Source organism: Mytilus californianus, unplaced genomic scaffold, assembly GCF_021869535.1.
Source record: "Mytilus californianus isolate M0D057914Y unplaced genomic scaffold, xbMytCali1.0.p SCAF_2, whole genome shotgun sequence".
NCBI lineage: Eukaryota > Metazoa > Mollusca > Bivalvia > Mytilida > Mytilidae > Mytilus > Mytilus californianus.
This window is the reverse complement of record NW_026262668.1, coordinates 9,017,549-9,148,525: the sequence shown is the minus strand read 5'-3', so window position 1 is coordinate 9,148,525 and position 130,977 is coordinate 9,017,549. Positions and strand designations below refer to the sequence as shown.

The following is a 130,977-nucleotide window of genomic DNA, read 5'->3' as shown; positions in this document are numbered from 1 at the left end:
GAGATCTTACAACTTTTGTTTTTGGGTTGAATTATTTTCTTCTATTGTCTTACAAATTTGGAGAGGTGGTTAAAATGCTATATATATATATTTAGACAACTATTATGACAGTGTCCAAACAACGAGTCTTCAAGATGTCATTTTTTTCTTAGTTAAGAACTCCTTTTTTCATTCATAAATTACTTTATACTTGGAAATAATTTTGCTTGGAGTTACATATAGTTTATAGAAAAAGTATTGTCATCGAAAGAGTTGACATGTTGCAATGTACATTTAACATAATGTTACTTGATGTTCTTGCAATACACACAATACAGTGACTAAGCAAGCATTATGAACTACTTTTCATAGTATGGAAGCTAAGTCATTGAATATTCTTATATAATCAATAATAAAGAATAGTCCTATTTCTCGTATCAAACATAAACTAAAAGAACTAGCCAAGGAATTTGTTTTTGTCCCGGCCGATAAAGCTGCTAATAATATTATTATTGTTTGACGTAAATTTTACATTGAGGTTCTGAAAAAAGAAATCACCAATTCACCAACATTCCAACTGACTCCATTTTCAGAAAACGACATCTGTAACAAACATAAACTTTTAGCTACCGCTTTACATGCAGAACCAAATACAATGAAAGTCCCAACTATGTATTGGCTTCCGAAGCTACACAAAACACCTTACAAATATAGATTCATTTCGTCTTCAAGCCGTTGTTCCACTACTAAATTGTCTATTCTTCTTACCAGTACACTTGGTACAATCAAAAACCTGATAATAAATTGTTCAAATAAGGCCTTCGAAAATAGTGGAATTAATTACTTTTGGAGTGTCAAGAACTCGTTGGAAGTACTTGATAAATTACATGCATATATTTGTGATTTTGAATCTGTTCAAAGTTTTGATTTTTCTACCCTATATACCACATTGCCTCACATTCTCATTAAGAAAAAATTCACACACCTAATTAAATGGGCATTTAAAAAGTCAGAATGTGAATATATATGTTCAAACTCTTTTAGGTCATTTTTTAGTAGCAATAAACAAAAAAACTATGTCAATTGGACATGCTTTGATACTATATATGCCCTTGAATTTTTACTAGATAACATTTTTGTTCGCTTTGGAGATTCCGTATATCGTCAGGTTATCGGAATTCCAATGGGAACTAACTGTGCACCACTTATTGCGGACCTTTTTTTGTATTGCTATGAGTTACAATTTATGACAAAAATCAGCAAAGACCCATCGAAACAACATCTGATACACAAATTTAATAATACTTTTAGATATTTGGATGATATTTTGGCTCTCAATAATGACGACTTCAGTATGTATACTAAAGAAATTTATCCTGTTGAACTTACTTTAAATAAAGCTAATACTAACAATGACCACTGCCCTTTCCTCGATCTTGATATCTATATCATTAACGGAAAGCTTAATACTAAAATATATGATAAAAGAGATGATTTTTCATTTCCTATCGTTAATTATCCATTTTTAGATGGTGAGGTTCCCTTGTCACCATCTTACGGTGTTTATATATCTAAACTTGTACGATTCGCTCGTGTATGTAACAATGTTTTAGATTTTAACGAGAGAAATTTATGTATTACTGAAAAATTATTACACCAGGGTTTTCGATATCACAAACTAGTCAAAACATTTACTACATTTTATCATCGGTATAAGGACATCATTCGTAAATATAGCTCAACATGCAGACTTCTTATACGTTTAGGTATTTCACATCCAATTTTTTATGGAAATATTCTTTATAAAGCACAAAATTGTCAGTATTCACCTCTGAAGCTAACAAAACCTTTAAATAGACTTATTAAGAAGGGATATAGTTACAATACTGTTGTCAGGTCATTAAAGATTGCATATTTTGGCGTTAATATTGATTCACTTATAGGGTCTTTGCATCGGCACTAAACACTTTTATTTAAAAACCAGTTGTTGGCATGACACGGGTTATGTTCTTCTCATATATGTTATGATGGTATGACACTAAACCCCTAACGGGAAGGATTGTGCCTGATATTCATATGATGAAGACATAATCTTTCAATCAGTTTAATTGAAGTCTGGAGCTGGCATGTCAGTTAACTGCTAGTAGTCTGTTGTTATTTATGTATTATTGTCATTTTGTTTATTTTCTTTGGTTACATCTTCTGACATCAGACTCGGACTTCTCTTGAACTGAATTTTAATGTGCGTATTGTTGTGCGTTTACTTTTCTACATTGGCTAGAGGTATAGGGGGAGGGTTGAGATCTCATAAACATGTTTAACCCCGCCGCATTTTTGAGCCTGTCCCAAGTCAGGAGCCTCTAGCCTTTGTTAGTCTTGTATCATTTTTAATTTTAGTTTCTTGTGTATAATTTGGAATAAAGTATGGCGTCCATTATCACTGAACTAGTATACATATTTGTTTAGGGGCCAGCTGAAGGACGCCTCCGGGTGCAGGAGTTTCTCGCTGCATTGAAGACCCATTGGTGACCTTCGGCTGTTGTCTGCTCTTTGGTCGGGTTGTTGTCTCTTTGACACATTCCCCATTTCCATTCTCAATTTTATTTTAAGTGTTCACCTGACCATATTCTTAAAGCTGTTGAATCGAAGGATAGCAGGTTAATACCATCATACATATATAAAATGATAGACAACATCGTCTATGCACAAGTTCAACAGGAGTCTTCTACATAGTTCTATGCTACCAAATCCAAAGTTTATATAAAAGAAAGAAGTCAAAGGTTTCCCATCATAGTTTAGTTACATAAATGTTTTTGGTACCTGCGGTCGTTGAATATAGATCATAATACAAATAAGGAGATGTGGTATGATTGCCAATTAAACAACTATCATCCATGCTTACTAGTAACAAACCACATTTGCAAAGTTGAATAAAATACAGTTGATAACTGGTATTTATTCCTAAAAAGAAAATGTCCAACTATTTTAAACAGTATTTGACTATAAACATAGATAAAGAAGGTACACACTGGACATAATGCACTAGTTCATAAACAAGTTGGAACAATCACCTTCATATAATGCTCCAAATATGCATATGACATTCATGAAACTTGTTCAATATCATTAGAGAACTCTAAATCTTAAATACTGGAAGCCACCTCTGATAAGTACACTGTTCTATGCAAGATAATGATATAACTGGACTAAAAATACACACAACCTGTAATTAACTGCCTTTACAGCGCTTTCGCGCTTTGATTTTTAAAGGATTGATAGAGTAATCTCTAAATTTTACTTGTAGCAAGAAAACAAGGTCGGTGACACCATTTTTTCTTTTTATTTTCTTAAAGCATATTTTAAAACCTATCTTCTCATTTTATTTCAAAATTCTATCTCATAGTTTCTTTTTATTCACAAAAAAAGTGTTTTTCATGAACAATCTATGTAAATTTGGGCTATTCTGCACTACTTTTAGCTTTAAAAATAGCACGATGACCATACTTTTTATTATATTTTTGAAAAAAGCATGGAAAAATCTACATTCTGACAAAATATCAGAAAAATCTATCTAAGGAAATATATACCATTTATGATCCACCTTAAATGCAAAGTTCAGCATAAATACGCCTTAGAACGTTATTATTGTACGACACTGCAATACAATACTAAATAAATAAATTTGGTGTATTTACTGTCTTCTGATTGGTTAAAAGTATTACCTTTATTTTCAATGTTGTCAATTTTTATGGCGACACGCCCACTCTGACGATGTGTATTCATACGCCAACATGTGTGTACGTTGTTATTGTAAATATAAATAAAATAAAAAGCTCTTTGAGCCTTATTTTTGATAGAAATTTATTTATAATGAATGGTTATTATTTATTTTGAATTTATTGAACGCGGATTATGTTAAATGTGAAGAGTCAAAAATTAATTTTATGGTTCAATAAATTCAAAATAAATAATAGCCATTCATTAAATACAAATTTGTGTAGGAATTTTTTATTCAAAAGACCAAAATTATTTACTTCTCAAAATTAGTTCACAAACAATTATTTATCTAAAATATCAAACTTGGTACAAATATCATACTTGGTACAAATATCATACTTGGTACAAATATCATACTTGGTACATTTATTATTGGTAATAATACAAAGCACAATAAAGTTCATAACTTGCCGGTGAATTGATAACAAATAATTAGAATAATGATTTATGTACTGTAACAGTTATAAAATTCAGCTTATTAAATATGTAGGACTCTAAAGTGCGATGGTACTCTAAAGTGCGATGGTCACGCTAAAGTGCGATGGTATACGCTAAAGTGCAATGGTGTCAAACTCTAAAGTGCGATGGTATTACGCGCTAAGGTGCGATAGTATAACACGCTAAATTGCGATTGTATAGCACGCTAAAGTGCGATGATGTAACGGGAATGGGGTTTAGGCAATGGTTTCGTTTGTTGCTGTGTTCCTATTAGTGAAGTTTTTCGTTTATTATTATGTTTATAAATCAAGCCGTTGTCTTTCTCTTTTGATTTGTTTTACACTGGTTATTGTTTGGCCCTATATAGCTTGCTATGCGGCGTGGACCAAGGCTCCACGTAATGGCTGTACACTTATTAGATGCATATATCAATGACAATTGTTCTTGGGTGGACATTTGTCTTATTTTTTTATTTAAAGTACGATAGTTGTCTAAAAAGTTTAATGATTACCTTGCAGTAGCTAATATATACTTTATGAACCTGTCTCAAGCCAGGAATCTGTAATTCAGTGGAAGTCGTTTGTTGCTGTATTTCATATTTGTTTTCCGTTTATTGTTTTGTATATAAATCAGGTTTTACACTGGTCGTTTGTGGCCCTTTGGTCTTTATAGAATACTATGCGCTGTAAGCCAATGCTCCGCGTTAAAGGCATGCGGTAACCTATAGTTGCTTACAATAATGACATTTGGTCTAGGATGGAGAGTTGTCTCATTACCTCTGGTCGTTAGGTTACTGTCTAGTTGACGTATATCCATATCTTTAACAGGAATGACGAACCATATTGTAAAAAAAATGTTTTATAGTCTAAGAATGATTTCATTAGAAAGTACAAAAGTAGACTTTATTTCACGCAAGTTCATAATATGGAATTACAAACATTGAAAGAGCTGCTAAATTAGATTTGGACGAATTAAATTCCTCAACGTCCAAGTGAGCCATCTCCAGAATCTCTTTTTCCTCTTTAGTTAAAATACAATTTGCAAACTTAACATAAATAGTAGAAATACTAAAATTATTTCAGTATGAATGACCAAATGGTCATGCGTATGATTGTCCTGTATATGCATGTTATATTTGCCACTGTACGTTCAACAAGCAAAAAAGTTTACATTACTTTAATTTATTAATTTATTTTACCGAACTACTGGAAAATATGATTTTCAAAGTGTTTCATACACAGCGTCACTTTTACCTTAGTCCGCTTTATCGTTTTTGTTGATTTCCACTGTTATCGGGAAAACGCACTTTAGCGTATTGAAGCATCGGACTTAAGTGTGTTCCATAAAATAGCACAGACCATCGCACTTTAGCGTATCAAACCATCGCACTTTAGCGTAGACCATGGCACTTTAGCGTGACCATCGCGTTTTAGCGTCCCCATCGCACTTTATAGTCCTACAAATATGTATGTATATATATATATGTGTGTATGTGAATAATATTTGTCATCCAATGTTTACATGTACAATTGAGTGTTTCTAACCTCCAGAATAACGTGAAATCAAATTTTAAATTTAATGTATACAGGTTTAACTCCACCTATCTAAATTGTTTACAGATGTCAGTCTTAATTACAATGCTTCATCAAACGTTTTTATAAACAAAGCACGGGGTATAAGACGGACGACATTTTGATTCAGGCGTTGGATTTGGCAGAAGAGACTGAAGAAAACGCAATACTTATAACCCTAAGAACTTGCATGTATCAGTTTAATGAAGGTAATAATAAATGTATTTTACATGCTACAGTTTTATCAAAAAAAGCCCCTCTTCCTTCTGAACATTAAACAAACATTCACATTCGAACATACTGAGGGATAGGTGTTTCTGATTAGAAAGTTTTTTTTTTGCATGTATGTTCTTTAAGACATTGCCATATGGGATCAAAATTTTAGCTTCAAGCAAAGGAGTAATTAAATGAATTTTTTTGTAATGCAAAATAGATGCTTAATATTTTTTTCGCTATTGGAATTTCCTGAAATATGTTTTTTTTTAATATGTCTTGAAACAACTTGAAGTGAACACTATTAGTAATCTCTTCTGTTCATGCTATTAAAACAATTTCTATTGTTATGAATAACAATGGAATGTGTTTTCGGGATGTAGAAGCAGGGGTTTCCAGAAATCCCGCTCGTCACATCCTGTGGACAAAATCCATTGTTATTCGTAACAATAGATCTATTCAATTTACACTTGTTTCAGAAATAGAAACTTTGAAGTATAACAATAGAGCTAGGGTGTAATCTTAAAAACACCAAGTTAGTAAGTTTAGAATCTGTCTATTTCTAGTTCTATCTTTAGAATCTTTCTAGTTCTAGTTCTATATTTAGCTTCCATCACGTATTCATTGATTTTTTGAGGTGTCAGTACTGAATTAAATAAGCATATACTATCCTCATATTTATATTTCCCTAATTCAGACAGTTTCCACATTAAATAGAACAGCAAAAAATGTGTTCACATGCAGTTTTAGGGAAGTATTTATTTAAACTTGTTTCTATCACGACATATCTATATCATATCCTACAATGGTATTCGAATTACAAGAATATCCTTGACTATTATTAATTGTCATACAACATAAGCATAAAATATCGACAATATCTCTACACAGTTAATGTGGTGTGCAATAAATTAAAGCACAGTAATTGCTGAATGAGCAGGATGTACTAATAACTGACGTAAGCATTAACTAATCATGTAATCCAAACATGTTTCACTACAATTAGTTCTTTGATAATTACATGTAGTACTAAAAGTATTTCATCTGATCGCGTCTTCTTTTTTTATATTAATAACGGATGTTGTTAGTGGAATGATAATGGATGTTTTAAAATCTCCATTGCGTATTTGTTATTCCTTATGTTTTGTCAGATTAGCTCTGTGTTGGATAAAATTGATCTCTGTATAGAAGCCGTAATCTCTCTATTTTTGAAAAGTATATGTCAACCTTTTACATCTAGTATCTATTACCTCAATCTTAAATGTGATGTAGGATTATAACAGGAAAACTCTTGGAGAAAAAATCTCGTAGGAAGATACAAAACTACTAATATGATATGGGAGAAAGAGACAATATTTGTTTTTTGATGGCAGTCATTGTTTAGTGTTTAACACATGTTCAACAAATTGTATGATTTAGGTATTTTTATTTTTGAAAGAAAAATGTTTCATGAAACGATCATAAAAACACCAAATTCAAATTGGGTACATACTACTTAGATTTGTGTATGCAATTATACTAAAATATTGATCAAGGATAGTATTCTCTTGACGGAGTGCTAGATTTTTCACTCAAACCAGCAATTACGATCGCTTATTATGGAAGAAACCTTTATTTTGCATCTTAACCTATGACAACCTAGATCTTGTGACAGGGAGCTTCGTACAAGATATGAATGTGATTTTTTTTCGAATCCCGGGTAGAAAATTTCAGTTTGAGATTTGAATACAGTGTATAGTTAAATGGGAATAAAAGGATAGTTTAAAATATTAAAGATAAACCGGAACATGTGTTAAAGCACACAGAGGAGAAGATCGGAAAAGACAGGAAGGTACATAAAAGGTGGATAAAACCAATACTCGAAGAAAGACAGATGAACTATCGCCAAAGGACACTACATAGAAAATGAAAAATTGAGCAACATTAGACATTAGACATTATTTTATTTACCAATCATGGGCCCTTGTCAGGCAAGATACAAAAACATCATAATACAATAGTTATTATAAAACATGCAAGTTTTAACAAGAAGCCCACAAAAAAGAGGAAATAAACTAAGTTGCTCCAGAAGGGTCAGAAATCCCTACCTTACTGGTGACTGTGACCCTTGATATTACGCGACATGTATGTACACAGTCCCTATGATATCAAATAACTTAAATATTTCCAGCAAACAAATAGTGGAACTGATCTAAAAGCAAACAGAGCAACACACTTCAAAGTTTCATTCTTTAAAGATATAGCAATTATCATAGTCATTTATATATCGTTGTTTTTACCTTGTAAACATCGTAAGAATGCTGATCCAGTTCCATCATCATCCTCGGCTGCTTCGGCGCTATTCCACAACAACCTCCAGAGGTGCGCCGGCTCAGGTGATCAGTCTGAACCTGAAACTTGATGGCTTACATTGCTCCCGATATGTCAGCTGATGTAAATAAAGGCAACAATAGTATACCGGTGTTCAAAAGTCATAAGTCGATTGAGAGAAAACAAATCCGGGTTACAAACTAAAACCGATGGAAACACATCAACTATAAGAGGAAAACTGAAGTGCAACAAAAACAAACGTCAACATACATAGAAACAAACTATTTGATAACAACTGCCATATTCCAGACTTGGTACAGGACATTTTAAGAAAAAAATAGTGGGTCGAACCTGGTTTTATGGCTAGCCAAACCCCGCGCTTTTATGGTAATGGTAAAAAAAATCGCTAAAATGACTACACTACGTGACAGAAATACAGCACAAACACACGCAAGAACACTCATCACAGAGAAACGCACAAACAAATGATATAATAGTCGACACAACATGCAAACCGCAGAACAACAACGAACATCCTCAATCAACGACAGACGCCACACGACATCACAAACAGTGACGCACTATGTAACGAATATGTAATCTTGAACTTCACACAATTATTTTCACATCACTAGTCCAAACAATTTTCACGACAATGATGGTATTGAAAGGCTATTTTATAATTATTTGGACTACAAACGATAAGACATAACCCATTATCCAACCGAAACCATAACAGAAACTTCAAAATTAAATACATGAATGTTGGATGCATAAAATACCGAGACACGTCGTATAGCAATGCAAATTCACACTCGGTATAACAGTCATATTCGGGAATAGGTCACGTTCAGTACTTAGCAGACAGACGACATAGATGTTAAACCACAATCTAAGACGTAAAAATGTCATTAGCTAGTTTAGACAAAGACACACCGTATAGATTAACCAATTCGTGATGTAACTGCTGCACTGTCACTGATTGATGTTTTCATCAGAGCTGTTATAAAGTCTTTTCTCTCATCTTAAGTCCTTTATTTACACTAAATGTCTTAAAATCACATATCTCTTAATTACCCCTTTTCCAAATCTCATCTCTCTTCCTCCATATCCACTGTGATGACACTTCTACTTGTCTACACACTTCTGAAATAAGCTTCTTGCTCTCTGCTCCTACCACTCCTCAGGTCCTGAGAGCTTGCCATACTGTCTGTCTCGCAAAGCCCCTGCACCCTACTTCAATCGCAAAGCACCACCTCCTCAATCCCCGCTGTTGGCAATCTTCTACAAGCTGTTGGTATTTTGCCATCTTCCTTTCGTGCGCATCATCCATCCTTTCTTCCCAAGGGACTGTCAGTTCCAGCAAAGCTGTCTCCTTGATCCCTGTGACCATAGTACCATATCTGGTCTTAGCGATGTTGCTGCTATTTCTGCCGGGAGTCTCATACGTTGTTGAATATCTGCAGTAAACTGCCAGTCTCTGTTGCTGTTGCAAGCTAAGGATCCCAAGGCATTCAGGTGTTTTGTCTTTGCTCTCTCCAGCCTTCACAAAGTTTACGAAAGTGATTTTCTTCTTGACCTTTCTCTTCTTCCTCCTGATGATGTCCAACCTTGCTGTTATTTTTATCAGTACACTATCATGTCTCCATGTGTACCTACCATCTTACAGTGCCACTTGACATGATGACAACACATGTTGTAGAGATGCTGTTTTGTCTTTGCATAAGGTGCACATTGGATCTTCTATCAATCACCATGTATAGAGATTTGATGGACTTGGTAGTACATCATACACTGATCTCAGTATGAAGCTCAAACGGTATCCCTCCATACTCCAAATCTCACTCCAGGACAAGGCCCTGCTTCTAGTTCCTTGCCAATTTAACCAGCTACCTTGCTGCTTCATGCCTACCGCCTTGATATTCCTGCTCTCTTCTTTTATCTGTCGTACTTCCTGCTGTACCAAATCTCTCTTGCCCTTTTCATCTGCTGTATCCCATCTTGGTTTTGTTGTCATACCAAATCCTTGTTTCCCTACTGCTGTGACACCGACAATGACACTATGTCGAAGTCTTGTCTCTGCTTCTTTCACTGCTTCCTCTGCTTTCCACTTTCTTCCTGTCCGAGTCTTTACTTTGGCTCCAGTAACTTTGACATCTTTGCTGTCCCTCAACATCATGACCTGTCGTGTTTTTGTGACCATAAACTCTTCTGTTAACGCCTTGAGTGGTAATTGCAATTTTGTCCCTGTACTATACAAGCCAACACTGCTGAAATTTCTTGGTACTTCAAGCCAACGTCTGAGGCACGCACTGATCTTTCTTTCTAAAACCTCAACTTTGGACATGGGAAACTCATATACCAATAATGGCCATAGTATCCTTGACAAGACACCATGTTGATACATCCAAGTTTTGTATCTTCCTGGCATGCCACTTTTGTCTGTCTTCGACAGCCAATCTACCAACTGCGTTTGTATTTCTTCGGTGTATCCAGTGTCTGCTAGTGTAGCGTCAAAATGTTTTCCCAAGCATTTCACTGGTTTATCTCCAACCGTTCATATCTTTTCCCCTGCTAATTCGAAAGTATCATCTCTCATTTTGCCTTTTCTCACAACCAAACGTCTTGATTTACTGGGTTTGAATTTCATTCTGGCCCAACTTATCATTCCTTCCAACTCCTCTCAGGTCCATCTTCCCTCTATAACCGTCTTTGCTGTAACAGTCATGTCATCCATAAATGCTCTTATTGGTGGTTGTTTTATACCTGCTGACATTAATGGTCCTCTACTGTGTTTTTCCACTGACTTCACAATGAGGTTCATAGCTGCTGCAAACAATGCTACTGACACTGTACATCCCGTTAATATTCCTACTTCTAGTTTCTGCCACGCTGTGGTGAAATCTCCTACTGTAAATCTCATCTCAATGTGATCAAAGTATTCTTGCAGCATTGTCCTGATGGTGCTTGGAACATGGTACCTCTGCAATGTCAAATCAACCAGTTTGCTAAGTCGCTTTTCTTCTCCTTTGCTTCTATTGTGTCAAAACACTAGTATGTTTAATACATCCGGATACTTCTGGCATGCCTCCTTTCTGAACCGATAAGTCTATTTTTTCGTTGCTTAGCAGGAACCTTGTTGTCCTCTTTGCTAAAACTGCTAGGAAGATCTTACCCTCGATGTTCAATAGGGAGATGGTTCTTAACTGCTCAAGTTTCCTGGACTTCTCCTCCATCGGAAGAAAACATCCTTCTGCATTATACTATGTTTTTTTCATCTTTCTTCTTCTCCAAACTACTCTCAAAAGCTTCCACAATCGTCTGGCCAGCTTGGGACCATTCCTGTATGCCCGATACTGAATACCGTTTGGCCCTGGTGCTGATGCTGCTCTTGCTTTCTTCAGAACATCCTGCACTTCTTTGAACTTCAGTTCTGACTCGTTAAATTGTTCTTTCGGTTCCTCTGGAGTTGCCAGTTTCTCACATTCTTCCAGATCTTCCTCTCGCCTTCCACCACTATGGGTCTTTCTGAGATGTTTTTCTACTTCTTCCTTTGAGTTTTCCAATATACCAGATCCTCTTGCTCCAAATAATTTTTTCATATACTGAAAAGGGTGTGCTGTGAATTGCGCTCTTTCCTTTGTCCTTTTCTTCTGTCTCTTCTATGTGTTTCTGCTCATGTTAGTGTTTTCAATTTTCCCCTGGTTTCTTTCCTTAACAGTTGTAGAGGTAACCTTTCCTCCTCTATATCATCTATATACCTCTTCTTTAACCTTCTGAGGCCCCCTCTCAGTTCCTTGATCTTCCTCTGTCTACGATTACTCTGACCTTGTGATATCTCTCTTTTCCCAGATGTAATCAACCCAAATCTGTCCTTTCCTACGCTGTAAATAATGGAGGTCATTGCTCTCATCTTTCTATCTACATTTCCTGCTAATGTTGCTTCTAAGATATTTTCGAGATCTTCATCACAAGCTTTCCAAATTGCTTTGTCTGCACTTGATGGCCACTTAATCTTTTCCTTTCTTGGCTCTTACTTTTCTCTTCTGACTGTTGGTTATATCAGATTTATCTCTTCTCCTTCTGTAAGTTGTTCTATCTCTGTAAGCTGAGCTGTGTGTTAATCCTCACCCTGGTTCACATGAAGGTTATCATCACTGTGGTTTGCTTCCTGGATGGTCTCCTCCTCCGTCTGACCAGATCTCTCTGTGCGTTAATTGCCAGAATGGGGTGGCACACATTTCATTCAAGTTTGATAGATCTTCAAACCACTGGCATTCTTGCAGACTTTCCCACAAAAACATGTACATCCGTTGTCCGTGCTCGTTGTCCTTTTCGGTTCTTTAGTCGTATCCTGAGTCTGTCTTATAGGCTGTTTATCCTCCCTCGCTCTCACACAGCCTCGAGGGTGTCTTAATATATATCGGTCCATAGCGTGTAATGCGGGTTCCCCTTCATAGGGGATGCACTTTGGCCTGCCAAGACTAATGTCCCAAGTACCAGTCTCTCCTGGTTGATTGCTTTCTCTCCAGGTCGCCATTTATATATGATTGAATCTTCTTTTAGAGTAATTGTAATTCACTTGGTAAATCATTGGATCGCAGTGTACAAAAAATACATATAAAACTATGTTTCACAACTCATATCTGGTTTTGACTTGTATAGTTGTTTTTTATGTCTTTTTTACCAATATCAAAGAAATAGTTGCTCTTTATGAACTGATACTTTAATTTATGTTTTTCTGTTACTATCACGGATGGAAGAGGATGAGCATTATCAAACTAATTAAAAAACATTTTTATCTGCCCCTGTCATGGCGGCACCCACGAAATTTATTAGCTAAAGAAAAAAAGTAGTATGTCCACTAGGAAAAAGTAATTTGTCGGGAAAAAACAATGTAAACAGTAAACAACTTAAAAATTACTTCTACTTTAATTCAGAATGTTGTGTAAATAACAATAATTATGTGATTACATAATCAAGGTGAGTTGTGAGAATAGTGATTGTTTACATCGGAACTTGTCAGGTATATACTCGATAATATGGCGACTTTAGAAGCTATTGCCGATCTTAAGTCTGCTGTCATGGGTATTGATTCAAAGGTAACACTCTTTACATCAAGGCTAGACTCTGTTGAACAAAACTTAACGCATTACTGAGGTCAGGTCAGAAGTTGTGCAAGTAAAGTCAGATCTTAGTACTACACAAACTGAGGTGGGAAAGCTTAGACTAGATCACAACGAGCTACAGAGAGGTATAGGGTACATAGAGTCACAACTCAATACTCTAGAAATGGAAAAAATGGAATGTCTGAAAAAAAAACATTGACGACAAACTTTTCGCATTGAAAGAAAATCAATTTTTTCTAGAGAAACATGAGCGTAAATACAATATTCTTATTTACGGTATAAAACAAATACAAGATGAGAACATATGGGAAGTAGTAGACAATTTCTTTGTGAAGGAGCTGGGGATAGAAATGTTTAAAGCACAAAGTTTCCCCCTTGCAAATGCCCACAGGATCCCATCAAGAGCCCCAGTTGTTGGCCAAAAAAGACCAGATGCTATAATTGTGAGGTGTAGGCACTACTCAGACAAACAATTAATAATGGAAAATGCATACAAAGTTGCAAATAAAAAAATCAGAGTAGTAGACGATTTACCCGTTATAATGAAAGAGGCACGAAATGATCTGGCAAAAGTTGCATATAAAATAAGAAATGACGAGAAATTACAAACCAGAATAAAAGTAAGAGGCATAATCCTGGTCCTAGAAACACGACTTAACTCAAAGGATGCGTGGAATACGCGCAAAACAATTAATTGTGTCAGATGATACAAGTACATGTATGACTGTGACTACAGAAATTGTAAATACAGGCTGATGCGATGTTGTGCTTTTCTTTGTTGTTTCTATGACTGAAAAACTTATCATGCAACTTTAACATATTAAAATGTTCAATCTTTTGTAGGACTTGCTTGTCAGTAAGTATATTACTGTGTTAAATTTGTTTTTACTTGTGTGTTTTTTCCATTATGCTTTTGTTGAAGTCGCAATCATATAGTATATACATCGGCTGCATGTTAGTTCATAGTCTTGTTATTTAAGCTTTACTTTTTTCTTTAGTTTTGGCCCAAAAAATATGTGTATTTTTTATCATCATTCTTTGGTACATACAGGAAGAACCTAATATTATAAAAAGAAAATGTTTTATTTAAGGAGTCGTTTATAAAAACAGATTTTTTAATCTGTAAATGAAAAAGGAAAAATTAAAAAATGATGTAAAAATTATCTACCAGTAAACAAATAAACTCCATTCTTAATATTTTAACATTCTAATAAAGTGCTTTCATATGATCAATCCTGTGAGATTTGTATTAATGGGACAACAACCCAACAACACCCCATACATGTAAGTCAAAGGAACATATAGTGTTAAACATGTTGTGTTGGGCTCTCAAAAGTTTATATTCTTTGTACTAAATTGTTGATATTTCAAACTTTAAATCACAAACTATTATGAATACCTTTCTTTACCTAGTATGTTTTACATCAGCATCTGCATCTTTTTATCAAAATGAAGATTACATAGTACTTGAAACCCTGTATGTACCAACCATGTTTCTCCATCTAAATACTAAAATATACTGTTAGAATTATAAGTTTTAACAGGATTTTTGAAACGCTATTCATTGCTCTAACATAATTTAATGCTTCTTTCTGCTGTTTGTTTAGCTTTCACTCCAATTGTTAGTGCTTTTTTTCTATACTCATGTTTAACATGTGCATTACAAAAGACCTTACTTTGCAAGTTTGTTAACCTACATATATACTATTTATAATCAGGTCAAGATCAAATTATATACTGTTTTGTGGAGAAATATTTTCCTGTGACATGAATGCTCAATCTTAAATTGCAAAATAGCATAAATGCTTACATGAAGATTTGTAGTATTAAGTAGAAGAACTATAAGCTAAGAAATAACTCAACAAACTATGAAACCCGAATGCATAAAATACCATACGTGTACTTTTTTTCTGTCTTTCTAAAAACATACAGCTGGGCAAAAGAGTGAAATCTGTGTACACACATATCATGCATATACAACTAACTTTGATATAAAAAAAAATAAAAATAGTTTTTTCATTATCTCTACCTTTTTGAATAAACCTAACTATTTGTGTATATTTGGATGAGTAATTATAAGATAACTTAAAAAAAAAAATATATATATAAATAACTTTAATGAAATTAATGACTAAGCTAACTATCATCTCAATCATTGACTCTCAAGAATCATTCTATTGATTGATGATGTAAGGGAGATAATCGTCTTTAGTTTTTATGATAAAGATATCACCCATAGAGCACATCATTTCTGTACTTGAAAAAAAATAGAACAGCAGTTGATATATTACTTTTTGAACAACATAATTTGTTTTTAATTATTTGATTTTCTTGCTTTGTCTTTTTTTTTTTGAATATTTATGATCTCATTATTTTCTTCTTTCTATTTTTACATTTTACAAATTGTATGTCTTTTTCTCTATTTCATGTTATTGGCACAGTACTTAATATTATATTATACAGCATCGTTGGTGTATTCTGGTTACAATTAGAATTCCACACAGACATGGCAGGTGAGATCAGACATCTGAAGGATATTTTGACATTCACACACTTAAAAGTACACAGTTGTATGGGTCATTAATTTTTTTATGCATTCTTCAAAATTACATATTATTGTTTTGTTATAAAATAGAAATATCACTTGAAAATGAGTAATAATAATATAAAAATTTTCTCATACAACTGTCAAGGTCTTAATTCAAAAGAGAAGCGAAGAGATGTTTTTGATTATCTTAAATCAAAAAAATGTAATATATATTGCTTACAAGATACACATTTTTCAGAAAATGATGAAATATCAATAAAAAATCTATGGGGAGGAGAGTGCATTTTTAATTCATTTGCAACAAATCAAAGAGGGGTAGCAATTTTATTGACAACAAATTTTGAGTATAAGATACATAAAGTAAAAAAAGACGATCAAGGAAATTTTTTATGAATTGATATGGAAATAGAAGGAAAAAGAATGACCCTAATAATCTTATATGGTCCAAACAAAGATACACCAGAATTTTATGTAAAACTAAGTGAAATGATAGAAACTTTAAACAATCAGTCAGTTGTTATAACTGGAGACTATAATTTAGTACAAAACCAAAGTCTTGATACATATAATTATCAAAATATTAATAACCCAAAAGCTAAGGAGAAAGTTCTAGACTTAATAGAATTTTATAATTTAACAGACCCATTTAGGGAAATTAATCCAGACTTAAAAAAATTCACATGGAGAAAATCTAATCCCATAAAACAAGCAAGATTAGATTTCTTTTTAATAACCCAAGACCTTAATCAAAATGTTTATGATGTACAAATTCACAACAGCTAAAGATCAGATCACTCTCCAATAATATTAAATCTGAAGATGAATGATTTCATAATTGGAAGAGGATTATGGAAATTTAACAACTCACTTTTACATGATATTGAATATTCCAAAACTATAAAAGACACTATACTTAAAGTAAAAGACCAATATGCATCACTAGTATATGATAGAGATACTTTAGAACAAATAAATGATTTAGATATCCACTTTACAATAAATGACCAACTCTTTTTAGAAATATTACTTACTGAAATCAGAGGGAAAACTATTTCCTATGCATCTTATAAAAAGAAGGAAAGAGATAAACAGGAAAAAATGTTATCAGAAAAAATTCAGAAATTAGAGGAAAGCATCTTAACAGAGGAAATATTAACAGAAATTGAACACCATAAATCTGATCTTAGAATAATAAGGAAAGAAAAAATGAGGGGGTACTATATCAGATCAAAAATGTAATGGATTGAAGAAGGGGAAAAACCATCTAGTTCCTTTTTGAATATGGAAACTAAACATTTTATAAATAAAACCATCCCCAAACTAGTTAACTAAAAAGGGGACACAATTTGTAAACAAGATAAAATATTAGAAGAGGCCAAAAATTACTATAAATAACTTTATACTAAAACAGAGAGCTTGAGTAGTGTAAATCTTAATAACGAAATTCCTGATTCTGATATTGAAAAATTAACTAATTCTTTAAAAGAATCCTTAGAGGGGGGATAACTTATAATGAATTGACAACAGCTTTGCGTAGAATGAAAAATGAGAAAAGTCCGGGGTCAGATGGCTTTACAAATGAATTTTTTAAATTCTTTTGGACAAATGTAGGAAAATTTGTTTTCAGATCTATAATTTGTGGTTAAAAAAGGGGGGAATTGTCAAGAACTCAAAAGCAGGGTATTATTACTTGTTTACCAAAAGGTGATAAACCTAGACAGTTCATGAAAAATTGGCGACCAATAAGTCTTTTGAATACAACATAAAAACTAGCATCAAGCTGTATAGCAGAGCGTATAAAATCTGTCCTACCCATTATTATTAACAATGATCAGACAGGTTTCATTCCTGGAAGATATATTGGAGAAAACACTCGTCTCATATATGATATTTTATTCTATACAGAAGTAAATGATTTACCAGGTCTTCTCCTTCTTATAGATTTTGAAAAAGCTTTTGATTCCGTATCATGGAAATTCATAAATGAAGTATTAGACTTTTTCAACTTTGGACCCTCTATAAAACATTGGATAAGGACCTTTTACACAAATATAAGCTCATCAGTATCCCAAAACTGTTTTCTGTCAGATTTCTTTGAGATCCAAAGAGGCTGTAGACAAGGGGATCCTTTATCACCTTACATTTTTCTTTTATGTGCGGAAATTCTAGGAATTTTAATCAGAAAGAACAAAGAAATTAAAGGAATTAGAATTGATGACACAGAATATCTTATCTCCCAATACGCAGATGACACATCAATAATACTTGATGGTACTCCCAAATCTCTAGATGCATCTCTTCGCTTACTACAAAAATATGCTGACATGTCTGGTCTCCATATGAACTTGGACAAAACAAAGGTAGTGTGGATAGGCAAAACAAAAATATAGTAAAGACACCATGTGTGTAAAATGGGGATTGGAATGGGGTTCCAGTAGGTTTACACTACTAGGAATAACCTTTCTGTCAATTTGCATGAAATTTAATTGTTAAACTATGGTCCAAGAATTAAGGAAATTGAGAATATAATAAAAATTTGGTCTAAACAAACATTAACACCGGTTGGAAAAATAACAATCATCAAGACACTAATTATCTCAAAATTGAACCATCTGTTTTTAACATTACAAGCACCATCAAAATTTATTCATTTATTTGGGAAAACAAACCTGACAAGATAAAAAGAGAAATATTATGTTCTGAACACAAATTAGGAGGGCTGAAAATGATAGATATTGACAAATATATAAAAGGATTGAAACTAACATGGATTAGACGGTTGTTGAAAAACAACCCAAAACTAAATAAGGTACTAGAAAGTACTGAAAAAATCAGTATTGAAAACCTAGTTTATTTAGGCCCAACAAAAAGATGTAAAAACCCTTTTTGGGAAGAGGTCTTTAAAGCTTAGACAGATTTACAAAATAAATTTATACCAAAAAATGAAGACGAGTTTGTATCAGATTCGCTCTGGAATAATGAAAATATTAAAATAGGAACAACATCTATTTTCTATAAAGACTGGACAGATAAAGGGATCTTTTTGATAAATGATCTATTAAAATGAGGGAAAACTAATGACTTTTCAACAATTCCAAGACATTTATAAAATTAAGTCAAACTTTCTTACTTATAATGGGGTAATTTCATCAATAAAATCATATAAAAAAAGCTCTCAAGAAAGATATATCCATAAACAATCTTAATAAAACACAAGGACCAATTATTCCAAAAAATATAAGAATATTTTTTTATCAAAAAAGGCTCGAAAGATATGTATAATGTTCTATTAGAAAAAAAAAAAAACAGTACTAAACTTAACTGTGAAGACAAATGGTCCTTAACACCGAACAAAAATTTTGATTGGAAAACCGTGCATAATATGTCTTTTTACTCCACAAAAAGCTCAAAACTTCAATGGTTCCAGTATAGAATAATACACAGAATCTTGAGCACAAATAAATGTTTATTTAAAATAAAAATAAAACAAAACGATAAATGTACTTTCTGCAATGAATTTACCGAAGATATTGAACACATATTTTGGCCATGCCATAAAATAGCAGATCTGTGGATAAGACTCGGTGACTGGATTTATAACCAAACACAAATAATTATTCCGTTTAACATGGATATAATTTTATTCGGAAATTTAGGAAAAACAGAAAATAATAAAATAAAAAATTTAATAATACTATTATCAAAATTCTTTATTTATAGAACAAAACTGTGTGAAAATCAAGTCAGTTTTGCAGGGTTGAAAAATTATCTAAAAGAAAATCTAATTCTAGAAAAGAATATATTTTTTAAAACAAAGCCTCTTCACATTGCCAACCTCTACTGGGACCCCTGGCTTCCATTACTAGAATAATTTACACTTTACAAATTAGCATTACCCTATGTAATGTTACTGTGTATATTGTTTTAGCCTTCTCCACACCACCATATATGTTTTATTTAATATATTGTTATATGTTTGTTTATTGTTTTTTGTTCTTGTTTTGTGCCTAAAACCACATGTACGTTTTTTTATATCTATTTTGTTGTGTTTGTATGATTTTTTTACAATGGAAAACCAACTTTGCCAAATTTATTTAATGTTATATCTTAAGACACATGCTAGTTTTGACCAAAATACTGCTGCCAAAAATCCAAATTTCAGTGATTTTTTTTTGTTTTTTTTGTGTTTTTTTTTTTTATTTATCTATTATTTTCTCTTCTCTCTTTTCATTCTTTATGAAATAAAAATCTCTCTTAATTGAACAATATGGAAATAATGGTTACATAATAATATAGTGTATATATTTTATAATTTAGAATACTAACAATTACTAACTATTTTCTATCTAAATATACAATCTAATGTTTAACGAGGCCGGGATAAGGTACCGGTACTTTCTGTATCCAACTAAAAAATGTGAAAGTTTTTCAATAAAGTATGTAAAACTTAAACAAAAAAAAAACAAAAAATCTGTATGTTTATGTCTATCCCATATCATAAAAATCTTAAATTCCGTATAACTTTCGTTCGTAATTTTAATACAACTTCAAATTCATGAAATGTTATTCGAGTAAAATCGTTTCTGTCATTATTTTCAAATATAAATTGAAGTGAAATGTATACTTATACTGGTTAAGTACGTTTAAATTACATGACACGAAAAGCAGCAATATCCGAGACTTTTTAACAATACGATTTTGATTTTTTTGTCATACTAGTACATCAATACAATCTCCTACCTCCTTTGTGATTCATCGTCGTCAAATAAATAAATAAATAATAGCCCTTCATATACGGAACGAAAAAGATACGCATAAATTGTATTCTATTTATTTCATTTGAAAATAAACTATTGTTTGGCTAAATTATTTTGCAAGTCTTTGAAAACTGGTATACAATTTGCATCTGCACACGTTTATCAAACCAATTCGACAAAATTTGTCGAACGCGACAAAACTTTGTGGCAAACAGTTACAAGGGGAGATCAATCAAGAATTTCCAAATCCTACACGACGTTTCACCCAAGAAGATAATGCTAGAGCATCTAATCATTATGATGCTAAGGGCCCGTATACATAAAGCTACTTAAGTTAAGATTTGTTCCGAAGGGACGGATTTTACTTCATTTCCTACGATGAATTAGTACTACGATTGGATAGCTTAACTTAAGTGGTTTTATGCATATCAGCCCTGACTTCTATGTGGGAATCTCTTTAAGAGTCACCCGTATATATGCTATCAAAGCGATTGAAATCATTACCTCCTTTCAAGTTTGGCATCAGAAATGAACAAACGCCACATGTGGAGCATGATATGCTTACCCTTCCGGAGCACCCGATATCACCTGATATCACCTCCGGTTTTTTGGTGGCCTTCGTGTTGCTTAGTCTTTGAAACTAGTTTGCTATGTTGTGTTTTGTATACGGTTTGTCTTTAGATCGTTTCATTTTTAGCCATGGCGTTGTCAGTTTGTTTTCGAATTATGAGTTTGAATGTTCCTTTGGTATCTTTCGCCTCTCTTCTATGTTTTAGATTTAACCTTTTCGTAAAGTATTATGATAGAAATATCGCTATATGTTGAACATTATTTATATTCCTGCCCAAAACATTAACTGCACTTTGAAATATATCAGTTTCCTTTCTTGTTGTTCAGTATAGACAAACAATTTATACTTGTCTCGATATATTTGATCTTATACACCTCATTACACTATTCTATTTGACGCATAAAAATCCTTTTTAATATATAAATTGTGTGTTTTAGGTGTTCTGAGTAAAGAATGATGCGATGAACAACGGACTATCATGGATCTGGTGTTTGAAGGCAATTTTTATAACGATTCTCATGGCCATACCACTGGTCATTTATATAGTTAATTCAAAAACGTCTAGTAGTCATTATCAGGTTTATGGATCTACACATGCTCAGTGCTTCGGTAGCAATGACGGAATAACATCAGAAGTAGTAAAGAGGAGAAACGAAATATCTAGACAATTAAATGATATGAGCAAAAAACTAGGACAAATAGAATGTGATGTAAGTAAACTAGTTGTTAATTTCTATGTTGAACCATCAGCAGTTAAAACATTTTTTTTTAATGTTCCACACTAGTTCAAAAGGATAGTAAATGCCATACTAACTAGTTCTAATTAATTCGAACTATGTGCTTATTATATTGAGTTGATGACCCAGAATATCTTTAAAAAATCACTGAATTTAAGAAAGATAAAAGATTATTTAATTTTAGTTGGTCACTTTCTCTTTCGATTTCCTTTAAAATTTATTTATATCAACAATTATAACATGACCTGAATGGAAATGTATTTGCCTGGTGAACAAATTGGTAGTATTACTGGTAAATAGTCACATCGGATTTTTTTTCTCGTTTTGTTCAAGTTATAGAAAAGGTATTACTCTGGCAAGACTTCCGTTTAAACTCCTTCATGTATGTCTGACTCAATGTTTATTCCGTCGACAGAGGGGTGTTTACAGGATAGTCTTTATAGTATAATATACTGCTTTGTAACAGACCTAAACACAAAGTATGATTTTTACTTACCATCTCACAAAGCAGGAAAACATATCACTCTTTCAGTACACTTCATTTCTGAATCTTGGCCTACAAGGCTTGACTCCTCTCTCCTTAATGATTCCTGCTTTTAGGAGAAGTAGCAAGTATATGGCCAACGATCAATCTTCTGAACTCAGAAGTATAGCCGGCACGATTGCAGGGGTTTCCATTCGGAATCATAATTGTGTATTTTTTCGGTATAACAGACCAGCTTTACCCTTAATTTGCGATGATGTATTTTTAATCTGCATACGTATATTTCTCTTCAGATTTAAAGCAATTTTACACCGGGTCATAAATATAAAATACTCTTTGTTTGATTATCTGCAAATACTCTGCAGTTATTTAATAATTAAATCTGATATGATTTATCATGTTCCATGTTTTTGTCACTTTGAAACTCGCTCAACCACAAGCACTATCTTTGGTCATATTTCAAGTGTTAACATTGTATAATTCTTGATTTCTTTTTTAAGAGACAACAAGTTAACAGAAAGGGTGGATGGTGCAAGCATTTAAGTTTGGAAACAACTGGAGAACATAAAACCGATTTTAAACTTGTAAAGGCTTTATCACGATTCCTTGAAGGGAAAAATGTAGGGAGCTTTGGTGATGGACCCGGTGTTTACAAGCGTGAAATCCTCTAATTAGGACAGGTTAGATATTACGACGCATATGACGGAGCGCCATTTTGTGAGGAAACAAGTGAAGGGAGAGTTCAATTTATGGATTTAACCATTGCACAATACGGAATACCTCTTTATGACTGGATCGTATCTCTAGAAGTTGCCGAACATATACCGCAACAATATTAGAGTGTTTATTTAGAAAACATATTTAGACATGCTCGGGAGGGTATAATTTTGAGTTGGGCTGTGCCAGGACAGGGGGGAATGAGTCATATTAATAATAAACCCTCTAGTTATGTGATTAATTTGATGAAGAATAATGGGTTTGTCAGAGACGAGGAGCTATCAAAACTGTTGAGAAAGTCTACATCGCTATGGTGGTTACAGCAAAATACAAATGTTTATAAACGAGTAGATTTTCTGAAGTTTAGAAATGAGTCTTATTTGAGTCAGTACTATACGTAGAAATAATTCTGCAATTATAGTTTAGAAAAACTGTTTCTTAGGCATTTTTAACGAGCATTTGCTGTTTTAAATTATTTAAACGACAAGGAATGCTAGAAATGGTCCAAATATATTATTATATGCTGTTGCTCAGAGGCATTCGTTGTCTATGCAAATGTCGATATAGTGTCATATATACTTTAAGGTAATACTTAAAATATACTAGAACACACCCGCGACATCGCGTGTCCGTGACTGAATCAACATAATTACGCCTTATTATTAGCCTGGATTTTAAGTATTCGTAATGTCATCTGATTATAAGGTGCACAGTTTTCTCTGTTTTCGACATCTTTCTATTTGAAGCTATCGACCCAGAACTTGTTTATTATCAGTAATATCAATTATGTGGAAAACAAAAGGTTCTTGAATAGTGTAATTTTTAATCAACACAATTGTCCTATATAAGTTATAACACATTGGAAAGTACCTTCTCTGGATTTTTAGTATTCGTATTGTCATCTGATTAAGTCATGCTGATTATAAGGTGCACAGTTTTCTCTGCTTTCAAAAAAATCTTTCTTTTCGAACCAGTCCTGGTTTTTGTAGGAAACTACAAATGACAACAATTGAATTTAGTAATATCAATCCCTGTATACGAAGTTCGAGTGTGATTATGACCCGTGTATATATAGCAAATCTCAAACACGCAGCTTAATGGTGTGCCTGTCAGAGGCGGAATGTACAAATTATGTAACAGGTACCGGTGACATATTGGTATCGATATCGGATTCGACCTGTAACTTGTTAACAATTGGTAAAATCAATTATGTGGAAAACAAAAGGACCTGAAATGGAGAAATTTTTAATCAGCAGCATTGTCCAATATTAGTTATACATAAAGTTAAATTCTTTGATTCGTCGTTTTTACGTCATGTCGGCTAACAAATTGGACCTCGTTATTTCAGTATTATAGATGTTTAATGACGGTAGATCTTGGAGCGATAAACGGGACAATATCATAAGCCGAAATTGCCTGTGATAAACGATGATATAAAGCAGTTTTACCCCAATATTTCGTTGGAGTTTACTACAATGAATGTCAAACACGTGTGGGAATTTTTTTATTACATTACTTAGTAATAGATTTTAATAGGACCTTTACGTGAAAGACGGCCCTGTCGTACTTGGTGCTTTTTGTCTGTATTCGTTATGGTACATTGTATTTATTTTAATTAGTATTCTTGTTTAAATGGGTTTTTGCTAGGTTGAGAGAGATAACCATTGTTACACTTCGTGTAATGAAAGAACTTTACGTTTTATCCTTTTTTTCATAATTCGAAGTCATTAACAACATTAAACATAATGTCGTAAAATAAATGTTAGCAAATGAACTTCTACATGTATGTGTGTGTTCATTTGTGTGTACATTTTGTACATGTATTTGTGCGAGTGAGTGGGGTGATAGTTTCGCTTTTTTTTCAAATGGCTTGCAATGAAAATAAAGTCACGTCAATGTTTAAGTCAATAAGGGAACAACCATTTAACTTGGGTATGTTTTTTTTTCCTTTCGTACAACACAAGCATCAAATCACTTATAGTCTAGTCAATCTGTTCTAAATAAGGGTGAACCTCAAACTAATTGCAACAAATGATTTCAATGGTAAAAACTAAAGTCTATGTACATATACATCATATAGTAAATATATACAAAAATATATTTTGCGGAAAAGGGTCATTTTGGGGTAAAAATGAGATTTTGAAAGTAAAACTGGGAAAAACTGGGAAAACTCTAAAATTCAGTTATTTTTTTTACTAATGCTGATTATTTTTTCTCTAGAATGCAGAACCTTAATGAATGAATTATTAAAAGATAGTAAGACATTTATATGCAATCATTTTGTTTATATATTATCATTATTATTGAGAAAAACATCATAAAAACCAGCTAAAATCGGGAAAAATTCAAATTTTTAAATGTTAATGTTTTTTTTTTCGTTTGAAAGCTGAATCTTAATGTTTGTCATATTTAAACATGATTAAACTTCTAAAACTGTATTTTAAGCACATTATGTCTCTTTATCTACTATCAAAATCTGTTTGTTGTGTATTACAATATAATGTTTTGATGAATTAGGTAATCGAAAAATGAATCTTGAAAAATTTATATTTTAGTTTAGTGATTGCCTTATTATTAGTCAATTAATGATCAAATTTTAGCAACACATAATCACTCAGACAATTATATGGTCATGTGTCCTCATTTTCTTCGATATCAAGTTCGTCTAGTTCGAGTTTTGAGTTTGAACAGTTTATTCCTCTGCACTCTCCATAACCACTGGAACAAGAAATGTCATTCTTGCGACAGCTACACCTACGGTTGTCACAATCAGTCTTGCAATTACAGTGAATTATCTTCAAGAGGAATTCAAGTGCTGGCTGCTTTGTCATTTCAATAGGAAAGAGTTTTTCATTTTTCATAGTCCAACCCCATTGCAGGGGGTCCATTTCCTCAGCGGTTTTTCCCCTCCAGTATTGACACTGAAGATAAACTCGCATAGAATGAAACTTTGCAGCATCAGAAGTTGGTGGGAGAGTCTGAACTTGCACTATAGATGATCTATTTAGTGCCATTGTTTTCGTGGTGAACTTTCTCCATCGAAGTATGTCCAGTCCTTCTAAGGGCATGCCACCATACAAGTTTACCAGTGCTTCTTCGCCAGCCTTGCAAACGTCATCTTTTCCCATTGACTCCTTTAGAAAAACTTCTCCTTGAGTCTGAAGATGATGGTCTGATTTTATTTTCTTCAATACTGCAGGTTTACCTATTCCATGCAATCGGCTTGTCGTGTCACAACCAGTAATGGCATGAACAAACGGTAGTTGAAGGCACACATCTTCACGAAGAACTTGTTGTGTTTTTTGTATATCCCAAACCTTTAAAATTTTTCATCGAACTTTGCTTGTCAGTGGTATGCAATGAGAAATCTTTTCTGCAAGATGACAAAGCAGTATCAACAAGTCAGTGTCTTCTCCGTATATCACAACTTCTTGTCTGTTTGATTTTTCTACAGCTGTCTTAACGATAAGTAAATCTGCATCTTCCATGGCTTGTATAGCCTCGATGCTATGTTCTTGAAATGCATCCATCAGAATTTCAACAAATCTTTGTTTGTTAGATTGGTTTAAGAGAAATGTTTCTTTCTTAATTCGTAATGGCATGTCTCTTGTGAATGTGATTATGTTTGATTGTGCTCCTTTGCTTCTTCTCAAGTGAGTGATGTCTTTTATTGTAGCCATCCATGACTATCGTTGGGTTGGAAAATCGTTTTCTTATATGATCGATGTACTTCATACAAATTTGAGAAAATGTCTGACCTTTAATCCACGGTATTCTATATAAAAGAGATCCTCCGTCAATGACATGAACAATATTTGTTTCTGGTAGTTCTTGAGCATGACAGTCACCCATGTTCCAAATAGCGTCTGCAAGAGTTACTTTTGCTGCTTGCTTTGGGAGACCATTAGCCTCAAACAAAGAAGAGGGAAAACTTGAAAGTTCGTATTCAAACAGTTCTGCTGTATTGTTTAGTGATTCTTGTCCTACTGCTGTTAGTCGATGAAACATAAGTTGAGGATCGACTTGTGGCTGTTGGGAGATATTCGAGCCTGATGGTCGTTTTGCGTCAAGTGTAACAATTTGGTCTTTCTTCTTAAATGGAATTTCCGAAACAAGATTTCCTGCTATAGACTCTATGATTTTTATCGCCGACTGTCTTTGCTTCATCTGCATTGGCATCGCTATCCGCTACCATTCCAGTTTCGATGTTTCGTAATGTCTTGTCATTTGTGAAGGGATTTCGATCTGTCAAGAATTCATTGAGTAGATTTGAGTCTTTGTTGTATCTTTCTATTCTCGTTTTGCTGTTTTCAATGTGCTGGTCACTAGTTTTATATCCCGTTCCAGTTAACTGCTTCATAGCATGATTGTATTCGGCTAAAGTTGGTATAGACAAGAGCCACAGTGCTCTTTGGATTTCTCCCATACCTCTGCCTCTAGTTAATCCTCCGGTTGACTTTACGCTTCTCATAAGCACTTGCTCTATCACCAAATCCGTTGACAAGCCAGCCCAAAATCTGTCACTTCTTCGAACAACATGTTTACCATTCATAAAATGAGCATGGATATTTGGATGATCAGATTCTAGGTTTTGCATCTGAGAGAGGAAAAAATAGGCAGATTTAGTGTAAAGATTGTGGCCTGATGCTGCAAAATATGGTAGCATTTCCTTCAGTGTTGATAAATGTAGCAGCCAATCCCCTTTCCTTTCTGCAATTAGGAAACGTTTTAAAATGGCCACCATGTCTAGAAAGCACAGCCAAAGTTGTGATGTCCTGGATTGTTTTAGCTCATTTCGTTTCTTTTCTAGCAGTTCTTGTATGGCTTGGAAAGTTTGATTTTAAGTGCATCTTCTAGAGAGATTTTCTCTTCCTTTAAGCGGTCGTATATCTCACAAGCTTCCATTATCAATGGATGGTCAATACTTAGGGTATGATTAATTTCGTTCTCATGTTCTTCTGAAACGTCATGTCCGAAAATTTCATTTGTCATCAAAGTGTGAAGAGCTGTGTCAACGAGCATGAATCCACGAACAGCACGGGATACGGCTTTCCCATATAGCATATGTGTTACTGCATTAGGTGCATAAATAAGTTCGAGAACCTCCTTCAGTCCTGAGCCTGACATAATCCGCCCTATACTGCCCAAAAAACTCATCTCTGTATGAAAAGCACCTAAACGTACGATAATGTTACTGCATTCTTCCCCACTTGTGATCATGACAGATTTCCAGTAAAGTGGTTGGTAAAATGTTATAACTGGAGTTCGTCCTTGACGAGAGGCTTCTTTTGATACGAACAAAAGTGTCGAGTAGATGCAGCTCATATCACTTGGATTTAGGTCAATCATAGGCAAAAAAGTTATATCAGAGACGCCTGTACTGCTACCTTGCTGAAACATCTGCATTTTTCCAGACCATTCAGGAATAGGGGACTTTAATTGCCGTGTCACATGTCTTAATGTGTCGATTTTCCATGAATTGTTCAATACTCTGCCTCTCAAACTTTGAAGTTCTGGAAATTTCAATGATGTAAACCCTTTGTGTTTATCTGCATTGTAGTGATACATGTTGATTTGACCACATGCTAGTATTTCTTCTGTTGTAACATCTAACCTAGGAATGTGAATAGGCGCTTTTTCTAAGCCTGGTGTAATACACGAGATTATTCCCATGCCATGAAAGGTATTGTTACCGTCGATGGTACTAATGTTGTGATCTACGTTGTCAGCCACGTATTGGAGACAATGTGATTCATCAAAATGATCGGTTGTTTTTTTCTTGTTTCGAGATAACAGCAGATGTTTCGAATTTCTGAACCTCTGAATACGACGAACAAAATCCCATGTTGCTTAGTGTATCAACTAAAAATCTCGAGCCAAACATATGATGCATTTGTATGGCAAGTCCAATCTGCAGTGGTTCAATTACAAGTCTTGGTCTTGTTGCTTGCATGATGGCCTGTCCTATCGCGCTGATTTTCAATGAAGCGTCCTTTTCCGAAAATAAAATCTTCAATAATACTGCCAAACTTTCAGGAATATGTTTTTCATGTGATAAAATATCGTTGTTGCTTGGATAAAAATTCTTGTCCACTGGCATAGATCTAATTTCGGTTTTAATGAGTGCTGCTGCTGTTTTTATAAAGAAAAGCTTGCTGTCTTCGTCTGATTTATTTAGCTTAGATTCTTTGTAGAAATTGTGTATAATAGTAGACGCAGTTTGTCGGAATGTTACTACATTTTCTTTTCCATTTAGCTCTGTTATTAAAATTGATGTCCCATAATGTTCTTGTACCTTCTGCTTCATGTATGGTTGACTATATGCTTCATAACCACACAAAACTTTCATTCGATCCACTAGGTCCTTGATGGTTAATTGTTCATCGTCATTATCTTCCAGAAAATCAAGCACTTTTAAGAAATGTTGGTTATTTGTATTTGGTCTGCCTCTTTTTATTTGGCTCTTGTCTGTCTTCGGTGAAAATAAATGTGGTACATTTTTTCCTGTTCGGAAGTTTGTGCTGCAGGAGCTATGGTATATTGCGTCAACTGCGTGTAAATCCCGATCAATCTCTATTCTTCCTTTGACTTCTGTTGCCCATTCGTCATTTCTTTCAATGCAAATCTGCTCTACTGTTGTTTGAAATTCAGTGGTTTGAACGGCATGCACGTCAAATAACCTTCTTTTTGCTGTTGTTTCAATGGTAGAATTACCACAAAATAAGTAGTCTTCTTGAAAGCTAAACTGTTTCTCTGACCGAAGTGTAGGTGACGTAGCTAACGGTGCTAGTGATGTGGATTTTCTTTTTAATCCTTTGATGGCATTTATTTTGATTAACGTAAGAACGGCGGCAGTGTACATGCACAAGCTGACCCGTCCTGGTAACAATAGTGTCTCCTCTTTCTCTACTTGCATCATTAATTCCAATGCTGCCCTTTTCTCGCAGTTCAACAGTCTTGTTACCATTTTGTATATCATCATTACATATTATGCAAGTATCCATGTTTTCTTGTTTTCGGCAACCTACAAAATATAACGAAACACATAAATATATGTTTAATGATTATACAAATCATGCAGATTCTTGTCCCAGAGCACCAATACTAATATACAATCGAAATTGTGGTGTGATTTTTAGAAATTCAATTGAAATACTAAATTGTTAGTTCCATCTAACTGTAATTTGCTAATGATAAAACCAGTTTTTATAGAAAAGCAATTTCAGTCATTGTCGGTACGAATTAATGATATTTAGCCATTTCTATTTTAAATATATTTCTTTTACTGAAAAATCACTATTTCGCTATTGAACAATTTCTCTTTTGTAAAACTGTTCATTTTGAAAAGTTATACCGTTTTTCCTGTGCATTTTGCTGAGTTTATTGCAATATCGAAATATGTCAAATAATGACATGTTTTTGTTAATTCGGCGCTTCGTACTTTTTTTTCCAAATAGTGAAAGTAAGTGCAAGTGTGAAAATAGTTTTATCGTATTTTAATGCGTTCTTTGTAATGTATTTTGTTTTGTTTTTCTATTTCTAGCTTTTTACACTTAAAAAACATAACACTTCATTTTATTTGCGGCTATATTTATAAAAACAAAGTATCAAATATCAAAGGGAGATAATCAAAATACGCGGAGTAAAATGTCTTTGTTTTGATTGAACTTACGCATATATTTGGAATAATTGAGTGTGTATTGGTTTTAGATTTACTACAATAATAATATCTAAGTTATCATTCCTTATACATACCATTCTCTGTTTGAATTGAGAGTTTCAACGTTGTTTGCTTCGTGTATCGTTTACATGACGTCATCTTTAACTGTGTATGGTGGACGGTGTTGACAAAAATAATCGACGTTTTGTCGTACATTTTATTTTCGATTTTTAAATATGTTCCGCAAAATATTTTTTTGTATATTTTTATTATGTTCTTTTTCAAATACAACACAATGATTTACAACAAAAAAATCTTGTGTTGCAATTAGTTTGAGGTTAATTTTTACATTGACTAGACTATTATTTTATCATGCAATTTGAAAAAAAAATGTTTTAAGAACTTATCATTAGGATTTAATGGTAAAAGCTCCCAATCAGAATTTGTGTTCCTTCTCCCTGATCAAAATATTCTTTAAAGTTTAGAATCAGAATATTTTTTTATTTAGAAACAAATTATGAACAGTGGAACAAACACTTCCCTGTAGTTAGATTTTAAAGTTTGATCGAAAACAGTAAATAAAGGTATTTTATTAAATGTATTTGCTATGATGTCTGGAAATTCATAAAGTTAACAAATGAAGGACTAGAATATGCTTGTTTGTGATCAGGTTCATGGTTCACAGGAATCTGCGTATCTATGTACAGTAGTTGTCGTCTGTTTATGTAGTTCATACGTGTTTCTCGTTTCTCGTTTTTATATAGATTAGACCGTTTGTTTTCCCGTTTGAATGGTTTTACACTAGTAATTTTTGGGACCCTTTATAGCTTGCTGTTCGGTGTGAGCCAATGCTCCGTGTTGAAGGCCGTACCTTGACCTATAATGGTTTACTTTTATAAATTGTTACTTGGATGGAAAGTTGTCTCATTGGCACTCATACCACATCTTCCTATATCTATCGATTCAAACATTTTAAAACGGAAAATTGCTATTAATAGTCAGACTGCTTCCATCTGGTCAAAACTCAGAAACATCGCTGTGCATAGCATGTACAATTGAAATGAATGTTAGTTGTCTATCTCACGCAAGTATTACATAAATGACACTGGCGTAGTAGTCGATGGGGGTAGGGGCAATTTTTTATTTTTTTCATTTTTTGCTTATCACGTTCAGAAGTTAACTCGCCACTTTTCAGTCCACTCATACGCCATTAGCTGTCACGTGAAAAATTTAAAATTTGAAAACTGTTGGTTTGACCAATTTATTAGAAAGTAACGCAATAGAGATCCACTCAGTTTAAACTGAACATTTTGAAGCGTCAAGTTATAATCACCGTGTCTGTACCACAGAAGCTTGGGGCATGGACCCAACCGTTTTTCTATATATGTTTATTTTGTGGTTTTGTGGAAAATATATATAGAGGGGCAAAATGAAAGACCTTCTGTTACTGTAATATCGTATGGATAGAAGCAAGAACACATTAAAAGTTAAAATATTAAAAGAATATACACATATTTACTCCCAAAAAATTAAACAAGAAAAAAAGGAAGCAAGCCAAAAGCGCTAGAGATCTGCGCTATAATATGAGGCAGGTGTTACCTGTGAAATGGGACGAAGTCAGAAAACATGTAGAATACTTTGAGATATCCCGTTAACAGCAAATTTATATATAAAAACATTTATTGTTATTCCCACCACAATTTCTGGTAAGAAAGTAACTGAATTTAATAAAGAAAAAATACATGATTTATACATAATATATTACATATTATTAGAAGTATTATACGTCTCAGCAAGGATTTAGCTCATCAGATACAGCATCCGGACATCACTGTAGGTGAAGCTTGTCATTATATACGCTTATCACTCTATAACCGAGGTTATCTTATAATTATAGAAGCTGGCAATACACATTTCATGGTGTGAAAAAGACAAAAAAAATAATAATTATATAAAACGTCTTTTTAAACTATTTTCACTTTATCAATAATTTGTTATAATGCATACGTAAATTGACATCTTTATCAATAATTTAGATAATCTGATGATTTTGGTGGAATTGAAATGTTAAAATTAAAAAAAAAAGTATATGACTTTTATTTATGCAGAAGTATATGTCATCAAACATTTTTTTGTTTTTTTTAATTTTTTTTTTGTTTAGGTGTTTGGTTTTTTTTTTTGTATAATGAATTTGCTTTATTGTAACAAATAGACAAGCACAACATGTTTGAACAAAGGTGTACAGAATGGCATATTCACAGCAAGGAAGTTTTAAATCAAAAACAACAATTGAATATATAATGGTGCAACATTAGGTTGAACATAAATAATTATCTAATAACAATGGTATCTTAATTCGTTCTTGGAATATCTGTTTGTAGTATTTAAATCAAAATTGATGAACCAAAATCCGACATGTATTAATTTATTCTATAATAGCTGGATCCAGGGGCTCCAGTATTTGTTATATTCCTCTACAGAGAGGTTTTCAAATGAAATGTATTTCTATAAGTTCATGTGTTCCTTTAAATAATTTTTTAATGCATTTACATTTGACAACACTTCTTGTAGTTTTGTTTGGTAAATATAGTATTTTGTAAGCAAAATAATCTTTTTTTAACAAAATTCAATTTAATATTTTCGTAGTTACCAAATAGAATAATTGTATTCAAAGGCAGTTCAATGTTTGTCATTTCAAAAATCCAGTTGTTTAGTGCATGACAGAGACTGGAGACCATATGACTGCTCCAAAATAGATGTTCTATGGTCTCTGGTTCTTCTTTGCAAAATTTACATATGTTGCTACTATTTATTTTCATCTTGTAAAGTAGTGTACTAGTTCCTACAATTCTATGAATAATTTTATATTGGAACCAGCAAAGCTTAGTGCTTCTAGTATATTTTGTACACGAAGTGTGTATTTTTTCTAAGTTAATACCAGTCATATTAAAATGGTTTTCTCATTTTTCCTTTGCAGCAAAAAGTTATATATATTTCTCATTCAATACTTTGTACATGTCCTTTGAACCATTTCTTTGATTCAAAGAAAATACTTGTATTGAAAGGTAGCATTGCTTGAATTTTTTTCTACTTTACATCAATATTGATCGTGTTTAACCACTCTCTAAGCGAGTGTGCTATTCCATATGATAATAATGTAAAACATTTGGCCTAAATTGATATAATTGTTGGAAATTTTGCCCTGATTATCTAACAAGTCACCCACTGTCCAAATTCCAGCTTTAGCCCAGTTTTTATAGTAGACACTTGAACCACCAATTTTAAAGTTTTCTCCCTCCCATAAAGGATAAGATAGAACATCATCAATACATCCTGGTTTTCTAATTTGATTAAGGGATTTCCAAGCATCAAAAACCTCTTGCCAAAATTTATTTGATGACCTTTTCATGGGCCCAATGTAACTTAGTTCAATAAAATTTATTTGCTCCACAATAGAGACTAATCTCACCCACTTTGAATTTGAGTTAAACAGCCGTCTTATCCATGTAAGTTTCAGTCCCTGTATAAATGCTTTTAAATTTATCATTTTTAAACCACCAATATAATAATCTTGACAAAAGTTCTCGCTTGACCTTATCTGGTTTATTATCCCAGATAAAAGCATACATCTTATTTTTTAAATTACGTAACATATTCTCATCTGGACTAGGGATAGATAGAAATAGATGATTTAATTTAGATATGACCAAAGTTTTTAAAATGGTAATCTTTCCAAAGGGGTGAGATACAGTTTTGACCATTTTTTCAAAGTGTTGTTAACATTATCTAACACTGGCCTAGATAATTTAAATTAAACATTCTATCTAGGTCAACTGAAAAAGTAATTCCAAGGAGCTTAAATGTACTGGAGCCCCATTCAATCCCCACTTAACACAAATTTGATTTTCGCTATGTGTTTTGCTACCTATCCAAATAACATTTGTTTTTTCTATATTAATCTTAAGTCCCGAGATTTCAGCATAAAATTGGAGAACACGAAGTGATTCTGCTGAGCCATCTAACATCAATGATGTATCATCTGCATATGTAGAAAGTACAAATTCTGTATCATCTGCAGCAATACCCTTTATCTCCTTACTATTTCTTACTAAACTTATTAAACTTATATTTCTGCACATAGCAAGAAAATATAAGGGGATAAATGAACACCCTGTCTACAGCCTCTCTCTACAGTGAAGAATTCTGACAGAAAACAGTTTTGTGTCACTGCAGCTGTTATATTATTATAGAAAGTTTTAACCCAGGATGTAACTGAATCGCCAAAATTAAAATATCTTAATGTAAAGAAAGGACCAAGATATGGAATCAAATGCCTTCTCAAAATCAATCAGCAAAAGAATTCCTGGAATATTATTTTCTTCAGTAAAATGTAGAATATCAATATATCAATCGACAATTTTCCCCTATATATCTACCTGGAATAAAGCTAGTTTGATCAGAACTTATTAGTTTTGACAAAACAGATTTTATTCTCTCTGCTATACAGCTTGATGTCAATTTTGATGTAAAATTTAGAAGAGTAATAGGTCTCCAATTTTTAAGAAATTATTTTGGTTTAACTTCTTTTGGAATACATGGAATCACTCCCTGTCTCTGGGTGACTGACATTTGACCCTTCCCATACCCAAAATTCAAAATTTAAAAAAAAATATTCTGCAATGTAACCGTCAGATCCTGGACTTTTGTTATTTTTCATTCACTCTAATGCTGCAGTTAATTCAGAAAAAAAAACTAATATTTCCGTCCAATAACTGCTTTTCATCCTCGCTCAGCTTCGGTATATCATCATAAAAAATGTTCCGTGTTAAATCAACCCTCTTCAAACAATCTTGTTTTTAAAAAGTTTCTCATAAAACACCTTTGTCTGACTTGAGAATTCTTTTTGTTCTTCTACTACAACCCCATTGTCTAAAGTAAGTTTTTAAATAGTCTTATTAATGTAATTTCTAGTCTCTAGATTTAAAAAAAAAGTTGGTAGGTTTTTCCCCTTCTTCAATCGACTGACTTCTAGACCTCATATATTGTCACTGAACCTTCTTTTGTCTATACATTTTTAGTTCTGCCTTTTTCTGACCAATCTCTTCCAAATTCAATTTCAGAGTTGTCAATATTTCGTAAAGTTTCATTTCTATATACTAGTATCTTGACGTCATATTGTTCTTTTACTGTACTTACGAAATTTTACTTCTCTTTAACATAGTCAGTATCATGAAGAAGGGAAGTATTAAATATCCAAAGGCCTCTGCCTTTTATAAATTCATTAATCTTGAAAGAAAAGATCACTGGTGAATGATCAGACCTGTAGCTATTATCAATTTTAACATCACTAACAAAGTGAAAGATATTATCAGAAATCAGAAAAAGTTCTAAATTAAAGGGATTTTTTTTCTCCAAGTAAACTTTTCCATATTGGGGTATAATTCTCTAAATGGATCAGCTAGATTAAAGTCTTCCATTATTTGTAATAATTTTTCTCTAGACTTTGGGTTGTTGATATTAACATAATTATGAGTGTCAAGATTGAAACTTTGAATTAAGTTATACATTTGTAAATACCTTTCAAATTCTTTGGAAGTCTCGGTAAAAGCTAGCCATTTACCAAATTTACAAAGTATATGATGCTTTTACAGTGAACCTTTTTAAAAGATATAATACATTTTCAATTACATGTATAGAGGCATTATATTTTGATTTAAAACAGAAATTGAAAAAAAAAAAAAACTGAAAGGGTTACACGGATAGGTCTTGTTACATCAGAATTACTGACTTAACCACGTACACACGACAAAAGAATGATACCTGTTTTACGACATGTATCTAGATCCTCTACAGATTATCGTGCATCAGTTCCCTTATGTACAACAATTATGAGTTATGCTATGTGCACAAACACTTACAAAGTCAACCTGTAGAGTAAATTCTCAAACTAAATGGTTACATCTGAGATTCCTATAACCACTGATATAGTAATCTCAGGTTACATGGAACACGTCACTTTAAACTAACAGCCTGATGTATGTACAAAACAATAAACGAAAAACAAACATTATCTACAACAACAAACAACCACTGAATAACGGGCTCCTGATTTGGGACAGATACATACAGAACGTGGCAGGGTTAAACATGTTAGCTGAAAAAGAAAAACTATTAAAGTCAGTTAAAAAGAGCTGTAGTTTTCTTGATCTTGAAAACACTTGACAAGCAGGTACATTTAGTAGGTTCGATACCAGGCAAGCGGATAAAAAAGTCAAGTACTCGAAAGGCAACAAAAAGTCTATTCAATGTCACGAATAGGTGATAACAGTTAATATCTTCTAAAAACGTACAGAAAAAAACTTAAATTACATGTACCTGACGAGGCACTGCAAAGAAAACCCAAACATGTCAGGACCTTTTATAGCCGACTATACGGTATGAGTGTTTCTCGTTGTTAAAGGCCGTACAATTGCCTATATTTGTTTACATCCACTTCATTTGAGCTTTGGTGGATAGTTGTCTCATTGGCAATCATACCACATCTCCTTATGTTTATAAACATCTGAGAAACGTCCCACTCTAAAACAGTATAGAAATTGGCATAAGTGTTTCTGCTTCTATATATACATAGAGCAGAAAAACCCTGCCTGATTGATCAGCGGTGAGTTTCCCCAGAGAACAAGTCAAGGAATATTTCAACTTAGAATCTTTTGGAAAAGAAACTGAAATACGGAAACGTTTCTAGTGTGTAAACAGAGCTTTTTCTATAACAATGGGAATCGTAGATATAAATTTCTTGTTTTGGGTTATAATACTTCTTATTTTGTGAAGAACCACACTGATTCTACCAGGATCAACAATATATTTGTTGAGTTTGGAGGATTGATATTTCAACAGACAGTCGGTATTCCAATGGGTACTAATTGTGCACCCCTACTGGTCGATTTGTTTTTGTACTCGTATGAAGCAGAATTCATTCAAAAACTTCTAAAAGACAAAAAAAAAAGCTCCTTGCGAAATTCTTTAATTTTACTTTCAGATATATTGATGATGTCCTATCTACGAATAACCCGTATTCAAGCCAGTACTTACATCTCATATATCCCACTGAACTTGAAATTAAGGATACTACTGATACTAGGAGGACTGCTTCATACCTTGATCTTTTACTCAATATTGACACAGATGGACGACTTCACACTAAAATCTATGACAAACGGGACGATTTCAACTTCCCAATTATCTATTTCCCATTTTCAGCAGTATCATACCCTCTGCCCCATCGTATGGTGTTAACATGTCTCAGTTGATATGGTATGCTTGTGCTTGTTCACACTATACGGACTTCATATACAGGAGTGTGCTCCTTACGCAGAAACTGCTCCAACAGAGTTATGAGGAGGAAAGATTAAAAATGACAGTCTGTAAATTTTATGGACACCATCACGAATTGGTTGGTCTATACGACGTGTCTGTGTCTAAACTAACTAACGACATTTTCGCCACGTCTTAGATTGTGGTTTACCATCTACGTCGTCTGGTCTTCTAAGTACCGAACGTGACCTATTCCCGAATATGACTGTTTTGCTGAGTGTAAATTCGCATTGCTATTAGACGGGTCTCGGTATTTGTACATCCAACATTCATGTATTTAGTTATGATGTTCCATTTGTAATTCTGGTTGGATGTTGATTTATGTCTTATCGTTTGTGGTTTTAATTCTATTTTAATTTTCTTTATGCACGTAAAAGTAAAGAAATTAATCACCTAGTTCATTTTTAGGTTAAAAGCAACTATAGGTTGCAATTCTATAAATATAGACAATGCAATTTCCCATAGGAACCCCCTTTGCGGCTAAAACTGTGCCACTTTTCTGGGAAGTTTCGTGAAAAATTATATCCCAGAACGGAAAGTTGATATGCACTACTATTTTAATCAAAGGTCAAAATATAGGACTGTGCGGCATATTTTCAACATTTATATGCCCTGAACTTCTTTAAACTATACTAAAATTCTATACTACCCCTACCTCCACTTTTGGACCTCCTAAGAATTAAATTTTAGGCGCTACTATTTTTTTCTATACTGGTAACAAGTTATGTCTCTATGAGATGAAACACAGAGATCATATCTGGGAACCAGTACGTTAACAAATTAACATATTTATGAATATTATATATCTCCCCAAAAGAGGCGTGGCTTGTGAAACAGCTGTATTTACAAAGTGCAACCTATATGCACTGGATTTATTTCTTTTTCACAGTTTGATTTAGAAGGAAAACCATGGGTATAAAATACAAATAATTACACCATTACTAACACAATTCTATATTAATATTCATGTAATGGTTAGAAAATACTTCAAATAACACCATTACAATCTTAATCCCAATTTCATATTGTACTTTTAGAAATTTACCTGTGACGTCACTTTTTGTGGCGTTGATGCTTTCGTGTGACGCACAGTTCATTATTCTATTGTGCTGTATTTTTGTTCGGTCGTAAATTAATTTTAGGTGTTCGTTGTTCTTCCGTGGTTTACATGTTGAAATGGATTATTATATTATTTATTTATGTATTTCTCTGTTATGAATGTTTTTGCATTTAGTTGTACTTTATTCCTGTCACGTAGTGTTGTCATTTTAGCGGTATTTTTTAACATTGCTATATAAGCGGGAGGTTTGGCTAGCCATAAAACCAGGTTCAATCCACTATTTTTTTTCTTAAAATGTCCTGTACCAACCAAGTCATGATTATGGCAATAGTCCGTTTCTATTTATGTTGGCGTTTGTTTTTGTAGCAGTTCAGTATTTCTGTTGTTCCGTTTGTTTCCTCTTATAGTTGATGTGTTTCCCTCAGTTTTGGTTTGTGATCCGGATTTGTTTCAGTTAAATCGATTTAAGACTATTGAACAGCGGTATATTACTATTGCCTTTATTGGTCCTATTGTTAGGGAATTTAAAAGTTGCGACGTCATTTGCAATGTAAACAAAGAAACGCTATCATCAGGTAACGTGTTTTATAACATCGAAATCTGAATTAAAAAATTGTACATTCAAATGGTCAAAAGGACAGAAAACTCTGTTATTATAATGTTAACAAGAAGACGTGTTGCCATGAAGCATCGACCAGTTTCGAGTTGTTAAGGAGCAGATCTGTATCATAACCGACAAGTGTTAAAATGATCATCAATCATGGCGATGACCAATTGACAAATGTTATATGACGTCATACAATTTTGAATCTTCGTGTCTTTTTCTAAATATCAAACGAAAAACAAAATAAAATTAAAGCAAAGTCTACCATAAATTAAAAAAGACATCAAAAGGATAAAAATTTAATTGTTATTGTTTGGTTGTTTATATTCTTTTTTGGTATTCATATATATATAAATTTTCGTGAAATCGTGTGACTTACATTGCATCGTCCGTCAACAGAACCAGAACAGGGCAAATGCAACAGTTGAAAAAAGTTAAAACGTTTACGATTATGATTTTATTAGTATGCTGATTTTTTATATTGATTTTTAGTAGTTTTATTGATTTGCTTACTGTTATAAGATACGTCCCCATAACATTTTACTCAAATCTCGAGCCTAAGCGAAACCATAAAAAAAGTTAGAAAAAAAAGTTAACGATTTTGAGTTCATTAGTAGATTGATTTTTTTTTATTGATTTTTCTACCGTAATTGGAGACTTCGTCCCCATATTACATATAGGTAACATAATTAACACAAAACATCTTATAAATCAGCGTTAAGTAGGTGTACTTTTAGTAAATATATCTGTGTTTTAACAAAAAAAAGGGTTTGGGGAAGCTTTATAGAAACTCCATATTGTTGATCATTTAGATAACTCTGTTGACCATTATTGCGTGAACCCCTGAGGGTTAACGCAGTATATATTGTACGACCCCCGTAGTCTTTCGGAACACCGGAAGTCTTTTCGGAATACATCTGTTCTTTGTATGGCCCCCTTTGATATTCGGATTACATCTTCTATTCGGAGCTACATGCGCAATAGCTTATTAATCGACCTATTGAATATGCATTAGCATTTTAAAGTTGCTATAGGAAGTACACCACTTATTCATGGCTCCATTGCTTTCTTTGTTAAATTCCTCAATTTCAAGCAGACACAGCTCTTTTGTTTCAAGTTCAAATAAAGTGACAATCATTGCATGTCAAAGCAACACTTTATGGTGTCTTGTACTGGAAAAATCAACAAACCTTTAATGGCATATAAGAAAGAACTGGTTCCCGGAACTTCGGATGTACCACAACAGGTACTTCAGATCTGACATACAGGCAAAAAGTACCCTCTTTATAAAATTTAGTGCAGTTTTTTTAATATTCAAAATTATAAGTCAAAAAGTGTTCTACAATGATCACCAGTCATTCAGCTTTCATTTGATACCAACAATACCTAAATATTCTACATATTTTGAAAGTTACACTCATGCGTAGGAACTATTTTGTGTTAAATATGTACTACTTTCTGGTATATGCTTTCTGGCCGGGCCGAATTAGTGGTGTTACACCTATAGAGATATGTGTTTAGTGTTAATTGCGACTGCTTACCGTAGTCATTTTAATTAGAGTCGAATATGTTACGAAATTTATTCTGATGCAAGCTGTGTGAATAATATAGATTTTAAAACTGCCTAATTTTTAAACGACATTTCATCCATAGTCATTTTAATGTGAGTTGCACGCAAATACAAACTGCTAATATTTACATTACCTATATGCTTAGTTATTTTAATGAGAGTCAAACGTTGGTACCAGCTATGTTCAGATATGAGATAAGATTTCATGTAAACAATGCGATATATTTCAAATGATTATGCGTATTTAAGATTCGTTAAAACTGAAATTAAAAAAAGTCCACCTAGCATTTCATTTAAGATTCTACATCTAGGGAAGATGTACAAAACAAGGAATTTCATTTTTTTCAATACTGAAATTAAAAGTCTTTCTTGCACTTTAATAAAATACTACGTCTAGGATAGGTGTAAAAAACGATGATTTTTAAAAACATTTCGTTTATTGAAAATAACGTTAAAATTAATTATGAAAGTACATTTCAGTTTTTTATTTTAATCAAAATTGCAAAATGAAATAGTTACAGTAATTTATTTTTGTTTAAATATTGCAACATTATTTCCTTTTGTTAAAATAACATTGTTATAGTTACCTCTGGATCCTTTTTCGTTATTAAAATGTGAATAGGTAGAAAATGAAAAAATAAAAAAAATAACTGAAATCTATAATATATTCTTAAAAATTACATTTGACCATGCAGATGTAAGATATGAAAATATTTTAAGCAATGAAATGACGACTTACGAAGATTAAATAAATGTGCCTCGTAAATAACGATCGTAAACATCAAAGTTAATCATGCATGCAATATTTGCAGACTTAACATGGTCAGCGATAAGATATTAAATGTCTATTTATAGACACCGAGTGATGATAGATGCAGGCAGAGATAAGAAAACGAGTTTCTATTTATAGTAACTAAGGCTCATAAAAATTTTCGTCAAAATATAAAAAAATGAATAATATGTATTTCTTTAAGACGACAGGATGATGAATATTCGGTTTTAATCTGATAATTACGAAATTATAAATTAGTTTTTAGGTGATTTTAAAATTTGTTTATTTATGTTAGATTTTTATAATTTGGACCACAATGTAGCAGTCCTTTGACAATGTACCGTTGTAAACGCGTTATCTATAATTAATTAAAAACTCCTGGTCAACTGTTTTCATAATTGTGTAAACTAAACTAAACTTTCTATGATGTCTTATATAACAGCTTGTTTTGGTTGTAAGTGTTACTTTTGTGATGTAAATGTTGCGTTGCAAAAACAAATCGGTTATTGTACTAATTAATTAAATTTCAAGACAGTAATTGAGTATAAAATTATTCATAGTTGATACTGAGAGAATCTTAATTATTCGGAGAGACGCCTGTTGTTACCATTTGTTGACACAATGGCTATATTCAAAGGCCATATGCAGGTGGAGTGGGATGTAGGCTTTACGAGTGAGACAATAGCCTATTCAACTACTGATAAAAATTCTTATATTCAAATGAATGTTTTTGAAATTGAATATATACTGTTTTTGTTGAGTAATCTAATTTAAAAAAAAATAAATAGAAAGACGATATAAATACTCGAAAAAAAATCCTAGAAATATCTGCGATGTTAATGAAATATTTTTCTTATTATATTTACGATTTAAAAAAAGGTCTTTTTAGTCGTTTTTGCATTACTACAAAGGGTCCCCAAATGACCAGTATAAAACGATTCAAGCAAGAGAACAAAATGATAGAATGTTCAATAAAAGATATTCCTACAAGGCAAAAACAATTTAATTTCAGTATTTAGAGTATATTCTAATGGATTTGTCAAATGTCAGAGGGAATATCTTTATACATAAGAAAATGTGGTAGGAGTACCAATGAGACAAATCTCCATCAAGACACAGTGTAGTCAAAGTAAGCAATTATTGGTTACAATACAGCCTTCAAAACAAAGCCTTGGCTCACTTCGAACAGCAAGCTATTAAGGGCCACACAAAGACCGTTATAAAACAATTCAAATAGGAAAAAAACAACAGTCTAATTTAACTACAAACGAGAAACGAAAAGCACATTTGAACTACACAAAAAAAAACTACAACCACTAAACAACAGGCTTCTGAATTAGGACAGGTGCATATAAATGCAGCTGGTTTAAACGTTTTTACATGCTAACCTTAATACAGTAGTGTAACATTACCACTTGAAAGACACCCTTTAAAAATTAATGAAAAATTCGTGTTCAGATAAAACAGGAACACCTTACAACACTTCATAAATGTGGCCCTTAATCAAACTAATATTTAGGAGATAGGTATTCATTGGTAGACCATATTAGGTTTTTTTCTTGTTGTTTTCATTTGTGTTTGTTTATTTTCAAGTACTAGGTGTAAACTGTTTTGCCTAGGCTATTAATAGCTTTCTTTATGAATTGGTTTTGGTCATGAAGGTGAAGAGGATACAGTGAAATTCAAATTGGATATATTAATTATATTTGCAGTCCATTTTTCATGACACACAAATTAAAATATATGACATCAAAATAAAAAGTGACTAGCGTTTAAAGGTTATTCTGAAACGAATATTTTGGATCATTCAGAAAAAATTCAGCGACATCCCCAAATTGGTAAAAGGTTTTAAAAAGTATTTGTTTTTAACAAAACAGGTTTGTAAACTTAAACTTTAAGAGCACGAAGCACACAACTTAAAAATGCCAATACTTACTACCCTAAGCATCACAAAAACCTTGCACAGCAGGCATAAAGCTTTTAATAATGATCAAGATCAAGCTATTGTTCAGATAACAATGAAAATATCTCAAATTTCAATAAAAACAGCTTTTAAGGTTCACGTATTGCATTTCTTTTTTTAAAGAAAGCAACTTGTCTATCTACCATATACTCTTTCACATAATCTGCTTAACAATAAACTCAGTAAACTAGTTGAAGGCTTTTGATAAAAGAGGCCTTGAATTCGTCTGTTGTAAACTACTTTTCTTTAATTATAGAAGATATAACATTCATCGTTCGTTGAAATACGAAGTTACGATTAAGGTCGATGGGTGACTAATAATATGAGGCAGGCGTTACCTGTGAAAGGGGACGAAGTCTGTAAACATTGTTTTTTAAATAGTCAAGCATATTTTAAATTCAAAATCTGTTAAAAAAGAAACGGAAATACGGAAACGTTTCCGAAGTTGGTCATGTTGTTAAGGATTTTAGTTGTGACGTCATTTTCAATGTAAACAAAGAAACGCTATTATCAGCAAACGTTTTATTTTAAATCAAAAACAACAAATTTACGCGAAACAATATGAAGCTCCTTCTAATATTTTACAAGTCCCGTGACAAACGAGACCGGAAGAAAGAAAAAGATTTCTGCGCAAATACGGGAAAATAAAAAAATCTGAAAAAAAAGTTAACGATTTTGAGTTCATTAGTAGATTGATTTTTTTTTTATTGATTTTTTCCCCATATTAAAAAAAATTTAAAACACTTTACAAACACTTTTTTTTCAAAAATATAAAAAAAAAGTTGTTTTTTTTTTTCAAGCTACCGGTTGTTTTCGATTTCGTTAAGATTTTACATGAAAAAACACTTTTGTTTGAAAAAACAGAAAATCAGGTAAATTTACCGTACATTTCTTTATGAAAATGGATTATCTGAGTTATCTCCACTTTATGGCTCAGCTAAAAAAAAAAAAAAGAAATCACTCAAAAATATTCTGTATTTGTTAAAAACAGTCATTATAATAAGATTAATTCAATACTTGTTTCTTCATTTAATTGAAATTTGATGAAATTTATTACAAATACATTACATTATTGTCTCAAAATTTATTTTTATTTATGAGTTTTCTTTAGTTTGAGAGAGATAAGCATTATTACACTACATGCCATGAAGAAACCTTGTGTTTTATTCTTTTTTTTTGGGTTGGTTAACTTGGGTATGTTTTGTTTTCTTTTCGTACCACACAAACATCAAATCATTTATTTGTGTCATCATGTAATTTGAAATATTTGTTTTTAGAACTTATCATCAAGATTTAAGGGTAAAAACTAAAGTTAGAGAACGAAAACGAAAAATTCAGCAATTTTTCCATTTGTAAAGGGACATAACTCTAGAACGGTTAAAGTGACACCACCAAAATTCACACTTGATCTGTATTTTGTGGTAATAAGCATTGTGTATAAGTTTCATAACATTGGGTTGAGGCAAACTTAAGTTAGAGAACGGAAAGGAAAAATTCAGCAATTTTTCCATTTGTAAAGGGGCATTACTCTAGAATGGTTAAAGTGATGCCACCAATATTCAAACTTGATCTGTGTTTTGTGGTAATAAGCATTGTGTATAAGTTTCATAACATTTGGTTGAGGCAAACTAAAGTTATAGAACGGAAACCAACTATGGGACGTACGTACGGACGTACAAACGGACAAGGGTAAAACTTAATGCTCCCTCAGCTACGGCGGGGGCATAAATATTATTTTTCTTTAAAGTTGTGAATCAGAATATTTATTTAGAAAAAAAATATACCTTCTCAGAATTAGATGGTCGTTCCCTAAATGAATTAAACAGTCATCAATAAATATAGCAGTATAACTGCATAAAAGGAGCTTATATCCGTTAAAAGTATATACGGAGTTGTTTTCTTTCCTTGGTATAGTCGCCGTCAGGTGAAATTCGTAGCGGTTATCGGTAAAAATAATTGAAACTAACAATCGCGTTCATTTGAGATATTGTTTGTCATATTCCATTCATAAAACGTCACAAGAAAATCAACTACTGGCCAACATTTTCGCACTGTAATAATCCTGACCTAATCACATTTTCCTAGACGATTTTGAACGGTGGAATTAGCCATTGTTTTTACCGGAAGCTTTGCTGTGAGTTCACGTTCAGAATATTTACATGATTTTCATGCAACTCGGGAGTTTTTCAAAAGTTCCTAGGTGATTTCGTGCCGCTATGATACGATAGTAATTATGGAAGGTGTATTGTGAAACAACTCATCTGAAATAAACAATAGTATATTGTCACTGTTAAAGACAGCAAAAATACATTTGATTTATATCAGTAAGCTGAAGTGAAGAGAATCCTTGTGACGTCACTCGTCCAACCAATCACATTCATAAGCTATAACAATAAACTTAAAAAACAAGATAAAATACTGCCGAGAACGCCTGCCCATAACCATTCATTGTTGCAAGTTATAGTTTGGGATATATATTAATCGCAGCATCTTATATAATCCAAGTGAAAATCACAAAGTAATCCATATGATACAATCAAAAGAAACGCATATACAAATATCGGTACCTTCCTGGTTATAACAAAACTATTTACAAAATCCATTATTTTAATTGAAAACTTGTTAACGGGGCCTCCCTAGGGCCCAGATAACTGGCTCGTGTCGTGGCTTTGGGATTCCGTAAGATTTAAGGGCATTATCGTTAGCCATTCAGTTCAGAATATTTAATGGAATGTTGTGTTTCTGACTCACTGCCACAGCTACTTCTATAAGATTCCAGGGATGGCTCACCTCACAACATGACCTTGGCGAAAGGAACGGGGCATCTGACTCAAGGATAAACTTGTGTGGTAGGATCCTTGAGATGGCATCGATGTTTGTTGTCATATCTTTAAAGAAATTGCCGTATATCCCGAATACAACATGAGGAAGGCTTTGCCATTCTCTCAACTCATCAACACGCCCATCAAAACAATGGCGATGGAACTGTAACTCGGCAAAACCACTGCGAATGAGGGTCAATACACGGACTGCTGCTTCACCATTACCTCTATCACGACAGTGCAAGATGACAGGCAACTGTCGACGTTGTGTTATCTGAAGCATCTCCAACAAGGCTTTTTCCTGACAGTCTCTCATTTGCTGCTGACATTTCTCTGGAGTGTGACATCGCTTGCATTAGCAACGGGTAGTAAAATCAAGGCCTATTTCGCCAACTGCTACGCACTTATAGTTCCCTAACAGATGGTCCAAACCATAAATAATATAAAAGTGGCTATCAACAAAAACGAATGGCTCCGGAAGTGATGATACAGTGTCCAAAATACACGCAGCCTCGTAAATAACGAATTCCTCATAAGACTGTTGTTGAGCTGGACCCACTCGTCGTAATAGAGCAAGTCATGATCTCCCATTTAGTCAAGCTGATTACATGGTTAAGTGGATTGGCAGTGATGTGTGCTAGACGGTCAAGACTATAATTTTGTTCGTAGAAGACAAATGACTGTTGCTCCTGATCATTGAATCCACTGGTGACTGCTTCATGTAATTGACGGTCAAGTACACGTTCTGCAACAGCCCTTCAAGATCTGCACAAGGAAACCAAGAATTGACAAGATGAAGAGACCCACTCACCAGCTGACACCACAAATGAAGATGTTCTTAGAAGGAACAACCAATCCGATGTTCCTCTGTGTGTCTCCGTGCTAGGGAAGATGCCTGAATTTCCTGCTGACAGCAGTCACAACAGGCAGTGGAACCAGACCAAAACCAGGGAAGGTTTTTCTTCAGGATAAGAAGCCGTGTCTTTTCCCTTGATACCATCCCACATATTGGACACTGCCGTAATCTGTTTTTGGAGACCACTACCGCTCTACTTTCTCCTGTCTGGTCCTCATTTGTCCCACCTTGGCACATACAACCACTAGACTCTAACATACCTGTTTTAACACTGCTGTGTGTCTCAACAGGGCCTAGGGCCCCAGGAGATACACCAGCAGCTATGTCACGATCTCCTGGACCTACTTCATCATCTGAACCCACTTCGTCAAGCACCATCAAATCAGCCACATCAAGATCTGTAGTCTGACCCTGTATCCTACCATTCACTGTGTGGACTTGGTGGCAATACGTCCTTGTCTGAACGCGAGCCCTCTTCCATCCTGGAATGAAAGGAAATCAAATGAGATATTATCAATGAGATATCAATGATGAGATAAACAACGAATAGACTCATTTGACTCAAATTAAGATCATATAAAAGGTATATACATATGTACACTCGAAAAATTACCCATGGTTGGACACCTTATCGGTCTTCCGTACCTAGATGTGCGTTCAGATGGTGAAGAGGCAGAAGGCCTCACCCCTACATCTGTGCCATTGGCTTCAACATTTGCAGTTTCCACATCATGTCCTTCATCAAAACATGAATTCTCTCCCTGATCTAAACTTGATGGCCCATCAATGTTATTTGTACTGGGAGCATTTGTAAGAGATAAATGTGTCCTGGTAAAATATGTCCGGGCGAACACATATTAATAGAATAAAAAGTCCATGGTTACAGAATTTTCTAGTATTTTTAGTCCGATGTTAGTAATGTATGTCCCCAGACTAATTTTCCCAGGAATTCAAGTCCATGTCATTATTATTCCTAGGTAAAAACTCCATGCCCTTTATTGTAAATATAAATGTTATGTTTTAATATTGTTTAAGAGTTGTGTATCAATTTTTTTAATAAAATTTAATTTTTTTAATAAAATTTATGTCCCCAGACTAATTTTTCTAGGAAATCATGTCCATGTCATGAATATTCCTAGGTAAAAACGTCCATGTCCTTTATTTCAAAAGGAAAATTCTAATAAAACAAATTATTTACATGTAAACAATGGAATTTCAATTTTAATGTTTTAATATTGTTAAAGAGTTGTGCATTAATATTTTAATAAAATTCATGTACCCAGACTAATTTTCCAAGGAAATCATATCCATGTCATTAATATTCCTAAGTAAAAACGTCCATGCCCTTTATTTTAAAAGGTAAATGTAAATGTTATGTTTTAATATTGTTTTAGAGTTGTGTATTAATATTTCAATGAAATTTATGTCCCCAGACTAATTTTCCTAGGACATCATGTCCATGTCATTAACATGCCTAGGTTATAACGTCCATGTCCTATATTTTAGTAGGGGGAAAAAAGAAACTTTCAGAAAATATGTTTCTTATTAAGAAAAAATTCACACACCTAATTAAATGGGCATTTAAAAAGTCGGAATGCGAATACATATGTTCAAACTCTTTTAGGTCATTTTTTAGTAGCAACAAACAAAAGAGCTATGTCAATTGGACATGCTTTGATACTATATCTGCCCTTGATTTTTTACTTGATAACATTTTTGTTCGCTTTTGAGATTCCGTATATCGTCAAGTTATCGGAATTCCAATGGGAACTAACTGTGCACCACTTATTGCGGACCTGTTTTGTATTGTTATGAGTTACAATGTATGACTAAAATCAGTGAACACCCATCGAAACAACATCTGATACAAAAATTTAACAATACTTTTAGATATTTGGATGATATATTGGCTCTCAATGATGACGACTTCAGTATGTATACTAAAGAAATTTATCCTGTTGAACTTACTTTAAATAAAGCTAATACTAACAATGACCACTGTCCTTTCCTCGATCTTGATATCTATATCATTAACGGGAAGCTTAATACAAAAATTTATGATAAAAGAGATGATTTTTCATTTCCTATCGTTAATTATCCCTTTTTAGATGGTGACGTTCCCTTGTCACCATCTTATGGTGTTTATATATCTCAACTTGTACGATTCGCCCGTGTATGTAACAACGTATTAGATTTTAGCGAGAGAAATTTATATATTACTGAAAAATTATTACACCAGGGTTTTCGATATCATAAACTAGTCAAAACATTTACTAAATTTTATCATCGGTATAAGGACATCATTCGTAAATATAACTCAACATGCAGACATCTTATACGTTCGGGTATTTCACATCCAATCTTTTATGTAATATTCTTTACAAAGCACAAAAATTTCAGTATTCACCTCATAAGCTAACAAAACCTTTAAACAGACTTATTAAGAAGGGATATAGTTACGATACTGTTGTCAGGTCATTAAATATTGCATATTTTGGCTTTAATATTGATTCACTTATAGGGTCTTTGCATCGGAATTAAACATATTTATTCTAAAACCAGTTGTTGGCATGACACGGGTTATGTTCTTCTCATATATTTTATGATGGTATAATACTAAACCCCTAACAGGAGGGATTGTGCCTGATATTCATATGATGAAGACATAATCTTTCAATCAGTTTAATTTTTCTTAGGAAAATAAGTGCCAGACATATTTTACTAGCGATGGACTTATTTTCCTAGGAAAATTTGTCCTGGGACTTACATTCCTAGTAAAAGAATGATCATGGACTTGATTAACTAGGAAAAAAAGTCTGGCGGACAAATTTTACTACCGGACCAAATTTACTGTACATATCCTCCCCATGATTAAATGACCAAAAGACCAACATGTTCTAATGAAGCTGACTTTAATGAGTGTAACTTTGCATTGACACAAACGCCAGAGTGACAGACATACAGACTTTTGAATACTTTCAAATGATTTTAAGTAGTTCACAATTATATGTTGCTACAATGTTTCACGTAGAGAAGTAATATTAGACGATATTTCTTATCCTACATTTTATCATGTTTATTGAACAAATGAAAATATTTGAACCTGGGAAATGTCTTGCATCTTTTAAACAGCACAGCCGTTTTTCTACTACTCACTGTAACAGTTTTTTATGATTTAACGATTTTACTGGTCCGCACAAATGTATTAGCTTATTATCCAACATACATCTGTAGCGTCCTAAGCTAGTTTCTTGTTATGACGAGCATATTTTGACCCAGGTCCTATATTCCATTTTTTTTTGCTTTGTTCTATTTCCTTTTTGAAGTTAGTGGTCATCTTGTTATTAGCTGCACTGTGCAGGTTTTTATTGTGTGTTTTATTTTTAGGAAATAGGTTTAATATAGAAAATATGTATAATTGTTTTTCGTAAACTATTTTGTTATGAATTAGGTTGTTAGTTTTCTCAATTGGATTGTTTCTTATCGGGTCCTTTTATAGCCGACTATATGATGTGGGTTTTTCTCATTGTTGAAGGTCGCACGGTTGCCTTTAATTGCTTACATCCACTTTATTTGAACTTTGGTGGATAGTTATCTTATTGGCAATCATACCACATCTCCTTATTTTTATATAAAGTATCCAATGTGAAACTGAAATGTTCAAATCATTAAAATGAACACTTTATTTAGATTTAATTTAAGTCAGTTCTCTTAAGTACATTTCCGTAGAATAATAATAGAATTTTTGATGATTTAAAGCAAAAATATCATCAAGGTAACGGAAGATGTTATTTTATTCTGTTTAAAGGAATTCAGACGGATCTTTGCGATGTTTGGCCAAAAAAAAAACGTTAATTCGACGATACAGGAACAATTCTGCTATTAAAGGGACATAATAATGATGCCCATAGAAATACATACAACCGGTCTGGAAACATTATTTCAAAAATTTACATAGATGTTGTCACGGAGAACATCAGCAGTTTTAATCATCTCATCACATTTCCAGTACATTGTATGTGCATCTAGCATTTGTTACGATATTTGACGATTTGTTTAGGCAGGCAATACATAGTAATTTCAGGGAAATGTTCTGAAGAAATCGTAAGCTGAGATGTGGTTATGGTATGATTGTCTACTATTTGACTCTCTGTAAAACGCACGTCCTTGAATATTGAATAATTTATAATTTCATGTTAGAGAACTTCCGAGTTTGAACTCAAACTCTGCTTGTTTTTTCACTGATTGGAAAACAATATGACTGATAGAAACAGTTATCTAAAGTTGAAACACTATATTTCGAGTTAAAGTTTTTATCAACACTTTCCTATGATAATTGCCCGTTTCAAGTCAGAATGTAACACTGTGGGAAAAATGTTGATTTTGTTCTCAGTTTAACATGTTTTGTACAAAACAATAAAGTTAAAACATAACATTTTCGTGTCGAATAAGTTACCGTTTTAACCAATAACCACAAATGCTTGTTTTTTTAGACTCTTAAATAAGACGGTCCAGTTTAGTGAAGGTATACATCACACTTAATGTCAGAAATAAACCTGACACACAGAGTACTATAACATTGTTTTATTGTCCCATTCCAGTAGTACAACATTTACTTGTTTATCATGGTAGTAACAATGGATATGTTTTTCATATTTCTTAATTTAAAATGAAGATGGTGTAGTTGCGTATTCAGTAAAATGGATTATAAGTTAATTTATGTGTGTGAGTATTTTGTAATATTTAGATATTAATGATCTTCATGATACAATCTGTACGCTGGTTTGAATATTTATAAAAACAGACTTGAATATGTTTTGATCCAACTACTATTATTTATATCCCTTCGAAGAATACAAAATATTATGGGCAAAAATGATAGAATAATACGATGTGACACTTTATTTCATTGAACTGACGCCATTTTGTGTTAGGAAAAGTAGCATATGAATAAAAAGACATATTGAGTGAGGCGGTGATACAACAAAACAAGTTTACAACAGTATACATCTTTAGGTTATCATGAATCTTGCATTATATGAATAAAATTTAACGATAAAAAAGTCGAACTGAGAACCATAAGCTTTGTTGAAGTGCAAAATGTTTTAAAAAAAATGCTCGAAAAATGATACCATGCGACCATTTGTACATCATTACTTGAATCGTTTCGATTGTTGTACAGCTTACCTTTGTAAACACCATTTAATTGATATCGAAACATTGAAAACTTGACTCCTGTGCAATACATTTATTGGAATCATGCTGACGACGGATGATCTTCTAAAACAAGCAACTCGTTTAAGTTTTATAGGTCAAGCAAAACGATACAGGCTTATAGTTCAAGAAACACTATAAAGTGTTAAAGGTAAAGCAACACGATAAAGGGTAATAGGTCAAGAAACACAATATAAGGTAATAGTTCAAGCAACACGATAAAGGGTTATAGGCCACGCAACACGTAAGCGGTTATTGGTCAAGCAACACAATAAAGAGTTAACGGTCAAGCAACACGATAAAATTTTATAGGTTAAGCACCACTACAAAGAGTTAAAGATTAAGAAACACGATAAAGGGTAATAGATTAAGCAACACGATAAAGGTATATAAGTCAAACAACACGATAAAAGGCTTTAGGGGCGATGTGAATCAGATGTGGATACTAACAAATTCAAAAGATATGTTAGAGTACATACAATTCAAGTCTCTTTCCTCTTGCAATAGTATTAAAACATTTGACTTTTCTACCCTTTACACACGTATTTCCCATTTCAAACGAAAAGAAAAATTGAACGAATTGGTGATGCGTTGTTTCATAAAAACAATGGCCAACGTAGATAGAAGTATCTTGTCATAAGGGGGGATAAATAGTACTTTGTAAAAAAATCAGACAAAATTCCCTGAACCTGACACTATCAAGATGGTTGATTACTTGATTGACACCATATCCGTTAAGTTTGGAAGACATGTTCTTAAAAAAACAATCAGCATTCCCATGGGAACCAACCTCTCTTTTCCGAGACTTAACTTATACAGTTAAGTCTGCCTCATATCTTGACTTACATCTGGAAATTGACAATGAGGGTCGGTTGAGAACAAAACTTTACGACAACAGAGATAATTTAAGCTTCAAAATTGTGAACTTTCCATTTCTATGTAGCAACATTCCAGCATCGCCTGCATGTGAAGTATATATCTCCCAATTGATACGATATTTTACAACTTGTATTTCAGTTCATGATTGCCTCTAAGGTGAGCTGCGGTTCACTAGGAAGCTATTTAACCATGAGTTCCAAGTGGTGAAATTGAAATCATCCCTTCGAAAAATTTACGGACGCCACCACGAGTTAGTTGACCGTTATGGAATATCTGTTTACATATGACGAAAGATATGTTCCAATTGTTGTATCCGAATTCCGTCCTCTTTTCCTCGAATATGACCGAACGAATAAAACTTACCACGAGTAAAAATTAGCAACACGACGGGTACCACACGTGGAGCTAGATCTGTAACACCTCGGTTTTTGGCGGGGTTTTTTTCACGTTGTTTTTAGTTTTTTATATTGTGTTTTGTATACTGTTGTTTGTCTTTTGGTCGTTTATCTTTTTTTGCGATGGCGTTGTCAGTTTGTTTTCGACTGATGAGTTTGATCGCCCCTTTGGTATCTTTCGTCTCTCTATTTTGCCATTGAATCGTGTTTAACATTCCTCTTTTGTTTTAAAATGTTCATGATAATTTAACTCTTGATTTAAATGTGTTGGATATTTGGTGTGGAAAATTAACAATCACAAACTTATTGTCTTAACTTCAAGTTTTTTTAATTAAGTTAAATGTTTTAAGCTCTAAATTTAGTTGGTACGAATAATCTTTGCATATGTTAGTTCTGTACTGTCGTGTGTAAACCCCCATGTAATTCTTTATGATATGTAGGTGTATAGATAAACGAATTCCGTTGAATTGTAGTAGGTTTATATATGAAGCATTTTAATGTTTGTGGATTTTCATTCAGAGCAACACACACCTATATAAATGTCCGATGTCTTCTTGTTTTATGGACCAAAGGGGCGAATGTAATATAATGTGAGTTTTTGAGATAATTGCGAACATGGAAATATTTATAACACTTCTCATATCTGTATAACAATAGATATGAGTTTCATCCTTGCTAAATGGATCGAGTTTGCAAATAATTGCTCGATTGTTTGCAGAAATTTATTCCGACCATTTTGGTTCTACACAGACAAAGCTGACCATTTATGCATGTACCGTACTTAAAAAATACACGACACTTTATTCGTATCTTCTCTCCTCTGTAAATTAGGCTGGAAGGTCCATTGATGAAGTAAATTAAGTAATTACTAACGCTGAAAATAGTAATTGAAACTATTTTTTTATCACGTTCAACAGCGTAATTTGGTTTGTTATGGACTCAATTTTGCTATCTTAAGATCACTTCTATTTTCATTGAAAAACATTATAGTACGCTGTTTAAAATTTTGTGGGTTTTTAGACCAATCTTGTTTCATGGAAGTTTTGCGCGCATGCTTGTGTTGGTTCTATTATTGACATAAATTCAAAACGTCTGAAAATCATTTTCTTCTTCTTTTTAAACTATCCCATATTCCTAGAATAATCCAAACTAAATAATAAGAAGTGAGGACAACAAACTACACATGGCACAGGGTCTTACTGATCAACTTTATCTGGTAGCCCGAGAAGCGACCAAAAAAGAAGAAAAAACACAACTTTCAAAGAATACAGTTTTTTTTCCACGTAAATTTCACTTTCCTACAAATGATCAGTTTTAAATTGTAAGCTAGCTAGTGAAATGTATGAAAACTATGCATAAATCACGCAATATAAAGTGTAGTATTATTTCAGACAATATAAAGTGTAGTATTATTTCAGACAATATAAAGTGTAGTATTATTTCAGACAATATAAAGTGTAGTATTATTTCAGACAATATAAAGTGTAGTATTATTTCAGACAATATAAAGTGTAGTATTATTTCAGACAATATAAAGTATAATGAAGTGTTTCATGTGCGAACTTCTATTTTCATTTTCTTGAAATAAATTGCTTGTTCTAAAATAAATTCTGATGCGTCGTATTTTTTTCAAGAATGAGGACTATTTATTTATTACAAGTAGGCATGTGCTGTAGCGAAGCCTGTTTCTGAAGCGATATGAGTTTTACTCAGTTATTTCTTGTCGTGCTGGTCATGTTAAAAATATTTAAAAAATCATAATGTTTTTCATGTGACTCTTTGCAGGTATTGTATATTTAGTGATTAATATTCTGAGTTGCCATGGATATTTACGAGTGTGTTATTATACAAACTGGTCACAGTACCGAAAAGGAATTGCTCGTTTTGTGCCAGAAGATATTGACGTCAAACTGTGTACACATCTTATTTATGCATTCGCCAAACTTGATGGCTATAAATTAGCAGCAGTAGAGTGGAATGATGATACGACGCCATGGAGCAAAGGAATGTAAGTTTGCGAAATTTACATGACTGTGTATCCACTTTTTTTGTCATCACTTGGCGTCCGTCCGTCGTCCGTTAACTTGTACAAAGAATATCTCTTTTGAAACTAGCAGGCCAAATTAAACCAAGCATTGCCACACTCATCATTGGGGTATCTAGTTTAAAAAATGTGTCTGATGACCCCACGTGCCAACCGACATGGCTGACATGACAAAAAATAGAACATAGGGGTAAAATGCAAGTTTATTTTTTAAGATAACAATTATGAATTAAACGTTAATTTTTCATTTGAAGTTCGTGTCTCCCAATATTTAGAACATAAACAACCCATTCATATTTTTTATTGTTTTGTTATCATTTAGGCCGTTGGTATTCTTGTTTGAATTGTTTCACATTATGTCATGTCGGGGTTTATAATAGCTGACTATAAACGATATTAGTTTGACTCATTTTTAAAGGCCCAACTGTCAGCTATAATTGATTACATTCACGCCATTCGGAAACAGGTGGATAGTCGTCTCATTTGTAATCATACTAAATCTTATTTTGAAAAAAAACATGTTATTTGAGGGCAATAACATTTTAAGGAGTTGATTTACGATGTCAGCTATGTTGACATATATTTAAGTCCCACTTAATAAAATTATCTATAACATCTTATAGTTTCCACATCTCTTTGTCTTTGAAGTCCGTGTCACTCACTTGAAAAAGACCAATCGAATTGTTTTTTTTCCATAATCACTTCTTTACATCTTAAAACAGCAAAGGTATTTGTGAACATTGCGGAAGAAATAAAATTATCCATAAAGGTTAATACGGCAAATACACTCTTGTCTTACACTGACCAATAGAAACATTCTATAAACATGTCAATTTGGACATTTACTGAATCATATGACAATTAAAGAATATGTTTTTGTCGATGGATTTATTTGTTATGTATAGACCTCAGTGAATAATCTATAATTATAAAATATGGAGATATGGTATGATTGGTAATGAGACAACTATCCCACAGAATCCAAATGACGTAGATTTAAGCAACTGTAGGTCACAATAAAGCCTTTAACAATGAGCAAAACCCATACCGTAAAGTTAGCTATAAAAGGACCCAATATGATAAGCTGCAAAACAATTCAAACGAAAAACCAACGGCCTGATTTATGACAAAACATTAAACGAAATATAAATGTGACAGATAGCAACCAACAACGACTGTTAGTTTGTCTAGATCAAAGATCTTATAAAGCAAATGCTGCCAATTATTTATTACCAACTTTATGTTATTTCTATAGTTGTTTACGTTCTGTACACAATCGTTGTTATGTTTTGATAACAATCTATATCCTCACGGTAGGTACAGTGTCCGGCTGAGATCGTGTTTTTTTCGAGTGAACCGGTCCACTTTTTTCGAGTGTAGATCAGGTTATTTCGAGTGTAGATCAGGTTATTTCGAGTGAAATTGCATGCGATCAGATCAGTTTACTGCTATTTCGCGACTATAATAGTTTTATTCGTGACTCTTCATCTTATTCTGAATGCTATACATGTTTTGAGCACACACTACGCTCAATTTCCTTGTAATTCACCTACAATTCAGTGTTTTATGTTGTCCGTGTTTTTTTCGAGGGCAGCATTTAAAACGGTTTTTTTTTAAAAGAAATGTGAATAAAAAAGAAGACATTCTTGGGCTTAAAACTGACTTTTTCTAGTTTGTAACTAATTTAGCGATGGACAATATTATACATTCTTAATAAGTCCCAAAAACCTATTACTATGTTAATCAAATTTAACCCTTTTCAATTTAATGATAACTTTCTGTTCTGAAAACATTTTTATTATTACTTTGCAATATTACGATAACTGATTAATCACGTGGTCCCTTTTAAAACGGGTTCAGAACCGAGTACAGGGACTCACAAACTTTTCAATTTCATTTCATGCTGTCTTTGTTTTTTTAATCAATAATATTTTATTTTATTTGATAACAGTTATACCCCCGTCACACTAGGCCATGATCGCACTACGATCTCTGAAAAAAATGCAAATTTTGACGATCGTAGTGCGATCGTGTAGATCGCAGTAAGGTCGTGGTACGGTCGTGGTGAGGTCTTCATGATCGTGATGAGCGTGGACCAACTTTGAACATGTTCAAAACAATCGTGGTGCGGTCGTGGCGAAATCAGGTCGTATTAGAAGCGTAGTGAGAGCGCAGTAAAGTCGTGGTATGATCGCAAAGGTCGCTGTACCATCGTAGCGAGAGCGTAGCGAAAGCGCGATTCTAGTCGGAGATACTGCGCAACGATCTCACAGCGACGTCACTACGACCTCACTACGACCATCACGTTTCTACCGCGACCCAACCACGCTTCTACTTCGACTATACCACGTTTATATTACGCTGTTCAAGACCATAGTACGATTCTAGCACGCTCATGCCGTCCTCATCACGCTCTTCTTACGACCTGACTACGTTCATACTACGACCATTTCGAGTTCTAGTCATGCTCATTGTCATTGTCACATAAAATATATAAAAGCTCTCCAGGTTTTGTTTGAAACATCAATTTCAATTGAACCATGGAAACACAAGACCATGTACATGTAGTAATTCTTCTACAATCATTAACACAGTTACAAAATCTTAACGACCAGGCCATGATATTGTTATTGAGAGAGAGAAGAAGAAGAATAAGAAGAAATTTTAGACGGCGTAGGTCCTGCTGGGTTCGTCCTTGGTTATCAACCGAAAGGAGACTCCAGTTTGGTCATTATGATCAGTTGATGAACGAGTAACGAATCGAGGATGAACCTTCCTTCTTTAATTTTTCGAGAATGCCACCAGAGATGTTCGATGAACTTCTTAACAGAGTTGGTCCAAGAATCAAGAAGACTGATACCCTATTTAGAAGAGCCCTGTCGCCTGGTCTTAAACTTGCCATCGCAGTATGAACGTGGTATGATCGTAGTATGATCGTGGTAAGAGCGTGCTATAATCGCAGTAGAAGCGTGGTAAGATCGTGTTGCAATCGGATAAATCGTGGTATGGTCGTAATGAGAATGTGATGAGCGTAGTAAGATCGTGATAATCGTAGTGAGGTCGCAGAATAAGCGTGGTGAGAACGTGGTATAATCGTAGCGGGATCTTTGTAGAAGCGTAATGAGGACATAGTAGCATCGTGAAAACAACGAAAATTTACATTTTCATGCCGCTCATACCGCGACCTCACCACGATCTGATTTTTTTTTAGATCGCGCTGAGCGTGGTGCGATCGTGGTCTAGTGTGACGGGGGCATACTAGTAATCACGAAAAACATATGAACAAGAAAACTAAGCAAAAGAAGTAAAAAAATCAGAAATATCAATATAAACCTATAAACCCATATATTCTTCTAAAGGACCTCCCTCCCTTAAAAAAAAAAAAAAAAATAAAAAAAAAAAAAAAAAAAAAAAAAAAAATTCAATAACATTGGAATTGAATGGAATATCTAATTAAAAAAATAAAAACAACACTCTCTAATTTTCATGCGTTCGAAGCACTCATTTAAACATATTTTATTTGTTATTACATATAACAAAAAGGATCAGACACAAGTTATCACAACTTAGATAGTCCTCTCCTAAATATAATAAGTTATAATATATAAATATAAAGACATGCAACAACAACATTAGATAATTATAGATTTGTACAATAGTTATAAGTACAAGAAGAAAGTTCACAATTTCCCAAAAAGATAAACAACAGTCCTACGTAAAAAAGCTTATTCATTGACATTCTTAACTATATCAGTTAAAAAAAAGAAAAAGAAAGAGAAAAATATCTTTCTAAAGGTCAAAACGTTCACTTTTCCGAATAAAATGTAAGACTTCTTTAATTAAAAATGTATTTTGACTGAGAGTTAAATTTTCGTTTCCATTTAGTAAAGTACCAAGATCTAAAGACGGGACAAAAAGTACTTTGTCTAAAAGGTGAATTCTGATTTGTGCATAAAGCGGACATTCAAAGAAAAAATGAAATATGTCTAGAACAAACAAAAATCTGTCTTTAGTCAGACTGCCGGACCGACAGCTTTGATAATTAATTATATTGAATCTATTCTTTCGTAGAGAATACTTAAATTTGGAGATTGAATCTACATTTCTAATTGCGCTATCGATTTTATTCCATTATCTTATAGTATGGGAAAATATGAATTTTTGTTGGTTCTAATCGAAATGATAGGTCATCTGGTCGTTGTCTGTTTGTGAGATATAAATTTCTGTTTGTTTTTTTTTTGGATTAAAAGACATTAACCAGGTTTTTGACCAGTTATTTAGTGGAGTTAAATCATTTGAATTATGTTCTTGTATTAAGACTGGATTTCTACTAAAATAACCAAAGGAGGTATCATCCGCAAATAATCTACAGAGCGACGTTAAATTTACGCTATTATCATTTATGTATATCAAAAATAAAAGGGGCCCTAAAACTGAACCCTGGGAAACCCCTGCAGACACTTTACCCACAGAAGACGCACTGTTTTTATTGATAACCTTCTGCTCTCGGTTTTCTAAATAGCTGGAGAACCATTTTAATGAATTACCAGATATTCCATAGGCTTTTAATTTGAGAAGCAGGCCCTTATGCCATACTTTATCAAATGCTTTTGAAAAATCGGCAAAAACAGAGCAAGTATCTTCCTTTTTTTCAAGTGCATTTAAAATCGAATTATAAATTTCCAAGAGATGATGTGTAGTTGAATGTTTTGCCAAAAATCCAGACTGGTAAAGGTAAAATAGGCCATGTTCAACCATAAGATTATAAACCCGTTTATAAATAACCCTTTCCATGACTTTACCTACACAACTGATAAGTGAAATCGGACGATAGTTAGAGGGAATTGAAGGATCTCCATTTTTAAAGACTGGAATAACATTAGCCAGTTTCCGTTGAGTAGGATTTAAAATTTTCACGATATCTAAAATTTCGTTTGAGTTTATTTCAATATTATTAAGTGTTTTAAATGTTTTTGTTGGGAGTTGAGCATGATCATCGTTTAGGTGAGAAACAGAACAAAAATAGTTATTCAGCATTTCGCATTTATCAAGGTCGTCATATATTATTTCATCAATAATACCTTCTTGATTATATTTTTTCAGAGGCGGTATGTCAGTTGACCCTTTATTATTTGTTATGAGCATTCTCATAATTTTCCAGTACATTTTTGGATTTGCAGAGTTTTCGATGATTATATCGTTTAAATTATTTTCAAATTGCTCCTTGTTCGAAGCACTTTTCTGGATTAACCTTTATCCGGAACGCTCAAAGCCGAATATTTGAAAGCCAAGGATGTATAAGAAGAACCAAACATTTGTAGAGCTATATGACCAAAAGGACATAAATAATTATAGCCAAATCCATCTAAGGTCAACTGGGGCCTGATGGAATTGAAACCTTAGTTTCTTTATGATTTTTAAATTTACAAACGGACAACTTTTAATGATCGATTGTTGGTCGCTTAACGTCCAGTGGAAAATAGTTCATGCATGTTCAGGACGAGAACAAATTAACAATAAATCCAATAAGTAGGTCCTGTAACAGAGGACGTGCGGGATGAAGGTCGGTAGATTTAGACTGTCACTAAACATTAGGGTGTATTGGATATGGACAGATGTTTTGGCTTGCAACAGGCCACCCATGGACCCCTTAACGTGCAGTGAGCGAGAACCCTAACCCTAAACTCTCTCTATACGCCCCATTCTGACCGGATATGACTGTACTTAAACATCCCGAACAGCCAAACGGACGCCGCACTTTGGCAAGAGTTTTACTGCCGGTCGGAAGAGGACCTAAGTGACTATATTCCCCCAGTCACCCTTGGAGGTAAACAGTTATAGAAAGGTTTGTTATAAATCATGTCAGTACCGAATTACTGACTACTGAGCTAATGGTGAACCGGGGACTTATCCGATGTATTTGTTAAATAACGAAATAAATAATCTGTAAGCTTTGATACGATCATTTTGAAATAAATAAAAAAAAAAAAAAAAAAAAAAAACGAAATGTGTATATAATAATCGTACACCTCACAAATATACATTGTCAAAGGTTAATTTGTATTCCTTTAATTTCTGATGGAAATGCGGCTATGATGGCGCTTAATTCCCGTGTGACCAAGCAAAGCATATGCTTGATCAGACCCCTCTTCACAGTAGGAGCATTAGAACATTGTTCTTGATTTTCATTTCTAGAACAATAAAACATCAAGACACATAGTAAATGAAACATATAGGAAGTATTTTTACAAACTATGTGTACGTACGTCTCAATCTAACATATCTGAGCTAACATAAAGATTGTTTACTTCATTAAAGATTTACTGTATGAAATCCATTTCGGCACAGTAATTTGAAGATTTCTGAATACAAGTGAACGATACCTTTTATGAAATCAGGGGTTAAAAAATCCACTAGCCCGACGCCCGGGACTAGACTTTTACACTTCGGGCAATTAAAACTTGTAACCGAATATGCCCGACGGACTAGTAACAAACAATTCTTGGCATTTCCAAAATAGTAAGTGGAAAATCCCCTCATCGCTATTCTATCTTAGCCAATCAGATTCAATTACGTACGTCATCCGGGATTCCAAGAATTTGAACCGATTTTGTACATGTTTTAAAAATAGAACAACTAACTCTGGGTGGACCGGTATCATGTATTGATCGCAATTCACGTACTTTCAATATCAATTTCTCAGTACAGGGGGTATTGTACATTGCTTATGCCGAGATTTTCAATTAATGGTACTTGCATGGGTGTATGATGTAATGATCGATATTGACCTGTCTTGTCGGACAGCTGTTAATTTGAGCTTGAAACCATGCACAAATTATTTCTAAACATTTTAGTACGACCACCACAGGAACTTTGTCAGTTTCAAAACGAAAAACGGTAGATGAAGGGGGTAATGAGGCTGAAAATTTATCCCAAAAAATGCCAAATACGACCAGGAAAAGCGGAAAAAAACATTTATAGTGTCATGGACAGAAAGATTCCCCATGGGCAAGGTCGACTGTTACTGATGATAAACAAGAGATGATGTTTTGTGAATATTGCCGTTACTTTTCCCGATCACGCTGATAAAAAGTCTGCTTTGTATGTGGGAACAACAAATATACGAATTGAACCACTGGTTTAACATGACAATATCAATGATCATGTTTTCTGTGCCCGAAAATATTTAACAACCCATAGTACAAGGGATATCCAAAAAGATGTCTAGAGATCTTTGTTATAATTAATAAAACAAACATTTATTTGATTTATTTTATCAAATACCGTGTATAATGCCGCATTCAAAACAAGGGACACCCACTCTAAATTTGAAAGGTATACTCGGGCTAGCAGGTCAGTTTTGATGGGCTAGCAGCTCTTTCAACAGGGCTAGTAAAATCCTGCTACCAATAAGTCCTGGGCTAGTGAGCTGTAACAAATATTTTTAACCCCTGGAAATGTACGTATTAATACAGCATTATCAAACTGGTTTAATGCATTGTTTCAAGTTTTGAAAAGTGCTCTATTTGGACCTTTTCGTTTTTTTAAACGTAAATGCATCGACATATTATATTTTAAGCATAGGATTTTTTTTTCACTCGATAAAACAATGACGCACTCGAAAAAACACAGACTGCTCTCTAAAAAACGCGGACATATAAAAATTAATTTACTCTCCAAAATGTCCTTTTCAATGCAAAAATAAGAATTCTTATAAAGTGTCTGTATATCTAAGGATATATAGATTCCATGTATGCGTTTCTGTTGATATTTACATTGGTATGCGTACAAAAAAATTGCCTTAATCCATAGTTTGGAATAAAGCATTGTAAAGCTAAATTAAACGTTTTTATAACAAAATAATGTAGGGTTGATAATATCTTTTTATCATAAATACAAATTTACCTTCTATGATCTTATATATAAGGTTCTAGCATCTTTTTTTTTAAAGTCTTACCAAAAAGGAAGTCTGTTTGTTTACATTTTTGATGATATGCACTCGAAAAAACGCGGTCACACTCGAAAAAACCCAAACAAATCATTCGAAAAAACACGATCTCAGCCGGACACTATACCTACTGTGATACTTTTAAACCTTATTACGATGCACGTTATTGCGGAATTTATAGATACAGATACAAGCTGTAAATTGTTTGTACAGGCGTATGGACATGTACCGGGATTTATCAAGATTTTCTAGAAATCAACTCTCTCCCAATTTTAATCCCAGCCTCTGAAATTCAAGAATGTATATAAAAGAACATACAATGAACATCCTGATGTACACAAGTAAATAACGTGTTTACCTTGAATTGTCTTGTCTTGTTAAAATAAACGAGAGTGCCGAACTTTGTTACAGTCAGATTCAGTACACTAATACCAAATCTTAAATGTACCCATTTAATGTTCGACCACGACTTAAAACAAATTACCCTAATCTTATCGATAGTGATGATATAAGAACACATAGCTTGGTATGTGATATATAGAACTGTTGTTTTTCGTCCAATTTTCAATAATTGTTGACATTTTTGTACGATAACCGGTCTGTAAGAGTCGAAAAGAGGGGGGGGAAGGGGGGGGGGGGGGGGAATCACGCGTTTGCTCAATCTTAACCAAACATTTACAGTTGAACCAGCATATGTTTGCCAGATGCATATACTTACTTTTTAAAGTGCTCTTTTTAATTTTTTTTATTTCATTACTGTTTCAGGAATAATACTGTCAACGATCACTTTTAATATACAGTCTTTGCAATTTCCTTGGTAAACAAATGACACTTTGTAAAAACAAAGAGATGTTGTATGAGACAACTATCCACCAGAGCTCAAATGAAGTGGATATACGCAATCATAGACCACCGTACGGCTTTTAACAATGAGAAAAACCAATACCGTATAGTCGGCCATAAAAGGCCCCGACATGAAAAATGTGAGACAGATCAAACGAAAAAACTAACGCCCTAACTTATGACAAAACAATTTACGAAAAACAAATATGATAGACACGAACCAACGGCAACCACTGACATTTGCCCGTTGCAGTCCTTTATATTGTGAACCGATGGCCTAGAATTGACCTGGTACCCGTCCGTAGATTAGTATGAAGTTTAACGTAAAATTATGTATCGTAAGGACATATTCCTTCATGTTAATGTAATTATTATCTCGTCAACCATAATTAATAATGTATCATGGTGATTATTAACCTGTGACTTCTGTCATGATATCAAATCACATTATGATTATTAATCATGTAAAATACAAATTTATTACGTAAGATATTATTTATGTATTTTCCATATGGCCTGTTCTCATATAATTGCAAGTAAATGTTCATGGATCTTATTCATGCACATATGGCCAACTTGACAATTTGAGCTCTGCCTAAAAAAACATTATATGTAAACGAATAAGAAATTTATATTGAATTCCCCATTCACATGCTTTAAAACTTTTAAATAGTTTTAAGTGGAGATCAGTTCTCTTATAGTTTCTAGATCTGTTTAATTTGTTCCTAACATTTCAACACTGAGATTGAGAGCTTGTTTTACTGTATACACTTGTCTATTGTTGAACATTGTAACTATGTTGACATTAATATGTCTTGTTTTTGTTGGGTTGTTGACAAATCAATAACCTTGACAAATGACATATTGTGGGAACAACATCAACAGTCATGGATAAATGCAATTGAACACATATTTCATAATATTTAATGCATAACAAATGATAAAATATGTACATGCCATATAAGCGGGAGGTTTGGCTAGCCATAAAACCAGGTTCAAACCACCATTTTTTCTTAAAATGTCCTGTACCAAGTCAGGAATATGGCAGTTGTTTTCAAATAGTCCGTTTCTATGTATGTTGGCGTTTGTTTTTGTAGCACTTCAGTGTTTCTGTTGTTCCGTTGTTTTCCTCTTATAGTTGATGTGTTTCCCTCGGTTTTGGTTTGTGACCCGGATTTGTTTCAGTTAAATCAATTTATGACTATTGAACAGCGGTATACTACTGTTGCCTTTATACGTCCTTGAAAGAGATAACTTAAAAGAGCTGAAAATTAAGATATCTTAATAATTGTTTACCTCTAAATATCAATGGAGTCGTTGTGTCGTTGGGTCACTGTTTTATTAATGTACCTTCTCTTATTCGTAGGTAGTAGTCTATAATTATACTGTTGTTGTTCAATCACTGCATCTGGTATCTTTTGGATAAAAATCAATATTATGACGTGACGTTTTCTGATTTCATGTACATATGTCCTAAAATCTGCCTTAAATAATAAAAATACCGAAAAGATCAACTGCCGTTTTATGTAAAAATCTTTAAAATACTTATGAAAATTAAGTTTAAGGTGACTTATCGGTTTTTATTAGTTTTGTCTATCAGCTGTCATAATATTAACGAGAAAAATCATAGGGTTTTCGTGTAGACGAGTAACATACAAAAGTTGTTCTTCGAGGCTTTCTCCTATTTTGGGGAACTCACAAGTATAAAAATATTAAAATGCGATACCATTTAGAAGTTGAAAGCTAGGGCTTTGGGACGGCATATATGTATGGCGTAATATAAGCCATTTTCGGATCGTGTAGCTCTTAAAAAAGCCATTATTCGTTGTAGACACCAAGGGAAAATATCTGCACCTACATTGTTTTTGGCATTACACGAGATCATGTCTTCTGCCTTTACTGGTCATTGCGTTGCTGTATGAAATATTTTATGACGCATTGCAACTGAAATTAAGTGTAGAGCTGCATGATTTGATACCAGAGGACAAATTCCTTGAGTTTGCTTTCAGGAACTGCGAGTATTCTTGTTTGCTTTCAGGAACTGCGAGTATTCCTGTTTGCTTTCAGGAACTGCGAGTATTCTTTATCACGGTATAATTTGTTGATTATTTTATGTTTTTGCCTTTAACTTTAATGTTAGAGTTGAATGGTTTTTTATCATAAAATTATGTTCTTTTGCATACGTTTTGTTACATTATAATGTGCATGTCCCCCTCAGGGTCAGTGGTTTTCTTGTGTCATATATTAATGTCTTATTTTGTGATTTAATGTTGATGTTGGATTTTTTTTATCATTTCTTATTTCATTTAGTTACATTTAAGTTAGACATTTTGTATGGACACTTATTTATTGATAAAACTGTGTTTTCTTTTTGATGTATTTTGATTGTTTTGTCGTTTGTTTGCTGTCTGATTTACGTATACCCTACATCTCCTTTAATACTTAATAATGTGGGGCGCAAGCTTTAAAGTTTTTCACTTTCAATGCAATTAGTTGTTTTCATTTTCTTTGTTTTCACAATTTTTATTTTCATTTTAGGTATGAAAGATTCAACAATATGAAACTGTCAAATCCATCTTTAAAAACATTGTTGGCCGTTGGTGGATGGAATTTTGGCAGTAAGCCTTTTAGTGATATGGCGTCTCAGCCAAGTAGAAGATCAATATTTATAAATTCAACAATCGAGTTTTTACGGAAGAGAAACTTCGACGGACTAGACATTGACTGGGAGTATCCAGCGACTCGCGGAGGGCCTCCGCAAGATAAAATAAATTTAGCATCATTAATGAAGGTAATTCTACATTTACTGTCGGAAGTATGATGTCATTGCCTTGTTTTTTTTATCTCTCTCTATTTGAATGATTTTTCATTGCCTCTCCCCCTTGGAATCTGCGCCATACTTTTTGGTTTTTCACTTTTAAGTTCAGTGTTTGATTTAAAATATTCGAAGTCTTACGTAGGTTAACGTTTTTTTTCTGGATTTACGAGATTTTGTTTCATATTTAGGACATTTCGTTTTTCATGACGACTTCGTTTCTATTTTTTCTGGATTTATCTTAAATGTCTAACAAAGTTACATACAATGTTTATCAAAATTACCACGGCGGTGTTTTAGTATACATGTAACATTTCTTTATAGAAAGTTTGCGGACATAATCATGACTTGGTTCATTAATCACAAAATATTTATGTGACGAATAAGATCCAATGATTAATCTTCCTGGTGCAAGGTCTACTTTGTCAAATAAGTTCTATTTTCATAGTTTTATAATTACATAAATTAATGGTTCATGATATTTGCTGTCATATCACTTCACAACAACAACGTTTAAAAAATAAAACAAGATGTATGTCGGATTGATGATGTTTTATTTCAAATCCAGAATATGGATATTTAATGTCCTCTGTTAGAATTGATATGATGATAATTTCTGCACATTCTGAATAATTTTTCTCGGTCTAACACTACCAACAAGCGGTTCATTCTACATCCTATTCAAAATCGACCCAGAGTTTAAACAAATTGTGAGTTAATTGGCTTTTTTATAATTTGAAGCATTTTTGGTAATATTCTTAATAGCCTACAACAAACTCTGTGACTGGATAACAATGTCTTAGTTAAGCAACGAGAAGAAATATGAAATTCCCCATACATGTACTCCTTCATTTTCTGGTGTTGGCAATACACCAGATACCACCTGGATACGGGGAATACACCATATGCCAACTGGATACGGGGAATACATAGATACCACTTCACATTTACATCAAAGTCTCAATAGAAAAATATATGACGAGTCAGTGAGAATGAAGATTCGAGACTGCATTCCGCTCCAACATTTGATAAGGTTGAAATAGATTTGTAGTTTGCTTAAAAAATAACATGGTTACCTGAGACTATTTTTGAACGTGACCTTGTGACCTTAAGGGGAGGGAGTACCTTACTGGAGCCCATATCATATTCAAACTTTCTTTAACATTTAAAAGATCTTTGAAGATATAGAAATTTGAAATATGAAGTATATTATAATACCATCATGTGTTTGTGTGTGTGTGTATGTGTGTGTGTGTGTGTGTTTGTATCCTTGTATGATATCTTTGCAATAAAATATTGAAGTACGATTAGGTTAACGAGTTATATACCCTCATATACTAGTATGTGTTTCCTTGTCTTATACAATGTATGTTTGTAATAAAATATTTGAGTATTTCACGGATTACTTTTTTCCCAATTAGGAGATGAGAAAAGCGTTTGAAGAAGAATCAAAATCAACAAGAAAGTCCCGTTTATTACTTACAATAGCTGTGCCAGCTGACGAAGAGAAAATAAAAAATGGATACGACATAGAAGCTATTTCAAAGTATGTTATTAATTTGAAACGAGTTAAGACTATACGCATCATATTCCTTCATTTATTCCTCTAAATTCCCCGTTGATGAATTATGAAATTATTAATAAACTAAGATTCCATAGCCCTCTGAGCAAAGTTGACCTTTGCTAAATTTGTCTATTCTTTTTTTTTATGTTCCTTTTCTTCATATACATGTAGCTTCTAACATTTTCCCGTATTCATATATTCCAGTATTGAAATGAGCTCAAAAATGGTTTGAGCGTTCGTGATGAAGGTAAATCCAGAAAGTACTTCGGATACAAAATTCATAAAGTCTTATTTTCATTTTCTAAGCAATTATATTTTAAATTAGTGATAATATGTAGAGTTTTAGAATAGTAAAACCGTAAATTCATATTTTTTAATTTATATATATATATCTAAGCGCATTTGTACTTGTTTGTTTTAAAATCTAATGTTCAATTAGCTTCAGCATTGTTTTATACTGTACATCCGATTAAGGATGTTCTATTACTTTGTTTTCCCCCTCTTATTTATTTAAAACCATGGTTTACATCAGTTAAAGAAAAGTTTTTTTCAAAGTATGCATAAATTTTGAAGTGAAACCTTCTGAAAGCTCGTCCCGATCAGACATTGAATTTTGAAACTGTCCTTCAAAACTTGCAAATTCACATCTGTTACTGTTTAATTTTCATTGGTTTTTTAAATATATATGCATTTGTCTTAAGAAAACAACTATTACTAATATACAAATGTACTTAATCAATTACCATGTATACAAATGTACTTTACCAATTATTACCATGTATACAAATGTACTTAATCAATTACCATGTATGCAAACCATCACGAATGGATTGTGCAAAATGGACAAGTAAAAACGTTTCACATGTGCATTTTAAAAAGCAATCTTTGTTTTACTGTCAAGAGAAGATCGAGACACAGATATTGTGTTTAAATAAAAACTCAAGCTTAAATGTATATAAATGTTCGATGATTTCGAGTATTTGTTGGTTGGTCGGCATCACCCCTTCCACTCACACACACACAAAGAAGATATTATACATAGTTCTATGACTATATGAAGTATGTTTTTTCCAGATCGTCAGATTTTATCAATATAATGACTTATGATTTTCATGGAGCATGGGACCCTGTCACAGGACACAACAGTCCGTTGTTTCCTAGGAGCAAAGATATGGGATACGCAGCACAGAAGAACATGGTAAGCGTATTTAAGAGTAGGTTTTAATAAGTAATTTGATCATTTAGTGAATAAGTCATTTGCATTTTTGACATGATATTATGGTTTAAACGTGTAGGAATGAGGACAAATTCACAGGTTTCCCACATAGCGAATCACCCCGACTTGTTTTTATAAATGTTACTTATTTGCCATGAGCAACACTAGGGGGGGGGGGGGGCACTAGTGAAGAAGGAACTGCTGACCGTACCACAGAACCTGAGTAAATCCCCCTATTTATGGTGAGCTTTGTGTTGTGTTGCTCGATCTTTAATTTTCTAAGAAGCTTGAATTTCTTCCACTTAATGTTTTTTAGTGTCCATGGTGTCTTCTTTCCCTTTTTTTCCTTAAAGCTGTGCTTTTCTGCAGTAAAATTCCCAGGGCTGCTCAATGGCGAAAATACAACTGGGATGAATTAATGTTTAGGAAATTAAATTCGATATCATAACAACGACGGAAGAATCCACCTTCTTTCCACATTAACAAAAAGACATATACACATTTTGCAAGTTTACGAAACTTCGAATCTAACTGAGTGATGTTGTTATTTCAGAACTGGGTTTCAAATTATTGGTTAAATAAAGGTACACCAAGATCGAAAATTGTTATTGGCTTTCCTCTGTTTGGCAGAGGCTTTACATTAAGAAACCGGAACAACCATGATATTGGATCTGAGGCAACCGGAGGATCGATTGCTGGTCCTCACACTAGTGAAGTGGGATACATTTCTAATTTCGAGGTAAGAAATAATTCTCTAAGTAATTACCCTTTCACCAAAACTGAGAAAACTAATGAATAAAAAACAAGTGTTTGATTATGATCTTTGACCTTGTATGCCCTACAAATAAAAGTATAACAGTAAGATCTTGCTTAATTAAAAGTACCCTTTCATATACTTTAATTATGAATTAAATTATAATGGCATCGAAAACTTGACTTTTCAATATCTGACTGATGTCAAGTGATAACAAAGGCGTAAAATACAGGATCCGGAAGAGTAGGCAATCCCAATTGGAAATACATTTTACGTGTGTAGGGTAGTATATTTGAAGTAGGGACGGGTCAGATCTACATATATGATTGAGACGTTCGTTAATGGCTGTTAGTACCGTATGATTTGACTATAGTAAGATACCAAAATACATTTATTTTTCAAATATTTAGGTTTGCAAAATGATTGCTGATGGTGCTAAAGTATACAGAGACACAGAACAGAAGGTCCCTTATCTTGTTCAGGGAGACCAGTGGATAGGTTACGATGATAAAGAGAGTTTTACTGAAAAGGTAATACACACAATAACAATTACATGCATTCGACATACATTAGATGCCATTAAATACAATTGAATAATAAGATTTATCATGTTTTTCCTGAAGCTAATTTCAAACTGATGAAAGACCCCCTCCTAAAGGATTGAAATCTATCATTTTGTTGCATTAACCAATATATTATGGTGTGAATTAGATGCACTAAATCGGGCAAACGCCTTCATATGTGTATCTCATACATGCACCATCGTCGAGTATATATATAGAAATGACTAAGATATGTCTTTATAGTTTAAGTTTATATGTTTTCAGAAAATGAAGAAAATAATATCACATCCTGTTGGTATTCTTATTTCATTCCGGAATTTTAAATGAAATATTTCATTTTTATCTCTCAAAGATTTCTGTCAGACATTAAAAATGAGTGTCTGTAAATTGTAAAGTATTAAGGTTATATTAAGGTGAAAAGAAAAGAGAACTTCTGCAGATCCGGATTAAGGAGGGGGCCGGTCCCCCATATGGAGCTTCAAATATGATAAATGCATAGATCTTTTACAAATATCACTCCAAACGTTGGCTTGCCAGGCCCCCTTTTTTTAAATCCTGGATCCGCACCTTAGAAGATATTAAGAGTACTATAAAAATCCAAAATAAAATAAAAGCAGACAACACCATGACCAATAAGAGAAAAGAACACGCCAGACAAAACTACACATACATTTATAAATAAAAAGATTGAGGAACACGTACTCCACCAAAACCAGAGTAGAACTCAATATGTTCCTTTTTTTACTTACTACATTACAATCAATACTTACTGTCTAATGTGATATAAAGATGTGAGGATATTTTCCCTTAACATTTGTCTAAAAAAAACCATGCGACTTTCTGTTTTTTTTTAACTGTATGCTGTTTCCATTCTAGCGCTACTGATAAGCCTTATGCAGACAAAACGCAAAACTGGTTTCCTTAATTATAAGCCTGGTAATCTTAGAATTTTACCAAAACAGTTTATACTTTTTACTCGAATTAAACCTATTCAAAGAATTATTAAGATATTATATAAACACTTAGGCTGTGTAATAACAATATATTGAAATTTACCAGCAAAGTAATTTTTCAGGCAAACTGGGTGAAACAGAACAAATTTGGTGGTGTAATGTTTTGGTCATTAGCATTAGATGATTTTACTGGTTTGGCATGCAAGACTGGTTCTAAATATCCAATGATATCAACGGTCAAACGTATTCTAGCAGAAAAAGATATAGTGGGAGTCAATACTAAACAACAGACATCTGACACATTATCAATATCGAAGACTAGTTCTAATAAGACAGTCACAACTAATTCACCTGTTTCATCCGATATCTCTGCTCAGTCATCAGCTACACCATCATCCATCAAACAAATCGGATCAAGGACAAGCACACAGACAAAGGGAAATTCATTAGTTGACGATAATCAAACACACCCATCAATTTCTAACGGACAACTTAAAGCAAACGAAAACGCAAACCTATCTGTGGATAATATAATAATAGAAGAAGAGCAATTAACGGCATCAACCAAAGACGTGGCTTTACAAGATAAGAAAAAATTATCTAAGTCAGTCCTTTCAACTAGCAGTAGTAACAAAGGACTAGAGAAAAAGCTTGAAGAGGAAAACAAAACTGTTTCTATAAGTCAAAGTATCCCCCAAACACATTCAAATGAACGTGCAACAACTAAGGATAATACTGACGCGAAAAGTACAAAACCAATGTCGAGCCAACTGTCTACTGGAGCAAAATCAATTGATACAGAAGAAATACAAAAGAATAACAACAATAAGAATACATCTAAAGTATTAAACGAGAAAGCCTCTATCAATTCAACAAGTTTGAACCCGGATGGCTTGCAGACAAAAGTAAAAGAAATGAATATAGAAAGCACCGACAAGGAGAATGTTGGACAGTTAAATACACAAAACAATAGAAGTAATCAGAATGCCTTACCTAACACTGATATATCAGCTTCTATAACAACAAATACAAAAAATAAGGAAGAAACGAATAACCAGACAGAAATTACAAATGCTGTCTCCAACAAAAGCCAAAATATTTCAAAACAAAGCAATACAGAAGAACTATTGAAGCATGGAAATAATGAACAGCAAAATCCTTCTCCCACTACGAGTGGATCTGTTGTGGGTATAGTTAATATAACAGCCAAAACAACGGAAAATAAAGTAAACAGTGTCCCAGGGGGAGGAAAAACAATTGCCACATTAAAAGAAGGCACCAATAAAGGTAGAAAAATGACAGAGACTTCATCTTTGAAGGTTGCAAATGGTGGTGATAATATAAGTAAAAGAAAAAATGAAACTGCAACACCAGATTTTAAGGACACGGAAGTACCAAATAAAGATTCTAAAACAAAATCAAATCCGTCTGTAAGTAATACTGGTTTAGATGCTGCTTATGAAAATACCGATTCATCAAAACCCGAGACAGGTACCTCAGAAACATCAAACACAAAACATGCATCTGCGAAAACAAAAAAAATATCAGATAGAATTGAATCAAGAAAAAAATCAAGAAAAAAATCAAGAACAAAATCAAGGAAGAATTCACGAAAGAATTCATCTCAGCAAAATGGCCAATCATCAATACAAGAACCTACAAAGCAAACACCGTCCGGAAAAGTTTTGTCTACATTATCCGATGACATGACTAAGACAGGAGTGAAACAGGAATTGAAATTAGAAAAAAAGAAAAGTAAAGAAACCGTACGAATGCGACGATCTAACAACAATTTTGATTACAGTTCATATTTTCGGAAAAGGTCCCTTCTTCAAACCACAGAAGTCGGAAATGGGGCTAATCCGTCAAGGTTTGGTTCAGTCTTGAGTTCTCTATTAGATATAGTGTCAAATTTTGCAGTAGGAGGAAGAGATCGGTCTGTCCAGCAATCACAGGGATCGAACACCGGTGGAAGACGTATTGAAGCAAGACGAATAAGTGTTACACCAAGTCCACCTGTAAGTTTAGATTTACAACGACGTTTTGGAGCAAGGAGACGATTAACTGCAACTCCTAGGCCATCTGGTGTTCCAAATTCCCAAAGACGTCTAGAGGCTAGGCGACGACAGACTGTCACGTCAGGCCCATCTCCTCGATTGCAACAGGCATTACGATTACAGCAAAGGACAAATGCTAGACAAAATCAGCAAACTAGTTTGAATGCTGTTGACCCAAATTTGAACACCGGGCAAATGCAGAATCAAAGACAAAAGACAAATATAAGACAAGATCAGCAAGCTAATGCTAATGCAGTTCGTATTGCAAACAGACGACAAGCACAAAATCAAAGAACGAATAGTCTTAGACAAGGTACACAAGTCAGCTCTAATGCAGCAACTGTTACAAGAAACAGAGGACAGTTGCAAACAAGGCTATCGACACGAACCAGAACCCAGTCGCGCAATGGTACACCTGAGAGTATCGCCCTATTTCCGTCTGTCGAATCTGCAAATAGTGGAAGAACCAATACAGATATCTCTCCAACTCGACCAACACAGATGAACAGTGTAATGCGCCAAAGAAATGGAAATGCTGTTCAAAATAACGAAATACGTTTGTTGCAAACAAGACGAAGAAACAGACTAAGAAATGATAATGCAGTTCGGACGAATAACATACTTACATCTAAGTCTGTGAACGGGAATCGTTTGACGGTTTCTCGAGATAATATTTTAGAAAACAGATCAACATCACTATTACAGCGAATTGAAGACGCGACTCGTCAGCGAGGAGCCACAACTCGTTTACAGAACTCTATACAGAATAATCCAAATACAAATCAACTGCGTGATTCCTTTTTAAATCAGATACCTGACCTACTTGATAATCCTCCAATTAATACACTGGATGCAACAAGACTTCAAACAGCTTTACTTCGAACTCAACAGCGAAATGCAAACCAAAATGATCGTTCAATAAGAAGAAATTCAAGACGTCCGCCGTCTAACAGACTGCAAAATCTAAGACCATCTTTACCACAGTTAAATAACTTGAACGAACATTCACTGCTTAATAATAATCAAATTTTTCGAAATCAATTGCCACAACTAGGAGCTGAATTAGATGTTACTGAACTTGGTATACTTCAAGGAATCCCAACAGCATCAGCACTAGGGTTACAACCAATAAACCCCACGATGGGCATTAAACAGTCAACAGAGAATGGTCGTATATCATTGAACAACATTACCTCATTATCGAACGATCAGCAAAGTGATAGGGGACAGCAACCAGTGAGGAATCTGGGTGTACAACCAAATATAGATGCTAAAAGAATTATGCAAAATGATATGATAAGTCGTCAAACAATGTTAGAACAGCAAAACCGGATAACAGGAGGAGATAATCAGGTTGCACTGTTAGAAAGACTGTTAAGTCGTCAGGTTCTAGGGAGTACCAACGGATTGACGAGAAAAGAGCTAAACGAGATGACACAGTTACAAGGGATGATAAGTAATCAGTTATTAGGATCTGAGTTAACAAGAAATAATGTTCCCCGTCGGTTGTCTTTGGAAAGAATAAACGGAAATAGTCTACCTACGTTTAACCAGATAGTGCCTTTAGCTAGAAGTGCTCAACCTAGACATTTTGATAGCTTAAGTTCTACCAATAGCATTCTTCCTAAATCTGAAATGGAACAGAAAATTGGTAATGAAATGTTGGTAATTCCAAATAAATTAGCTCAGAGACAGCGAAACAAACTTTCAACGACTCAAGGGATGACACCAACAAGTAATTCTTTAAACAGTTTGCGTCTTGAAGATTTGAAGCTTGGTGCAGATAATGCAGATCTAAGTATGAATTCTGTTTTAAATCAACTTCAGAGTTTTAAATCTCAGACTAGTTCGACTTTGCCATTTTCGTTAAAACAACAACAAAAACCTCTTACAAGGCAAACAAACATAACTGCCCTAAAGACAACATCTGGCATCAAACCAATGGCTCAAAATCCATCCAGTAAACAAACAGGTAACATTGCAAATATATTAAAAGATCGATTTCCGCAATTAAATGCAAATCAGATAACAGCCTTAACAAATGAAATTAAGAGACAAGTAAAGTCTGTTGTAAAATCAAATTTTTCAGAAAAAGTGCGCGATACATTAATTACAATGCCTTCTCAAAAAACGTCAGGAAATGGAAAACCTAGTGCATCGATTCCACAAAAAATTACGGAAAAGTTCCAACCTCGCGAAAACGAAAACATTAAAAAGTTGGTAATTCAAGAAATGGAACCAAAAAGATCAAATAGCAGTCCAAATTTTAATCCGATAAAAGGACTGGAAATGCTATCCCCAAAACGTTCAACAAATGTCGGGAATACAGTAAATTTGGAGCAACTACGACAAGAATTAATGAGAAGTGGTTTACCAGGAAACTTAGTTATTCAAATTAATCCATCACCTCTTCTAAATGGTAGATCAGATGTAAATACTCGACTTTCCTCTGGAAGATTAGGAGTAACAAGAGGAACACAAGTCCCATCTGTAGACGTACCAATTGTTCGAAATCAAATGGTTAGACGAAATAATAACATATTATTGCGAAATCCATTCCGGAAACAGCCTCGTGTTCCGCTTGCACTAATTACAACAACTCCTACTCCCCAGCAAAAGATAGATGCTATTCAATCTCCCCATGAACTTATCATCAAGGAAAGAGGAAAACAGGCAATTGAGTTATCGAACTTGCCGTCGACGCCATCTTCATCACCAAGACAACAATTTCGGGCTTCAAATCAAACAGTAGTTTTAGGGAGTAGGTCAAAAGCAAAAATTCCCTTGCCGAAATCTGAAGTTTTATGGAAATGGCAAGTGTAAAACTTAAATCTGAACTATGTCAGATCCTACAAAAGAAAATTGAATAACTTATATCAGATATTTATGTCAAGATTTCGAGATTTTATATCAGATTTAACGACTAAAAGCTGGCAATGAAACAAGAAAAAGTGTGCATCTAAATAAAATACACAAACTAAATGCTAAATATAATTATGATGCTTGTGTACGATGAAAGGTTGATTTCTATAATGGTACATACTTTTTTTTACAGTGAGTCATTTTACATAAAAAATCTTTACAATTTGTGCATGTTGTCTTGTATTCATAGAAGGGTGTATCAATAGGATGGATAGATCATGGACGAATGCAAAATATATGTTTGAAGAATTTTTTTTCACATATAACATAATTGTAAATGAATTTTGCTTCTAAACGGTAAATGGTATTATGTCCTTATAACGTTCTGTAATTATTTTACTCTGTAAATCGAACATGCATAGTGAAAGTCTTGTCCTTCATAAAACGATCAGGATTTCAGATCAAAGACCTCATTGTGTTATTGACCTTGTCAATTCCTTTAAAGCATACGTTTTAGTTATATTGATGGATAGGTACTTTCGTTTATTTTTACACTTAAAGTCAACATATTTTTGACGTTTTTCGTATTTGTTTACTTCCATAATTCATTCTTTGCTTTTATTTTGAAAATTAAATTAAACCACAAAAATAAATAAAGGAGAAACGATATGATTATAAAATAGATAAAATCTCGTTTGTATTTCGATTTTTAATTGATCTAAAAGCATTTTAGTCCCTTGTGTTAAGTTACATAGTTTGTTCTAGTCTAAAGATTTTGTCATAGATGTCATAAAAATAGTAATAAGGAAAACGTAATAAGGCATTAAATATCAGCCGAAAATATATAATAAACCTTAATTTTATCAATTATTTTCTAACCGACAAGAAGTACATCTTGAATTATTTGCGGCAAAATTGAATGCAATTACTTAATGAAGTTGTATACCATTAACAGTTAGAAGATCAAACACACTTTAATTAACTGTACACGTTTGAGCCCCTTCAGCATATTTAGTATACCATGTATACAAACATGTAACATTTTAATCATGATTTATGATATTTTCATGTGCAGCTTTCATTTTTTGACAGCACTGAGTCGATACCTCTGTTGGTGGACTATCAGTCCCCGAGGGTATCATCAGCTCAGTAGTCAGTACTTCGGTACTGACATGATTTATAACAAACTCTCTAAAATTGTCCGTTTATAAATTTTGAAATTATTCTGAAACTAAGGTTTCAACTCCCTCAGGCAAAGTTAGCCTTAGATTGATTTGGCTATTTTTTAGGTCCTTTTTGGTGTATAGATCTTCAACGTTTTCGGTCCTTATACATCCTTGGCTTTCAAATATTCGGCTTTGAGCGTTCAGGAATGAAGGTAAATCCAGAAAAGCGCTTCGGACGCATGTAATTTATAACGTGTTGTTTTCATTTTTTAAGCTATATTGGAGAAACAAAACGGGGCTTAAGGGGGAAATTCACCACATCAACGGTAGGGACAGAATTCTATGTACGCTTTTTAAAAATCATTCTTCAATCGAAAGAAAATATACCATCGGTTGGCCATCATATATGCCATCATCGTTGCTTTATGTGCCGTATTTTAAAAACTTGAGAACATCAATATTGGACTAGCTTTACCAACTACGGGCATACTTAATTCTCCATATCTCGAAAGAAATATTGAAATAGCTTTTTAAACTGACAATAATATAATAAGTTCTCTGTACTCTTTTGTATATTAATTACAATCATTTTTCAAAACAGTCCCACATTACATGTTCTATAAACATGGAAACTAATCTAAAGAGAATAAAATCATAGAAAAGAAAACATCGTATGCAAGCTAATGAAATGTTTGTTTTAGATCCCTATATATATATTATATTTTTCAGTGCTGTTTGTTTTTACTTTTACATTGCTCATTATATCACTTAATATTTGCAAAATTACCAATACAATATTGATTCATTTAATTTTTTGTATGCCCTCGCAACTAAAAGTTTTGGCTATATTGTTTTACCCCTGTCCGTCCGTCCCATTATGGGTATATAGTTATTCCGCATAACTCCTCTTTCAGTTTGAATGCCAGGAAGTTTTCACTTTGATGTCTGTTTGTACATATATTGAAAGTGTGCATTTGGTCAGGGTTTTGATTTTTATTAATATTTGCTCTTTTGGGAGATAGTTGAACTTTGTCATTTTTGGAGTATATACTTGCATAAGAGGTGCATAGCGTTTCAGGATAACTCCTCCTACAGTGAAACATAAACCTATGTGCTCCCTTGCTCAACTTTGTGTATTTTGAAATAACACTTTGCATCTGCGGGGGCATCATTTGTGTCTCCCAGACACAATAATATCTCAAAGAAAGTCCTACATAGACTTTGTCATAATGAAGTTACTTCAGAGTGGAGTGTTGGGGCATCACTTTGTCAGTTTTAAATTGTGTTGAATTGCATACATTAAATAGAATTAGGATATTATGTAATTTCAGACTAGCATAATTTCAGATTTAAATACGCATGAAACATGCGAATCGAATCTAAAGAGAACATACAAATCCGTCTATTTGTTCAAGCGTGATTAGAGAAACATGTTCGTTCGAACTGAAATGAGCGTCTACGTTAACTTTAACAACATAGTGTTAACGTTCTCGTTAAGCCTCGTGTATCAAAATTTAATCAAAGTATTGAAGTATTGAACATCGGATGACCGCAAGTTATGTTGGATGATGAATAAATGACAGGCGGTAATATGATACCTGCCAGACAGATATGTACACCTTACAATTATTCAATACACATGATATAAATGACATATTCATCCGCAAACACAATTTTTCGGTACGTGAGCATAGATATTAATGATTTTTTTACTTTTATATATATTTCTCACGACAAAACATTTTCATTTTATTCATTTATGTTCTTAAAAAATATTTTCATGAGTATTCATTGAAGAAATGAATTTATAACAAGCGATAAGAAATGTTATTTTGCACTCGATAATATCCGCGTATTTATACGAAATACGTTCGGTTATCAGTCAAAAGCGCAAGGGACGTGTGCAGAAATTTCTGCGGCAACATAACACCGGTATGACCTCTTAAGGTCACATCCGATGTAAAAATCGAATTGTCCCGATAGAAGCAATAACTTTTCACACTCGATGCAGTGACATAATCTATATATTTCATATCTCGTTAAATAATAAACTCACCAAAGATATAGTACAAGTCTGTCAAACAAAAATAACGTATTCCAAGATTATCTAATTTTATGGAGTTTGCAAAGCGTATCAAGTGACTTTCAAATCTTTCAAAAATATCTGTCTCCTACTTTACTGATATCTCTCTTCAACTTCACTGAGCTTGCGGCGAGGTGAAAGTCCTTAAGGATTTTATTGCACCCATTTAGGTCGCAAATATAATTTTTCAGTCTTAAATAATGTGCTGGTGGACATTTCATCACAGAGGGCATCCCCACCCCTATAGTCCACAAACCCGTTAATGATTGTCATTTGATTTTCATTTCCATTTTAGTCTTCAAAAAAGAATAGTTTGTAATATCTACGTGGTATCAAATACTGTTTCATTGGGTCTTTATGAAGCCAAGCCATAAAATGTGATTGATAAAAGAATTAACTTGCAAAAAGATAAAACCCGGAGAATTTACTGTTACCCCCAATCGGAATAGCAATGACTGTATCTTAATGCAAGCAAACCTAGACTTTTAACAAGTTTGCCTGTCTAGTCCTGTGCATTTGTTCTAGAAGAGACCAATAGGATAATTTCAGTCCTCAGAAACATAATGGGACATCTGGATTTTATTAAGACGACGGGAAAATGGAGAGAAATCATAATATCTACATGCCACTTTGAAATGTATAGAAAATGATGTTTCAATCGATCTTTATGAATATTCCTGGAGTTACCACCAACAGACACAAACTGATCATCAAATGAACAGTGGTACTAAGCCACCAATTTTAAATATAGATTAGCATTCCAGAAGCTTATAGAGTAACAATATATGTAAGAGTGCTCTTTGTCAGAATGAACATATTTGAAACTGTCATTTTACACTTGTGTAATTAAGAAATAAGAAAAGAAGTATGGGATATTCAGTACCAGCTTTATATAACGAGTTCATCTACGATCTTTTCTACAAAAGAACTATAGGATATTCAGTACCAGCTTGATATAACGAGTTCATCTACGATCTTTTCTACAAAAGAACTATTGGATATTCAGTACCAGCTTGATATAACGAGTTCATCTACGATCTTTTCTACAAAAGAAGTATTGGGAATTATTCTTACTATTTTAAAAGTATCTAGAAATGGTATTTTCGTGAAACAGCACAACCATTCCACGTTTTTTTGACAACACGTAAAAAGAAAACAACAAACAAAATAAGACTTTTTTCGAGACTTTTAAATTTGGTTTAGTCTCGATTATATGTTATGATAATAATTTAACTTATATATTTAAAGGAATTTTTGTTTGTTTTCATCAACTTTCTGCGTCAAGTTTTGCAGTAATAAGAAAGGGTTGATAATGAATAATCACTGACACTCTTTCAAGATTAATGTAGATGGTGCACTTTTTTGTAAACACATAATATCTTGTGTTGAAAAATGTTAAGATGTTCTGTAACCTCTTTTCTCATTTTTAAGAACTAATATGAGGCAGGCGTTACCTGTGAAAGGGGACGAAGTCTGTATGCATTATTTTTTAAATTCAAGCATAATTTAACTTCAGAATCTGTTAAAAAAGAAACGGAAATACGGAAACGTTTCCGATGTTGGTCCTGTTGTTAGGGATTTTAGTTGTGACGTCATTTTCAATGTAAACAAAGAAACGCTATGATTTCATTAGTATGTTGATTTTTATATTGATTTTTAGTTTTATTGATTTGCTTAGTGTTATAAGATCTTATAAGGCACGTCCCCATAATATTTTACTCAAATCCCGAGATAAACGATACCTGAAAAGATTTCTGCGCAGATGCGGGAAATAAAAAAAGTTAGAAAAAAAAAAGTTAACGATTTTGAGTTCATTAGTAGATTGAATTTATTTTTTGTTCTTTTTGTTTTTCGTTTTCTTTTTTTTTATTGATTTTTCTACTGTAATTGTGGACTTCGTCCCCATATAACCAGGAAATCTTACTTTCAATATAAATTTCTCTGAGTGTAAGAATAAAAGTATATCAAAACTCATATTTACGTAGGCATTTTTAGTGTATAAAACAGGCAAAAAAATACAATAGAAACAATCAACTAGAGACTCTAAAGAGCCTGTGTCGCTCACCTTGGTCTATGAGCATATTCAACAAAGGACACTCTCCAACATTGTAGACGAGAATAGAATTTATGACAAAAATCTCTGTTTTGTTGATCTTGCCTTTCTGATCATTTAGTCTGTTTAGTTTCTCTCTATCTTCTTTAGTTTTTGCCCTAAACACAAAAGAGGGTAAACAAAATCCTCATTTAAGGGCAATCACTCCTATAAAGAGTGACAGTCTAATAACTATATCGACAAAATTTAACTTGTTAGTAGATCTTACCTTGCTGATCGTTTTTGTGATTTAAAGTGTCTATTATAATTTCATCATGTAAGGCATATAATTAATTCAACGCAAAAAAAATGGTAAAAATCTTCATTAAAGGGCAATAACTCTAATAAGGAGTCGTCGGACGATTTCCTCCTAGTCTTATAGATCTTGTCTTGCTGATCGTTTTTGCTTATTTAAGTTTCTATCTCTCTCTTATAACTTTTAAGATATAAGGCTATAACGCAAAAAAATGGTAAAAATCGTCATCAAAGGGCAATAGCTCTAATAAGGAGTCGACTGACGATTTCGATCATATTAGACTGATTTGTAGAACTTGTCTTGCTGATCATTTTTGCAATTTGAAGTTTCTCTCTATCTATTATAATTTCAAAAATGAAAGAAAAAAAAGTTAAAACTTGTCATTTAAGGGCAATAACTCTTATAAGAAGTCGTTTGAAAGTTTTGACATATATGGACATTTTTGCCCCTGTCAGATTTTCTCTATCCATAACGGTTTTCAAAATAATAGACAAAACTTGCATTTTACCCCTGTGTTCTATGTTTAGCCATGTCGGCCATCATGGTTGGTAGGCGGGTTCACCGGCGGACACATTTTTTAAACTAGATATCCCAATGATGTTTGTGGCCACGTTTGGTTAAATTTGATCCAGTAGTTTCAGAGAAGATTTTTGTTAAAGTTAATGGACGACGACGACAAAGGACGACGGACGACGGACGCCAAGTGATGAGAAAAGCTCTCTTGACCCTTTGGGCCAGGTCAGCTAAAAATCAAGTTTAATAAAATCTGATAATTCCATAGGAAAAAAGCGAGAAACGAAGAAAAACAAAACTATCAATGTGTACTTGTAAAATTCATTACATCATCGTTGAAATATTATATCATTACAGCGTTCGGCAAAAGTAAATATCCAAAACTAATTGAGGAAAAATAAACTTCAAAATTTGATATATTTGGATATTAACATTAAAAGAAGTCTGCAGGCTATTCTGTGCAAAGAAAGATAACTGGCATTTCCTTCCTGGTGTAGTTTCCACGTCTCAACATAAGTGTTTCTTAAATAACGTCATTTCAAGCTACAAGTTAGTTGTTTAAATTTACATATAAATCAGTACCATACTAAGTATAATTACTATCTTATGAGCAGTTTTGAAACGAAAGCCCTTAGATTTATGAGTCTCTTAATGATCCTTCTGCTCCAAGATGAGTGTGGTTGAGGTGTCAGACCACCAATTAAAAATTCCTATCTGTTCAACCAAATTTTGCAATTTTCACAGCTTTCTAAATATTTTACCTTTAGTTTAACTTCATAGAAACCAGGTATATCCTGAATTTTACATGTATCAGCTTTCTACATGCCAATTTTCAACGTACCTTTAAAATCTTCTAAGAAAAAACTGACCTTTGAAAAGAGGTACTCCAAAAATAACCCCTGGTTTTCTGGAAATCTTTAATTAGTATACAATGAAGCGCATTAATCCTGAATTTTTAATGCAAACTCATAGACAAGTGAATTTTGGCTCAAAATGGTCTAAATATGTTTCTCTTTCAACAAAAGTTACATTTCTGCAAATTTGTTAGTTAGTTTAAGTAAACAATGACATCAAAAGCACTATTTTGTGTCAGAGTAGGGCTACTTTTACATACGTTCTAAATTGGAGGGAGTAATTGGTGGTCTGACACCTTGACGACTTCGTATTTTCCTTTTTCGTGCTTTGTCATCAAAAGTGTTGCCTACTTTCTTGCTAAACGACAACTGTACATGGAACAAGCCATATATAAACGCCTAAAAAATTGTGCAAAACAACACCAATATTAAAAAAAGGAAACATTGGATATAAGTATCTATAAATATTTCGGATAACAGACATCCTTCATTAGTATGATTATGATGATGTAAAATGAATCATATCAATCTATTCTGATTTAACTAAAACAATCTTTACAGTTATACAATTAATAACCGAACAACGCTTGTATAATGCTAAAGTTTAAAAAATGACGCAAGTTAAGTATTTACAACAGAGACTGCATAAATATGCTTCTGAAAAGAACAGTAATGTACGATATGAACTGAAGCAATTCTAAAATTTCACAGGTGACGAAAGTTAAGTTATTACAACAGAGACTGCGTAGAAATATATTCCCAATGCATAGCACTGACTGATTTGAAATGATATAATACTAAAATTAAAATTTAACTAAGGTTAAGTAATTACAACAGAGTCTGCGTATTTAACTTCAAAAGGGGGGGGAGGGGGGGGGGATGTTATGGTTTTTTGTCTGAGACAGATTTTTTTTTAGTTTTTCGACGCTATCAATCAAATTACTTTTTACAAAATTTAGCACTATAAGGTATGGGGAAAATTTGGATTCAGAATATTTTTTTTTTGTCATCTGAAGGCCACAATATATTTTTTCATGAAAATTGGGGATCAGAATATTTTTTAGGAGGAAAAAATCCATAACCCCCCCCCCCCCACCCCCCGTGAAGTTAAATGGTCGTTCCCTTAGACCAAGCAGTGTTGTGGTTTATGTGGAAATGGTCAGTCGAATGAGATCTGCCTTAGTGTGGCCAGGGGATCTCAAATGTCGACTAAGAAGAAGGTCTGGCTTGTCTGTGTCTAAACTAACTAATGACATTTTTACCACGTCTTAGATTGTGGTTTAACATCTATGTCGTCTGTCTGTTAAGTACTTAACGTGACCTATTCCCGAATATGACTGTTATACCGAGTGTGAATTTGCTTTGCTATACGACGTGTCTCGGTATTTTGTACATCCAACATTCATATATTTATTTTTGATGTTTATGTTATGGTTTCGGTTGGATAATGTATTATGTCTCATCGTTTGTAGTCCAAATAATCATAAAATTGCCTTTCAATACCATCATTGTCATGAAAATTGTTTGGACTGGTATTGTGAAAATAATTGTATAAAGTTCGAGATTGCATGTTCGTTACGTAAGTGAGTCACTGTTTGTGGTGTCTGTCGTTGATGGAAGATGTTTGTTGTTGTTCTGCGGTTTGCATGTTGTGTCGACTATTATATTATTTGTTTGTGCGTTTCTCTGTGATGAGTGTTCTTGTTTGTGAATGTGCTGTATTTCTGCCACGTAGTGTTGTCATTTTAGCAATATTTTTGAACATTGTCATATGAGCGGGAGGTTTGGCTAGCCATAAAACCAGGTTCAACTCACATTTTTTTCTTGAAATATCCTGTACCAAGTCAGGAATATGGCAGTTGTTATCAAAAAAAGTTGATGCGTTTTCCTCGGTTTTAGTTTGTAACCCGGATTTGTTTTCTCTCAATCGATTTATGACTTTTGAACACCGGTATACTACTGTTGCCTTTATTTGCATTCATAGTCCTACGATGGCATCTTCGCTAGCCAAGGGTTACGATCCCGTCCCCTCGGCTGGATTTTAATCCTTGGTTAGCGAAGATATTACAGTGGCCGTTCATACGTTTGTGAAATGGCTGTTCTGACTTACCAACATACTGTTTACCACATTTACACTCTAGAAGATACACAGCATTTGTAGTCTTGCAATGTGTATTCCGTACTACTGGAGTGACTGACATTATCAAGATGCTTGATTTCTTGATTAACAACATATTTGTTACGTTTGGAGGACGTGTTTTTCAACAAACAATCGGCATTCCCATGGGAACAAACTGTGCCGACTTGTCCCTTTATTCATATGAGGCTGACTTCATACAGGAACTTCTTAGGAAGAAAGAAAAGAAGTTAGCAGTATCCTTTAACTTTACTTTCCGCTATATAGATGATGTTCTCTCACTAAATTATTCAAAATTTGGTGACTATGTTGATCGCATCTACTGAAATAAAACTTATATGGAAAACTATAAGCACACGTACATACAAAACTGAAATTAAAAATATATTTGTAATTGGAAAACTGAAATAAAACATACATGGAAAACTAAAATAAAACATACAGAAAACTGAAATAAAACATACATAGAAAACTGAAATAAAACATACACAGAAAACTGAAATGAAACAAACATAGAAAACTGAAATTAAAAAATAATAAAACATACATGTTTCTCGTTTCTCGTTTTTTATATAGATTAGACGGTTGGTTTTCCCGTTTGAGTGGTTTTACACTAGTTATTTTGGGGGCTCTTTATAGCTTGCTATTCGGTGTGAGCCAAGGCTCCGTGTTGAAGACCGTACTTTGACCTATAATGGTTTACTTTTATAAATTTTGACTTGGATGGAGAGTTGTCTCATTGGCACTCATACCACATCTTCTTATATCTATGGAAAACGGAAATTAAAGATACACAGAAAACGGAAATAAAACATACATAAAACACGGAAATAAAACATACATGGAAAACTGAAATATAACAATACCAACCTTACGATAATGCAAGACTAAACAAAAATTGCAATCAAGGTTGGTACATGTACAATGTGTTTCTACAGATTTCTTTTGCAGTATTAAAATATAAGATTTTAAAATTTGGTAAATAATGGACATGAATTCTTATTACGACATGGTATACGTTTTATAGCACATTTTCGTTTATTATTTTTCGTATTTTAACAATTTTATTATTTTGTTGGGCATTTAACATGTATAATATGTTTAAATATCCTGTTTCGGAGACGATGACATGTTGAAAGGGGCAATTTTCTATCAGGATTAAATAGCTGTGTTAACGGAACAGGTTTATCTGAAGTCAATCTGTTTTTTAACGAATATAGTCGTGCATATTATGATAGGTATGTACATATTTTATCAACATTTGTCATTTTTTTTGTCGAATATGATATTTCAGATTTGTTTATGCAATTCGTAGAAAGAGTTAAATTTATGATATATCTGTTATGTTTTTGTGAAATATTGTATAAGAGATATTTTGATAGAATTTGTAAAAAGAACTGAAACTATAAAATGCTGCTTTTAAAAGAGCAAGCTCATGTTTTTCTCTGACTGTTAGTGACGTTTTTATACTTAATCCATTGGATGTTGGATATGTATTAATTGATTTAGTCTTAAATACATGATATTTTATTAGTTGTTAGTGGCATTGAACTAGCTTTCAGTAACTGCGAGTACTCTCAGATCGTTTTTTTTTTTTTTGCCTTTTGAGTTTTTATTAGTTTTTGTGTGCTCTGTATCGACCCTTTACTATTGATTTTTATAGTTTGTTCTTATGTTGTACTGTTACACCACTGTCCCAAGTTAGGGGAGGGTTTGGCGCTAGCAAACATGTTTAACCCCGCCACATATATTATACATATACATAAATCAGGCCGTTAGTTTTCTCGTTTGAATTGTTTTTTATTTGTCATTTCGGGGCCTTTTATAGCTATTATGCGGTATGATTTGCTCAATTCAAAAGGATGTACTGTGATCTCTAGTTGTTAACGTGTACGGCATTTGGTCTCGGATTGAGAATTGTCTCATTGGCAATTATACCACACCTTAATTCTTATTTTTACAACAAAAGAAAACATGAAAAATATGGTTTGAAATTTATGCATGGATGATTTCCATTCCTTTTATTTGAGTATCCAAAAAAAATATTGCCCAAAAACCATACGTCGAAGTAAGACAACGCTATGACCAAATAAAAAAAGAAAACATGGAAAGAACATAAAACAGGTCACATCCACTTAATTTTAACTCTGGTGGATAGTTGTCTTATTTGCAATCATATAAAAATAAGGAGATGTGATATGATTGCCAATGAGACAACTATTCACCAAAGTTCAAATGAAGTGGATGTAAGTAATTAAAGGCAACCATACGGCCTTCAATAATGAGAAAACCCCATACCGTATAGTCGGCTACAAACGGTCCCGACATGAAAAATATGAAACAATTTAATGGAGAAAGCTAATTTAGTTATATAATTTAAACGAAACAATTTACGAAAACAAAAACAACAGACATGGTTCAACGACAACCACTGAACTACAGACCCCTGACTTGGGACAGGCACAAATAATGTGGCGGGGCTCAACATGTTTGTGAGCGCTCAACCCTCCCCTAACCTTGATCAGTGGTGTTACAGCACAATATAAGAACAAACTATAACAATCAGTTGGAAAGGGCTCAACTCATCAGATCGATACAAAGCAGAAAAACATCTAACAAAAACACAAACCGGACGTGGCAGGGTATTAATACATGTACATCCCTAACAACACAGAGAACAGATCTAAGAGTACTCGCAGTTACTGTCAGCTAGTTCAAAGCCAATAACAACTAATAAAAAAATCATGAATCTAAGACTAAAATATCAATCAGTACACATCCAACATCCAATGGATTTAGTGTAAGGACGTCATTAACAGTCGGAGAAAACACATGACCTTGTGCAATGCCAAAATATAGGGTACATAGGTATTTTGTTTAGGGGCCAGCTGAAGCCCGCCTCCGGGTGCGGGATTTTCTCGCTGTGTTGAAGACCCATTGGTGGCCTTCGGCTGTTTTCTTCCCTTTGGTCGGATTGTTGTCTCTTTGACACATTCCCCATTTCCATTCTCAATTTTATCAACAGATTGTAGTACCGTGAAATTGCATATTTGTATAACAATAATATTTAGTATGGTTTTAATTTACTGATAACAAAATCAATATTTATACCAATAAAAACAAAATTCAAAGATCTAATTACAGTGTTGAATTGGTAACCTTTTAGAATGAGTTTATTTAATGGATTGATAAGTTTACCTGGATCGTGTCTTAATTTCCGGGCTCGGTAAACAACATCACCGTAAGAATTCAGTAAAGGTTTTAAGTAATATGTGGTAACGAAATCCCTGTCTTAATAATTTACCAGTAATACATATGTAACACTCATTGAAATCCAAAACATCACTACAAACGGGGGCATAGCAAACGAGTTGGGATATATAAACACCCTAAACGGTGCCAAAGGAACATCACCATCCAAAAAAACGAAAATTTAACAATAGGGAAAGAAAAATCATCCATTAAGTCGTAATTTTTTTAGTAGAGTTTCTGGTGTAAACTGGAATATCTAAATCTAGGAAAAGACAGTTATTGATGCTAATAATTGATTTATCTAAAGTATGCTCCTTTCAAATTGGGTTAATTTCGGTAGTATATTTAGAGAATTATTGATTATTTAACGAAAAAATATCATCAAGATAACGATAAGTGTTGTTGGATTTCTCAATTAAATAGAATTTAGACGGTTCCTTACTGAGTTTGGCCATAAACTGTGATTCATAACAGTACAGGAACAAGTCTGCTATTAAAGGGGAATAATTGGTGCCCATAGGAATACCTACAACCTGTCGGTAAACTTTATTGCCGAAGCGTACATAAATGTTGCCGAGGAGAATATTTACGGCTTTAATCATCTAATAACACCTCCAGTTAGTATATCTAGCATATTTACCTTTCTCATTTGAGAAAAAGGCTTTATGTGAGTTGCAGAAAATAAATTTGCAATCAGATTTATCAAACGACAATTTAATTAAATAGAAAAACTTTTGTTTGATAAGATTGTTTGGAAATGTAGTATAAAAAATGGAAAGTCAAAACTGTCAACCGAATCAAAGGACCGTCAAAAGAACGTAATTCATCTAAAGAATCCAACAAATTTTTTTCACTCCAAAAATCGTTAATTCCACTTTGTTTTATTATATTACAAAAATTAATGATAAGTTCTATGATAATAGTTAAGGAACTCGTTAAAAGCACTGAAATATTAGTAGTAGAACACTTACTAAAGGCCGAGATGAAACGATATTTACTGTTTTTTTGTGTAGTTTAGGTAACTAATACATAATGGAGACCTTCAAATGTTCAGAATAGGCCTTAAGCTTAGCTGTGGTAGTGACATAATTACACACTATATGACTCTCTGTTGAGCGTACGGCCTTGAATGTAGTTGAATGTATAATTTCATTCTTAAGGACTTTCGTGTAGTATTAACGTCATACCACCACCACATTGTTGGCTGCTTTGTCGGCCGGTACGAACACAAAACGGTTTGCGAGTACTTGAATTTTGTTTTTAATCCTAGAAATGGGCGTATTACTTACTTTTTTATTCGTTTCTAAATTATTTTCGAAATGTGATATGCGAATGTCAACAATATTCAGACATTTATTTAAATAGGAATCAAGTGACTTTTTGTCATATTTCTCCCGTTTACAACATTTTCTACAATAGGATGAAGTAGCATCTTTGATAACCTGACGACACTATTCTCAATTTATTTTCGACGGTGGACGATATTAGGGCCTTTTTTTCTAAAAGATTATAATATCTCGGTCTTGAACGATGTTGAGGTCCCTTGTATTCATATGGTAATAGGTTATACCACATCTCCTTATTTGTACAGAACGGTACAAGAAAAGAAATATAAACATAAAGCACATTGAACTGGGGATAAGCTCAAGTCCTCTAGTAGCATCCGTCTTGAACAACTCCATTTGAATTTTTAGTTTTGAAGATACACATCGAATAAGTTACTGATATTTATCATTGCGTTCATAGAATTAACATGACAGTGTCATCGTGGGACTCGCGCAAAAAAACTTGTTAAAATTTGAAAATATGAAGATGTGGTATAAGACAACTCTCCACCAGAGACCAAATGACGTAGAAGGTTAGCAAGTATAGGTCAGCGTACGGCCTTCAACAATGATGAAAACCCGTACATCATATAGCAAGCTATATAAAGGCCCCCAAATGACAAATGTAAAACAGTTCAAATGACTAACGGCTTGATTTATTATGTACAAAACAATCAACAACAAAAAAATGATATACAGCAACAACAAAAAAACTATAAAAATAAGTTGAAAAAGGCTTCCCCAAGCAGATCGATACAAAGCACAATAACAACTAACCAATCACAAAAGACACAAAATACAGATCTGGGAGTACTCCCAGTTACTGAAATCTAGTTCAAAGCCAACAACAACCAATAAAAAATCATGTATCTAAGACTAAAATATCAATCAATACACATCCAACTTCCAATGAATTTAGTGTAAAAACGTCAATGTTTATCTTTCGCTCCCTCTCTCACACACAATTAATATTGTATTTGAATCTCTCTCTCTCTCTCTCTCTCTCTCTCTCTCTCTCTCTCTCTCTCTCTTCATTTTTCATTGCTGATTTTCTTCTATTTTTACGACCGTTGTCTTAATTTGACCTGTTGATACAATTTGTGTATTTTTGTTATTTAATGTTTACTTATTCAGTGTTATATCTAGCTCACTATTTTTAATATATATCACTTTGATAAGTGTTTAGTATTACGATATATTTTCACTTTTGTTCTCGTACTAGTAACAACAAAATTATTTTTTGTAAAAATTATTTCCGTACTCTATGGATACCATTCAACAAAATTATTTTTATTTACCTGTGTACGTTATTTTATTTAGTGACATTTTGTCCACGGTTAAAGGCCACACCAATTTGATTAATAGTTCTTTGGATTTTCCCGCACCTGTTTTAGAGAAATTGACTTTTCAATAAAAAAAAATTATTAGGCCACACCAATTTGATTTTTAGTTCTTCGGACAAAAGCTCCAAAAAATATGGGGCGAGCGAGCGAATTTTTTTTTATTGTATTTATTTCTTGAAAATGAGTTTTGTTGAGGCGGGTGCTCTACAAGTGGAGCGAGCGGTATAACATTTTTTTTTAAATTGTGCGATTTAGAATTTTATGTACATGTAAAACTGGTTACTTCAAAGAAAAAGGATAATAAACATGCTCTTATTCATATAATTTGATGTATTTGTGCCTGTAGTACAATCTGTACCATACCCAACTTTCTGGTTCGCTTTGGTTTAGTATACTTTTGATTATTTTCGTCAAATAAGCTTTGACTGCGTGAATTTTCATTAAAAATTAAATTCATACATGCGTATATATTAAGGAAGCATAGCAGATGCAGTTTAGCAAGAGGAATTATGTTAGTGAGGTAAATTTAAATGAAATGTGTTGAATACAATTAAAATATGTGTATGTATTCAAAAAATTGCCCTAGAAAAATATTAATTATCTTTTGATATAGTTGTTTTTATTATATGGTAATGATTGTTTATTTGCTGCTTGACATCCAGTTGGAACTATTTATCCATAATAGGATCAACATAATGAGTAAGGTGAATAGTTCAACAACATCCTCAGTAAGATGGTTATATTGCTATGCATGTAGATCTCAATTTATTAAAACATTCCCTTAAAATACCGTTATAAACCACATTCACATGCATTATTCTGACTTATTCCGCATGCCGCTCCAAAATTAGTTTATCCTAGACATTTTTTTTTCTTTTAGACGTTTTTCTTGTGCATATATTGTTCCGATCGATTCAAACGCACGTGTGATAAATCGATTTGTAAATAAAAGGTCAAAAATCGGGATGCCAACATGAAGTTGTGTCAAATCATTGCCGAGGACAAGTAGTTATTAAACACACAGTTATTTTAAACGCGTTTCGTTTTACCTATGAAGACCTGTTCTAGGAGACAAAAATAAAAAATCTTTCGTCAGGTGACCACGATCACATCAATACTTGTTAGAAGTTAGAACTAAGGTTCATCCCCGGTCATTGTTTCAACAGACATAGTCCGAGATTACTCTGACGTCCAAAGGCTGTTTTGCAAGACAAGATGGGGCGCTGTTGTCCCACGGCCCCAGCTTGTCCTTCAAAACAGCCATTGGACGTCAGAGTAATCGCGGACTACAACTGACATAGAAAGAAATATCTGTCTTGGATGAAATTAATATTAAATTAACATGAGTTTTTAAAAAATGACAGATTAATCTTATTTTGATGAAAACCTCATATCCCCTTATTAGTCTATTGACATGCAATCAGAACTCTTTTGTAAGGGAAAATCTAAGAGTTCCAACGTTCGAGACCAAAGTGGTGGTATTGGGATTGGCATGCTAATAATAATTAGGGATGTGTTATTGGTGCAACCACTTACAGTTTGAAATATATTGCAGGTTTCAGGGGCAAAAGGAAAAAGTATTTTGCTAAGTCAGAATAATGCATGTGAATGTCAACAACATCCTCAGTAAGATGGTTATATTGCTATGCATGTAGATCTCAATTTATTAAAACATTCCCTTAAAATACCGTTATAAACCACATTCACATGCATTATTCTGACTTAGCAAAATACTTTTTCCTATAACCATCTTACTGAGGATGTTGTTGAACTATTCACCTTACTCATTATGTTGATCCTATTATGGATAAATAGTTCCAACTGGATGTCAAGCAGCCAATAAACAATCATTACCATATAATAAAAACAACTATATCAAAAGATAATTAATATTTTTCTAGGGCAATTTTTTGAATACATACACATATTTTAATTGTATTCAACACATTTCATTTAAATTTACCTCACTAACATAATTCCTCTTGCTAAACTGCATCTGCTATGCTTCCTTAATATATACGCATGTATGAATTTAATTTTTAATGAAAATTCACACAGTCAAAGCTTATTTGACGAAAATAATCAAAGGTATACTAAACCAAAGCGAACCAGAAAGTTGTGTATGGTACAGACTGTACTACAGGCACAAATACATCAAATTATATACATAAGAGCATGTTTATCTTCCTTTTTCTTTGAAGTAACCAGTTTTACATGTACATAAAATTCTAAATCGCACAATTTAAAAAAAAATGATATGCCGCTCGCTCCACTTGTAGAGCACCCGCCTCAACAAAACTCATTTTCAAGAAATAAATACAATCAAAAAAATTTCGCTCGCTCGCCCCATATTTTTTGGAGCTTTTGTCCGAAGAACTAAAAATCAAATTGGTGTGGCCTTATGGTTGTCTTTCTGGTACTGTTTTAATCTAACCCCCTTGTTTTATTAATTTTGTATTTACATTGTGTCATAGATCAAATTTATTCGTTCAGTGTATGTTCACTTGTTTTTGTTAATATGTCTTTTGATTGAGTTAAGCCATTTCAATTGATATTTTATAGTGTGTCTTTCTATGTTGTGATGTTACACTATTGTTTCAGGTAGGATGAAAGTTGGCGCCTATTTAAACGTTTAAACCCGCTGCATTTGTTTGCACCTGTCCTACGTCAGGAACCTGATGTTCAGTGGTTGTCGTTTGTTGATGTGGTTCATAAGTGTTTCTCGTTTCTCGTTTTTTATATAGATTAAACCGTTGGTTATCCTGTTTGAATGGTTTTACACTAGTCATTTTTTGGGGGCCCTTTATAGCTTGCTGTTCGGTGTGAGCCAAGCTCCGTGTTGAAAGCCATACTTTGGCCTATAATGGTTTACTTTTACAAATTGTGACTTGGATAGAGAGTTGTCTCATTGGCACTCATACCACGTCTTCTTATATCTATTATGATAAAACTTTGATCTTGTATAGTCCATTGTGATACAGTATTTTGGAATACACTATAGACTATCAATAAATACAGTATTTTGGAATATACTATAGACTATCAATAAATACTGATGATGTTATTTGATAAACTGTATGACGTGTTCATAAAAAAACCCTACTTATTGTCAGATAAGATCCGTCATAAATATTGTGTTTCTTACTCTGTGGGTGTCAAATAAGTTGTGAATTTAAATATTATTGCACAAGACTAAGCATGTTCTGTCAGCTCATAAACTTTTAATTATTATAAAGTAATGTTAGTGTCATAGGTATTTAATAACGATAATTTTTTATTTTATTTTAATGTATATTTTAACATAGTAGTTTACCGATATTCAAAACTCGTTAATTCATTTTGAATGTACAAACCAAGACGAATAAAGAACTAAAAGGGGTCGCCAAACGGAGCGAGACGTGGTACGTCACAGGGTAAATGACTACTATCATGGAATATAATAAAAACAAATAAGATCTGAAAAAATAGACATACTTGTTATCATCAAAAGGCTAATGATTTTTGAATGTAGATCTTGGATTTCTCATAATCAGGAACATTAGAATTCGTACCACTCTATTAGAAATCAATATACAAAAATGAAATTCAAAACAAGCCTTAATAAAAGTCGAAAGGAATTACAATAACCAAATAGGAGAAAGATTGCATTCCGGTAACATTTTCCTTCAAACGAAGTAATTTAATGTACTATAATGTATTATCTCTAATGATCCTGCAGAATTAAACTTTATAGTTGATTTTATTTTCTTATTTGTAAAGTTTACTAATTTCATTATAATTTACAAAGTATGAATAAATTTCATTGTATCTAGGACGGATATGAAAAACATAAAATGTTAAATGACTTTTTAAGCGAAGTTTAAATAAATGGCGTATACCTAGTTATATATATATATACATCAGTGTATATGTGACTCTAAAAATATGCCTGTCATCACCTAATAACTTGATAAAGAATTCGATTTCAGACGAATTTGGCTACTTAGATCTGTTTTGGTTTTATAGCTCCTAACGGGTTCAGGTATTTATACATCCTTGGCTTTCGAAATTATGGGTTGACGCGTTCCTTATGAATGTAAATCAAGAAAAGGGCTTTGGACGCACCAAATCTATGGTATTAACTTATATTCTAGCACCGGGTCGATCTTGCTGCTGGTGGACTGTTGGTTCATGGGGGACCACCAGATTGGTAATCAGTGTGTCGATATCGACATGATTTATAACATACAATTCTTAAATTCAACGATCTTAATTTAGACATTATCATGGCAACAAAATGAAAATAACACCCTGTCGAAGTTTATGCGTCCGAAGTGCTTTTCTGGATTTAATTTTACCAGGAACGGTGGAAGCCAAATATTTGAAAACCAATGATTTTTAATTACCGAAACACGAAAGGTTAATTTTGGTCTTCTTTGGCCCTGTACAATTACTTTTAAATTCTAAAATTACAGAAAATTATAACTTGCATGACACCATTATTGAGCTATATGACCAAAAAGGACCTAAAAATAATAGCCAAATCCATCTAAGGTCAACTTTGTATGAGGGAGTTAAAACCTTAGTTCCTTAATAATTTCTAAATTTTACAAACAGACAATTTAAGAAAACTTTCTTATAAATCCTGCCAGTACCGAAGAACTGGCTACTGAGCTGGTTATACCATCGGGGACTGATAGTCCATACGTAACGGTATATAAAGCGTCAGAGGAAAGATTTACAGAAAAAAAAATGAGTATAAGGCAAATCTTGTGACAAAATTTGACTGTGAGGTCATGTAAGCGACACCATATGGAAGAATTTTGATATTCTTTGTATTCTAGGCAAAGAGTATGTTTGTTTTATGAATATTGGCTAAATCAACATGAATTATTTTACTTGGCTCTTAATATATGAAATTACTGTATGAATATCCTTTTTAGCGTATTTTTTGCAATTTTACCTGAATTATCTGTCGTTTTATGACTATAATCAATATAAGATTATTTGTGAACAAAAACTGCAATGTTAAATTTAATTACCTAGATTCGAACATTTGATTTGACCAAAATCGTAACTTCTCATTTTCGGTTTTTCTAGTTCCGAATAAAGGAAAATCAAGAATAGCGCTAAGGATGCACCAAATTTATAAAATATTGAATTAGTAATACTACTTGATAAATATATCATGGAAGTACTACGACAGATAAATAACTCATGATAATACTACGTCAGATAAACACCTCATGATAATACTACGCCAGATAAATATCTCATGATAATACTACGTCAGATAAACATATCATGATAATACCACGTCAAATAAACATCTCATGGTAATACTACGTAAGATAAATATCTCATGGTAATACTACATCAGATAAATAATACTACATCAGATAAATATCTCATGTTACTACTACTCCAGATAAATATCTCATGGTAATACTACGTCAGATAAATATTTCATGATAATACTACGTCAGATAAACATCTCATGGTAATACTACGTCAGATAAACATCTCATGGCAATACAACGTCATATATCTTATAGTAATACTGCGTCAGATAAAAAGCTCATGGTAATATTACGCCAGTAAAATATCTCATGTTACAACTATGTCGAATTAATATTTTATGGTAATACTACATCAGATTGATATCTCATGATAATACTATTTCAGATAAATATGTCATTTCAATATGACATGCTTCTTTCGCTTTGTAAACAACACCGTGATAAAATTCTAGATATATACTTAGCGCATACTCGGAGATGTACATAATAATGGCTGTACTAAAAATTGCAATTGAAAAAAAAACAACTACAAAATCTTTATTCTTATTCTGATACTTAACAAAAAGAATTATTCTAATGCAATTATTTTGTATCAATGGTTCTGATAGTATGACAGTAAGCGTAAAATGCTCTATCTCCTTGTCTGTAACTAAGGAAATGAAAATTTTACACTATACTAATGATTGAAATTGAATTATGTACTTGTTTTTGCATTAGAATAGAGATAGCTGTATTGTATTTGAAGATTTGCTGACGTCCATCGGTAGTTTTACTGTTGCAAATACCCGTTTACCTGTCTCCGCTACGCGTCGCCAGGTAAACTAAATTTGCGACAGTAAAACTACCGACGTCCGCAAAGCTTCATACAATACAGTTATCTCTTAAATGCATTAGAGCTCGAAAAAATGTACAAAATTAAAATAAAATAAAATTCCGCGAAATTCCATTAATGCTTTTGGTGCATTTCAGTCATTTCAAAACATGACGTCATATGAATGAAAACTCAAAAGCAGAAGGTTTATCCGTTGCGTGAACCCTCCAAATTCGGACAATATTGCATTAAATGGAGTTTTGAGGTAGGTGTTGTTTTATTTTCTATTCTATTGTATAATTCGCACATTTACTGATTTCAGCAAGTCAACATGGTGCATCCTTAGTTACAAATTGTGACAACTGTGGATTTGACGGTAGCTTACGAGAAAAAAAATTAAATTAAAAATGGCAAATGTTGGGGTTGAGAATTAAAAGAATTAAACACATTTTTTAAGCGGTTATTTAAGAAATAATTCATGCAAGCTATAGATTTATTGGTAATTTTTAGCTTTATCTAACAGGGAGTAAAATAGAACAGCCACACACAAGGCATACCCACCCTCGCTCCAGTTTTTTTAATGACCGTATTGTGTCCTATTAGAATTGAAATAATTCATGGAAGCAATGGATTTGTTGTAAATTTACACATGGCCTGGGCCGTGATATTCGTTAATTTTGTCCCGCGTTAACGCTCAGGATAACATTCGAATATCACGGCCCAGGCCATGTGTAAATTTCCAACAAATCTATAGCTTCCATGAATTATTTCTTAATTCTACTTTTACGTCAGATTGGTATATCATGAGATATTACGTCAGAAAAATATTTTATGGTAACTCAACGTCAGATAAATATCTTATCGTAAGACCACATCAGATACTTCATGGTATTACTACGTCAAATAGATTTCGCATGTAATACTAGGTCAGATAAATATAATATGGTAATAGTACGTCAGATAAATATATCATGGTAATATTATGTTAGTTAAATATCTCATGTTACAACAACGTCAGATTAATATCTCAATGTTATATTACGTCCGATAAATATATCATGTTACTGCTAGTTTAGATTTATATTTGATGGTAATAATTATAAATAGATCATGGTAATGCTACGTCAGATAATTATCTTATGGTAATAGTACGTCATATATCTCAATGTATTACTACGTTGGATAAATATCTCATGTTTCTACTTATAGTCAGATAAATATCTCATGGCAATACTACGTCAGATAAATATCTAATGGTAATACTACGTCAGATAAACATCTCATGGTTATACAACGTCAGATAAAATCTCATTGTTACGCTACGTCAGATAAATATTTCATGGTTCTACTTCGTCTGATATATTATAGTAATACTGCGTCAGATAAAACGCCCAAGGTAATACTACGTCAGTTAAATATATCATGTTACAACTACGTCGAATTGATATTTCATGGTAGTACTACGTCAGATTGATGTCTCATGATAATTCTACGACGTCAGATAAATGTCTCATTTTACTTCTACGTCAGATTGATATATCATGGGATATTACGTCAGATAAATATCTTATGGTAATACTATGTCCGATAAATATCTCGTGTTACTACTAGTTTTGATTGATATTTGACGGTAGTGATTATAAATAGCTCATTGTAATACTACGTTAGATAATTATCTTATGGTAATAGTACGTCATATATATCAATGTATTAATTACTACGTTGGATAAATATCTCATGTTTTTACTAGGTCAGATAAATATCTCATGGTAATACTACGTCAGATAATTATCTTATGTATGGTAATACTTCGTCAGATCACATGGTACTGCACACAAACAGGGTTCCTTTCAAGAGAAGGTACTGCAGGATTTGAGGTTAGATAGCTTGACCCTAATAATTTTACAGAGTAAATCAATGCAGAAAGTTTCAGACATTTTTTGTCAAAAATGATAATTTTCCAACTTTAGGCAGGGGAAGCACCGCCATGTCCGTCTGAATGTGCCCATTTGGTCATTTAAAAGGTATGCAAGACATCCATTGTCAGTGTTTACTTTATTTTAAATAGATTTAACTTAATGTAATGTGTTTTAGTTCGTCCACTTCATGTCTACACACGAGTGTTTATCAAACAATCAAACTTAAGTGTAAATGACATATGCTATCAAGAAAATATTTCATGTAAAAATCTATTCACGGATAAGTTAATCGTAATAAAATGTTATTTTTACTTAAAAAAAAGAAGAAATAAACATACGTCTCAAAAGTGTGTCCACAAAAGACTTTCCAGTTAATTATTTAAGCTCTACATGAGGGTGTGGATGGGGGGTCCTTCATTTCTGTATTCTTTAATTTTTTAGGCCATTTTTCTCAATTCTTTATAAATTTTGCCTGTTATTCTCTATTCTTTATATTTTAGCACCCCATTATTCTCTATTCTTTATTTTTTTGCCTATTTTTCTCTATTCTTTAATTTTTAGCCCTTTATTCTACACATTTGCCTATTATTCTCTATTCTGTAAACCCCATCCAGACCCTCCTGTATTAGTTTTAAAAATCGTTTCGTTAATAAAAGCTCTTTGCTTTGACGACGTCATTATTAGAGTTACTGACAATCCTAATTTTTATTCGATTTGCCTCATTACGAAAGGATTTACTTTCTTATGCTTTTTACTGGATAAAGAAAGGGTTGCATTAAAGACAAGTTACATTAGATTAATTCAAAGTATGTTGTCAACAATTATGTAGAAAAGGTTAAAAGTGAACGCAGTCTATTAGCAGTTACGTTGCGCACGGTATTGGTACCACTGAGCGTTACACGACGCTCCCAATAAAAAAGAGGATTTTGATGTTGTTCCAAAGAACGTTTCACATTTTTATAGAGGATAGTACGTCATAAAAAATAATGTATAATATATAATAGCTGTATTCAAAAGCCTCTCCCTGAATATGAATAAAATAATTGCCACTGGACGTAAAATAACAACAATCAATCATATATCCAAGCCTATATCAAGCCTGTGTTTTAACACTAAATATCATAAAATACCACGTGTCATAAGCCGTTATGCAGGACATGATTTTGACCCTTTGAAAATAACACCCATTATCAATTTGTACTTTTATTTCATTTCAATTTAAAACATGTATTATATTTTAAATTTGTCCACTTCATGTCTACACGAGTGTTTATTAATCAAGTACATTTAACTATGAAATATTTAAGTCTATAGAAATATTCTACGAGCAAATATTTCATCTCGAAATCTATTAGCGTGTAAGTAAATCAAAATGAAATTTTAATTTTTGTTCATTCAAAAATAAAACATTATTTTTCTTCTGAGCATAAACATTCGTCTCAAAAGATTTGACCCAATGAACTTTTCAGTCAGATTCTTTATTATTCAAATCTAACCGTTTATAAAAACGGTATCCATTGTAGGGATGACGCCGTGTTTAAGCAACTGTCAATTTCTATTCTAATTTGACTGGTGTCAATACGATTGAACGGTAAGCCAACTTTTCTTCTTTTGCTCTCTAAATTAGACGCGATGGTCTTGCAATGGTTAGTCAGATATATTTTCATGGAAAATTTGAAAAATTCAATGAAACATAAAAAAAATGTCTTCATATAAAATAGAAAGTAAAGAAAAATAACCATTTAGGAATAAAATAAATGGAAAAAATCCCAAAAGGAATTGAAGCAGAGCCTAAGCCGAGGACTGCTTGAGCTCGCATTACAATATTACATGAATATTGGTGAATATTCAAATCCCGAGTAGATGATTTTATTGAACGAGTGCGAGCGCAATATTTTACAAGGAATAGTTTTCACGAATATTCTACAAGGGATAGTATTCACCAATATTCTACAAGGGATAGTTTTCACCAATATTCTACAAGGGATAGTATTCACCAATATTCTACAAGGGATAGTTTTCACCAATATTCTACAAGGGATAGTTTTCACCAATATTCTACAAGTGATAGTATTCACCAATATTCTACAAGGGATAGTATTCACCAATATTCTACAAGGGATAGTATTCACCAATATTCTACAAAGGATAGTATTCACCAATATTCTACAAGGGATAGTATTCACCAATATTCTACAAGGGATAGTATTCACCAATATTCTACAAGGGATAGTTTTCACCAATAGTCTGCAAGGGATAGCTTTCACCAATATTCCTGCAACAACACTTTTATTGTATGGCAGGGCTTGAAAAATATTTCATACATCATTTGTTGTCACTGATGATGATGATGATGATGATGATCATCATCATCATCATCATCATGATGGATGACTGGTTAACGTCCAGCGTCAAATTGATATGCATATTCAGGACGAGATCATGTTAAAAATGTAGTATGAATATTCATCCTGCTTTGTACTAGACCGACACGCTGAGTCGGATTTTTAACGTGCTATTTCACAAGGTAACAGTCCGCAGGAAGACATGTCACCTAACCCGGACACATTATTCAGACTCCGAGCCGACCAGTCTTTGCTCTTACTCCGTAATGCCGTGTGCTTAGCGGAGACTGAGCAGCAAATACCAATTTTAAAGTCTTTGGTTTGACCCGGCCGGGGTTCGAACCCACGACCTCCCGCACTCGAGGCGAACACGCTACCACGAGACCACCGGGGCGGTTTGTCACGGATGACGTCGATAATCAGAAGCTATTATATCATAGAATATTACTCGAGAAATTTTCGTTACGTTCTGTGAGAAATAGTATGTTGCTATACAATATCATGTTTGACCAGTCACCTAATATGCATTGACCTCTGTTAAAATGGAATCTTAAAAGAGAAATAAAAAACGAATATGAGATGTGGGGTAAACCGTCAATGAACAGCAACCCAACGACACATATAATTAAAAGACATCCAGACAACTATAATTATTTACGTTTTTGTGATGGAGAGCAGATACAACAAATTGTAGCAATCTTATCTGGTTTATTAAGTTACCAACAGGGCGTGGAATCTTCCGTTAATACCTAATCAAACATATGAAGCCTTTACTGGATAATTTGTTAAATTGTTAAGTTACCAATTAAACGGTAGAATAGAACACAAATGCGTCTTTATCTACTCAAAGAATACCAAGTATTTATTGTGTATAAATTATTTGTCCACAAAATCCCTGATGTATTGTTCTGATGTGTTACCATATAATTTAAATATTCCTTGTATGTTTACTTGTTTAAATGTGATGATTGAATATAATATTACCTACACAGAAGATGCAAATATTTATATTCTTACATTGTATGAACAATTTTATTTTTAACATCACAATAGCGACATAATAGATGAATTACTTGTAAATCCGGAAGCCTTGTTGACATAGTCAAAGTCATTCCACCAAGAAAGTTTAACTTTAGAAACGATTTCATGATTTTAAAAAAAAATTCTTTATTAATTCACGTATGTACTTTTATGGAGATTCACATGTAGCTAAGAACACCAATGCCATAACAATTTCAATCTTATGGATTATGATTTTTTCCAATGTTAAATTCTAATTCATATAGCTTCTAACGTTTCTACGTATTTATACCTCCCTGGCTTCAAATGATTAGGTTTCAGTGTTCCTGATGACGGTAAATTCAGAAATTCAAAATATCAAGCGTCGGACACACGAAATTTCTAAAGCGTTATTTTTCGTTGACCGGTATGGAATATCTTGTCAGTTTGTGACTGATGATAATAGATATGTGCCAATTTTCATAGCCACTATCGATCCCGTCTTCTTTCCACAGAGACATTATCGAATGAGACTTATCTCCGAGTTTGTACTAACCATGTGAAAGACGACGGGTTCCACGTGTGGAGCAGGGTCTATTTACGCTTCTGCGGGACCTGAGATCACCCCTTATTTTTGATGGGATTCGTGTTGTTCAGTCTTTAGTTTTATTTGTAGTGTTTTGTAGATTTTGATGGGATTCGTGTTGTTCAGTCTTAAGTTTTTTTGTAGTGTTTTGTAGATTTTGATGGGATTCGTGCTGTTCAGTCTTTAGTTTTATTTGTAGTGTTTTGTAGATTTTGATGGGATTCGTGTTGTTCAGTCTTTAGTTTTATTTGTAGTGTTTTGTAGATTTTGATGGGATTCGTGTTGTTCAGTCTTTAGTTTTATTTGTAGTGTTTTGTAGATTTTGATGGGATTCGTGTTGTTCAGTCTTTAGTTTTATTTGTAGTGTTTTGTAGATTTTGATGGGATTCGTGTTGTTCAGTCTTTAGTTTTATTTGTAGTGTTTTGTAGATTGTTGTTGTCTTTGAGTGTTTTTATTTTTGTGTTTTGTATTATGGTTTTGTCGGTCTCTCTTTGCCTCAAAAATTTTGGATTGTTTCTTTGGTATCTTCCGCTTCTTTTTAACATTCAAAATGTCAGAATTAGCATACTTAATAAAATTGAGAATGGAAATGGGGAATGTGTCAAAGAGACAACAAACCGACCACAGAACAGACAACAGCATTAAACAGTATATAATTATTTTGTCATAGTATATTAGAATTAGCCAGGAACGTTTTACTTGGACACACTTATTTTATAGTACATAAGATCTACTCACGTCCACAATTGATCGCTTTGATTTTAAAACTTAAGATAAAAAAACTTGAGTGTAACGGTGAACAGTTACTGTATTTGTTTGCATCCTTTTACTTTGGTCTATTGGTGGAGATTTGCCGTATTGGCCATCATGCCACATCTTATTATTTTTATATTGAACGAGGGTAGATCCCAAATTACTGGATATAGTTATTACTGTTTCAGTATTATTTCCACCTATAAAATATACCCTAACTCACTCATGCTCAAATTTCACACAAAATCATGAAATCTGTAATTGGGAATTCTTTTACACAGTGAGAATGAAATAGGGGACTTTTTTACTAACAAAAATATAGCAGCGATAGCTCTAGACCTTTATGGTACTATTTTGTGTAAAACTTAAGTCTTAATGGTCATATTTCAGTAGTAATATATCATTAAAGATTGAATCGTGACAAAATTTGTTAATTAATGGCATAATACGTATTAAAGGACGGTGTCTTCGTGTGATTTCGCGCATTCTTAACATTTTGCTAAATATATAAACCTATTCATTCAAGGTTTTAATTATATTTAAGTATATCAACAACTACCCTTTTTCAATAGTAATGTATAAAAAAACTGTACGAACGTCTCGATATAGACGGTAATTTGAAAGATCTGGTAAGAATTAATGGACATCGTAGGTATTTGTAAAGACGTTGTTATGCTCCGTATCTTAGGTCTGACATAACTGTCGTGTCACAAAGTCTTAAAAGAGGGTGATGGAAGGTCCTTGATTTCTTTTTCTTTAATTTTAACCTTTTTTCTCTATTATTTATTTAGTTTGCCTATTGTTCTCTATTCTTTATTTTTTTTGCTTAATTTTCTCTATTTTTCATGTTTTTGCTCTTTATTCTCTATTCTGTAAACCCCATCCAGACCCTCTCAAAACAGGTAAACTGATTGAAGGGGTAGAATCACCGAGATAAATGTCATGCATCTTCTAAATACAACAGTCGTTTTAAACACATAAATTATTTTTTAACTTGACGACATTTTAGTGCACATAAGGAATTGAAAAATTCCTTATGTACACCACATCAATATTTTGCAAAATTGGTAGCATATGTTTATTTTGCATGTAGTTACTATAAAAACGATAGACACATTACTTGACAAATAAGGTTTGAATCGTTTAAAACAACATTTGTTACAAAATGCACGTCTTTAAGTAAAGAATAAAACAGTAAAATCGAAACAGTTTAGTATATTATCAACTGTCGACCTTAGGTGTATACCAACGCGACAGAGAAAATTATTTGAAAAAATACGTATTTTCAGCATTTATGACCAAAATGTCACTTAGCACCCGTTGTCACCGATTAGATATCCAGACCAGAAATCCACAGGGAAAATTAGAAGAAAACAAGTTGCCTTGAATAATTTTGTACGCAAAAAGAATAAAAAAACGCATGTTAAAAATATGTGAAAAATGAATGCTTAATAACTTCATATAAGAAAAATCATTTATAACTAAAAGCTAACTTCACATTTTCAGGTATTTTCATATATTTTAGAATATACATATTAGGTTAAGTAACTTTTTTTTTGAAAATATAGCTTTTTATGCTTCTGGAAGATCTATTTAAGAGTGAAAAAATATAATTTACCAAAATTCGGTTCGCATTATTGGAACTGGACCAAAAATTCGTTCTTAAAACGCATATAAATACAAATATTTAAAAAACAAAGTTATCTGCCATCTAAAATAGGCCTTCAAAAATCTAATCATTAATCATCCTTTTCATTAAATGACTAATTTTATTTAATACGTTATGTTAAATTAACTATAATTATCATATACGTAAGTAATTAAAGTATAATGTCTTCCATATATTAGGTTAAATGCTCCTCAGAGCATGTATACAATATTTCAGTCGTTTAAGTTTTACAGCTGAAGGTCAGACCTTTTTAATTCAATTTGAAACGAACTTCCTTTGAAACCTAAACTAAAAGTGTAAACTATATTATTAGTACTATTTGATAAGTTTTATTTCTTGAAGGTTATTAAAACGTTTGCTGGTTCTTGCACACACCATCAACAAATAAGGGCACATGCATGTCTATGAATGAATCGTTTATGTTAAACACACGTGATCATGTAATATTTGCAAATGTTCGTGTTTTTGTAATTTTTGTAAAAAAAAAATTGTATGACATTATATCCTAAATAAATAATTCGTCCGATTATAGTCTTTGCCTTGGTTGCTAAACGTTTTGTATTACTCTTTTCGTCAAATGTACGATATGTTCACAAATTGTAATGTATCTAACGACTTGAAATTACTAAGTAAAACAAAAAGCCAGGAAAAACCACGAAAAGAGGGAAAAGAGGAGTTTCTTCTCAAACACTTTCAACAGGGAATAGAGTAATACAGAACCTGCTGTGTTGCAGGGAATAGAGTAATACAGAACCTGCTGTTTTGCAGGGAATAGAGTGATACAGAACCTGCTGTGTTGCAGGGAATAGAGTAACACAGAAACTGCTGTGTTGCAGGGAATAGAGTAATACAAAACCTGCTGTGTTGCAGGGAATAGAGTACATTGTAACACAGTACCTGCTGTGTTGCAGGGAATAGAGTAATACAGAATCTGCTGTGTTGCTCATCATACAAATGCAGTACGAATTAAAAACAGAATCACTTGGCTTTTTACTTGGTTTCTTTTGAATTCAATCTCCAAATATTCTGAATGAGTAGGTGGAGACAGGTTAAGTGATAAATGTACAATATCTTCCATTTTTGTACGTTATTGAACAGATGAAAAAACAAATAGACGTTCTATAGATTTGTCCATCTAGTTTACACCCTCTGATTGGGAATTAACCTTACTGGACAAATTTTGATCAAATGGACTTCAGACGATTGGCAAACAGTCAAATTCTTATTTAAATGCTAAAAATAAAGGTCTTCACGTTATTAAAATACCAAGCTATGGAAAACTCAGATTTCATGCATTTATTTATTACAAACTAATTGTTGACTTTTAAACATATGGGATTCATAATACTTCATTAGTAGTATCCTGTTGTGTAGACAGACGTTGTAAACTTCTCCTTTTATTCCAAATCAATAAGGGACTATTGTCTCAGTAAAGTTATATAAATGAAATCTGAAAATCGTTGTAGAGTTTTTTTTTATACTAAATTGAAAGTAGTATCACGACACAGCATGAAATCCGTCCTGATTCGATACAGGTAAACAGTTTTTAACATAGCTTATTTTTCACTATTAAATCGGCATTTAACACATTTTATGGATATCTATCTTTCAGTCAAGAGTTAATTTATTGATCTGAGTAGTTTATCCGTTACACTTCTATATGTTTATTTTGTTGAACAAGATTTGAATGATGTTTCAAGAAGGTAGGGCATATTTAACATACTTTAATCATTTTTTTTATTTTTTTGAAATGTTGGTTAATATAAACACAATGTAATACAATTCTATTATCTAATGCTTTATTAAAAAAAATATGTACCCAATCGTGTTCTCTTTGCTTCATCATGTATAAGTGTAAATATTTGTTATCATATCGTTATTCTGTTGAATGTCCATGACCAAGAGATATGTATTCAGATATAACTCAGCTACATTGTATGTTGATGCGTAATTGCCTCTCATCCATTTTCGACTGGCATATAAAATTTGCCTCTGGTGTTCGCATCAGTTCCTAAATTGAATTTTGGGAGTTACATAAAATTCATACGTTAAGTACAGATAACATTTGGTTTTACTAAATCTAATTTTTTTCAATATTTTCTTCTGTATTTTTTACTACCATTGAATAAATTCCGCGGGTGGTGGATTAACAGTTGACTTGGGTTCATAGTAGCTGCTGCTTTTGGTACTTAAATAAATACAATTTTCAGTTTATAAACTATAAAAATCAGAAAAGTGAACGTATTTCATTTAGGTCTATTTCTGCCCACAATGGTTTATTATTTGATTTTTTATTGAGGTAGGGCCAATTTTTTAAAGAATTTATTTCAGGCCAGCTAGGGCCGCTTTAAAGTTTTTCAATCATTACTTAAATCCGTAGTATTACAGCTCAATTTACGAACTTCCAGGTTAAACAACATGTTTGACTTGTTTCTAAAAAGATCACTAAATTTTAAAGTCACAAATCCGCAGATTGTTACTTATATGGAGTAAGTTTACCAAGAATATAATTTATGAGAAGCGAAATTTTACAAAACCAAGCAAAATCAAAATTTTTTAATTAAAATGCCTTCACCAATAATATGTAGCGATGCATAACATTTAATGGAAATATGCAAACTTGCTGAAAAAAGGTTTTCAGAATGATACTTACCCTTCAATAGTTTTATGTGACAACTTTTAGATTTCGATTCGGTGAGTGAAACAAGCAAGGAGTAAATTGGCTCTACCTCTTAGTCTGCAGCGTACGTGATGAGGGTTATTCCAAAAGCACGTGTTGCTGTCGTTCGCACTGGAATTAGTATCATTGTGTTTATCTCCTCGTCTTCCTACGATAAAGCAGCAAGATGATTACGCAGAATCTTTGTCTATTTCGTTTTTTTAATAACATAAATGGTATAAATTTTACTGCTAGAGATGCACGTTTCGAAAATTAGAACATCTTCACTGATGCTCGAGGCCAAATCATGATGAAATGCAAACCCAAATACAAATGTTATGAGCTGATAAAACTAAAATGGACCAAAAGTAAAGTAAAACTCGGTCAAGGAATCGGAGCTATGCATAAAAAAACATGTTAAAGGGAACTCACTGCAATAGTTAAAGGTAACAAACGTTTGTTTAAAACAAAGTTTTATTAAGTTTGGTTAAAAAAATTTAAAAATGTAGGAAATAAAGTCATAATCAAAACTTAATCAAACAGCTAGTAAAGAAAGCAGGTAAAAAAAACTGATATGATTTCCGTCCAAACAGCACGTGTTTCTAATAAAATATTTACCAGTTACGCTGGTGACCAAAAGTTTGGAGAGCAAACATATGAATTTTTCGAGAGCCAAAGAGTGTGAATAGAACCTCCTTACTCAACTAAGGTAAACTCTGCCTGAGGGACTTCACACTTTACACAATCAGACAACCACACAACCTTATGAACTGGAAAAATTATCTGAGTAAATCTTTATGTTTGAACTTTGTCACTTTCAAGAACATTTTGTCCTGAAAATATTTAGCAATGAATACATAGTGATTTCAGTTTATTTAGATTAACGTTACAAGTGCGTTTTTAAAATTTCTATTTTCGTTTTTAAAATTTCTGTTTTAGTTTTTATTGTCGAGCCTGCGACTTTTGTCGCAGAAAGCTCGACATAGGGATAGTGATCCGGCGGCGGCGGCGTTAGCTAACTTCTTAAAAGCTTTATATTTTAGAAGGTGGAAGGTCTGGATGCTTCATACTTTGTATATGGATGCCTCGTGTTATGAAGTTTCCGTCAGTCACATGTCCAATGTCCTTGACCTCATTTTCATGGTTCAGTAACTACTTGAAAAAAAAGTTAAGATTTTTTGTAATGTTAAATTCTCTCTTATAAGTAAAAGGATAACTATATTTGGTATGTGCGTACCTTGCAAGGTCCTCATGCCCGTCAGACAGTTTTCACTTGACCTTGACCTCATTTCATGGACAGTTACAGTTGTAATAAAGCTTTATATTTAGGACTATCAACATAATATCAATGATTAGTAAAGAAGGCGAGACATTTCAGCGTGTGCACTCTTGTTATTTTTAACGTTGTATGTGTACATGTCACTTCATTTTAAAAAAAAGATACAAGCCAATTAATGCACACTTAAGTTTAAAAGTGCTTTGTCAAACAGCATCGTTAAAAATATTGCCATCGATAAAATGAAAAGGAAGTATCATTAGTGCAATACTATTAAAACTACCACGCATAATAGGTTTAACGAATGGCGTTAACTGTATATAGCTCCTACCACTGATTATTGTGAATAGTCACACACGCACTTGGATTATACTTTAAAACAAATTAGTGAAATTGTCCGTGTGACAAAAGCCGGTAATTGCTTGCACCAAAAATGAATCTCGTATTATCTGTCAACAAGTGCTTAAAGCATAATCATCAGCTTTCCATAATACGTGTTTGAGTTTGTAATAACTATACATTACATAGTCTAAATATATGACAGCTTTACGGCAGAAATCTCCATCGGATAACATATGGTTATACAAGTCTGACACCAAAAATCATATATACACACATCCGGGTGCGGGATTTTCTCGCTCCATTGAAAACCCATTGGTGGCCGTCGGCTGTTATCTGCTCTTTAGTCGGGTTGATGTCGCTTTGACATATTCCCCATTTCCATTCTCAATTTTACATGTATTTCGTCTGAAATTTTGTTCTTCCCTCAGCGGAATTTTAACCCCTTCCTGCCTCTGTGACATTGTGGCAACGCTGCCTGCACTATGCCCAATGCCATAGACCACTAGGCAAATTAGACTATATACAATTCAGCTTTCGTTATAGTCGAGGAATGCCATTCCTCGTCGGCTTTATCTAGGGTTGTAACACAGTACATAATGCATTGTGGCCTGTAGATGGTACAATGTATACCTTGTAAATCAGCTGGTTTTTGTTTTAGTCTGTCCTAAAGGATGATAATACTTACCTTGCAGTCACCTCAATATTATTTTATTATAGACGTCTAAATATGTGAAAACTTTACGACAGAAGTTCTTCATTGGATAAGATAGACTAGGGTTATAGCAGGGCCTACATCATAATTTATGTATACTGTGTTTGAAATTTAGCCTAACAATGTTAGATCTGCAAATTTGCAACAAATTGCTAGCCAGTTGTAATTTTGTACAAGTTATCGGTATTTGGGAACCTCTTAACATAACCGGGTTAAAGATGCATATTGTCTTTGACTTATAGCTTATAATTGTCATATGCTATAGCAGTATAAATGACTAATACAATTTTTATTCTAATTTAAATGACATTATAAGATATTTTGAGGATATACAGAAATTGGCATGAGTGAAAATACATATAGGATATATAACCCAATCCAACCCGTTTGCAGTTCAATATCAAACAAGACAAAGCTTAATGTTAAGTTGAAATATATAAATGTGTGAGTTAAACATCAAGCTGTTGAATTATTGACTAAAAACTTGTATTTATTGGTAAAAATAACCGGTGTCAAAATGATGATACTTTGCACGAAACATATGTACAATTTATATTGTTTTCCAAAATCACTACTTGTACACAGCATATATAACAAATATTGAGTCTTAAATTCAAGAAAGCATAAACCATTACATTACCATCACATTATATCTTGCATAATTACGATAAACAAAATTGTATGACACTGTGGTCATATGTTGTAAATATGTTCATAGATACGGCTTATACATTTGTGACATGTTAACTTTGCTAACATACTATAATAAAAGTGACCAGACACGCACTTACTTTTGACGGAATAGAACAAAATGGACTATCCAGATGATATCTTAAGGATATAAATTAATCAAAGCCGATAGATGTAAACCTATATATCATAGAATATAAGATTCCTCAAGAAAACAAAGAAAGAGAAAAAAAAGTATAAATATTTAAAGTACACAAGACAATCGAGGTATAAATATTTGAAGTTCACGAGACAATCATCCCCTTACTTAATATTATCACAATACATACTAGTACTCATATAATTGAAGCAATGACCTTATCATTTAATACCGTCATAGGTAATTAAAGAACGCACCATTTACATTTGAGGGCTAGCTGTAAATATTGTCTAAACGGACCTGTTTACGTCTTAAAAAGTGTAAATAGATTATAAGCATGATATGAGTAGGGGATATCTTTTGTATAAGATCAGTGAGATCTTAAAAACTTCTTTTCATATAAATCATTCTAAACACAACTCATCTATAAAGTAGATAATATATGAAATAATACATCGAATAAATTGAATTTTAATTTTTTTTTAAAGTAAAGAAAGTGGTAGCTTTGAAATATTTAACCCACTTATATACAAAGAAAATCTTTTAAAAATTCTCGCTAATATGTTTTACTGGTCAAGAAAATTTGAAAGAAATACACACACAACACTTCAAGTGATTATGTTTGTGTTATCCAAATCAATGAAACCGTTGATGTTTTTCAATATTGAAGACGTACTAGTCCTTGCGTTGGCAACTATATACATATAAATTATAATTAATAAATAATATTTGTAAATTCAATGTCTACATGTAAATGATTCTTTCTTTATAATATCTTTTATCTGTGTTATATGGTACACGATGGTTATTTATAATGATACAAAAGACTGAATTTACTTGACAGTTTCATTAGAATAATACACTATATGATTATTGCATGTATATATTATTTTTTTCCCTGATGACGTCGATGATTTGAAGCTATATTTGCACTAGTATAAAAAAAAATTGGAAGAAGTGGTATGATTGCCAACCTCCACAAGAGACCAAATGACACAGAAATTAACATCTATAGGTCACCGTACGGCTTTCAACAATGAGCAAAGCCCATACCGCATAGTCAGCTATAAATGGCCCCGAAATGACAAATTTAAAATTCAAACTAGCGCACATTATACTGAACGCTAACATTTCGTTACTTTCTTATACTGTTGCTATACAATAAACTGATTTATTCATTTCTCTTTATTTTATTTTTACTTTGGATTTAGTTCTCATACTGTAAAGGAAAGCTGAATGATAGATAATAGAGAGAGATGGATGAAGGACGCTTAGGAATAGTTCGACGTCAGGAAAACAGTCGCAGAAAATTCGTTTTCATGTTAAATGAAGTAATGAGATCGCAGTGCAATGTCGTGGATGAATGCATTTCAAGAGAAAAATTTGAAATTGGAGTTAAATACGACAAATCGTTTGTTCCAATAAGAAGAGCGGTTGTAAAACAGCGAGTACTTCAAAAATGTTTAAAAATGAAACGGGATCCTAAAAAAATTACAAACAGAAACTTGGGTGTTTATGGCGGGAAACCTTTATATACGTTTTCCCGAGATATTGACAAATTTATTGCTGATATGCACCCGCGTTTAAGACGATTGAAACAAGCTGAAAAAGCGCTTACAGAAAGTATTGAAAAGGGTAAAATATTAGATCCAAAGAAAGTTCCTCTGAAGATAGAACAGTATTTTAAGAAAAACTGGAAAAACGACATCGAAGAGAAGGTACAGAAACCAAAGCCTGCAGTAGTACAAGAGAGCAAGGACATATTCAAAAATACACGAAATATGTTGCCTCCTATTAGAGGAATGATAAATCCATACAGTAAAAGAATATGGAATGATTATCCCGACGAAAATGACAATGATAGAACCGATGAATCATCGACACATTTGGTAGAGGAAGACCGTATGAAATCAAAAGAACCTCAAATATATAATGACTCGAAACATCAAGGTGCAATAAATAAAAATCTTCCTTCTGAACAAGCAAATAACAAAATTGATGTAACAAAAAGCAGCGTGTCACGTGAGAAAACAAAGGGGTTATTAATTTTGCCGCCAATACAACAAACAAGACAGATGGTTCAACGGTGAATTTCATATTGATATCATGGAATGTTAGATTGTATTTCAAAAATGTCGGTTTGTGCAGAAATATCAAAATCGCACACATATTTATACAAACACATTATTAAAAGTAATCTGCTGTATTCAACATTTACGTTTTCAAAACATTTATACCTGATTATTTCCCTACTGAAAGAAGTACTTCAACGGCACAAATATTTGTCATATTATATTTTCTAAATTAAAAGAAAATATGTTGCGTAACTTTGTAATTTGTTATATGTTTGGTTAAATGTATCTTGTATTTGAAGGTAGCATTTATTTACATATTTAGTTTCATAATTTTTAAGGATGTACTCGGGTGAGGTTTATGAATTTTTGTCAGATGTTCGGACTTCTTGGTTTTTTTTCCTACGATACAGGGTAAAATATTTTGCCCCTTTTCACCCACTTTTCTTTTCATAGACGAGTTTAATAACTCACAAAAAAGTCATTACCAAAATTTAAGCAGATTCTAGATTTTTTTTTAACGATTTGAGACCCAAATAATGCCAATGCTAAAGATGAGGTAAAAGTCAGAGTCAGCCTTTTCCCGCCATTTTTTAAAAATCAAATATTGCAAAAAGGAGTTCCATAACCTATCAACATTTTTAGCTTATTTTGTTCCTTTATTAATGCTCTTCTGACTTATAGTATCAATTCTAAATTCTATTTTTTTAATTTCACCTAAATACATCCTTTTAAGACAATTGGTATATATCTTATTTATGATCATGACGTACAAGTATTTTTGTGTTTCTATGGACAAACAAAATATCCTGCATTTAATTACTTATTATACACAGTATTTTCATAAGGAACAACGTACTTTTAAAAGAGTCACTATTGTTAAATCAGATTTTTTTTTCAAAATTTAAAAAAGAAGATACCATGCACGCGGACATAGTTAGTACGAGGTAGACAGGCAGTATTCTAAGTTTCGTTATTGTCCTTTTTTTAATAACATAATGCGTTATGTGATATGATGTACATGTAGTGTACTGAAATTGAAAAAAAAACTGCATTTGGCAAATGTTACCTGAACCATCAAGTAAATACATATACCAATATGATCTGATTATTTCCACAATAATCTTAACAAGCGCTTTCCCGCTCATATTCATTATCTTTAGAATTTGAATTTAACCATGATATTATATTTTGATGTGGCAACAAATACCTTGTTAAGCACTACAGAAACAAATTTGTTTGTAATTTTAGGATTTATAACAGACTATCTTCTAAAATTACAAACTAAAATGGCGGGAAAAGGCTGACTCTGACTTTTACCTTATCTTTAGCATTGGCATTATTTGGGTCTCAAATCGTAAAAAAAATATCTAGAATCTGCTTAAATTTTGGTAATGACTTTTTTGTGAGTTATTAAACTCTTCTATGAAAAATGTTGTAAAATGTAAATGGAAAGCAACCAACAAAAAGCCAAAAAGAAGTTCCCTTTTCAAATATAGCAAAACTATTATAGGCTCCTTTATATTACACAAACTGTGACGTGTTGTTTTATACATTAAAATGATTTCATTGGTTTCTAAACATTGGGCTTTTGACTTACGAAACCTGCTCATCAACCAGTAGAAAAGAATCACAAATGAATAAATTGCATGGTTAAATTTAAAAAGAATGTGAAACTGGAAGAAAATAGTACCTGGACTTCTTTTCTGACGATGTAATAAGATGCATAACATAATTCCAACTACAATAACAGATAATGGCGGATTGTTTGTGTCGGATATTTTTGGAAATAATACAGTTTTGATACAGCTAGCTATACATATAGTCAATGAGACAGCAGAGAACAACACAAAGTTATCATCCAGACATATATTGGCGCCCGTTAAAACGTTTAAACCCGCTGCATTTGTTTGCACCTGTCCTAAGTCAGGAACATTCAATTGAATAATAAATAGGGTGTCGTTTGTTGATGTGGTTCTTAAGTGTTTCTCGTTTCTCGTTTTTTATATAGATTAGACAGTTGGTTTTCCTGTTTGAATTGTTTTACATTAGTATTTTTGGGCCCTTTATAGCTTGCTGTTCGGTGTGAGCCAAGGCTCCGTGTTGAAGGCCGTACTTTGACCTATAATTGTGTACTTTTTACACATTGTGACTTGGATGGAGACTTATCTCATTGGCACTCATACCATATCTTCTTATTTCTATATATATATACGGCAACAAACTGGTGTCTTCAACAATAGTTAAGTATTTTATTTGCATAAACACAAATTGGATGAGACACAAGTCAAACAGACTTATGAAGTCTTCTCCTTTAACATATTTAACAATATAATATATAAGAGCATGCATATACTATTTCAACATTTGTATAAATTGGACAGAAACATTAAGTGGCACAAAAGAAAAAGAAGAAGAAAAACAAATTTAAAAGAACACAAAAAACAACAAAAAAAAAAAAAAAAAAAAAAAAAAAAAAAAAAAAAAAAAAAAAAACACAACTGAATTTAGACGATGCTTTGTGTGTAGTCATGTTTTACTCTCTAAACAGGAATCTATTCGACCTTCTAAGGAACTCAAACACATGTTTAAAGATATTTTCATTTTGCTCCTGAGTAAGTAGACTTCTAATCGAGGTTAATAATTCTATATTTAATGGACAATTATTTGGGAGCAAGCTAAGATTAAGGGATTAAGGTTAATGCAAGTCTGCAGAACGGAAGTATCACATTACCATTGCGTAGTGCATAAATAGTCATAATTTGGATTGTTGGTGAATTACTCAAATATTCTGGTACATTATTTTGTTTAATATTATAAAACATTTGAATTTCTCTTGTTTTCTTCTTTCAGTCTACGTTTCCCACCCAAGTTCCTTGTAAATTATCCTTGAGCTTGTAAAAATAGGTAAACCCGTTACTATTCGAGCAGCTTGAAGCTGTAATTGCTCCAGCTTATTAATATTACCCAATCCCATATTATCCTAAACTTCACTGGCATATTCAAATAACAATAGTAAAATGTCGATACCATATACGCTACCTTAGCCTAGAAAAGTTATCAACATATTTAACAGACACTATCAAAAATCTGACATCTACATAAAATTCTCAACGACAAAAACAGTGAAATATAACTGCACTTCAATTACAAGTTCGTAACTTTGAACAAACACCTTTACACGTGGCAGAGTTAAACTAGTTTCTGAGCACTGGTCATGTACACCCACTTTTGATTCCAGAGGAGTTAAAAAAGGTACATGAAAAACATATATCGAAAATGTGAATAAGAGCTGTTAACCTCATAATAACGGTATTAAAGACGTAGAGTTTGAATATAACATGTATAACATTGATTCAATTTATTCAGTAGCCTGGGTCATATTTATACAATTTTATAACAATCAACATAAGCAAAACCAAATTGAATGATATATAGATCAAATTCAAAATAATGTATAAATAAGCGTTTTCTAGACCAGAAGATTTACCAATTACTCCAAAAACCTTTAAATTTTTACATTGCATTCATTTCTTGTAAATATATCTGTCAAATATATATTAGTATCTAAATATAACTCACAAATTGTAGATAACTATTGAAGAAAAATTGCATTGTTCCTAAGACGGGTTTACATTTTGATTAACTTTTAACACGTTAAATTATGACAGTTTCAAATACCTTTTTAGTATTGTGCGTCATAAATGAAATCTTTCGATTTAACTAATATGCATGTCATCGAAATATTGTCATTTCAATAAAAGAGCTACACTACAACACAAGCATGGATGAAATTAATCTATAAAAAGAATTTTCATCTATATGTTTAAGTATTCTTTTTACTATGTCTATACTTAGAGAACCCAGTGCTTAAACATTAGCATGTTTTACATTATACATAATGTTTGCATATTTCCAGTTAAAAAAGGTCTTATAATTACATTACGTGTAGGTTTCATTATAATACGTCATTTTGATTGGCTAACAGCAATCTCGCGTCATTCTGAAATTAACCTTCATTTCAAAATGAAATGTAACATTCATGATGACACGAGCTTCCACAATAAAGTGCGCAGATTAATGAAAAAAAAACTTAATAGAAATCGTGTTTTCATGATCCTAGCAAAAAAATGTAATTATAAGTAATGAATGCTTTTTTTCGCACAATTTTAGAAAATTTACTTCGGTCAACGCTTTTACACCCCAATAAATTTACAAAAAGAAGCATTCAATTCTTAAGTAAAATTAAGGTTTCAACTCCCTCATACATAATTTTAAATTCTAGAATAGTTTGATATTTTTTTGCAATTTTAGTGGTCAAATAACGATTCTTATCATACCTCCCTTTTTACCGATTGTTTCAAATACCCTTTGTGAGATTTTGACTGAGTGTAGATTTGTATGGAGGGAAGTGCATGCATATCAGGTAACACTTACATTGTCGACACACCCGGTCTTGTCTTTTGGAGTTCATGCAATTCCCTCGGTTTTTTTTTCTAGATTTGTACACTGTAAATAGATTTACGAGATTTGAAAATTAGTAAACTACTGAACAGTTGCCTTTAATTTACATCTAATTTTTTCATGACGCAAATTCAGAGACATTAAAAACTCATAATTCGAAGAGAAACTGACAACTTCATGGCAAAAAAACGACAAAAAGTTCAGAAAACACATGTTTTCATAGAAAACTAAAGCCTGAGCAATACGAACCCTATCAACATTTGGCAAAAACAGGGGGCGATCTAAGGTGCTCCGGAATGATTTGCAGATCCTGCTCCACATGTGACATCCTCGTGTCACTCCTAAAATGTGTTTATAGATTAGAATAATACTTCCATGGTTATATCAAACGATTAGGCATCACATAATAGCGGATTTGTAATTGATTTTTATCTTATTCGATTTCAACACATCATCAAATTCTTTAACCATCGGTCATTTAAGTTTTCTAATACTTGACCGATTGAGAAATTTTGAAATAAAACAAAATATTACAGATAGAAACAAATCATACATTTGGGAATTAAAAAGCACAAACTACAACAGCGACACCTACATATCATTTATGTTTGCGTGTTTGTTTATTTAATAATCACGATGAATTATTCTGTATTATCTATTCTAAATATATAAGACTCGGTCCGACTTGTTATTTCGACCTGCTTTTATTACCTGGTCTATAGTTCAATCTGCTAATATCAATTGACAATTGTTACTCTTTTAATGGATAGTAAACAATGGAAATACAGATTTCATGTTTAATCTAAATAACTAGCGAACATCTTCATTATATTTTTTGAACACGCTCAAAAGAGTAAGCTATAATAAAATCATGTACACGTTAAATGAATAACCTTGCATGGTTTATAGGAAAACTGCATAAAAAAACTGCTCATCTGAAAAACATAACAAAGAAACTAGAACAAAACATAAATAACCAACACGTGTATTGTACTTTAAAATTTCTACGAAAGACAAGAAGGATCATTTGATCCTTTGATTTTATTATTTGATTCAATATCTCATTCTTAAAATTACAGATTCGAAATTCTAAATTAAAATTCGAAATTCTGGAAACAATATATGAATTCGAAAGTGGCAATTTCTTTCGATTAAACCAAACAGAATAAAGCATTTTTTGAATTATGAAAATAAAACGTGGGTAGAATACAAACTCTTCAAGAATGTAGTTCAACAACACAAATAACAAAAATAATTATCTTAGGCAATAAACTTTGTAAGTGTTCCAGGAGATATTTCTGTAACTATTAGGAATTTACCTCTGACTGATTTAATACTAAATATAGAAGACTTTGATATGCTTAAAAGAGAGGGAAAAAATACCAAACGGACATTCAAACTCATAAGTCGAAAATAAACTGACAAGCTGAAGCTATGGCAAAAAAAAATCCAAACTACCCAAGGACAAAACAACAGTATATAAAACGCAACATAGAAAACTAAAAACTGAGTAATATACGACTGGTGAAAGAATGAAAAAAACTATTAAATCGTTCTTTGTAGGCACATTTATAGCCTTCTTATATAACATCATTCTCTATAACATTAACAAAGAATATATAGTAAGGGATACAATAGAATTCATAATAAAGTAAAAGGACAATTCAAACAGGATTTTACGCATATAGATTACTTATAACATTTATCTTTTGTATTCCCTGAGTAGATACATAGATAAGATCTATTTTTAAAAATTTGATTAGAAATAAGGTAACTGTTTTTTTTTTGTATTCGTTGAATCGCTCCTGTAATTATCTGTCCTTGTCGTTGAAAATTTGTTCAGCGGAACCTGTGATGAATTTAAACCTGGCAAGAACTTCTTTGTTTCGTGTAAAAATATCGATTAATGAACTATCAGTTTAAGGAACTGTGTTGGTCTCGGGTACTGTTCTCGACTCTTGTGCGTGGGATCTTGGTTTTAATCACTTGCAGGCAAATCCAAAGACTAAACAAGAGTGCACACGGTGAAATGTCGAGCCCGATGTAATGATCATAATTGAGTTTAAGTTAAAAATATTTAAGATAAAGGATTTACTACAAGTATCACACAAACTTAAAATTATCATATGTAAATGAGGTCGAGGTCAGGTGAACCATGTGTGCCAGACAAATAAACCTTGCAAAGATACATAACAGCAAATATAGACATCCTATTACTCATAGTAGTGAGAAATTCTCATGACAGTCGATTAACCATGAAAGTGAGATCAAGGACAGACGGAAACTTCATAAAATAAGGCATTTATATACAATGTATGAAGAATCCTTTTCTTTTATCTTCGGAAATATAAAGCTTTTTATCCTGTAATCAAATTACTATTGCACAAATAACAAGGACTCAAATACATTTTTGCTTTATTTGTACTTGTACATATAAAGTCTCCTGTTATCCCGCTTCCACGTTGAGCAAGCGGTAATGTGGATATTTTTTTTTTGCGTAACAGTTCATTTTGGGGTCCACTTCGCGGTAGTTTAAACTTTTCTTTGAAAAATTGGAGACAATAATTTGGATTTAAACAACTAAAGCTTCAAGTGCCGGGTGTAAATAGTAGAATAAAAACAATATATGTACATTGTCGAAAATATTAAATGTATTTGTACTCGCTACGAAACAGGAGAAAAGCTCGGCGAGCATCGCTTTTCGTCCTGTTTCTTAAGCTCGTACAAATATTTTTTTTTATTTTTTCCGACAATGTACATATATTTTATATATACTTATAGTTTATGCGCCACCGGATAAGTATCCCTATGTTTGGCATTCTACGACTTTCGCCAAAAGCGGGAGAACAATGGTATTAACTACGTCTCCATCAAGCACGTGGCATAAAAAAAGTATGTCAGCTCGGAGTCCGAAGAATGTTTCTTACTACAGACTGTTACCTTGTTAGCAAACACGCTTAAAATCTGACTGAATGTGTCGGTCTTGTACTTACCGTGGTGATACTATATTCGTATCATAATAACAAGTTCTCGTCCTTAATATGCGTGTTATATTTTCCACTGGAAGCCAAACAGTCGGCTGGTGATTAATCATCTTCTTAAAGGGGCATTAGCTGTCAAATTCATGTTCAGCGATTTGACTCAAATTCTCATATTTGATTTATAACATAGTAAAACGTATATTAAAATTATCAAAATTCTAAAATAAACAATTTACAATGCATGGGCTCGATAATTTGTATACGCATTTCGTGTGTATTTAGTCTAGACGCCATCTAATTAACTATCGAGATGACCTCCAAAGACTGCCGACGGTCATATAACCCGATATAAACATAAATATAGATTTAAATAGATAGCGAATTCGTGCAATTGAATTTTTCTAGGTCTGTCTGATTTCATATTATAGATTAGAAATATATATTAATCATCGTTTTTAAATGTATGAGAATGATTTTTTGTGGATCGAATCAGTCAATCAAATGGTTTATCCTTGTTTCACTTTCAATGTTGACATTCTTTTCCTTTTAATAACTGAACACGCCTAGGTCATGTGTATTCCATCTCTAACTAAGGGACTAAATTGAAGGTCACATGAATACGGATTCAATGAGGTCGAATTATTTACTTGCAAGTGAATAATTCATCATCGATGTTTCTTAGCTTATTTTGACAAAATTGAACCAAACTGGCTTATTACTTTATTTTTTTTTATGTATCTCGTAGCTAATGCTCCTTTAAGGTAACAGTAGTGACAATCATTTGTAATAGACTTTAACACAAACATAATTTGACAAAATTAGATTACGAATCATTTTATTTTAAATATGATAACTCCGTGCGATATCCCGAATACATATCTTTTAGTCATACGTCAACTGTATAAAATTATGTTAAAATTATTCGCCTTTTCCTTTTTTATACAATTCACAGTCTATTTAAATGCTTAGTTTATTGTTAGTAAACAGACGAAGACTTTTGATTATTAAGTTTTTCACGTTTTAGCAATTACTGTCATTATACGACTTCAGCTAAAGGGTTTCTTTCCAAATTACTCACAATTAATAATGTCAACAAACTATATCTTTTCAACAAAAATACGGAGAGGAACCTGTTCAAACGTTACGAAAAGTATGTTTTTTAAATGTTAGACAATGATATTTAAATTAAAAACAAGAATTTGGTTTTTAAAAGACATATAATTGGGCTGAACTAATATATTTGAAATCAAAATAAACAAAAGATCAATGGGCCACGTTTGTAAACTGAGAAAACAAGATTTTCATTTATTATGTAAGATTGTGTTAAATTTTCGGTCAGGTTTGAATAATCGGAAGAATTGAAATTTGATTTAAACCAAACACAATATGCGCTGCAAATTTGTTTTCTTATATGATTTATTTTTTTAGCTTCAGTTTCTGTTTAATAAATATTGAAAAGACATGCATAATAGTTCAAATAACAAGTGTTCTAAAGTTTGTCGTAAGAGGTAAAATTACTATAAAGTTTGTCGTAAGAGGTAAAATTAATATAAAGTTTGTCGTAAGAGGTAAAATTACTATAAAGTTTGTCGTAAGAGGTAATTTACTATAAAGTTTGTCGTGTGAGGTAAATTACTATAAAGTTTGTCGTAAGAGGTACAATTACTATAAAGTTTGTCGTAAGAGGTAAAATTACTATAAAGTTTGTCGTAAGAGGTGAAATTAGTATAAAGTTTGTCGTAAGAGGAAAAATTACTATAAAGTTTGTCTGTCGTAAGAGGTAAATTACTATAAAGTTTGTCGTAAGAGGTAAAATTACTGTAAAGTTTGTCGTAAGAGGTAAAATAACTATAAATTTGTATTTTTGCATGTAATTTTATGATACTCAGCGTACAGTAAAATAAGATGCCTTCGTCACTAAAACAAAAGGTTTACCAAAAAAAATAAACATTCCCCAAAATATTCTTCCAATAACAAGTTGCTCCCAGATTGAGGACAAGATATATTTATAAATGACTCTTTGGAAATGAGGCGGGATTGCGGTTCTATGGGAAAAGGTGTGAAACAACGTATATCTACCAAAACATGCAATACTAAATGTTGGTGAAATATATAAAATGCGATGTTTTATTTTCGAATTCTATTTAAATAATTACAGAAACTAACACCACGGAACAAAGAAATTAAGGAAATTAAAGTATCTATTTGACCTTCAGATAATATCGAAATTTAGAAAGTATACATTAAAACATAATGTGATTTTATCATTACATTTAATAGATGTAATTATTATCCCATAAATGACATGTCGTCTTTGTTGCTTTAAAACTTTTTTTTTACAAATATCTTAATTATTTAAGATTCACTCGTATAACAAAAAGTAAAATAACAAAAATACCGAACTCCAAGGAAAATTCAAATGTAACAGTTTACCATGAAAGTATATTACTACATAAGGAAATGCTTGTACCAAGTCAGGAATATGACAGTTGTTTTCCATTCGTTTGACGTGTTTGAGCTTTTGATTTTGCCATTTGATAAGGGACTTTCCGTTTTGAATTTTCCTTGGAGTTTGGTATTTTTGTTGTTTTACTTTTAACCTTTTTGAAAATTTATTTGACAGATTTTTACCGAACTCATATTCTTGTTATAATCATGTCAAAACTATATTTTTATATCGAGTAAACTATTCTCGCTGTGTTGAAAACCCATTGGTAGCCTTTGACTGTTTTTTGCTCTTTGGTCGGGTTGTTGTCTGTTTGACACATTCCCATTTCCATTCTCAATTCTATAATATTGAAAGTATTTCAAGTTGCAAATAATTCTTAGTTCTCTTTGTTAGTGAAACTATCCTCTAATTGCTTTTCTTATTTGATGTTGTGTTCAGTATAAATTATAGACAACATGATACTTCAATTGTCTTTCAATTTTTGGTGCTATTGTTATTTTTGTGCACCACGTCTTCTAAACACAGCCATTGGAGTAAATTAATCGAAACTTACTTAAACAAAATGGACCCAGGGTAGACAACATTCACTTGCTATGCATTTAATTAAAATCATATGATTTCAAAGTCAACAGAAGTAAAGTGAAAGAAATAAAAGCTATGATAATGTCAGATGGAAATTTATTATATACTACTAGATGGGACCTTTCAGAAAAAACGAACACATAATTTTGCGTATCGCAGCCTTATTCTGAGAAGATGTTATGTTACTCTTAAGAACCTGAAGTTGATATCGTCGCGTTTAACTTATATATTCCAGTTATAAGTTGACCATAAGAATCAATTCCAGGAAAAAAATCTTATCACGAAGCTTTCCTTCTTGTCTTTGCAATATGTCTAATTTCAAGAACACTAGGATATGCAAATCCTCACTCAAAATAGACTTATTGAATGGAAAGATAGAGTCAATATATCTGAGACGGAAATTATAGGATTTTGATAGATGTTTCTTCCTTCTTGCCTCAATTAAACGGGCATTAGCCACCAATTCGACTAATCATAAAATATAATATTTTTTTCAAACCTTTATGAAAGCGGAACAAAGAATGATATTTCGCTATTAACAGTCAATTTCGTTCAATTTCGTCAAATGGTGTATTATTGACTCGCAAGTCAATAATTCAACTCATGTTAATTCGTATTCATGTAACCTTTAATTTGATCTTTAGTGGAAACGGACTGCGCATGTATTCCGCATGTAGTTCATTCATTAAAAAGAAAAGAATGTCAACATTGAAAAGTGAAACACGTGAGACACTATTAATAATTATTTTGTTTACTGATCCGGCCCATAAAAATCATTCTTATACAGGCAAAACGATGATTTACATATATTTTAAACCTATAACATGAAACCAAACAGACCTAGAAAAATTCGATCACACGTGGTCCCTATCAATTTATATTTATATTTATGCTTATATTGGGTAATATGACCGTCGGCAATCTTCGAAGATCATCACGATGGATAACAAGATGGCGTCTGGTCTAGAATACGCACGAAATGCTGATACGTAATAGCGAGCACATGAATTAATAAGTGTTTCTTTTTGGACTCCTTGTAATTTTGATATACGTTTTAGTATGTTATAAATAAAATATCAGAATTTGGGTCAAATCGGTGAACCTGAATTTGACATCGAATGCCCCTTTAAGAAATTTCGTATTTTCTTCTCTCAAATTTAAAAGACAGGAGATTAATTATATGTCATTTGAAAAACAGTAAGAGTCACCGAGTTTGACTGTTTAAATGTTCCAGTATTCGCAATGGTTCTTTTATTCTGAAATGTGTGTCCATTTTCGTTGACACAATTTAAACATCTATTTTGTGTCACAGGAAATAGAATCCCAAGTATATGCCAATTATGAATAATAACATCCGAAGTTATTCAAATCTGTGAAAATATGTGTTTTTAAGTACATATTCCACGAGACCTTGATGTTTAGTTAAATCGAGACCATTATGCTATAGATTCCTTATTAACCACGCAACTGAAATAAACTGAAGTAAAAGAGAGGCAAAAGATACCGGAGGGACATTACAATTCATTAGTCCCAAAAAAAACTGACAACGCCATGGCTAAAAAATGCAAAAAAGGATAAAAATAATAACAACAACAAACAACAGTATACAAAATACAATATAGAAAACCAAACTGTTTTGTTTGTGCTCGTGTTCAGTTTTTCAATATATATTTTTTACTGATTTTATAGTATCAATCGTTTTCTCTTTACTGAACATATTTTTTATACGCTGTTCGGTATTAAAAAGGGAGAAGATTGAGATCGTATACAAACAAAAATTTGTTTTATTTGCCGCAACCACAATCCCGTCTTTTAATTATTGTGACATTACTGAATTTTATTTTCGAATTTTTACTTACCATGATCAACATCGTGGGTGCCACCTGTGGAACAAAATCTGCTACCCTTCCGGAGCACCTGAGATAGCACTCTGTCTTTTTGGTATGGTTCATGTTGCCATTTCTTCAGATTCTTATGTAGTGTTTTGTGGACTTCACTAGTAAATGACTCGTAGTCTAAAACGGTCATTTGGATCTTAACATCATCTGAAAAGTCCAATATATTTTCAGTTATGTTCAGTCTTTCAGTCAATTTTCAGACTTCTCCACTGCCGTTAGTTCAGTACTGTTAAGACAATGTGCTGGCAGTCAGGCTTTTCAGACAATTTAGTATGATGATGATGTGTACAGGTAGATAACAACTACTGAAAAGTCTTAACATAGACTAAACAGATCGTAAATGGCTGAAAGCGATTTGAATGTTCCCATCGTATCTCTCGGCTCTTTTCGAACTTCGTCAGTGGTAGTCTCATGCCATATCTTACTTATATTTGTTTGTTCATTTCGATAATTTGGGTTGATGACAGGTCTTTGATGTCTGTTATTTTGCTGCTGGCATTGAATTATAACATATCAATAATAAACTTCATAAGGATAAAACGGAACGCCACTTGGTAAGAATTAGCAAATGCTATATATGACACACAAATTCGTATGTCTTTTTTCATTTACGATAGTAATATTATATCGAAAAAACTACTGAGGCTTCATCAGAAAAAATCAAAATTCGTTATGGACGAACGGTATCTAATAATCCGAATTAACAGACAAAACCAATATAGGCAGTTACAGAGATTAAGAGAGCATCATGAAGCTGAGTGCCATTATCCTGATTTATACAGCCCTAAGAATATTGTGATTTTGATCATTATTAAAGAAACCGAACCTCTAACGTAGGTGACAGTCAATTATATACTGCAGCAAAAGAATCTCCCAAAAAGCTCTTGCTTTCTTTAATTTTCATTTTTCTTGTCATATTTTTGTTTGGTAATAAATGCATAACAGGAGATTTTGGGTAAATGTCAACGATACAGTAAAAAAAAAAGGAAGAACGACACAAAGTCAGAAGATTGTTTATGAAATCAACATGCAGATGTTTCTTTATTTTTTAGTTTAGTTTAGTTTTTACTTTTGTTTTTTGCTTTTACTTTACCTGTTGGTTTCATGTTTAGGTTTTTTCTGTTAAAAAGGTATACCATGGTTTACGTAGTTACTGCGTCGTTAAATAAAGTCACATTTAGTTATGACTGCTGGGCATCCCAAATGGCGAATGCACTGGTTATTGTTAAACTTCTCGATGAGTCTCTAGAATTCTGTATTGGTTAACTTAATTGTGTTGTTGAGTTTCATTTTCAGTTATCATATTCCAATTACTCGTTGTATTATAATAACTATTAAAACAGCAAATCGTTTTAAGTAGCCTGCTTAGCTTTAACATTTAAAAGAAAATCAAATCCAATAGGAAATACATCTTTCAATCCAATTACAATAAGAAACCATTTATATGGAGATGTATTATGTACTATATACTAAAGCAATCAAAAGTAGTGTTATGTCACCATATGAAGTCCTGACTGATTTAATACACCTAAGTAAGTGGCCATTTCTATACATTTTGTTTCCTATTACTTCGATATTTAGTTCAGTTTATTGATTCCTGTCTCGCAGTGAAGAGTTGATTTATTGATACTTCTAATTTTTTTATCGTTTCAACACTACTCTCCTTTAAGTTCATATATTTTTATTGTTAAATATTATTCAAGAGTTACAATTCTGTCTGTTTGTTACGGCATAATACAATGGATCTTCCAAACGAATATTTTTAATACATGTATATTTCTTAATATTTATGGTCGCTGGATAATATCAACAACGTAGTGTGGGCATAAGAATTAGTTGGTCTCAAATAAATCATAGTTTTTTCTTACCAATTACGTCTGCTTGTTATGCTTACACATTGTTTTCAATATAATATAATTCTATATGACTGTCATACAAGTGAGGGGTTTAGCTAGCTATAAAACCAGGTTTTCTACATAAGGAAATGCCTTTACCAAGTCAGGAATATGACAGTTTTTTTCCATTCGTTTGATGTGTTTGAGCTTTTGATTTTGCCATTTGATAAAGGAATTTTGGTTTTTAATTTCCCTTGGAGTTTGGTATTTTTGTTATTTTATTTTTAAAAAAGGAATGAAGAAAATTAAGTATCTGATGGCTATCTTAAATGTGCAGCGGCTGCAACCATTGAACTGAATGATCAAGACTCCACAACTTGACATTCATTCATTACCTTTTTCTCTTTTCATTAAACTTATTAAATATCAAAAGAAAGGTTTGGAGAGATTATAGGTGCTGCTTTTCTGCTTAAAATTTGACACTGTGTCAGTTTTAGCAATAAATGGAGTTTCACAGTACGCTAAATTGTTTATTCATTGTTGTTGTGCTGGAGTGTTTAAATGTGGATAGATCGTTCTAGTAACTAAATAAACTAGATAACAAATTATTGCAGATGAGCGGAATACTTTGTATTATATCCTTGCTATAGATTCATAAAAGTAAGTTGCATATAAATTGTCGTGGGTTTCCATATCAAGGAAAATATGGATATGTGGATACAATTTTTGAGATTTCAAATTTTCTTTTTGATGGTGTTGTATAACATGCACAATAGATAGTATGTAATTTCTAAATCACCTATGGTTTTCTTTTTTCCCCTGTCATTTCGATAAAGATTTTGTACCAATAAACAGGTATTCTGGTTTAAACTCTGGCTACTTTTTTCGCCAGACATTTATCATATATTCACGTTATTTGTTTGTGTTAGAATAGTTAAATCTCTTTCCCCTGTGTATGTTTTATTCATAGAGTCAATATTGAAAAGTTGCCGAAACGTACTCTGAAGTTAATCATTAAAGTGTCCGCTCACATATTTCAATCGATTTTGCAACACTGTGTCACAAATATCCATGCAACTGAAGTGCTGCTCTTTTGAGAAAAATTTTGTTTTGGTTTGTTTAAGTCCTCTTATATCTTTTAAACACAATACGTGTGAGAGGGTGTGGTAAACCTATATTATATAACATATTGTTTGCTTCTGGAATTAGAAAACAAAACAAATCAAACACATATAGCAGTAATATATTGACTCTTGATATTTCAACTACAAGTATTAAAACGACACATTCTGAGCTATAATAACTTAACTTTATGTAGAAAATGTTGGATTAAACCTGGTTTTATAGCTAGCTAAACCTCTCACTTGTACGACAGTCACATACAATTCCATAATATTGACAACAATGTGTGAGCAAAACAAACAGACATCATAGATAAAAATGTCAAAAATTAGGGTACGGCAGTCAACATTGTGT

The 130,977-nt window shown here is 32.8% G+C and overlaps 2 protein-coding genes and 1 long non-coding RNA gene across 7 annotated transcripts; all 3 read left to right on the top strand.

Moving 5' to 3' along the window:
* Positions 1 to 6,519: 6,519 nt before the first annotated feature.
* Positions 6,520 to 23,592, top strand: LOC127727904 (uncharacterized). Its single transcript, XR_007993883.1, has 4 exons — positions 6,520 to 6,936; positions 14,261 to 14,273; positions 21,731 to 22,003; positions 23,015 to 23,592. It is a non-coding gene; the product is annotated as an uncharacterized LOC127727904 (long non-coding RNA).
* A 27,195-nt stretch (positions 23,593 to 50,787) lies between these two features.
* Positions 50,788 to 78,246, top strand: LOC127728872 (putative leucine-rich repeat-containing protein DDB_G0290503). Its single transcript, XM_052236462.1, has 8 exons — positions 50,788 to 50,833; positions 56,186 to 56,408; positions 67,774 to 68,026; positions 69,472 to 69,596; positions 70,689 to 70,812; positions 71,384 to 71,569; positions 71,995 to 72,114; positions 73,223 to 78,246. The coding sequence occupies exons 1-8, from the start codon at positions 50,788 to 50,790 to the stop codon at positions 77,978 to 77,980; spliced, it is 5,835 nt and encodes a 1,944-aa protein (XP_052092422.1). The 3' UTR covers positions 77,981 to 78,246.
* Positions 78,247 to 88,222: 9,976 nt separating this feature from the next.
* LOC127727881 (uncharacterized) lies at positions 88,223 to 116,836 on the top strand. 5 transcript variants are annotated; one of them, XM_052235039.1, is made up of 3 exons: positions 88,228 to 88,358; positions 99,289 to 99,395; positions 114,432 to 116,836. In XM_052235039.1, exon 3 carries the CDS (start codon positions 114,477 to 114,479, stop codon positions 115,308 to 115,310), a length of 834 nt encoding a protein of 277 aa, XP_052090999.1. In that variant the 5' UTR covers positions 88,228 to 88,358; positions 99,289 to 99,395; positions 114,432 to 114,476; the 3' UTR covers positions 115,311 to 116,836. The 5 variants fall into 5 exon arrangements, with proteins under 5 accessions (XP_052090997.1, XP_052090999.1, XP_052091000.1 ...); XM_052235037.1 differs by lacking the exon at positions 99,289 to 99,395 and having other exon boundaries at positions 88,223 to 88,358; XM_052235040.1 differs by lacking the exons at positions 88,228 to 88,358; positions 99,289 to 99,395 and adding an exon at positions 102,559 to 102,640.
* The last annotated feature ends 14,141 nt before the right edge of the window (positions 116,837 to 130,977 follow it).

Excerpts from the sequence above, each read along its gene's own strand:
- LOC127728872 (XM_052236462.1), top strand. The coding sequence starts at position 50,788 with ATGACCAAAAGACCAACATGTTCTAATGAAGCTGACTTTAATGAGT. Across the intron at positions 68,027-69,471 it reads ATTTAGCATCATTAATGAAG|GAGATGAGAAAAGCGTTTGA; the intron begins GTAATTCTACAT and ends TTTCCCAATTAG. Across the intron at positions 70,813-71,383 it reads ACGCAGCACAGAAGAACATG|AACTGGGTTTCAAATTATTG; the intron begins GTAAGCGTATTT and ends TTGTTATTTCAG.
- LOC127727881 (XM_052235037.1), top strand. The coding sequence starts at position 114,477 with ATGGATGAAGGACGCTTAGGAATAGTTCGACGTCAGGAAAACAGTCGC.